At 47.7% G+C, this 143712-nt stretch overlaps 3 protein-coding genes across 7 annotated transcripts in view; all 3 read left to right on the forward strand.

The window, feature by feature from the left end:
* Positions 1-2059, forward strand: part of LOC140389422 (uncharacterized) — a 3765-nt gene extending 1706 nt beyond the window's left edge. Inside the window, exon 2 of the mRNA XM_072473566.1 lies at positions 1-2059. This exon is cut by the window's left edge and continues 355 nt beyond it. Coding sequence (XP_072329667.1) covers positions 1-944 — 944 coding nt within the window. The 3' untranslated portion in view covers positions 945-2059.
* A 19537-nt stretch (positions 2060-21596) lies between these two features.
* LOC140390443 (zinc-binding protein A33-like) lies at positions 21597-80982 on the forward strand. 4 transcript variants are annotated; one of them, XM_072475586.1, is made up of 8 exons: positions 21597-21831; positions 22396-23007; positions 47117-47212; positions 47306-47539; positions 74313-74351; positions 74478-74500; positions 74600-74715; positions 78581-80982. In XM_072475586.1, the coding sequence occupies exons 2-8, from the start codon at positions 22840-22842 to the stop codon at positions 79129-79131; spliced, it is 1227 nt and encodes a 408-aa protein (XP_072331687.1). In that variant the 5' UTR covers positions 21597-21831; positions 22396-22839; the 3' UTR covers positions 79132-80982. The 4 variants fall into 4 exon arrangements, with proteins under 4 accessions (XP_072331687.1, XP_072331689.1, XP_072331686.1 ...); XM_072475588.1 differs by having other exon boundaries at positions 21597-21772; XM_072475584.1 differs by lacking the exons at positions 21597-21831; positions 22396-23007 and adding an exon at positions 46389-47034.
* An 11804-nt stretch (positions 80983-92786) lies between these two features.
* The window catches only part of atf6b (activating transcription factor 6 beta), a 104991-nt gene continuing 54065 nt past the window's right edge, over positions 92787-143712 (forward strand). Inside the window, exons 1-6 of one of the 2 annotated variants that reach the window (XM_072475590.1) lie at positions 92787-93052; positions 132654-132736; positions 134418-134505; positions 138026-138120; positions 139746-139914; positions 141111-141308. In XM_072475590.1, coding sequence (XP_072331691.1) covers positions 92980-93052; positions 132654-132736; positions 134418-134505; positions 138026-138120; positions 139746-139914; positions 141111-141308 — 706 coding nt within the window. In that variant the 5' untranslated portion in view covers positions 92787-92979. Of the gene's footprint in view, positions 93053-117864; positions 117976-132653; positions 132737-134417; positions 134506-138025; positions 138121-139745; positions 139915-141110; positions 141309-143712 lie in introns of those variants that run through there. The other variant, XM_072475589.1, reaches the window with a different exon arrangement.

Here is a 143712-nt window from a genome sequence, read left to right on the forward strand (position 1 = left end):
TTGGATGTGTTAAGATTGGTGCCACAAAGGTAAAGTCAGACCGTGCGGAGAGGGTAGGAAGAGGTTGTGAGAGAGAGAGGGGGACTAGAGAGAGGACGGGGCATGTGAGAAGGGGAGTACAACTAGAACGTAGGTTATCAGGGGATACACTTAAGTCATTTAGGGCCCAGACTGAGGAAAACCTGGGTAGTATGAATCTCTTCTACCAGATTTACCACCGCTTGTATGGCCAGGGACGGGTTGTCTGCTACCCGAACCCCACATCGGTGTCTAGGTTATTTTCGGTTTCACTGCTTTGGGGCACTCCCCAAACGGTGGTTCATTGTCAACATTCCCAGCCACCGCCCGAGCAAGTCACTCTTCCTTACGATCCGGGTTCAGCACCACCGGCTATTTCCCTGCCTCGGGATAATTCCCACTCACAGTATGATAGGCTGCAACGGTGGAGGGCGTACATACCTAGCCACTTCACTCCCAATAGGGACTCCCGGTCGTACGAGAATTGTTTCAGCAGTGACGGGTACGGCTGTTTGCTGGTAGAGGTGGAAACGAATATAACATATCTGTTCCCCACCTGTACAGACAGGAGGTGTCATATTACTCAGGCGTCTGGCCAATGCGTTTGTTACAACACCACCTGCGTTCCATTGAATGCCGGCCTCCAGCTCCTTTGTGGCTGGGCAAATGTCTCTCATATCACTGTTGGGACTCGGGCTTTCCGCATTGCTTGGCGGCCCGAATGGGCGTTCCAAAGCTGGATAAACTGGGCTACTGGGGGATCCCTACGCAACCGATATACTGATTGTGATGCTAGCCCGTACACGGAGCAAGGATACTACTTTTTATTTAATGGCACAGCGACCAATGTTTTGTCACCTCCATTTCCCCGCCAAATTGCTATTGGGACTCAAGTCCCTACCACAGTCCCCTGCCCCTCGGCGTGATGCTGCATAATCAGTTAGCACGCTGGGCAGTCTCAGCTGAATTCTGCGAGAACGAGAAAAAACCTCAGGTTCTCGCACCCAACCGGGGCCACTCAGCCGGATGGGGGATTCTGAGCGTCTTGACACTGGGAGGTGTGGGAGGTTCCTTGGCTGTCAGCAATAGGAATTATTTTATTTGTGGCCTTACCGTCCTGGGAAACAAAACCTTGGGAGCCCTCGGGGCAATAACCAAGGAATTGTCTCAGCTGCGGTTGTTTGCAATGCAGAACCGGTATGCTCTTGAATATCATCTGGCCCGTGAGGGTGGGGTATGTGCCATAGTACAGGGCAAGTGTATCATGGGAGTTCAAGACCTAACCGCTAACATCACTAAATTTATGGATCACATACGGGATCACCTGGACAGAATGCAGGACCTTGGCTCTTGGGGTAACTGGGGATTTGGAGGTTGGAAGGACTGGTTGATAAATATGGCCATGTATTTAGTGGTGGCTATTGGCTGCATCTTTGTGGGCCCAGCCATCCTTAAATGTGTGATGGGTAGAATGCGGGGTGCACTGGAACAGATCAACGCCCCTAAAATCTTGGCTGTCATTGGAATTGGAAATGCAGCGACAGATCTTTTTAGATGAGGGACCGTAGCTATGGATTGAATAGTTCGGTTATCATGGAATGATAAAAGGAGGGAATTCGAATGTGATATAAAATAATTGTTTTAGAAATATTAGTTACTGTAATGTAGAGATAGGCCAGTCTCATTCTGGTGAGTTCACAGACAAAGGATTTCAGAATGCATGGCAAAGCAAGGGGGAGGAGTGTCCAGCAAAGGAGGAGAAAAGGATGCTGCGTCATAGGGGGCCAGAGGAAGGGATTGGAAGTGAGCCAATTAGGATGTATGGCCAGGTCAGGAGGGGTATAGGATGACCTATGGGAATCGTGTATGTGAAACTTGATGCCATTTGAATGTATCAGTAGAGATTCCTTTGTCCTACAGACTCACTTGATTCCGGAGGTACAGAAAGCAGGATGTGTTTTGTACCGCTGTGAACTGAGTCAGGCTTGCAAGTCAAATAAAATAACTAATGCTATACCTGCAAATCCATCTCGACTTTTATTGAGGCCAGACTGACGGGTAAAGAAAATTGTGTTTTGTCAATATGTGTCTTTATAATCCACACTCCACCAGTTCCTTGTCCTTCTTTAGCAGCAATGAGATAGAAGCTTGCCCCATCGTTTGCAGAAAGACACCCCTCCTTATCAACAGCGCCAGCTTGTCCTTAAATTTTGTATAAAATTCAAAAGGGAACCTATCAGGCCCCTCCCCCTTCCCTGCCTGCATCCTCCCAATCATCCCCTTCACCCCCTGCTCCCCCACCAGTCCCTCCAACCTTACCCTATCCTCCTCTCCCAGCCTTGGATACTCCAACCCATCCAGGAACTCCCTCATCCCCCGCTTCTCCGGTGGCTCCGACCTATACAGCTCCCTATAACATTCCTCAAATACTTTATTAATCTGCTCTGGGGCCACCACCAGCTACTCCATTCTATCCCGTACCCAAACTATCTCCAACTTCGACTCCTCCCTCCAGAGCTGACTGGTCATGCGTTCTCCCCGCACTCAAAGACAGCCCTCTTCATCCTTCTCAACTGCTTTCCCCGTGGACAATTGGTCAAACCTCACCTGCAATTCCTTCCCCTTGGCCAGGAGATCTGGGTCTGGGTCCTGGCATACCACCCATCCTCCTCCAAAATCTCCTCTGTCAGTTTTTGCAGTTCCACCCTCTCATCCTTATCCACCTTAGCCTTGGACAAGATCATCTCCCTCCTCACTACTGCCTTCAGAGCCTCGCAAACCACCAACTGCGAAACCTGTCCCTTGCAATTGAACCCCATATATTCCTCAATCACATTCCTGATCTTATCACAGAAGCCCTGGACCGCTAAGAATCCCCTGTCCATTCTCCACCCCGGCCTCTGGGCTGTTCCCTTTTCCAAAACCACATCCATCCATGGCGGAGCATGATCCAAAATCACGATTCCTGAGTACTCCGACCTCCTAGCTCCAGCCAATAGCACCTTCCCCACCATGAAAAAGTCAATCCTCTAGCACACTTGTGTACCGGGGAGAAAAACTCCCTTTCACTCTGGTGTAAGAACCTCCACGGGTCCATTCCTCCCATCTCACTCATGAGCCCACCAATGCCTTAACACATCCCCTTCCCCGACTGGGTCAGCAAGCACAGCTGAGACCTGTCCACCTTTGGTTCCTGCACAATGTTTCAATTACCCTCTACTATCAGCTCATGGGTATCCAGATCAGGGACAGCGTCCAGCACCCTCTTCACAAAGCCCACATCATCCCAGTTGGGGCCATATATGCCCAGCAGTGCCACCGATCTACCCTCTGGCTCCCCTGTCACCATCACGTACTGGCCCCCCGATCTGCCATCACCTTCTCCATCTGAAACTGCACCCTCTTGTCCACCAATACTGCCACCACTCCCCCCCCCCCCACCCGCCCCCAAGACCTGCTTTCGAATCCGGATTGGAACACCTGGCTCACCAAACCCTTCCTAAGCCTCACCTCATCCTTCACCCTCAGACGGATCTCCTGCAGCATCACCGTTTCAGCCTTTAAGTTCTTCAAATGTGTAGACACCCTTGATCTCTTCACCAGTCCCCCTAACCTCTCACATTCCATGTTACTATTCTGACTGGGTGTCTCCCCGTCTCTCCCCTCCCCACACCCCCGTCTCCCCCCCCATGTCTCTCCCCTCCACCCCGTCTCTCCCCCCCCCCCGTCTCTCCCCCCCTTTCTCCCCTCCCTGTCTGTACAGCTGCAACATGTCTTGCCAATTTTTATATTCAGTGGCCCAACCGATGAAGGCCAGCATGCCATATGCATTCTTGACCACCTTATCCACATACATTGCCACTTTCAGTGATCAGTGGGCATGCACACCCAGATCTCTCTGCCTGTCAGTACACACAAGAGTTCTACCATTTATTGTGTAATTCCTACATGTACTGGACCTTCCAAAGTGCATTACCTCGCACTTGTCCAGATTAAACTCCATCTGCCATTTCCCCAACCAAGACACCAACCAGTTTATATCCTGCTGTATCCTCTGCACTATCCCCAATCCACCAATTTTTGTGTAATCTGCAAACTTACTAATCAGACCAGCTACATTATCTTCCAAATTATTGATATACACCACGAACAATAAAGGCCCCAGAACTGATGCCTGTGAAATGCCGCTAGTCACAGCCTTCCATTCAGAAAACCACCTTCTCCTGCCACCCTCTGTCTTCTGTGCCCAAACCAGTTCTGTATCCAGCTTGCCAGCTCTCCTCTGATCTCATGTGACTTCACCTTGAAAGGATTACTCTTCGAACGGCAACAATTATGTTTGTAATTTACACACAACTGCTTTATTATAACTATCTTTATGGCCGTGGTTAAACAGTATTAGATTTTCTATAACTGCTCCACAATATTGTATAAATGGCAAGATGTCAGGTAAATAATACAACCTGGTTCCCAGGCTGGAAGTGATCACTTGCCTGATGTTGGCTGTTAGGGTCTGTGACCTTCCGACTGACCCTGAGAGAGTCACATGGCCCATGTATCCAAGGTATGGGTCATCCATGTCCCTGAGCAACCCGAGAAAAATCAGACGTTAAAGGTAAAACGGGTTCTATTTTTATTCTATAATACAAACTGGCTCTGTGTCCTGAACAACCACAACAGCAAAGGCTTGTATTAAGATAGCGCCTTTAATGTAATATAACGTCTCAAAGATGTTCACAAATTGAGACAGAGACACAGAAGGGAATATTAATACGGATAATGGGGGTGAATTTTACAGACAGTATTTAAGGAAGAAAGAGACACAGAGAGAAGGAGAGGATCAGGGAGGGAATTCCAGAGCTCAGGACCTCGGCAGCTGAAGGTCCAGCTCCCAATGGGGGTGTGACTAAAATCAGAGATATTCAAGATGCCAGTAGAGGAGAGCAGGATTCTCGGTGGGTTGTGGGATCAGTTATTAAGGATGAACATTAAGTTCCAGATGTTTTCAGACTGTCTTTGTTCTACAAACTTTGTTTGTAAAACAACAAGTGGACAGGCTAAATGTTTATCTTCTCCTGTGATTTGTGATATCCCGGTTACTAATCTGTTATCAGACTGTGAACCTTTTTCAGGACATGGGGGTTTCCATTCTCTGCCTTTGAATTTCCAAGTTATCCCTTTCTCAGTTATAGAAACGTGATTAATATTTCACTTTGTACATTTTCTCTATCATCAAAAATGCTGAAAACGTGACCATTTACATACGTTCTAAAATCGACTGACAAACTTATTGCTTTATTTTTTATAAAGAATTAGTGATGAGAGTCACCAACTCTCAGTTTCTGCTGCCGTCCTGACTATCGGGAAGTTCAAAGGCCCTTTACAGTACACAGCGTGGAGAGAAATGATAAACTCCATTAACCCCGGTAAAACTCTGCTATTAATTTTCCTGATTTTAAATCCAGTCGTGAAGGAACTAAAGGCCCTCCAAGGTCCCAGATTAAATATTCACTTTGCCGGTTGTTAATCCTCGGGAGCCTCCCCATTCTCATATTTGACTCTCTGTGGGTTCCTCTGGGTGAGTGTCTGAAGCCATCAGCACCGTGTGTCAAAGCAGTGAAGGGATCTGTCTAACCAGAGGAATAGAGATCCAATCTCAGGATGGGAAATCCAATTTGTAGAGGAGACTGGACTGGTCCCGTCTGTCATTCTGGGGAACATTTTTTATCATCGTTTATCGGGAAGACATTCAGACATTAGAGAGCAAGTGTTAAACGGCAGAGAATCTGGTTGGTGGAATTGGACATCTTCATCGAGAGGAGGGGCTGCAGAAACTGCGAGTCTGCACTGGATAAGGGAGGGAGTGTGGTGATCTTATTGAAATGTTCAAGGTTCAAAACAGAAGGGAGAATGTAAAAATCCACAGGTTTAACACAGTCACAGAGTCCAGATCAAAGTAGGTACAACTTTAAATCTACGAGTTTGGACTGAGTGAGGTTGATTTTTTGAGTGACTCCATTGATGGAGCAGGTAGTGAACCAGTGAAGCCACTGCTCACTCTGTGAATTTGCTCAGAGGCCCAGTCCCTTCTGAGGGCTGATCTTCAGAACAATATCACTGTCCACTTTCCCACGGGTTTGCAGTGTGGGAAGATGTTCTGTGGTTCCTGAGGAGGGGGCAGGAGACAGGAAATCCTCCTCTGACGCCGGTGTGGGGAGTAGGGGTGACATGAATATAAAGCGGGGGTGAGAGAGGGAAAAGAGCGGCGAGCAGCAGTAAGAAAAATCTCACCTCCTGGTCACAGAGAAATCATTACACAATAGGGGGAAAATGGACCTTGAACTTCAAAACGTCTTTCATTCCTGCACTGGATACCGATGTTGTTGCTGCTACATAATCGCAGCAGTTTGATTTGTGCTGTTCATTATATTTTGACCATTCACCTCTGCACAGTTATATGCGTTTTCCTTAAATCTGATGCTTTCCTTCACTACTTTAGTGAACCATGGATGGTGGGTCCTCTTCTTGGGGATTTTCTTTCCAGTAGGAATCTACTATTCTGAATATTCTGAAATATCCCCTTAAATCTCTGCCTCTGCTTCTCTATTAAAGTATCCCCGGGCCTGGTGTGCCAGTTCACTGCAGCTAGATCAGCTTTCATCACCACATAGTTGCTCCTATTTAAGTTTAAAACATTGATCTTAAACCCACTCTTTTCCCTTTCAAACAGGATTTCAAATTCAATCATATTGTGGCTGCTGCTACCGAGGGCTGCCTTCACTCTGAGTTGATTCATTAATCCTGTCACATTACACAATATCAAGTCTAATGTAAGGTGTTCTCTGGTCTTTTCCAGAACGTGCTGTTATAAGAAACTATTTTGAACGCTTTCTGTGAACTCCTCATCCAGACAACTCCTGCCAATCTGATTTTTCCAGTTTATATGTAGATTAAAATCACCCGTGATTATTCTCATCCCTTTATCAGAAACACCCAATATTTCTCCTGGTATACTGTAGCCCACATTGTGGTTACTATTGGGAGGCCTGTGGACCATTCCCCCTGTTGACTTTTTCCCTAACTATTCCTCATCTCCACCCAAACCAATTGTCCATCCCGATCTCTTGAACCAAGGTCACCTCCAGCTATTGTCCTGAGCCCATCCTTGATCAGCAGTGCTACCCCTGCACCTTTACTGTAATAACCCGCACAAGACCCCCAATGAATCTCTCCATTGGACTCATGGAATAGGAGCTCCCCCGATAGCAGGCGGAGGCCCATCAGCTGGGGCTCGTGAAAATTGCCTCAGAAAAGCCGGCCCAGGATGGTACCGAAATGAGCAGAAGTCCCGATTGGGACTTTGGGACTGTAAGCCGCGTTGCAGCCTTTACTTTTGTTGTCAAATTAAACTTCTTTTGAATTTACCTGCTCAGGCCTCCTTTTTATAAATTCCTTTTGCCCGACCGGCAATGGAAGTTGCGCCCCAAACTTTTTAAATCGATAGTTCAGCCCCCCACAGTAAGGGGATGCATAATAGGTGTCGAACTAGACAACAAAAGAAGAAGGAAACACCTTCGAACCCAGGGACCTCACTTGCACCGTGGGCTGTGGAGATTTCGGCTGCAGAATTACAGAAGCTGTGGAAAGAGATTTGGGGCGATGATGAGAAGGTGATCGAGGCGGCGATTTCCTTGATCCGAGGGGGCCCTGGCTAAGATGGACGAGGTGGTGAAGCTGCGGGGTACGGAGCTGCAGGAGGTAGGGGGTTTCCCTGTCGAGGCGAAGCGACCAGATCGTTTATCTGGAGGTGGAAATGGTGACGCTGGTGGCCGATAATAAGAGCTTGAGGGCCAAGGTGGTCGCGAAGACAGAAGCTGAGGGTGGTCAGGTTGCTGGAGAGCCCGAACCCGGCAGAGTTCATGGAGGATGGTGGGAGGGGGAAATAGCGCCCCCTCCTGAGCTACATGGAGCCCACAGGCCATTGAGGCAGAGGCTTCGTGCTGGGGAGCAAGCTCGTGCGTTTGTTGCGAGGTTATCAAGAAAAAGAAGAATGTTACGATTGGGGAAGAAGCATCAGAATAGCAGATAGAAAGGCATGGAGTTGAGAATATACCATGATGTTGGTGTGGAGCTGGCCAGGAGGCTTGCAGCTTCCAATGAAGCCAAGGCAGCACTGCACCAAAGGACAGTGCGGTTTGGTGTGACTTACCCCACACATCTTTGGGTCACCGACAAGAATACTGCCCACTACTTCGACACTCCAGAGGCGTTCATCCAAAGAAATGGACTGGGTTAGAAATAATTGTATTTTGTACATTCAGGGAAGTTTGTTCGGGGGTGGACTGGGATTTTTGGGGTATTCTATTTGTCTGTCTTTTCTTATGAATAGTTAAAGAGGTGCTGATGGGGCTGTTTGGAAATTTGCAGTAGAATTGTGTTATGTGAGTTGTCGGGATGGGTGTTGTTTACTGTTAATGACGTTCTCTTTCAGAATTAATAAAGTTTGTTTTGGGTGGGGGGTTGGTTTAGTGTTTGGAATATTGGAGTGGGGGGGGGGGGGGGGTACTCCGTGCAGGGGTTCCCCCACTAACTAGATTAATCAGTTAACGGAAGTGAAAAGATGGCGATTTGTTAAGTACGAGTATAGGGGTTATGGATGCTGGGCGGTTGGGGTGTGTTGGGGATTTGGTGAGGGGGGCATTATTTGGGGACCTGTTCATGGTTCACTTGGTTATTTGGGTGGGTATTCGTTGCGGGGGGGGAGGTGGAGATAAGAAAGTGGGGGTTGTTGGATTGGTATTCTGACACTGACCCGGTCTGGTTGTGTTTGGGAATCTGGTGGCCATTTTGAGTGGCCTGGTGTTGGCTCTTTTCTGGAGGTTCTGGACGGCTTCTTGAGGCAGGAATGGCTGACTCGGGAGGGGGGGGAGGGGGAGGGGGGGCGGATTGATAGACGAGCCCCTATCTCACTGATCACATGGAATGTGAGTGGATTGAGTGGCTTAGTAAAGAAATCCTGGGTGTTTGCGCACCTGAGGACATTGAAAGCTGATGGGGTGCTGTTGCAGGAGGCAGATTTGCAGGTTAGCGATGATAAAAGACTATGAAAGGGTTAGTTAGGACAGGTGATTAATTCGGGATTTGAGAGGAGGGCCCAAGGCTGCGATCTTGATTAATAAGAATATAACCTTAGCGGCGGGGAATAATTTGACGGATCCAAATGGGGGGAGTGTATGTAGTGATTAATGGGCTGTTAGCGGGTGCACTGGTGGTGATGGGCAATGTATATGCCCCAAATTGGAATGACATGGCTTTTATTAACAGGTTGTTGTATTTGATCCCGGATTTGAATTTGCACCAGCTAACCATGCAAAGGGATTTTGATTGCACATTAGATCCCCGACTGAATCAGTAAAGGCCTCAGGCATTGAGGCCGTCTGGAATGGTAAAGGCACTGTTGATCTTCATGGAGCAGATAGTATTCATTGTTTGCTTTATTGACTCTTAATTAGTTCAATCTTCTGTTTTTCTTTCCAATTATGGAATTTCATGGCCTTCGTCTCTCAGTACGTAACTGGAATTTCAAAGTTGGTCTAATAACAAAAAAAAGTTGTTGGTTCCTAATCAGAACATAAGAAAATATGGGAGTCTCTCCAAGATCATAACACATTGGGGGATCTGGTCTGGTATCGGACTAAGAGAAACTGCAGAACTCAATGGTAGAGAGGGATCCGGGTTTCCTGGTACACAATGACACAAAGTTAGTCTGCAAGTACAGCAAGTGATCTGGAAGGTAAACAATCAAACAAAAAAACACGTTGTTGAAGCTCTGCAGGGACCCAGTGAGGCTGCATCGGGAGTACTGTGTACCATTTTGGTCTCTACACTTCAGAAATGAGCATTAAATTAGAAGCAGACAGCTCACTCGCCTGATTCCTGGGATGAAGGAGTTATCGTATGATGAAAGGTTGAGCAGGTTGGGCCGATACCCATTGGGGTTTAGGAGAATGAGAGGTGATCTTATTGAAACGTATAAAACACTGAGGTGACTTGAGAGGGTGGATGCTGAGAGGATGTTTCCCTTGTGGAGGAGTCGAGCATGAAGGGACAGTTTAAAATGAGGGACCTGACATTTGAGACTGAGATGAGGAGAATTTGTTTGCTGTCAGATTACCGGCTCGGATTGTGTACAACCTGTGCAGTGACATCGAAATGTTGAAATATCACTTCCCAACCACTCTCTCTCCAGCTCTTTCTCTCCTTTCCACTGTTCCCTCTCCCCCTCTCCAGAAGCTTGACCTTTCCCTCCTGCTCTCCTTCTCATAGTCTGTCTTCCCTCTCTCTCATTCTCTCTGCCGCCCGCCATCTTTCTCCTTCCACTCTCTGACCCTCACTCTGTCCCCGACTCATACCTCTGCCTCTTCTCCCCTCCTTCCATAGAATCCTTACAGTGCAAAATGAGGCCATTTGTGGCTGTACCAAACTCCTAAAGAGCAGTCTAACTAAGCCCACTCGCCTGGCCTTTCCCTTTTACCCTACACATCGATTCTGGCCAATCCAACCCACCTGGACTGGGAGAGGAAATCAGAGCACTCAGAGACAACACACAGAAACCCGAAGTAGGCACAAACTCCACATGGACATTCACCCAATGGCCCCTAATACTGTGAGGCAGCAGTGTAACCACTGTGCTACCATACCGCGCTCCGCCTATACTTTCTCTCACCCCATTTCACCCTCTCTCCTCTTTCCTTCAGTCTTTCCCACAATCTCTCTCTTCTTTTCCATATAATCATTCCCTGTCTCTCCCATGCACTAATTGGAGGCGCACTGGTTAGCACTGCTGCCTCACAGCTCCAGGGTCCTGGGTTCCATTTCTGTCTTGGGAGACTGTGTGAAGTTTTCACTTTCCCCCTGTGTCTGCGTTAGCTTCCTCCGGGTTCTCCGGTTTCCTCCCACAGTCCAGGTTAGGTGGATTGGCCATGCTAAATTGCCTCTTAGTGTCCAGAAGGTTAGGTAGGGTTACTGGGGTATGGCGATAGGTGGGGACCTGGGCTTAAGTAGGGTGCTCTTTCCAAGGGCAGACTCGATGGGCTGAATGGCCTTCTTCAGCACTGTAGGGATTACGATAATTACTATCACTATGATTACTATCTGTCCCTCCAACTCTCTATCCCTCTTCTCCACCCCCTCTCTCTTGCAGCCCTTTCCCACGCTCTCCTCCACCTGCCCATGCTCTCTCCACTACCTCATTATTCTTGTATACTGTTCCCATTCACTTACCCCTCCTCATGCTCTGTCTCCTTTCCCTCTCTGCACTTTCTCCTCTGCCTCTCCCACTTTCTTCACAGTACTGTCTTGCACAGCACTGTTGTTTCACAGCGCCAGGGTCACAGGTTCAATTCCTGCTTGGGTCACTATGTGTGCGGAGTCTGCACGTTCTCCCAGTGTCTGCGTAGGTTTCCTCCCACAAGTCCCCAAAAACGTGCTTGTTAGGTGAATTGGACATTCTGAATTCCCGCTGTGTACCCGAACAGGGGCTGGTGTGTGGTGACTAGGGGATTTTCACAGTAACTTTGTTGCAGTGTTAATGTAAGCCTACTTGTGACAATAATAAAAATTATTATTATCATTATTACATTATTACATTGTCTCCTCTCTCGTTATCTTTCCCTCACTCCCCCTGTCTTTTTCACACTCTCTACGTCTCCATCTCATTCACAACAGCTTCTGACACTATCCTGCTTTCTATACGCAGGACCTTTTTTACCCTCTCTCATCCCATTATCTCTCTTTGCACTCCTGCTCCTTCCACTCCCCCTCACCGCTGCTGTTTTTTTTCTCTTCTCAATTGCAGCTCTCATGTCCCTTCTCTTTTCTATCTCTCTCTGTCACTCCCTCCCTGCCCTCTTCCCCCCCCCCCCCTCTCTCCATGTTCCCATCCAATTCCTGCTCCCTCTACACTACCACTTATTCTCCTCCCCTTCACAAACCTCTTTCCTCTGCTCCTCACTCCTCACACACTCTCCCTTCCTCACCCCCTCTCTCTAGATCACTGACTGTGTAATTTTATCTTTCCCCCAGCTCCAGCCTCTCTGACTCTGGATCTGAACATAGCGAATCCCCGGCTCATCCTGTCTGAGGACCGGACCAGTGTGAGACTCCGAGAGAAACGGCAGCCGCTCCCTGACACCCCGGAGAGGTTTAATCTCTGGAAATGTGTCCTGGGATCAGAGGGATTCACATCAGGGAGACATTACTGAGAGGTGGGGGTTGGGGAGAAGACTGAGTGGATTCTGGGCGTGGCCCGAGAGTCTGTGGACAGGAAAAGGAGAATCTCCCTGGTTCCTGAGTCCGGATTCTGGATTGTGGATCTGTTTCCCGGAATTGGTTATTTTGCCGCCACATCCTCCTCTGATACCCGCCTCGCCCCGAGTGTGAATCTCGGGAAGATCGGGGTTTTCCTGGACTATGAGGGGGGACAGGTGTCATTTTACAATGCGGACAACATGTCCCATCTCCACACTTTCACTGAGAGAATCTTTCCCTTCTTCAGTCCGGGATTGAATGACGATGGGAAAAACTCGGCCCCACTGACAATCTGCGGGATTAAAAATCACTAACAGATGAATTATAAATTACATTGCGGGCTCCATGATTACATTTGTAAAATGATTCTTCAGACAAAACAACCTGAGAACTGTGGTGATATGCCTGTGAATAGTTTTATACATAGTTAGTAATGCAACCAGCTGGTGGCGTCAGACATCGGTCACGTGACGTGAGACAGTCGGCAGTTGTAGTAAGGCATCCAACAGGACAGTCGCACATAGGGTGGTTCCAACAGAGTTCACGGAACTCACACAGTAGCTTTGTCTGGACACCCAGTGGGAGCCACGGTGTGAGCCCTCGCACATTTGGCACCTCGCGCTCGAGGCTGTTTTTTCGAACCTATTCCCCGTTTGTAGGGTGGATGTTTAGTGGGAAAAGGGTGCAGGGGTGACTGGAGAAACGTTTCATGCCACTGGTGGGGCTGGTGGATGGATCCACAGGGTGTACTCGCGGATCGGTTACTTTGTGGTGGATAAGACTCTGCTGGTGGGGGTGGTCGACTCGGGGTACCCAGTGATTGTGGTTTCAGACCATGCGCCACATTGGGTGGACTTGCAAGTGGATTGGGGGGGCAGCGTTCGCAGTGGAGTCTGGACGTAGAGTTGTTCGTTGATGAGGTGTGTGAGGTGTGGGAAATATATGGAACTGAAAGATACAGGTGAGATTTTGGCCTCCACACTATGGGAAGCGCGCAAGACAGTGGTTAGGGGGGAGTTCATATCGAAACGGACACATAGGGAAATAGTGGAGCAGAGATGACAAGGTTCTCCACAAGCCTGGTAGTAGTGGCAGCCCTGAAGATGTGGGGACAGTGGAGGCAGCATATAGGGTTGTAGGGGACGTTAGGGTTTGCTCCCGGGGACTGAATTGGCTTTCCAAAGGTGGCAGCGGGTGGGGATCGAGAGATTGGGCAGCATGGTAGCATTGTGGATAGCACAATTACTTCACAGCTCCAGGGTCCCAGGTTCGATTCCATCTTGGGTCACTGTCTGTGCGGAGTCTGCACTTCCTCCCCGTGTGTGCGTGGGTTTACTCCGGGTGGTCTGGTTTCCTCCCATGGTCCAAAGATGTGCAGGTTATGTGGATTGTCCATGATAAATTGCCCTTAGTGTCCAAAATTGCCCTTAGTGTTGGGTGGGGTTACTGGGTTATGGGGATAGGGTGGAGGTGTTGACCTTGGATAGGGTGCTCTTTCCAAGAGCCGGTGCAGACTCGATGGGCCGAATGGCCTCCTTCTGCACTGTAAATTCTATGATAATCTATGATAATTTGCAGTTCTTTTTATTGATGAGGGCTTCCTGAGCTTGGAGGAGTTGGAGGAGGAGTTTGAGTTGCCAGGTAAGAATGGGTTCCGGTGTCTGCAAGTGAGAGGTTTTGTGCGGAGGCAGGTTTTGACCTTCCCCCACCTGCCGCCCCAGTGGCTACAGGATAAGGTGGTATCGAGTAGGAGAGGGGAAGGTTTCGGAGATCTACAGGGAACTGATGAAGTCGGAGGGAGCCCCGATACGAGAGGTGAAGAGAAAGTGGGAAGAAGAGCTGGGTGCGGAGTTGAAGGCCGGGTTGTGGGAGGAGGCCCTGAGGAGAGTTAATGTGTCCTCGTTGTGCACCAGGCCTAATACAATTTAAGGTGGTCGACAGGGGGCACATGACGGTGGCCCAGATGAGCAGGTTCTTCAAGAGGGTAGATGTGGGCACTGCGTGGGGGGGCCCTGCAAACCATGTTTTGGGCATGTCCCAGGCTGAGGGTTTTTTGTCAGGGGTTTGCTGATGTCAAAGGCGAGGGTGGGGCCAAGCCCAGAGGTGGCGATCGTGGTTGTGTCGGAAGATCCAAGAGCTCTGGGGGTGAGAGAGTACGACGTCCTGGTCTTTGCCTCCCTGGTGATCTGGAGATGGATCTTACAAGGATGGAGGGACTCGGAGCCCCTAAAGTCAGGGGTATGGGTTAGCGACATGGGGGGTTTCTCAGACTTGAGAAAATTAAATTTGCTTTGCAGGGGTTTGCTAGGAGGTGGCAGCTGTTCAACAACTTCTTCAAGAAAAATTAAGCTTTCAGCAGGGGCGTGCGAGTAAGGGCAGGAGAACCAGTGGAAAGGGGGCGCGGGAAGGTTGTTTTGTTTGTGTAAGCCATGTTGGCTGGAGTTTGTTACCGGGGTTGGTTATATTGTTTTGTTCTTCTTGAAACCTGATGTTTAAAATTATTAAAATTATAAATGCCTTATTTTCTAACAAAAAAAGAGATGACAATGTTGGTGGACAAGATTCTACGGGTGGACAGGATGTATTCGGTGGCCCCAGAGACAGCATTGTTGAAGGAGAGGCAGAAGCTTCAGATGGAGTTTGGGCTGGTGTCCACGGGGAAGGCAGTGGGGCAGTTGTGGAGGGCCAGAGGGGCAGTGTACGAGTACGGGGAGAAGACTAATAGGATGCTAGCCACCAACTCAGGAAGCAGGAGGTGGTGAGGGAGATTGGAAGGATGAAGAAAGGGAGTGGTGGAGTGGTACAGGGCCCGGTGAGGGTGAATGGGGTACTTCAGGAGTTTTACAGAAGGCCTCTGACGGAGTGAGGGGTGGCAATTCCTGGATGGATTGGAGTTCCCCAAGGTGGAGGAGGACCCGTTAGAGGGGTTGGGAGCACCCATTGGACTGGTGGAGGTGATGGAGGGTATGGGGGTGATACAGGCAGGGAAGGCCCCGGGCCCAGATGGGTTCCCGGTCGAATTTTATGAAAAGTCTTTGGGAGACCTGAGGCCGCTGCTGGTAAGGACATTTAATGAGTTTAATGAGGTAGGGGAGAAGGGGGAGGTAACCCCCCATTCCCCCCCCCCCCTCCCCCCCACCACCACGTTATTGCAGCCTCAATATCTTGAACTTTGAAGAAGGATAAGGACCCGGAGCAGTGTGGGTCCTATCACTGCTGAATATAGATGCCAAGTTATTGCCAAAGATCTTGGCCTCGTGGATTGAGGACTGTGTGCCGGGGGCGATAGGGGAAGTACCAGAGGGGGTTTGTAAAGGGGAGGCAGCTGTCGGCTAACATTAGGCAACATTATAAGGATACCCTTGGAGCGACAGAATGTGGAGGTGGCGGTTGCTATGGACGCAGAGAAGACCTTTGCTCAGGTAGAATGGGAATATTTGTGGGAGATACTGGGGCGGTTTGGGTTCGGGCAGGTTTTTTTGGATTGGGTCAGGTTGTTGTATTAGGCACCGGCGGCAGCATTTGTAAGGATGAACCAGGTGAGTTCGGGGTATTTTAGGCTGCATCGTGGGATAAGGCAGGGATGGATGCCCACTCTCCCCATTGCTCTTTGCCTTGGCGATAGAGCCACTGGCAAAGGCGCTTAGAATGTCAAGAAGTTGGAAAGGGGTAGTGCGGGAGGGGTGTGTGGAGCACAGGGTCTAACTGTTTCTTTACATAGCATACCCATTGGAATGTATTAGAGGGATCATGGACATTTTTGTGGAATTTGGGTAGTTCTCTGGGTATAAGTTAAACATGGGGACGAGGCAGATGAGGGGGTAGGAGAGGAGGTTGGGTGATCTACCATTTAAGGTTGTGGGGGCGAGCTGCAGGTATCTGGGCATTCAGGTAGCACGGGGATGGGAGCAGCTACACAAATTGAGTTTGGCATGGTTGGGGGAGCAGATGAAGGGGGATTTTAAGAGGAAGGACGTGCTCCAGTTGTCATTGGCAGGGCGGGTGTGATCTGTAAAGATGACAGTACTTCCGAGGGTTCCATTTGTGTTCCAGAACCTTCAGAGTTTTATTCCAAAGGTCTTCTTTAGGAAAATTAATGCATTGATCGCAGGGTTTGTGTGGGCGGGGAAAGCCCCACGAGTGAAGAAGGTGCTGCTGCAGTAGGGACATCAGAGGGGCGGGCTGGCCTTGCCAAATTTGATGAACCACTGGCAGCAAATATAGCCATGGTCAGGAAATGGGTAGTGGGGGAGGGGTCAGTATGGGAGTGGATAGAGGGTGCCTCATGTAAGGACACTAGTTTGGGGGCATTATTGACGGCGCCTCTGCCATTCTTGCCGGGCAGCTACTCCACAAGTGCGGTAGTTGTGGCAGCCCTGAGGGTGTGGAGACTGTGGTGGCAGCACCTGAGCCTGAAAGGTGCCTCAGTTTGGACTCCAATTTGTGGGAAGTTGGAAAGGGTAGTGCAGGAGGGGGGTGTAGAGCACAGGATCTAATTGTTGCTTTACATATCATACCCATTGGAAAGTATTGGAGGGACCGTGAACATTTTTGTGGAATTTGGGTAGTTCTCTGGGTTTGTTCCGGGGGGGCCTGGACGCGGGGTTACTGGGGTGGGCGAGGATTAAGCGGTTTGGAGACCTATTCATGGGGGCCAGCTTCCCGATCTTGGAGGGACTGGTAGAGGGGTATGCCCAGCGGAAATGGGTTCTGGTACTCACAGGTGCAAATCTATGTGAGGAAACCGGTGCTGTCCTTTCCTGACCTGCCGCCCTTGGTGTTGCAGAACAAGGTGGTGTCAAAAACAGGGGTTGGTGAGGGCGGGGTGTTGGAGATTTACAAAGAATTAATGGACTGGGAGGAGACGTTAACGGAAGTGGAATTTTAAAGTAGTCCACAAAGTGCATATAAATGTTTTCATTTCATTTTTCATTTAATTTAATTTAATTTCATTTTCATAAAGCTGGCCAGAATGTGCAGGTTTTTTGAGGGGGTGGAGGACAAGTGTGTGCCCACCAACCATGTCCATGTTCCTGTCCGAAGCTGGAGGGATTTGGGTGGGGGTTCGCTGACGTGATGTCGGAGGTGCTGAGGCTGGAGGTGGGCCCAAGTCCAGAAGACACAATGTTTGGAGTCCAGGGGGTGAGAGAGACCAACATTTTGGTCTTTGCCTCTCTGGTAGCCTGGAGATGACCCTGTTGGGATGGAGAGACTCGAGGCCACCGAGCCCGGGGTGTGGGTGAGCGAGCTCATGGAATTCCTTAGGTTGGAAAAAATCAAGTTCACCTTGAGAGGGACTATGGAGGGATTTGTCCAGAGATGGAAACCGTTTATCGACTTCTTCAAGGAGAGTCAAGAAGTCAGTCGGGAGAAGGGGGGCTAAAGGGGGTGGGCTTTGGGGTTAAAACAATGAGGCAGAGTCAGTGAAGGGTAACGACAGGGAGGGTGTTGCTTATTTATCTGTTTTGTTGTGTGATTTCCCATTTGTTCTCTTTTTGGTTTTGGTTGTGTTTGATATGTTTATTAAGCCTTCATAAAAACTTTTTATAAAAAAGTAATTCTCTGTATAGTATTCTGTTTATTATCTTTCCACGTGTTCATCAATAAATCATTTTCTAGTTAAGTCACCAGTTGTTCTGTGTGCATCATTGCAACGGCAAGGTTGCAGAACACAAGAACCACTGGAATAGAAACAGTTTTTCTCAAAGTTTACACAGTTCATCATTAAATCCAAGAAGCAGAAACTCAACATGTTGTTTGTGTCGTCACTGAGTGAGGGGGCGGGTTTCCGGGGAATGGGAAAGCGGATTGGTCGGAGTCCCTGTCACTCAGAGTGAGGGAAGGTGTTTCTGGGGAATGGGGAAGCGGATTGGCCGGAAATCCTGTCACTCAGAGTGACTTCTGTTCACAGACATCCATTGAAACCCCAATTTAGACGTTATTGCATCCTGTCTCACTTTAACTCTTTTGTTGCCATTATTTCTTACGTTAGTTCCAGTTGTCTCTCGCAATACTTTGTATTCCTTGTTTTCTCCCTTTCTAATGTTACCTCCTGTTTTTGGTTTGTCTGTCAAGTTTGTATCAATCCTTCACAAAAGCAGGACCAACTGGCCCCACAACAACATGTATCCTGGCCATGCGTAACCTTTCCGGCCTGAAGAAGTCCCAAATTCCCCAGAACCAGGCCCAGCAATCTTAAAGCCCTCCTTCCTACTCTGTCTGTCTAGCCAGGCATTGATCTATACTCTTATTTCCATGCTCACTAACACGTGACATTGGGACTAATTTGGAGATTATTACCTTTGTGGTTCCTGGTCGCTAATTTCCTACCTCCCTAAAATCTGCCTGCAGGACCTACCTCATAAAATATGTGGATTTCCACTTTTTTATTGTACAGAAAAACTGTACCAATGTTTTGGAGACCAGGTTGGTGATACAACCACCGACCTGCCGGGGCCAAAGAGAAGTACTGGGAAAGTTGGAAATATTCAGCCAGCATCTGTGGAGAGAGAAAGAGTATTAATGCTTCAGTTCGATGATGTTTCTACAAAATTTAAAGTTGTTCCTGTGAAAAGACTTGACAACCTTTTAACAATGACAGAGGTGTTATATTAAAACAAGTTGTTGACTGTTCAGTTGCTCATCTGAGCTTGAAAATAGATAGCAATGCTAATGGTGCAACCACAATAATCGCTCCCTCAATGTCAATAAAATGAAGGAGATTGTCATCGACTTCAGGAAGCGTAGTGGAGAACATGCCCCTGTCTACATCAATGGGAACAAAGTAGAAAGAGTGGAGAGCTTCAAGTTTTTGTTTTTTTAATGATTTAGAGTACCCAATTCAATCTTTTCCAATTAAGGGGCAATTTAGCGTGGCCAATCCACTTAACCTGCACATCTTTGGGTTGTGGGGCTGAAACCCACGTATAGATGGGAAGAATGTGCAAACTCCACATGGACAATGACCCAGGACCGGGATTGAACCTGGGACCTCAGCGCCATGAGGCAGCAGTGCTAACCACTGCGCCACAGTGCTGCCCGAGCTTCAAATGTTTAGTTGTCCAAATCACCAACAAGCTGTCCTCGGTCCCCCCATGCCGTTACTGCAGTTACGAAAGCCCACCAACGAATATTTTCTCAGAAGACTAAGGAAATTTGGCATGGCAGCTACGACTCTCACCAACTTTTACGGATGCACCATAGAAAGCATTCTTTCTGGTTGTATCACAGCTTGGTATGGATCCTGCTCTACCCAAGACCACAAAAGGTTGTGAATGTAGCCCAATCCATCACGCAAACAAGCCTCCCATTCTTTGATTCTGTCTACAATTCCCATTGCCTCGGAAAAGCAGCCAGCATAATTAAGTACCCCACGCACCCCGGACATATTCTCTTCCATCTTCTTCTGTCAGGAAAAAGATGCAAAAGTTTGAGGTCATGTACCAACCAACTCAAGAGCAGCTTCTTTCCTCCTGCCATCAGACCTTTGAATGGACCTACCTCATATTAAGTAAATACTTTCTCTACATGCTAGCTATGACTGTGACATTGTATTCTACAGTCTCTCCTTCCTTCCCGGTGTACAGTATGCATTGTCTGAATAGCATGCAAGAAACAATACTTTTCACTGTATACTAATACATGTGACAATAATAAATCAAGTCAAAGGGAGAGGATATTCACCAGGTGCAGGTGGAAAGGAATGCTACAGTCATCCTATTTACCTCCTGTTACCACACACCAGCACAGCCCCGAGAGTCAGAGGCCTTTCAGATACTTCACATGTGCACAGATATTCACTCAACATTCCCAGCTGTTAATATCCTTATAAAATTCAAATTATTTGTTCACGATCACGACATTCTGATTGGAGAGGGAGCATTCTGATTGTAGAGGTGGCATTTAAATGTTCTAGTTTATGGAAAGATTCACTCATGCATTCCATCTACTGACACACCGATGAATTCACATGTGAGTCTGGTGGTTGGATTTTGCTCTTATTGCTTTGCTGATTCCTGCTTCTCCACAAACTTCTATTTGCCTTATTTCTGGTGATCATAGAACATAGAGACCATTCGTGATCATGGCCAATCCTCCAACTCAATAGCCTGATCCTGTCTTCTCTGAATATCCTTTGGTCCTCTTCGCCCTGACTGCTTCTTGAAAACAGTGTTTTCAATGGTAGCAGATTCCACAGGCCGACCACTCTGGGTGAACAGATTTCTCCTAACCTCAGTCCTAAATGGTCTACCCCTTATCTTCAGGCTGTGACCCTAGTTCTGGACACCCCAAACATTGGGAAATCATTCTTGCATCTACCCTGTCTAGTCATGTTACCTCATGCTTCTGTACTCCAGTGAATAAAATCCTAACCAAATCACTGTCTCCTCATACGCCAGGCTTGCTATCCCAGGAATCAATCTGGTAAACCTTTTCTGCACTCCCTCTTGAACCTTTAGTTTATTAACAATTCCACAATTCAAAGTAACAAAGCTGAATGCAGAACAATCAGATTCAAGCCAGCACATGCCCTCCACCCCCCCCCCCCCTCCACCCCACTTCCCCCCACCCCAGCCAGAGCTGGCCCCTCCTGGTGGAAAGGTGCCCAATGCTTATTAGGGAAAGCAAAAGTACGAAAAGCAGTGCGTTCATGTCAGCAAGAGCAGGTGCATCTGAAGGAATATATGAGCGAATGCCTGCACGTACATGCTTGTAAGTGTATACAAAGAATATATCAACTGCACACCACAGACAAAAAACACTAAATAATCAAAAAGATAATGAAGCTGCCAGCACCCAAGCCAGCTCATGCTTTCTCCAACCCCTTCCCGCTCCAGCAGCATCCCCAGATCGGTGGACTGCACTCCCTCTATATTAGCAAGAACATCCTTCCTCAGATAATATCAGAATGGAGAGTCCATTCGATTAAGTTTCTGTAATTTGTCACCTAACCTTTCAAGGGACGTTATGCTTCATTGGCTAGACCAGCATTAATTGCCTATCGCTTATTGCACGAGAAAGTGGTGATGTACTGCCTTGTTGAACCTCTGAAGTCCATGTGGCGACCTGTTTGCATTCGCCCGACAGTCCCTATCTCCAACAGTACACATGAAAAATGATTGAAATCCAATGTCTTTAATAACACAATGGCGACGACTTTACCCAGCATCCTTTGAGGTGGAGAATGCCCTCAATGCGAAACATGGGGATGTCTTGCGCAGGCGCAGTGTCCAACAGCGTGTGGAGCTTGCGCAGTGAGTGATGGCGACAACTTTCCGAGAAGCTCCGGGGCCTGAGGCTAGAACCGGCGGATGGACAGAGAGGATCTGTAAACACTGTGGCGGCCATAAACTCGGACTAATGATTCACAGGCGCAACATTTAAACCTGTTGTCTTTTTCCCGATAAACGGCCCGTGTTAAAGGATCCTGATTAAGGCTGAACAGGTTCGATTCTGGCTTGGGTCACTGTCTGTGCGGAGTCTGCACATCCTCCCCGTGTGTGTGTGAGTTTCCTCCGGGTGCTCCGGTTTCCTCCCACAGTCCAAAAATGTGCAGGTTAGGTGGATTGGCCATGATGTCCAAAATTGCCTTTAGTGATGGGTGGGGTTACTGGGTTATGGGGATAGGGTGGAGGTGTTGACCTTGGGCAGGGTGCTCTTTCCAAGAGCCGGTGCAGACTCGATGGGCCGAATGGCCTCCTTCTGCACTGTAAAAAAAAATTCTATGAGATGCATTCGCCGCCATCTTGCTGTAGTGACACTGAGTGGGCGGGGCTTCAGGTGCTTGTTGCCAACTGCTCCCGAGGCCCTGCGGAGAACCTGATTGGTTCATTTGGATCATGTGTGCCTAGCCGGGGTTTTTGGTTTTTGTCTCAGTGATTGAAACGCGCACGCGCAGCTCCACGGCCAGGACGAGACAATGTTATGGATTTCTGTCCTGGACTGACCATGATGGATTTTGGAAACTCCTTTCACAGAGGGTTAGAAGGGAAGGATTTACACACAACAGAAAGAGATTTACATCTTGATCTTATTCTTCCATTTACTTATTGATTTTATTGCACACAGGAGCAAATTCAATGGGCTGAATGGCTTACTTCTGCTCCAATGGCTGATGGTCTTCCAGAGAACTGTATCCAACCAGCAGAGAGAGGGATACAACTGGGACGAGAGGGAAGAAATGCTGAAGATCGTTTGACAGGTTTAGATTTCAGCACACGGAGGAAGGATAATGTGTACAGCTTTAGGTGAACAATAAAGGGAGTAATGTTCCATAAAAACGTGGAAAATAGAGGCAGGGGTGGACCATTTGGCCCGTTGAGCCTGTTCCTGCGTTTAATTTGATTATGGTTGAACCTCTATCTCATCATCATACCCCTGTGCTATCTACATATCCCTGATTGCTTTGGAACCTAGAAATCCAACTGTTTCCTTTTTTAATATATTCAAACTTGGCCTCCATCGCCTTCTTTGGTAGAGAATGCCACAGAATTCATCGCCCTGTGAGTGAAGATGTTTCTTGTTCATCTCAGTCCTAAATGGCCTCCCCTGTATCCTGAGACTGCGATCTCTTGTTCTAGATCCCCCAACCAGAGGAAACAACATCCCTGCATCCAATCTTCCCAGCCCTGTCAGAACGTTATATGTTTCAATGAAATCCTCTCTCATTCTTGTAAACAGGTCAGTGAATATATGAAAACTAGAATTTTCTGTTCTCAATTTCTACCCTGTACTGACAGTAAGGGCTTTTGTAAACTCCTTTTACAGGGTACTCGAAGGAGAAAATTTGCATACTGGAATCTCAGACTCAGAGTCCATTGATTTATCAGCATCTAAATATCATTGTTTTTTGAATGTGGAAGGAGTGTTTGTTCTGTGTGTGTGGGGGAAGGATTTCAAACTTTAGTCTGACCAGAGTAGCTGGACACACACAAGGTGGGATGTTTCAGTGCACTGACTGTGGAAACAGTTTCCAGCCTGAAAAAATATCACCATTCACAGTGGGAAGAAATCATACACGTGTTCTGTGAGTGATAAGTCTTTAACTGATCTGGAGGGACATAAGGATACCCAAACCATGGAACTGTAGGGAGGTATTCAATTACTCTTGTCAGCTGGAAACTCATCAATGTATCCACATTGGAGGGAGGTTGTTCACTTGCTCCTTGTGTCAGAAAGGATTCAGTCAGTCTGCTCATCTCATTGAACACCGATGGGTTCACTCTGGTTAGAAACCTTTTAAATGCTCTGATTGTGGGAAGAGCGTAGCAGAAGGCATTCAGACTGGGGAGACGCCGTTTCCCTTCTCTGTGTGTGGGAAGGGATTCAGTCGATTATCCAACTTGGTTATACACCAGAGGGAAGCCGTTCACCTGCTCTGTGTGTGGGACAAGATTCACTTATTCATCCAACCTGCAGAGGCACCAGCAAGTTCACAAGTGACTGCGTTTAGGATTCTGCTGTTATCACTGCTCTGAATCACATCCAGGACTGGACCATGTTTATTCTGGTGGATGGGGTTTGTTTGTTAATAAATGCAATCAACTGGGAAATAGTTTCATATTTGTAGAAATAAATCAGCATTTTTTAAAAACACAATGTCAGGTGTTTGATATCTCAGTTGGTTGAGTGTTTATGAAGTGTGTAGAATTCACCTTTGAATTCTGTTCCTGAATCAGAGTCTATTGAAACTGGAACTGGAGGCATTAATATGTTGCAGGGAATGGGATAGAGTAGGGTGTGGAGTCATGGCTACAGAAAAATGTGATGGCCATTAAAAACCTGCGGGTGTAATATAGTTAGAAATATTGTTGGGGGCAAAAGGCTGTGAAGTAATTGTACTTACTCAGGAGCACAATATTATCCCATATTGTAATTAATTATGTTTATGGATCAAATTGGAACATATTCTCATTTCCCAAGTCGTAACCTTTTTTTAGATGACGTTGGCTTCACTGTCTATGTCAACATTTAATACCCATCCCTAACCGCCCTTGAGAAGGTGATGGTGAGCTCCCTTCTTAAACTGCTGCAGTCCATGTCATGCAGGCATAATCTAATATTTAGTATTGTCACAAATAGGCTTACATTAACACTGCAATGAAGTTACTGTGAAAATCCCCTAGTTGCCACACTCTGGCACCTGTTCTGATACAGAGAGGGAGAATTCAGAATGTCCAATTCACCTTACAGCAGTCTTTCGGGACTTGTGGGAGGAAACCGGAGCACCCGGATGAAGCCCACGCAGACAGGAAACCGGACCACCCGGATGAAGCCCACACAGACACATGGAGAACATGCTGACTCTGCACAGACAGTGACCCAACCGGGACCCTGGTGCTGTGAAGAAACAGTGCTAAACACTGTGCTACCGTATCCACTGTGCTGTAAGGGAGGGAGTTCCAGAATTTATATCAAGTGACAGTGAAGGAATGGCAATGTATATCCAAGTCAAAATTGTGACTGGCTTATAATAATAGTCTTTATTTTCACAAGTAGGCTTGCATTAACACTGTAATGAAGTTACTGTGAAAAGCCCCCAGGCGCCACATTCCGCCGCCAATTCGGATGGAGAATTGAGAATGTCCAATTCACCTAACAGCACATCTTTCGGGACTTGTGGGAGGAAATCGGAGCACCCGGAGGAAAGCCACGCAGACACAGGGAGAATGTGTAGATTCCGCACAGACAGTGACCCAAGTCGGGAATCGAATCTAGGTCCCTGGAGCTGTGAAGCAACAGTGCTAATCACTGTGCCACCCGAGAAAAGAAATTCTGGAAAGAATACTTGCTAATTTATATATATTTATGGATCCCTCCCTGGGACCCTAAGAAACATCAACTGATGACGGAAATTTGAAGTGGAATCTCTCCTCCAATATTCGGCGGACTTTCTTCACACAGAGAGTGGTGAGAATGTGGATCTCGCTGTCACAGGGAGCGAGGTAGAGAGAGTTGATACATTGTCAGGGAAGCTTGAATTCTAAGATGACTTTATATCACACAGAATAGGTATGGAGTTCGTGTTGTATCTGTTTGTGAAAAGGAAGCTTATATTGGGAAATAGAAACCCCACCCCAGAGATATTCAAACTCCGTGAGGAGGATTTTGGGGTCTGTGTGTTCCTGTCTCAGACAGCGCTCTCCTCCCAGTCCCTAGTAAAGAGGAAGCACATCACAGGGTGTAGGGGGGCAGGACTGTGGGACAGACCACTGGAAATGAGAGGGGGTGAAGCAACATCCTATTGAGATTGAATTGGAAGAACATATCATAGAATCATAGAATGTACAGTGCAGAAGGAGGCCATTCAGCCCATCGTGTTTGCACCGGCCCTTACATAGAGGACCCTACTCAAGCCCACGTCTCTAACGTAACCCAGTCCCACTTAACCTTTTTTTTTGCACACTAAGAGGCTGGTTTAGCACAGGGCTAAATCGCTGGCTTTGAAAGCAGACCAAGGCAGGCCAGCAGCAAGGTTCAATTCCCGTACCAACCTCTCCGAACAGGCGCCGGAATGTGGCGACTAGGGGCTTTTCACAGTAGCTTCAATTGAAGTCTACTTGTGACAATAAGCGATTTTCATTTCATTTTTCATTTCATTTTCATTTAGCATGGCCAATCCACCTAACCTGCACATCTTTGGACTGTGGGAGGAAACCGGAGCGCCCGGAGGAAACCCACGCAGACACGGGGAGAACGTGCAGTCTCCGCACAGACAGTGACCCAAGCTGGGAATCGAACCTGGGACCCTGGAGCTGTGAAGCAACTGTGCTAACCACAATGCTACCATGCTGCCCATAGAACATACAGTGCAGAAGGCGCCCATTCGGCCCATCGAGTCTGCACCACTTAAGCCCCCACTTCTACCCTATCCCCGGAACCCAATAACCCCTCCTAACCTTTTTGGACACTATGGGCAATTTACCATTGCCCTGCACGTCTTTGGCCCTGCCTACGCTCATCCCTAACGGTGACTCCTGTACTTGTGAATAATTCATTGCGGATGCAGTAAGTTTCTGGGATGTATTGAGAATCTGTGTGAACTCAAGTCATTCATTGTTACAAAGAATAGCGCTGCCACCTGCTGACGGAATGTCGGTGCTGCAGGAAAGAATTCCCCATTAAAAACAGCCCGAGAAATGGGGAGTGTCTTTGAAGGTTCACGGACAAGATGGACCGAATGGCCTCCAGTGTTGTGCCAGACTGAAATTGTTCTGTATTCTTCGAGTTGGATTTGATCAAATCCAGATTCACAAAGTCCATTCATTCAATCCCATTGTTTGATGAGATGTACAATAATTATTAGTTTATAGATATTTGTTCCTCAATGTTGGACGGTGTGGGACTAGATGATACCGTCAGGGGTGAGACACCACATGGATGGTCCATGACAGCCAAAGTCATAAGACAGGCAGGTCCCAACTCCTTTGTCCTTCTCACATGTCAACGCTCAATATTGAGACTCAACCGCAGAGCGTTGCCAAAGGTCAAGGCGAATCACCCGTTTACTATGCAATCAAGACTGGATGATGGAGTTCTTCCTCCTCGTACACCTGAGAATACGCACACTGCTGTAGAAACACCGAACATTGAAGCAACCAATGGGCAAGTAAGCTCACCAGAAAATAACCAGACTGCCTCGACTTCACCTCAAGCACTGTGACGATCCACCAGAGTTCGAAGACAACATAATAGACTTAATTTATGAACATCAGCAGCCTGATCGATTGACCTGATGAAATATCATGTTTCCACGCATGCAGTTTTAGCTGAGTAAAAAAACTCTCCATGTGTATCGTTTGAATGCACATGCCTACAATTCAAAATTATTTTGAAAGAAATGAGGATGTGATGATAGGCAGACGATCATCTGTATATAATATGAATAGTTCATCATCAATGTAAATTCTATGATCTATCTGCATGTGTGGCCCACTGAAGGATAGGCAAGGGAATCTATGTGTGGAGCCAGAGGAAATGGGCGCGGGACTAAATGAATACTTTGCATCAGTATTCACCAAAGAGAAGGAATTGGTGGATGTTGAGTCTGGAGAAGGGTGTGTAGATAGCCTGGGTCACATTGCGATCCAAAAAGACGAGGTGTTGGGCGTCTTGAAAAATATTAAGGTTAATAAGTACCCAGGGCTGGATGGGATCTACCCCAGAATACTGAAGGAGGCTAGAGAGGAAATTGCTGAGGCCTTGACAGAAATCTTTGGAACCTCACTGTCTGCAGGTGATGTCCCGGAGGACTGGAGAATAGCCAATGTTGTTCCTCTGTTTAAGAAGGGTAGCAAGGATAATCCAGGGAACTACAGGCCGGTGAGCCTTACGTCAGTGGTAGGGAAATTATTGGAAAGAATTCTTTGAGACAGGATCTACTCCCATTTGGAAGCAAATGGACGTATTAGTGAGAGGCAGCATGGTTTTGTGAAGGGGAGGTCATGTCTCACTAACTTGGTACAGTTTTTCGAAGAGGTCACAAAGATGATTGATGCAGGTCGGTCAGTGGATGTTGTCTATATGGACTTCAGTAAGGCCTTTGACAAAGGTCCCTCATGGTAGACTGGTACAAAAGGTGAAGTCATATGGGATCAGGGGTGAGCTGGCAAGGTGGGTACAGAACTGGCCTTGCCATAAAAGGTAGAGAGTAGCAATGGAAGGGTGCTTTTCTAATTGGAGGGCTGTGACCAGTGGTGTTCCAGGAATCAGTGCTGGGATCTTTGCTGTTCGTAGTATATATAAATGATTGGGAGGAAAATGTAACTGCTCTGATTAGTAAGTTTGCAGACGACACAAAGGTTGGTGGAATTGCGGATAACGATGAGGACTGTCAGAGGATACAGCAGGATTTAGATCGTTTGGGGACTTGGGCGGAGAGATGGCAGATGGAGTTTTAATCCGGACAAATGTGAGGTAATGCATTTTGGAAGGTCTAATGCATGTAGGGAATATACAGTGAATGGTAAAACCCTCAAGAGTATTGAAAGTCAGAGAGATCTCGGTGTACAGGTCCACAGGTCACTGGAAGGGGCAACACAGGTGGAGAAGGTAGTCATGAAGGTATACGGCATGCTTGCCTTCATTGGCCGGGGCATTGAGTATAAGAATTGGCAAGTCATGTTGCAGCTGTATAGAGGTTGAGGGGCGACCTGAGAGAGGTCGACAAAATTATGAGGGGCATAGACAGAGTGGATAGTCAGAGGCTTTTCCCCAGGGTAGAGGGGTCAATTACTAGCGGGCATCGGTTTAAGGTGAGAGGGGCAAGGTTTAGAGGAGATGTATGAGGCAAGTTTTTTTACACCGAGGGTAGTGGGTGCCTGGAACTCGCTGCCAGAGGAGGTGGTGGAAGCAGTGACGATAGTGACATCTAAGGGGCGTCTTGACAAATACATGAATAGGATGGGAATAGAGGGATACGGACCCAGGAAGTGTAGAAGATTTTAGTTTAGTCGGGCAGCATGGTCGGCACGGGCCTGGAGGGCCCAAGGGCCTGTTCCTGTGCTGTACTTTTCTTTGTTCTTTGTTTTATAAGTTATATGTTTTACTGTTGTAGTTGTAGCATCCGACCAGCAGGTGGGGCGAGTATGGAGTCCGATAGACAGGGCGGCTGCAGAGACTGAGAATGTGTGATATCCCTCACTGATGCTGTGAGTAATAAATAGTTCAAGTTATAGATGTGCTTTCTTTAGAATATCTTAGAAATAATTCAAATGGTCAAGGCATCCTAGCATTCTTATATTCCAGCATATTTTGTTTTAGAGAGGATGTTAGAAAGTGAGATGTTAATCTTAATAATAATCTTTATTAGTGTCAGAAGTAGTCTTACATTAACACTGCAATGAGTTACTGTGAACATCTCCTAGTCGACACACTCCGGCATCTGTTCAGGTACACAGAGGGAGAATTCAGAATGTCCAAATTACCTAACAGCATCTCTTTTCGGGACTTGTGGGAGGGAACCGGAGCACCTGGAGAAAACCCACACAGACAGGAGGAGGACGTGCGGACTCTGCACAGACAGTGACCCAAGCCGGGAATCGAACCTGGGTCCCTCGCGCTGTGAAGCAATAGTGCTAATAATCACTGTACTGCAGGACACAGAATGGAATTGCCCAGGTCAAGGAAGAGGTCCATAGCCTGATAGATCAATTACAAAGGCATTTTATTTAAGGGTAGGTGGTGGCATAGTGGTCCTGTCACTGGATAACTAATCCATCGACCCGGGTAAAGCTCTGGGACCTGGGTTCGAATCTCACCACGGCAGATGGTGAAACTGAAATTGAAATAGGATAAAAACCTGGTTGGAAATGTCCAATTATGACCTTGAAACCATTGATTAAAACCCATCTGGAAATCTGCAATCCTTACCTGGTCTGGCCGAGATGCGACTCCAATGATCTCGCAAGCCACAAAGGTTAAATTAGGGATGGGCCAGGAGCGCCCCGAATCCACTCAAAGAACAAAAATATTCCACAGTGGACGATCAGCATTTCGCCCTCACAATCGCTGTAAATTGTAGAACAAAGACAAAACCTGAAAAAGATCCTGTGTTCTTCGACTTCTCGAATATCACTTAAATATCCGCCATTGGCTGGGCCTCCAACTAAGCTTTGATACCTCGCGGCCTCTCTAAAACCCACCTTTGTTATTTGCAGAGACATCTCCTGATGTGGTTCTGCGTCTATTTTGTTTTCCAACTCTCCGATGAAATGCACTGTGTCATTGTATTACATTCAAGATGCTATTTAAATATAAATCGCTCCTGTTGCGATTCCTGTGTCTATAAATCAGCTTTATATTAAAGCATAAAAATAGAACCCTTTCCCCCTTCAACGTCTGACTTTCTCGGGTTGCTCAGGCTCCATGCAGAGACATAGATGAGCCACTCCTTGGATACATGGACCGTGCGGCTCTCTCGGGGTCTGTCAGAAGGTCACAGACACTAACAGCCAATATTAGGCAAGTGATCACTTCCAGTCTGGGAGCATTTCATTTTGCATTTAATACAATACTTAATTATGATCAGTTACTGTAATAAAGCTTCTTATTGTAAAAGCAAATGCGGATTTATTGACCCCAGACTGACAATTGTTCACATTGTGACGGTTTCAGGCCATATTCTCTTAACAGCCAAGACAAAACTTATTGAACTGCAGAGCTTCAGTACAAACATGTCCTACCTTCTCTTCCGACAAGCTTCCTCCTGAAAGAAATGAATGTGGAACAGTGAGGATGATAGTAACAGATTTCAGGAGGAGTTAGACAGGCTGGTGAAATTAGCAGACTCAGAGCAGATGAGATTTCACTCGAAAGTGGAAAGTGATGGAGTTTGGAAGGAAGATTGTGGAGAGTTGTGGTAATCACCACTGTTGTATATATTAGGAGATGTGTGGTAAGACCCTGTACTACAGGTATGGGGATAGTCCCTAACTGCTGGCTCCGCCCAGTAGGCGGAGTATAAATATGTGTGCTCCCCATACAGCAGCCATTTCACCAGCTGCTGTAGGAGGCCACACATCTTAGAGTAATAAAGCCTGAGTTGTATTCAACTCTCATCTCTGTGCAATTGATCATGCATCAATTTATTGCTCTAAGATTTTCAGAAGATGGACCTCTGCATCAAGCCGGATCGCCTGCAGCTGGATCCGCAACGAAGCGACGCCAAAAAGGACTTTCAACATTGGCCAGCTTGTTTCGAAGCATACATCAGGTCTGCACCAGACCCAATCCCGGAAGCTCAGAAGATCCAGACTCGCGGCTGAGCTCCAATGTATTTCCCCTTATCCAGGACGCGCCGACCTACAATGAAGCCATGGAGCTACAGAAAAAGAATTAGCCAATCCTACGCCTGTGCCACGTGCCAGCCAGCTAACCCCGGGGGCCCCGGATGTTACTTCTGTAGGCAACAGAAACACTGCGTGGCCCACAGTGCTATTTGCAAGGCCTGCGGCAAGAAGGGGCACTTCGCTGCGGTGTGCCAGGCACGCTCAGTCGTCGCTATCGCCCCAACCCCCCCTCGCGTACGGACAGTAGGCGCCGCCATCTTCCCCTCCTCGGATCACGCGCGGCCAGTGGGCGCCGCCATCTTCTGCCCCTCAGACAACGCGCGTCCAGTGGGCATTGCCACCTTCCCCTCCTCGGACCACATGCAGCCCATAGGCGCTGCCATCTTTTTCAACCCCCGCCACATGTGGCCCGTGGGTGCCGCCATCTTGTCCACCCCAAGATCATCAGGCGCCGCCATCTTGTCTCCACCACGGCACATGGGTGCCACCATCGTTCCAGGACCCGTGCCCCCCCGGGCACCCCATCGTTCGACACCAGCGACGACCAGCCACGACTCGCCTCGGTCACGATCGACCAGTCTCGCCCGCACAATCTAGCCACCGCCTCGACAAGCGTGAAGATCGATGGGCACGAGACCTCTTGCCTGCTGGACTCTGGGAGCACTGAAAGCTTCATCCATCCAGATAAGGTGGGCACTGTTCCCTCGCGGTCCACCCCGCAATTCAGAGAACCTCCCTGTCCTCCGGGGGTACAGTATAGCCACGCTCACGGTCCAGGGTGTAGAATTCAGCAGCTTCCGCCTCTACGTCCTCCCCAACCTCTGCGCTGCCCTGCTACTCGGCCTGGACTTCCAGTGTAATCTCCAGAGCCTAGCTTTGAAATTCGGTGGGCCGCTACCACCCTTTACTGTGTGTGGCCTCCAGACTCTAAAGGTCGACCCACCTTCCCTATTTGCAAACCTAACCCCGGATTGCAAACCCGTCGCCACCAGGAGGAGACGGTACAGAACCCAGGACAGGACCTTCATCAGGTCTGAGGTCCAGCGGCTGCTTCAGGAAGGCATCATCGAGGCCAGCAAAACCCCTGAGAGCCATAGAGGTTGTGGTGAAAACTGGGGAGAAACACCGAATGGTCGTGGACAACGCCAGACCATCAATCGGTACACGCAGCTCAACGCGTACCCCCTCCCTCGCATATCTGATATGGTCAATCAGATTGCACAGTACCGGGTCTTCTCAACTGTAGACCTAAAATCTACAGCTCCCCATCCGTAAGGCGGACCGCCCATAGACTGCCTTTGAGGCAGATGGCCGCCTCTAACACTTTCTCTGGGTTCCCTTTGGCGTCACCAGCGGGGTCTCGGTCTTCCAAAGGGAGATGGACCGAATGGTCGACTGGTACGGGTTGCGGCCCACTTTCCCGTACCTAGACAATGTCACCATCTGCGGCCACAATCAGCAGGTCCACGATGCCAGCCTTGCCAAATTTCCCCACACCGCCACTCTCCTAAACCTCACCTCTAACAAGGCCTTTTGGCTAAGATCAAGTGTAGTGTGGATTGAGCCTTTTGGCTCAGATCTGGTATGTTTCTCTTGTGGGGACCATGATGTGGTCCAGAACGGAGTTCTGGGGCCCGATCCCGACCGCATGCACCCCCTCATGGAGCTCCCCCTTCCCCACTGCCCCTAAGCCCTCAATCGCTGCCTGGGGTTATTTTCTTACTACGCCCAGTGGGTCCCAAACTATGCGGACAAGGCCCGCCCACTCATCCAGTTCACCCTTTCCCCCTGACGGCCGAGGCTCAACATGCCTTCAACCGTATTAGAGCCGACATCACCAAGGCCACGATGCACACAGTCGACAAGACGTTACCCTTTCAAGTGAAGAGTGATGCATCAGACGTTGCTCTAGCCCCACGCTCAATCAGGCAGGCAGGTCCGTGGCATTCTTTTCCCACACCCTTCATGCCTCCGAAATTCGGCACTCCTCCGTCGAAAAAGAGACCCAAGCCATCGGTGAAGCTGTGCGGCATTGGAGGCATTACCTGGCCGGCAGGAGATTCACTCTCCTCACTGACCAACGGTCGGTAGCCTTCATGTTCAATAACACACAACGGGGCAAGATCAAAAACGATAAAATCTTGAGTTGGAGGATCGAGCTCTCCACATACAACTACGAGATTTTGTATCGCCCTGGTAAACTCAACGAGCCCCCAGATGCCCTGTCCTGAGGTACATGTGCCAGCGCACAAGTAGACCGACTCCGGATCCTGCACGACAACCTTTGTCACCCGGGAGTCACACGGTTGTACCACTTCATAAAGGCCCGCAATCTGCCCTACTCCGTCGAGGAAGTCAGGGCAATCATCAGGGACTGCCAGGGCTGTGCGGAGTGCAAACCGCATTTCTACCAGCCGGACCGCGCGCACCTGGTGAAGGCCTCCTGCCCCTTTGAACGCCTCAGTGTGGATTTCAAAAGGCCCCTCCCCTCCACCGACCGTAACACATATTTCCTCAGTGTGGTCGATGAGTATTCCAGATTCCCCTTCGCCATCCCATGCCCCGACATGACTTCTGCCATCGTCATCAAAGCCCTCAACACAATCTTCGCTCTGTTCGGCTTCCCCGCCTACATCCATAGCGATCGGGGATCCTCATTCATGAGTGATGAGCGGCGTCAGTTCCTGCTCAGCAGGAGTATTGCCTCCAGCAGGACGACCAGCTATAACCCCAGGGGAAACGGGCAGGCGGAGAGGGAGAACGGTCCAGAAATCTCCCGGCCTCCTGCTGGCAGGAGGTCCTCCCCGATGCACTGCACTCCATTTGGTCGCTCCTATGCACTGCGACTAACAACACACCCCATGAACATCTCTTTGCCATCCCCAGGAAGTCCACATCCGGGGTGTCACTCCCGATTTGGCTCGCAGCTCCAGGACCCATACTCCTCTGTAGGCACATACGACTCCACAAGGCGGACCCGTTAGTTGAAAGGGTGCAGTTACTCCATGCTAACCCCCAGTACACCTACGTAGCGTACCCTGACGGCCACCAAGATACTGTCTCCCTCAGGGACCTGGCATCAGCAGGTTCCACACACACACAGCCCTCCGATCCGGCTCCACCCCCCTCTCCCCTGCGCACCCAGCAGCAACACCCCCTCAGGACCATCGTCCTCCCCCTGCCCACGCCCGAGGATGAAGAGGATTTTGGCATGCTCCCGGAGTCACTGAGGACCAGACCAACACCGGAATCACCGCCACCACTGTGTCGTTCCCAACATCACATCAAGGCCCCGGACCGGCTAAACCTGTAATTGGTTTGGGATTATCAAACCACCTTGCACTGGACTTCGAAAAAAATTTTTGCCTCTGTATATTAAACTTGTTCTGTATATAGTTCTCCGCCACTCCCACCGGACTCAATTTTAGCACAGGGCTAAATCGCTGGCTTTGAAAGCAGACCAAGGCAGGCCAGCAGCACGGTTCAATTCCCGTAACAGCCTCCCCGAACAGGCGCCGGAATGTGGCGACTAGGGGCTTTTCACAGTAGGCTTCATTTGAAGCCTACTTGTGACAATAAGTGATTTTCATTTCATTTCATTTCATTTCATTCAACAGGGGGTGAATGTGGTAATTACCACTGTTGTATATATTAGGAGATGTGTGGTAAGACCCATACACAGTCCCTGCCTGCTGGCTCCGCCCAGTAGGCAGAGTATAAATATGTGTGCCATTTCGCCAGCCAGCAGCCATTTCGCCAGCTGCTGTAGGAGGCCACACATCAATAAAGCCTCAGTTGGATTCAACTCTGGTCTCTGTGCAATTGATCGTGCATCAAGAGTCAAATAAACTGGAACTGAGCATCAGCCCCGCTCACAGACACAGTGACTCTCACACAACGTACCAGACACACCCACACACTCACAACATGCTGGAACTGAGCATCAGTCCCGCTCACAGACACAGTGACTCTCACACAACGTACCAGACACACCCACACACTCACAACATGGAACTGAGCATCAGCCCCCCTCACAGACACAGTGACTCTCACACGCCGTACCAGACACACCCACACACTCACAACATGCTGGAACTGAGCATCAGCCCCGCTCACAGACACAGTGACTCTCACACAACGTACCAGACACACCCACACACTCACAACATGCTGGAACTGAGCATCAGCCCTGCTCACAGACACAGTGACTCTCACACACCGTACCAGACACACCCACACACTCACAACATGCTGGAACTGAGCATCAGCCCCGCTCACAGACACAGTAACTCTCACACGCAGTACCAGACACACCCACACACTCACAACATGCTGGAACTGAGCATCAGCCCCGCTCACAGACACAGTGACTCTCACACACCGTACCAGACACACTCACACATTCACAACATGCAACTGCAACTGGATTACAATGGGAGTTCCAGGAGAAAATTAAACTTGGGAAACACGGATAATTCGATCCAAGTATCAAGATCAGGGCAACTTATTTCTGGGTGGTTACAGATATTCCTGGTGGGACGTCATTACTTTGACGATAGCAGAAAAACGGCCACAAAAATAAAAAATGTCAGTTACATTTTGATTCTCCTTTTTTTAACTAAATACTATATTTATTTCACAATTATCATCAGTTACTTTGTGACTGAAGTTTCACTGAACTGACCCGCAATATATTCCCTCACCTTCAGGAATATCAGCATTTCCTCGTTCAGCAAGTATTGAATGTTGCTGCACCGCGGACCCAGTCTCTTGCGCGATTTCGGAAGAAATTCCTGTCAGTACTCAGCGAATTATTAGAATGAGTAGCCGTTGTTCTCTGGACTTTCACAATGGAAGGCAAAAACTAAATTAGCCTAAAGGACAAAGAAGGGGAATTGGACCCTCTCCAGGGCGGGTTGATCTCCAAGAAATGTTGACAGTGGAGGGAGTGAGAGAGAGACAGAGAGGGGAGGAGTGGAATGGACTGTGAAAGAGACAGAGAAGGAGGAGGTGGAGTTGCGCAGGATCGAGATTCCATTGCCTTTTTCTCCAGTCTGAACTCGCTGCCGATTACAAACCCTCTGGGAAACAATATCCCAATTCATAAACTGAATTGTGTTAATGATTGCAGTCACCCCCGCCCCAAGGAAAAGGCAACGTCAGTGCCAAGAAATCATTTGCGGCGAAAGGTACGGAGGAGATACTTGGATGGTGTGATCTGTGAAATGTGTCATCTAGAAAGAAAAACTTGTATTTTTCTCGTGTAATTCGCCGCAAATGGAAAACTGGTTGCAGTGAGCAGAAGAGTGGTTGCAGTGAGCAGTACAGTGGTGCAGTAAGCAGTGGAGAGGCTGCAGTGAGCAGAGGAGTGGTTGCAGTGGAGAGGCTGCAGTGAGCAGAGGAGTGGTTGCAGTGAGCAGAAGAGTGGTGCAGTAAGCAGTACAGTGGTGCAGTGAGCAGTGGAGTGGTTGCAGTGAGCAGGGGAGAGGTTGTAGTGAGCAGTGGAGTGGCTGCAATGAGCAGCGGAGTGGTTGCAGTGAGCAGTGGAGTGGTTGCAGTGGAGTGGTTGCAGTGAGCAGTGGAGTGGCTGCAGTGAGCAGTGGAGTGGCTGCAGTGAGCAGTGGAGTGGTTGCAGGGAGCAGTGGAGTGGTTGCAGGGAGCAGTGGAGTGGTTGCAGTGAGCAGTAGAGTGGTTGCAGTGAGCAGTGGAGTGGTTGCAGTGAGCAGTGGAGTGGTTGCAGTGAGCAGTGGAGTGGTTGCAGTGAGCAGTAGAGTGGTTGCAGTGGAGTGGTTGCAGTGAGCAGTGGAGTGGTTGCAGTGAGCAGTGGAGTGGTTACAGTGAGCAGGGGAGTGCTTGCAGTGAGCAGTGGAGTGGTTGCAGTGAGCAGTACAGTGGTGCAGTGAGCAGTGGAGTGGTTGCAGTGAGCAGTAGAGTGGTGCAGTGAGCAGTGGAGTTGTTGCAGTGAGCAGTAGAGTGGTTGCAGTGAGCAGCGGAGTGGTTGCAGTGGAGTGGTTGCAGTGAGCAGTGGAGTGGTTGCAGTGAGCAGGGGAGAGGTTGCAGTGAGCAGTGGAGTGGCTGCAGTGAGCAGCGGAGTGGTTGCAGTGAGCAGTGGAGTGGTTGCAGTGGAGTGGTTGCAGTGAGCAGTGGAGTGGTTGTAGTGAGCAGTGGAGTGGCTGCAGTGAGCAGTGGAGTGGTTGCAGTCAGCAGTGGAGTGGTTGCAGTGAGCAGTGGAGTGGTCGCAGTGAGCAGTGGAGTGGTCGCAGTGAGCAGTGGAGTGGTTGCAGTGAGCAGTGGAGTGGTTGCAGGGAGCAGTGGAGTGGTTGCAGTGAGCAGTGGAGTGGTTGCAGTGAGCAGTAGAGTGGTTGCAGTGGAGTGGTTGCAGTGAGCAGTGGAGTGGTTGCAGTGGAGTGGTTGCAGTGAGCAGTGGAGTGGTTGCAGTGAGCAGTGGAGTGGTTACAGTGAGCAGGGGAGTGGTTGCAGTGAGCAGTGGAGTGGTTGCAGTGAGCAGTACAGTGGTGCAGTGAGCAGTGGAGTGGTTGCAGTGAGCAGTAGAGTGGTTGCAGTGAGCAGTCGAGTGGTTGCAGTGAGCAGTACAGTGGTGCAGTGAGCAGTGGAGTTGTTGCAGTGAGCAGTAGAGTGGTTGCAGTGAGCAGTGGAGTGGTTGCAGTGGAGTGGTTGCAGTGAGCAGTGGAGTGGTTGCAGTGAGCAGTGGAGTGGTTGCAGTGAGCAGTGGAGTGGTTGCAGTGAGCAGTGGAGTGGTTGCAGTGGAGTGGTTGCAATGGACTGGTTGCAGTGGAGTGGTTGCAGTGAGCAGTGGAGTGGTTACAGTGAGCAGTGGAGTGGTTGCAGTGAGCAGTAGAGTGGTTGCAGTGGAGTGGTTGCACTGAGCAGTGGAGTGGTTGCAGTGAGCAGTGGAGTGGTTGCAGTGGAATGGTTGCAGTGAGCAGTGGAGTGGTTGCAGTGAGCAGTAGAGTGGTTGCAGTGAGCAGTACAGTGGTGCAGTGAGCAGTGGAGTGGTTGCAAAGAGCAGTAGAGTGGTTGCAGTGAGCAGTAGAGTGGTTGCAGTGAGCAGTAGAGTGGTTGCAGTGAGCAGTGGAGTGGTTGCAGTGAGCAGTAGAGTGGTTGCAGTGAGCAGTAGAGTGGTTGCAGTGGAATGGTTGCAGTGAGCAGTGGAGTGGTTGCAGTGAGCAGTAGAGTGGTTGCAGTGAGCAGTGGAGTGGTTGCAGTGAGCAGTGGAGTGGTTGCAGGGAGCAGTGGAGTGGTTGCAGGGAGCAGTGGAGTGGTTGCAGTGAGCAGTAGAGTGGTTGCAGTGAGCAGTGGAGTGGTTGCAGTGAGCAGTGGAGTGGTTGCAGTGAGCAGTGGAGTGGTTGCAGTGAGCAGTAGAGTGGTTGCAGTGGAGTGGTTGCAGTGAGCAGTGGAGTGGTTGCAGTGAGCAGTGGAGTGGTTACAGTGAGCAGGGGAGTGCTTGCAGTGAGCAGTGGAGTGGTTGCAGTGAGCAGTACAGTGGTGCAGTGAGCAGTGGAGTGGTTGCAGTGAGCAGTAGAGTGGTTGCAGTGAGCAGTAGAGTGGTTGCAGTGAGCAGTACAGTGGTGCAGTGAGCAGTGGAGTTGTTGCAGTGAGCAGTAGAGTGGTTGCAGTGAGCAGCGGAGTGGTTGCAGTGGAGTGGTTGCAGTGAGCAGTGGAGTGGTTGCAGTGAGCAGGGGAGAGGTTGCAGTGAGCAGTGGAGTGGCTGCAGTGAGCAGCGGAGTGGTTGCAGTGAGCAGTGGAGTGGTTGCAGTGGAGTGGTTGCAGTGAGCAGTGGAGTGGTTGTAGTGAGCAGTGGAGTGGCTGCAGTGAGCAGTGGAGTGGTTGCAGTCAGCAGTGGAGTGGTTGCAGTGAGCAGTGGAGTGGTCGCAGTGAGCAGTGGAGTGGTCGCAGTGAGCAGTGGAGTGGTTGCAGTGAGCAGTGGAGTGGTTGCAGGGAGCAGTGGAGTGGTTGCAGGGAGCAGTGGAGTGGTTGCAGTGAGCAGTGGAGTGGTTGCAGTGAGCAGTAGAGTGGTTGCAGTGGAGTGGTTGCAGTGAGCAGTGGAGTGGTTGCAGTGGAGTGGTTGCAGTGAGCAGTGGAGTGGTTGCAGTGAGCAGTGGAGTGGTTACAGTGAGCAGGGGAGTGGTTGCAGTGAGCAGTGGAGTGGTTGCAGTGAGCAGTACAGTGGTGCAGTGAGCAGTGGAGTGGTTGCAGTGAGCAGTAGAGTGGTTGCAGTGAGCAGTCGAGTGGTTGCAGTGAGCAGTACAGTGGTGCAGTGAGCAGTGGAGTTGTTGCAGTGAGCAGTAGAGTGGTTGCAGTGAGCAGTGGAGTGGTTGCAGTGGAGTGGTTGCAGTGAGCAGTGGAGTGGTTGCAGTGAGCAGTGGAGTGGTTGCAGTGAGCAGTGGAGTGGTTGCAGTGAGCAGTGGAGTGGTTGCAGTGGAGTGGTTGCAATGGACTGGTTGCAGTGGAGTGGTTGCAGTGAGTTGTGGAGTGGTTACAGTGAGCAGTGGAGTGGTTGCAGTGAGCAGTAGAGTGGTTGCAGTGGAATGGTTGCAGTGAGCAGTGGAGTGGTTGCAGTGAGCAGTAGAGTGGTTGCAGTGAGCAGTACAGTGGTGCAGTGAGCAGTAGAGTGGTTGCAAAGAGCAGTAGAGTGGTTGCAGTGAGCAGTAGAGTGGTTGCAGTGAGCAGTGGAGTGGTTGCAGTGAGCAGTAGAGTGGTTGCAGTGAGCAGTAGAGTGGTTGCAGTGGAATGGTTGCAGTGAGCAGTGGAGTGGTTGCAGTGAGCAGTAGAGTGGTTGCAGTGAGCAGTGGAGTGGTTGCAGTGAGCAGTGGAGTGGTTGCAGTGAGCAGTGGAGTGGTTGCAGTGAGAAGTGGAGTGGTTGCAGTGAGCAGCGGAGCAGTTGCAGTGAGCAGTGGAGTGGTTGCAGTGGAGTGGTTGCAGTGAGCAGTGGAGTTGTTGCAGTGGAGTGGTTGCAGTGAGCAGGGGAGTGGTTGCAGTGAGCAGAGGAGTTGTTGCAGTGGAGTGGTTGCAGTGGGCAGTGGAGTGGTTGCAGTGAGCAGTGGAGCGATTGCAGTGAGCAGAGGAGTGGTTGCAGTGAGCAGAGGAGTGGTTGCAGTGAGCAGTGGAGTGGTTGCAGTGAGCAGCGAAGTGGTTGCAGTGAGCAGTGGAGTGGTTGCAGTGGAGTGGTTGCAGTCAGCAGCGGAGTGGTTGCAGTGAGCAGTGGAGTGGTTACAGTGAGCAGTGGAGTGGTTGCAGTGAGCAGCGAAGTGGTTGCAGTGAGCAGTGGTGTGGTTACAGTGAGCAGTGGAGTGGTTGCAGTGAGCAGCAAAGTGGTTGCAGTGAGCAGTGGAGTGGTTGCAGTCAGCAGCGGAATGGTTGCAGTGAGCGGTGGAGTGGTTGCAGTGGAGTGGTTGCAGTGAGCAGTGGAGTGGTTGCAGCGAGCAGTGGAGTGGTTGCAGTGGAGTGGTTGCAGTGAGCAGTGGAGTGGTTGCAGTGGAGTGGTTGCAGTGAGCAGTGGAGTGGTTGCAGTGAGCAGCGGAATGGTTGCAGTGAGCAGTGGAGTGGTTGCAGTGGAGTGGTTGCAGTGAGCAGCGGAATGGTTGCAGTGAGCAGTGGAGCGGTTGCAGTGGAGTGGTTGCAGTGAGCAGCGGAATGGTTGCAGTGAGCAGTGGAGTGGTTGCAGTGGAGTGGTTGCAGTGAGCAGTGGAGTGGTTGCAGTGAGCAGCGGAGTGGTTGCAGTGAGCAGCGGAGTGGTTGCAGTGAGCAGCGGAGTGGTTGCAGTGAGCAGCGGAGTGGTTGCAGTGAGCAGTGGAGTGGTTGCAGTGGAGTGGTTGCAGTGAGCAGTGGAGTGGTTGCAGTGGAGTGGTTGCAGTGAGCAGCGGAGTGGTTGCAGTGAGCAGCGGAGTGGTTGCAGTGAGCAGCGGAGTGGTTGCGGTGAGCAGTGGAGTGGTTGCAGTGAGCAGTGGGATGGTTGCAGTGAGCTGCGGAGTGGTTGCGGTGGAGTGGTTGCAGTGAGCAGCGGAGTGGTTGCAGTGAGCAGTGGAGTGGTTGCAGTGAGCAGCGGAGTGGTTGCAGTGGGCTGCGGAGTGGTTGCGGTGAGCAGTGGAGTGGTTGCAGAGGAGTGGTTGCAGTGAGCAGCGGAGTGGTTGCAGTGAGCAGAGGAGTGGTTGCAGTGAGCAGTGGAGTGGTTGCAGTGAGCAGCGGAGTGGTTGCAGTGAGCTGCGGAGTGGTTGCGGTGAGCAGTGGAGTGGTTGCAGAGGAGTGGTTGCAGTGAGCAGCGGAGTGGTTGCAGTGAGCAGCGGAGTGGTTGCAGTGAGCAGTGGAGTGGTTGCGGTGAGCAGTGGAGTGGTTGCAGAGGAGTGGTTGCAGTGGAGTGGTTGCAGTGAGCAGTGGAGTGGTTGCAGCGAGCAGTGGAGTGGTTGCAGTGGAGTGGTTGCAGTGAGCAGTGGAGTGGTTGCAGTGGAGTGGTTGCAGTGAGCAGTGGAGTGGTTGCAGTGAGCAGCGGAATGGTTGCAGTGAGCAGTGGAGTGGTTGCAGTGGAGTGGTTGCAGTGAGCAGTGGAGTGGTTGCAGTGAGCAGCGGAATGGTTGCAGTGAGCAGTGGAGCGGTTGCAGTGGAGTGGTTGCAGTGAGCAGCGGAATGGTTGCAGTGAGCAGTGGAGTGGTTGCAGTGGAGTGGTTGCAGTGGAGTGGTTGCAGTGAGCAGTGGAGTGGTTGCAGTGAGCAGCGGAGTGGTTGCAGTGAGCAGCGGAGTGGTTGCAGTGAGCAGCGGAGTGGTTGCAGTGAGCAGCGGAGTGGTTGCAGTGAGCAGTGGAGTGGTTGCAGTGGAGTGGTTGCAGTGAGCAGTGGAGTGGTTGCAGTGGAGTGGTTGCAGTGAGCAGCGGAGTGGTTGCAGTGAGCAGCGGAGTGGTTGCAGTGAGCAGCGGAGTGGTTGCGGTGAGCAGTGGAGTGGTTGCAGTGAGCAGTGGGATGGTTGCAGTGAGCTGCGGAGTGGTTGCGGTGGAGTGGTTGCAGTGAGCAGCGGAGTGGTTGCAGTGAGCAGTGGAGTGGTTGCAGTGAGCAGCGGAGTGGTTGCAGTGAGCTGCGGAGTGGTTGCGGTGAGCAGTGGAGTGGTTGCAGAGGAGTGGTTGCAGTGAGCAGCGGAGTGGTTGCAGTGAGCAGAGGAGTGGTTGCAGTGAGCAGTGGAGTGGTTGCAGTGAGCAGCGGAGTGGTTGCAGTGAGCTGCGGAGTGGTTGCGGTGAGCAGTGGAGTGGTTGCAGAGGAGTGGTTGCAGTGAGCAGCGGAGTGGTTGCAGTGAGCAGAGGAGTGGTTGCAGTGAGCAGTGGAGTGGTTGCGGTGAGCAGTGGAGTGGTTGCAGAGGAGTGGTTGCAGTGAGCAGCGGAGTGGTTGCAGTGAGCAGTGGAGTGGTTGCAGAATGGTTCTGGGGAGCGCCAATTACAGTAGGGGAAGAATGTGGAAGAGGTGAGGGCAGAGTGTCACTCGTGCACGAGGTTGGGAGAGACGGTGCAGTTGAGGGCGATTATGGGAGGTGGTGCGGAGGGGTGTGTGAGACAGTGTGTGAGGGAGTGGGAGAGGGTGTAGAGTGGAGCGAGGGAACTCCGGAGGGACAGGGATAAAAAGAAGTCCAAGGCAGGAACTATGCAATGCAGGATGACCTTTTACTTGCTGTCGCCCACGTTGTATGACCTACTGCAGGATGCTCCTCCCCTTTCCACTGCCCCACCCACTGCATTCCCCTCCCTGGGAGACATAAGAAAAGATCTTCAGGCAGACGCCCTGATCTTTTCATAAGATTACCTAAAAGCCGCAGAATGCTTGCACAGGATGCCGTATATGGCATGATAATGTGACAATGGGGAGTGGGTGCACACTTGATTTGTTAGGTGTGAAGTAACTAACATATGGAAATGCAAGGTGAGGATGTGCAGTTCCCAGACATGCTCAACTTTCTCATTAAAGAGCGAGATGAAGTCATTAATGTGGCCAGTAGAATGAGATAACATTTTAAATGATCAAAAACTCCATAGATAAACCGATTTAAAACCCACCAGGACTGAACTTGCACACACTTGGATGTTTCAGATTAATTAAAAGTGAAGCGGAGAGATTTATCGAAACTCCATTTCTAAAACATCTGTGAGGCAGTTGCAGCTGAGCAAAGGGGGTGGGACCCACGCAGACACGGGGAGAATGTGCAAACTCCACACAGACAAGTGACTGGGGGGGCGGGAGGGCTGTTTATATTTATGACGTGATGTTTATATTTATGTTTATATTTATGGCATGACAATCATCTATATTTTGTGCGTGCTGATCAGGAGTGGGGGTGGCTTATCTAAATCCAGCGTTACATTTTACTGGATAAGTTTGCAAAATATTATTATTGGTGGAAGAGCAAGTGTTGATGTTGATTATTCTGATAATCCAGTAGCTGTAATATGTTGTATACATTATGTAATCAAGAAATTGGGAAATTATCTCATCACTTCGAAATAATCCAGCAATCCAAAAGTCAATGTGAGAAGAAATTAGCTATGTTTCTTTCCCTCAATGGGGAAAGTTGTAAGAATTCGCTTAAGAAAAACCTTACAATATCCTCAGAAATGTATTCAATATTAGAGGTCGTTCCCCTCCCTCTCTTGGGAGCCTTCCTGTGTTTCAAACACTCGGTGGAATATGATTGGATGTAAAGCAACAGATGAGAGATGAACTACGACATGATTTTATAGGAATTAGGAAGTCTTACCTTGCTAATTGATCATAGAGAACGTGATTGGCGTTAGGCTCCCAGAAAGGTACATAAACGGACTTTCTAAGGGGAAAAACAATTCAGACAGGAAGGAACCAGTGCTGGCTCCTGCCTAGCCTGTTGCTCAGCGCAATGAGGCAGACGAGGGCTTTTTGAAGTAATCCCCACTGACTTGAGCAGAACTCTGACCATCTCCACCAGATGTTGAAGAGGCTGGAGAGGGGAGATGCTGAGAGATTATTTCCCCTGGTCGGGCAATTTAAAACGCGGGGTAGCAGTCTCAGGCTGAACAACCGATCATTTAGAACGACTATAGCGGAATTTCAGTGAAAGGATTCTGTATCATTGGATTTCTCTCTCGCAGAGCACGGTGGATGCTCCATTGCATAAATATGTTTAAAACTGGGATAGAGATTCGGAGAATCAAGGGGATACGGGGAACGAGCAGGAAAGCTCACCGCCACCTTCTTCAAGGCGATCAGTGCTCCAGATGTGGTCTCGCCAACATGCCATGCAATTGCAACAGCACTTCGCTACTTTTATACTCCAGTCCTTTTGCAATAAAGGCTACCATTCTCTTTGTCTATTTAACTACATGCTGAACCTGTATACCGACTTTCTGCGATTCATGAGTAAAGACACCAGATCCCTCTGACGCATTTTGAATCTGCTTTCCATCTAGCTAATTGTTTGCCTTTCTATTTTTTCGGCCAAAATGGATAATCTGACAAATTTTGGCCCAATCTCCGAGCCTATCTATATCCATCTTTAAAATCTTTATCTCCTCTTCACTGCCTGCTTGGCTACCTAATTTAATGCCATCCGTAAATGTTGCTATGTTATATTCAGTGCTTGCTTGCACCATTTACATAAATTGTACACAGTTGAGGTCCCAGGACTGACCCTTACGATACCCTGCTAGTTACAGCTCTCCAGCCAGAAAAGGACCCATTTATCCCAACTCTCTGCTCTCTGTCAGTCAGCCAATCCTCAATCAAATCTAGTACTCTGCCCCCAATCCCCTGTGATCTCATCTTCCAGACCAGTCTTTTATGCGGTGCCTAGTCAAACACTTTCTGGAAGTTAAGATGTGCCACATCCTCAGATTCCCCATTATCCACCTTGCTGGTTACATCCTCAAATAGCTCAAGCAAGTTTGTCAAGCATGACTACCCCTTCATAAAAGCATACTGACAATGTTGGATTGAGCTTTCTCTTTCCAAATGATCAATCATCGCCTCCTTATGATTGATTCCAGCAACTTTCCCACCACAGAGGACAAGCTAACCACTCTATAGTTCCCTACTTTTTGCCTCGCTCCCTTTTTGAATAGGGGCACCACATTAGCTTGTTTTCAATTCACCAGGACGCTTCCAGAACCAAGGGAATTCTGAAAATCATAACCAATACATCCACTACCTCTGCTGCCACCTTCCTTCATACCCTCGGGTGACGGCCATTCGGTCCTGGAGACTTACCCGCCTTTAATCCTATTAGTTTATTTAATACTGTTTCCCTAGTGATGCATTAACTGTAGTTTTTGAATTTTTAAAATTATCTTCTACCGTCAAGACAGAGGCAAAATATTGGTTCCACCATATCTGTGTTCCCCATTATTACATCACCAGTATCATCCTCTAAAAGGCCAACATTTAGCTGTTCTCTTCCTCTTTATATACTTATAGAAGCTTTGGGTATCATAGATTTTGTAGAATTTACAGTGCCGAAGGAGTCTGCACCAGCCTTTGGAAAGAGCACCACACTTAAGCCCACACCTCCACCCCATAACCCAGGATCCCCACATAACCTTTTAGACACTAAGGGGCAATTTAGCTTGGCCAACCCACCTAACCTGCACATCTTTGGACTGTGGGAGGAATCCGGAGCACCCGGAGGAAACCCACGTACACGGGGAGGAAGTGCAAACTCCACACAGTCACCCGAGGGTGGAATTGAACCCGGGACCCCACATCACTGGAGCTGTGACCACGTGCCGCCCATGTTTATGCTTTCTGCTAGTTTCCTTTTGTAGTTCATCTTAGCTCTTTTGATTTTATATTTCGTCGTCTGTTGCTGAACCTTAAAGCTCTCCCAACCCTCCATCTTACCACTAGCTTTTGCAGTATGGCATACCCTTGTGTGACCTTGCTCCACGGGACTAAAGTGTGTCCCCAGTTGTCTCCACTTCAAAAGTAGCCGTGGATAGTAAAGCAGTTTGGAAACTTCGGGATGGTGGAAGATGCCATATACACGCAAATATTTTTTGCTGGTATTTCTAGCACTAAAGTCCAATCGTACAGTTTACAGTTCCGATCGCTAATGATCCTCCCGGTACCTATTGTTGAAAATTATCTATTGATTCTTTTTGGACACTGTGTTTTAGTTTGCGTGGGCATAATCATTAAGGCAATTCAGTTTCTGCGCCTGGATCTAACACCGAGTTTCACCAGGTCTGTAATTGGCAGCGAGTTCAGACTGGAGAAAAATGAATGGAATCTCGATCCCGCCCATCTCCACCTCCTCTCTCTCTACTCCAACTGCTATCTTATCCTGGACTTCTCCCGCTTCGCCTGTCCTTTAACCCGGTTTGTATATCCTGTTCCAGGTCTTATTTTGACGTACAAATATCGACGGCACATAGATTCGTTAACAAAATAACTGAGTATTATAGTGATTGTCATCAGGAAATCGCGGAACTGATGATGTTCAGGAATTAAGTAACACCCAAAGTTAAACCGGTTTGAAACAAGAAGTGCTGAGAGTGAACATGGCTTCCAAACAGCTGGTCAAGAGTTTGAGCGAGGAGACAGTTTGTCCCATTTGTCTCGATTTCTTCACTGAGCCGGTAACACTGGATTGTGGACACAACTTCTGCCGCTCCTGTATCTCCCAGTTTTGGGGAAAGAAGGAAATAAACTCCTGCCCGGAATGTAGAGAGAAGTTTCTCGAAAGAACCCTCAGGATAAACCGGGCCTTGGAGAATCTGGCCGAAAAATTAAAGCTGAATCCAAAAGAGAAGGAAAGTAAACTTCACTGTGAGGAACATCAGGAAGAACTGAAGCTGTTTTGTGAAACTGACAAGAAATTGATCTGTGTGATTTGTAGAGATTCGCGGGAACACAGAGAGCACCGCTTCCTGCCGATTAAAGAAGCTGCTGAAATCTACAAGGTAAAAGGTGATCTCGCCTGACAATTTATCACATTTTCATGGTCTAACATTTTAATTTTTTGATTTTCTCTTCCAATCCTAGAATCAGCTGAAATCTTCCTTCGATTGGCTCACTGTGAAAAAATCGGCGGTTGTAGAAACGGAACTGAAACAGACACGGAAGATTTCTGAAGTTAGGGTAAGGTCTCTTTGTGCTGATTTTCTGGGATCTCGGTTAGTTTTGTTCCCTTTATCGCGGGACGTTAATTATGTTCCACATTTCATTTGGTAGGAACAATCGAGCAGTCTGCAGACCCACATCACATCCGAGTTCACTAAAATGCACCAGATTCTCACTGAGAAAGAGCAGCGTTTACTCAGAGATCTCAGGGAAGAAGAGGAGAGGATTCTAGAACCAATGGAGAAAACCCTTCGAGAGATTCAGGAGAATTTAAATTCTATTGAGGAGAAACTCTCCAAGTTGCGGAAACAGATGGAGCAAAAAGACGAGTTGATATTTCTGAAGGTGAGAATTTGAGTTTAGTTCGCACAGTCACAAAAGAATCGATGATAATTTTGAACTAAAGGCAGAATTTCTGATTGATTTGATAATTTGATGTGGATTGAAACCGATTGCTTTGCCTGTTCCGGGGTAGTTCTGCTTCAGTTACTGATCCTCCCGGTAGAATCATGGGAAGGCGCAACAATAACAACCTGCTTTTATAGCGCGCCTTCAACACAATAAGAAGTCTCAAGAGCACCTTGCAGAACCAGTCTCACAGAGATTAGACCAATTCACATAACGTCAGCAAAAGCACTTGACCTCTTCCGCATAAATCGTTATCAAGTAGCAGAATAGTTTAAGAAAGTGGACAAATCGACACTTGAGACCTTGGGATTTATAAATGGAGACGCAGAATACCAAAGCAAGGCAGTGAGGATGATAAAACACTTCTTCGGCCTCAACTGTAGCATTGTGTCTAATTCTGGATGCAGTAAGGCTTTGGAGAGAGTCCACAAAAGATTTAGGAGATTGGTTCCTGTTATAACCTGCCTACGTACGATTGGCTGGGGACTAATGACTATCCCACAATCCTATGGGAGTATGAACTTCCCCAATGAGGGGAGGCAGAGAAACTCCTAGTATAAATAAGCTGGCCAGTTCAGGAACCAGCAGGAAGGAGAAGGTAGCAAGGGAAGTTACTGCTACTGTTATGCATATATTGTTATAGTAAATAAATGTTATTACATTGTATCCTTAAAACTCGTGCTGGATTCTTCGTGGCCCTCACAAAACTGGCGACGAAGGTAAAAGTGAATAGCTGTCTACACTGCTGAAGCCACCTCCCTGGATTTTTGTTGGATACAGGTTGGAAGTTGTTTTCTATTATACCATGCCTCTGTACGGACGTTTGGATGTTTTTGATGCTGCGCTGGAAAGCTGGAACCAGTACACACAACGGATGCGTTACTATTTCCGGGCAAACAATATCACTGAAAACAAGCGCCAGGTGGTCATATTGCTCACCGCCTGCGGCCCGCATACGTTTGGGGTGATTAGGAGCCTTACGTACCCAGCTGCGCCGGACACCAAAATGTTTGACGAACTTGTGAATATAGTGGGGCAACACTTTAACCCAACCCCGTCCACGATAGTCCAGCGTTACCGGTTTAATACGGCTGAGAGGACCCCTGGAGAATCCCTTGCCGATTTTTTTTATCCAGGCTACGTGGGATTGCGGAATACTGTGACTATGGTGAGACCTTGTCAGAAATGTTACGCGACCGTTTGGTTTGCGGTATTAACAATGCAGCAACCCAGAGAAAGTTGTTAGCGGAGCCAACATTGACTTTTCAACAGGCAATACAAATAGTCTTGTCCCGAGAGAGCGCAGAGCGAGGAGTACAGGAGTTACAGGGAATTGAAGTGCATGCCTTGGGGCGCAACCCTTTCCGCCCAAAAACGTCCCCCCGCACTCCTGCGGTACCTTGGGCGAGGCAACGTCCGGACCGACGCCAGTGGCCATCGGACATTCCTCCCTGAAGGGAGCCTTCTCCAGAGCCAATGGATGAGGAGCCATGTCCGTGTCAGACTTGTAGGCGCCGACCCCGTCACGGACGGCGGTCCTGGGGACGCCAGAGGCGCCGTCGTTCCAACCGAAACTGGGACCAGCCCAGGGGCCGTAACTGGGACCAGCCCAGAGGCCGTACCTTCCATGTGGATGAACCTGCGGCGGCCACTCCTGAGGACGTGGAGACGGAGGACGACTGCCTGCAGCTGCATTGTGTGGCAGCTCCCCGTGTGGCCCCCATTAAGGTGACAGTACGGGTCAATGGCCACCCGCTGGAGATGGAGTTGGATACTGGCGCAGCGGTCTCCGTGATCGCCCAGAGGACATTCGACCGCTTCAAGCAGGGTATACAGACCCTTACATTAACTGACTCACAGGCCAGGTTGGCCACCTACACGGGGGAACCACTGGACATTGCAGGAACTACAATGACCCCTGTTGTCTATGGACACCAGGAGGGGCGTTTCCCACTTATCGTAGTGCGTGGCCATGGGCCCAGCCTGTTGGGTCGGGACTGGTTGCGCCATTTGCGGTTGCAATGGCAGCACATCCTCCAAACAGTTTCTGGAGGGTTGACTGAGGTGCTAGGACGTTACCCAGAGGTATTCCAGCCTGGTTTGGGAAAAATAAAAGGGGCCGTAGCCCGTATCTAAGTTGAACCAGGAGCCACGCCGCGCTATTTCCGGGCGCGCCCAGTGCCTTACGCCTTGCTCGAGAAGGTAGAAGGGGAGCTCACTCGTTTGGAGAGTTTGGGTATTATCAGGCCCGTCCGTTTTGCTGACTGGGCAGCACCAATTGTACCAGTAATGAAGCCAGATGCCACAGTTCGCTTGTGTGGCGACTATAAACTTACAGTGAATACAGTTGCCCGACTCGACCGATATCCAATGCCTCGCATAGAGGATCTCTACGCGAAACTTGCAGGTGGACTCTCATTCACAAAATTAGATATAAGTCACGCCTACCTGCAGTTGGAGCTGGACCCTGCCTCCCGACCATATGTAACAATTAATACACACCGGGGCCTGTATGAATATACACGGTTGCCCTTTAGAGTATCCTCTGCCTGCGCAATTTTTCAACGTGTTATGGAGGGCATTTTGAGAGGTTTACCACGTGTGGCTGTCTACCTAGATGACGTGTTGATTACAGGGACGTCGGAGCAAGAGCATTTGGAAAATCTGGAGGCTGTCCTTAGACGCGTTTCGGAGGCTGGAGTCCGTTCACGTCGCACAAAGTGTGTATTTCAGGCAAAAGAAGTAGTCTACCTAGGTTATCGGGTGGACCGCGAGGGTCTGCACCCCGTCGCAGAGAAGGTGCGCGCAATTCAACATGCCCCCACCCCGACTGACACTTCGCATCTTCGTTCTTTTCTCGGTCTCGTAAACTATTACGGGAAGTTCCTCCCCAATCTGGCAACTACGCTGGCCCCTTTGCACCTGCTGCTAAAGAAAAATCACACCTGGGTTTGGGGTCAGCCACAAGAAACCGCTTTCCGGCGGGTAAAGCAACAATTGTCGTCGTCTGGGTTACTAACCCACTATGATCCGGGAAAGCCTTTGCTCGTCACATGTGATGCATCCCCGTATGGTATTGGGGCCGTCCTGTCCCACAAGATGGAGAACGGGGCCGAGCGACCGATAGCTTTCGCCTCCCGCACATTGACTGCAGCCGTGAAAAAGTACGCGCAGATCGAGAAGGAGGGCCTGGCAGTGGTTTTCGCGGTGAAATGCTTCCACCAGTATGTGTACGGCCGCCATTTCACTATCGTGACTGATCATAAGCCCCTGCTGGGACTCTTCAGAGAGGATGAGCCAATACCGCCCATTGCTTCTGCACGGATCCAGCGCTGGGCTTTGTTGCTTGTTGCATATGAGTATTCTCTGGAGCACAAACCAGGTACGCAGATAGCAAATGCCGACGCACTGAGCCGATTGCCTTTATCGACCGGCCCCATGTCGACCCCCACGACCGGTGAGGTGGTTGCAACCCTAAATTTTATGGACACCTTGCCTGTCACGGCATCACAGATCCGTGAGTGGACCCAGACGGAGCCAGTCCTGTCAAAGGTTCGGCACATAGTCCTGTATGGTGGGCAGCATAGACAGCTCCCAGGCGAGTTGCGGGCATTTTCCTCCAAGCTGTCAGAGTTCAGCGTGGAAGACGGCATCCTCTTGTGGGGGACGCGTGTGATTGTCCCGGATAAAGGCCAGGAGCTGATATTATCAGACTTGCACAATGGGCATCCAGGCGTGACCAAGATGAAAATGTTGGCCCGGAGTTATGTCTGGTGGCCAGGCCTCGACACCGACATTGAGAAGGTGGCCCAAAACTGCTCCATTTGCCAGGAGCATCAGAAGCTTCCGCCGGCCGTGCCCCGACATCACTGGGAATGGCCAGGGTGGCCTTGGGCACGCTTACATGCAGATTTCGCAGGCCCTTTTCAGGGATCCATGTTCCTTCTACTAATTGACGCCCAGTCCAAATGGCTGGAGGTGCATAAGATGCAGGGGACAACGTCCTGCGCAACAATTGAAAAGATGCGTTTATCGTTTAGTACGCATGGCCTCCCCGAGGTGCTGGTCACGGATAATGGCACTCCATTCACGAGTGAGGAGTTTGCTAGGTTTACAAAGATGAACGGCATCCGCCATATCTGCACTGCCCCTTACCACCCGGCTTCAAATGGGTTGGCAGAGCGTGCAGTGCAGACAATCAAAAGAGGCCTAAAGAAGCAGTCTTCCGGATCAATGGACACGAGACTGGCTCGCTTTTTGTTTACGTACAGGACCACCCCCCATGCAGTGACTGGGGTAGCTCCCGCAGAACTCCTAATGGGCCGGAGACTCCGCACCCGCCTTAGTATGGTTTTCCCGGACATTGGCGCAAAAGTACGCCGCACACAAGAACGGCAGGGACAGGGATTGTCTCGGCATCGTCCGATTCGGCAGTTTGCGCCCGGTGACCCAGTATTCGTGCGGAATTTTGCTGGTGGTGCCCAATGGGTTCCTGGTGTAATCTTTCGCCAAACGGGCCCTATATCTTACCAAGTGCAAGCCCAGGGTCGTCTCCAGCGAAAACATGTAGACCACATCCGGTCCAGAAGATCATCCCCTCAAAAGATTCCCCGCCCCCGGAGCTCATTTCAACAGCCGCAAAGACCAGAGACAAGGGAAGGTAGTCCTCAAAATCTTCCACTGGTGCCTCACTCGAAGCCTGCGCAGGTCGTTACGGGACCAAATGGAGATAGAGACGCTGACATGACGGAGGCAGCAGACTCTGACTCCGAGATGGAGACACAGGATGCATCAGAGGGGGAATCCTCGGGTCCACGGGCCGTGGATGTACAACCGCGCCGTTTATCATGGACGCGCCGGTCTCCGTCTCGTTACATGCCGCCTGATCCAGCGCCGCGTGCAAATGGCGTCCGGCCTGCGGCCAAACGAGTCCGACGCCTTCCTTCGCCAGGGTCTTCGGTGGATTCCTTGGACTTTGGGGGGGGGAGGGGTGTTATAACCTGCCTACTTACGATTGGCTGGGGACTAATGACTATCCCACAATCCTGTGGGAGTATGAACTTCCCCAATGAGGGGGGCGGAGAAACTCCTAGTATAAATAAGCTGGCCAGTTCAGGAACCAGCAGGAAGGAGAAGGTAGCAAGGGAAGTTACTGCTACTGTTATGTGTATATTGTTATAGTAAATAAATGTTATTACTTTGTATCCTTAAAACTCGTGCTGGATTCTTCGTGGCCCTTACAAAAGTTCCAAACACGAGCGACCTGAATTCCCTGTTTACAATTGGAGAAATTGGTGTTGTTCTTCTTGGAAAAGTGAAGGTAGAGATAATATTTCAGCTTGTTCCAAATCACCAGGAGTCTCGATGTAGAGATGCCAGCATTGGACTGGGGTGAGCACAGTAAGAAGCCTTACAACACCAGGTTAAAGTCCAACAGGTTTGTTTCAAACACTAGCTTTCGGAGCACTGCTCCTTCCTCAAGTGAACCTCCTTCATCTGAAGAAGGAGCAGTGCTCTGAAAGCTAGTGTTTGAAACAAACCTGTTGGACTTTAACCTGGTGTTGTAAGACTTCTTACGAGGAGCCTCGACAGAGAAGGTCGAGGGAAACTGTTCCTCTTGGCAGAAGGGTCGAGAACCAGATACTGATTTAAGCTATTGCCATACAACCAAAAGCAAAATGAGGATATACCTCCTAATGCAACAAATGTGGAGTACACAGCCTTAGATAGGTGGAGGCAGATTCAGATCGTGCCTTTCAAAAGGGAATTGGACACACCTCTGAAGAAGAAAAAAACACAGGGCAATAAACGACCAGATGAGTTGTTCTTATAGGGAGCTGGAAGGGACAATTTTCAAGGGATTGTGTCCTTTCTTCCTGTAATCATTCAACAATTATATGATAAAGGAAGCAAAAGTGTCACTGTAGTGGACAGGTTCAGGGGGAAATAATCCAGAGGACCGAGAGAACTGTGGTGATATGCATCACTGTAAATACACAAGGGTTTAATGTAAATACATGACAACTAAATAAACACAAGAGGGAGCACCAGAGAAATCATGACATGCAGGCATACAGCTAATGAACACATAGAATAGGACATGACCAATGGGCAGTCAAGACACGCAGAGGTGACACTACCACAAGGGGGCAATCCATATACAAGGACAGGGCACACATGCTCTTTCTCTTTTCCACAGGCAACACTCAGAGAGACAGGGGCAGATCAGAAGCATCACACCCACCGCATGGATTAGAGCAGACTGGTTAGTTAGATTGAGTTACTATAGCAAGATTAGCAGGAGAGTTGAACTCAAGTCGGAGAATTGTTAACTGTTCAATAAATGTGTTAAATCTATCTCCAAGATTGAACCTTCTTTTGTCAGAGTATACATCAAGGAAGCAGCTTATGCTACATGAAGAAGCAGAACACAACAGGAGCTAGCGGTATAGTCACCAGTGATTCAGTGATGCTAACTGAGGATGGGTAACAGGTCAGGATAGGAGTGTAGGGGTCTTGAGGAGATTTAACGATTTGACAGGAATGAGAATTATTTTTGAAGTTGAGGTTTTGGCTTATGCAGAGCCAGTCAGTAAATACATTGCTGACGGATGCATAGGACTTGTCGGGCAATGGGCAGTAGGTGTGTTTAAAACGCAGGAAGCTCCCTGGCTGAATTAAATTCCAGTAAAGGGTGTTAACGAGCTTAATCTGAAGAAAATCATGGCAGGAGACCTCAGACCCCTGGTTTGGTCCTATTGGTCAATATGGGAAATAAGTGACACTTCCTGTGAGCCCAACAACCACGTGCGCAGGTGGTGTGTCCAGCTGTGGTTGCTGTTCACCACATTCCGGAATGGAGGTATGGGTGGGCTCACTGTGGAGCATCTGTGATGCTGAGAAACTCATAGATTTCATAGAATTTACAGTACAGAATGAGGCCATTCGGCCCAACGAGTCTGCACCGGCTCTTGGAAAGAGCACCCTACCCAAGGTCCACACCTCCAACCTATCCCCATAACCCAGTAACCCCACCCAACACTAAGGGCAATTTTGGACATTAAGGGCAATTTATCATGGCCAATCCACCTAACCTGCACATCTTTGGACATGAGTAGCGCGTTCATAAAATCATAGAATTCCTATAGTGCAGAAGGAGGCCATTCAGCCATGGAGTCTGCACGGACCCTCTGAAAGAGCACCCTACCTAGACCCACTCCCACATCCCACACCCTAACCCATGACCTTACCTAACCTGCACATCTTTGGACTGTGAAAGGAAACTGGAGCACCCAGAGGAAACCCATGCATTTGGGGTGGCACGGTAGCACAATGATTAGCAATGTTGCTTCAAAGCTCCAGGGTCCTCGGTTTGATTCCAGGCTTGGGTCACTGTGCGGAGTCTGCATGTTCCCCCCCGTGTCTGCGTGGGTTTTCTTCCACAGTACAAAGATGTGCAGGTTAGGTGGACTGGCCATGCCAAATTGCCGTTAGTGTCCAAAGAGGTTAGGTGAGGTTACTGGATTAGGGGATGGGGTGGAGGTGTGGGCTTAACTGGGGCACTCTTTCCAAAGGCCGGTGCAGACTCAATGGGCCGAGTAGCCTCCTTCTGCACTGTATGTATGAACTATGAACTATTCACGGAGAGAAAGTGCAAACTCCACACAGCCACTTACCCAAAGCCTGAACTGAACCCAGGTCCCTGGTCCTGTGAGGCAGCAGTGTTAACCCCTCAATTGTCTGGGCACTAAACAATCAATTTCCACCCTAAACCTCTGCACCTCTCCCCTTCTTGCCCATAAAATCTACCACTCAGCAAGCTTTTGCTGGCGTGCCTGAATATCCCTTTGTGGTTTGTGAAAAGGGACATGGAGGGTGGAACATTCATGCCCTATGTCCAGAATTTTAACAAAACACTTATGTGAGGATGCACAATTCTGGATTTAGTCTTGGGAAATGAAGATGAGTAAGTCTGTGAAGTGGCAGTGGGCAACTATATGAGGGACAGTGGCCACAATTCAGTTAGGTTTAGTATTGTTGTGCAAAAGGACAGAGATAAATCATGAGTACAAATTTTAAACTGGGGAAGGCAAATTTTACAAAACTGACAAGTGATTTGGCTGAGGTGGACTAGACAAGACTGCTAAAGGATAAATCAGTGGTAAACCAGTGGAACTCTGGATCTTTACGCGATAGAGTTTAGAAGGGTGAGGGGGGATCTAATTGAAACTTACAGAATACTGAGAGGCCTGGATAGAGTGAATGTGGAGAGGATGTATCCACTGGTAGGAGAAACTAGAACCCAAGGAAACAGCCTCAGATTGAAGGGACAATCTTTCAATGAGAGATTTTTAAAAAATTAATTTAGAGCACCCAATTCTTTTTTTTTTCCAAATAAGGGACAATTTAGCATTACCAATCAACCTACCCTGCACACCTTTTTGGTTTGTGGGGGTGAGACCCACGCAGACATGGGAGAATGCGCAAACTCCACACGGATAATGACCCAGGGCCGGGATCAAACCCAGGTCCACGGCGCTATGAGGCAGCAGTGCTAACCACTACTTCACTGTGCTACCCTATTCAACCAGAGATGGGGAGGAATTTCTTCAGCCAGAGGGTGGTGAATCTGTGGAACACATTGCTGCAGAAGGCTGTGGAGGCCAAATCACTGAGTGTCTTTAAGACAGAGATAGATAGGGATCGTGGTGTTAGGTGCTCTGGAGGGTAAATGCGTCAACTTTGTGCGCGAGGTTGGGGCTGATACTGTTGAAGGTGGTGTATAGGGCGCACCTCACAAGGGCGAGGTTGAGCCGACATTTTGAGAGGGTGGAGGATGTTTCTGAATGGTGTGGGGGGGGCACTAATCACGTTCATATGTTTTGATCCTGTCCAAAATGGATTCAGGGTGTCGGATCGGCCGGGGTTGGAAGCGGGTGCGGAGGCAGATGTCTTAGCCTTCACCTCGCTAATCACCCGAAGGCTGATTCAGTTGCGGTGAAGGTCGACTTCTCCACCCTGTGCCTCGGCATACTGGGGGGACCTGCTGAAGTTCTTAACATCAAGAAAGTAAAGTTTGGGCTGAGGGGGTGGATGAAAGGGTTTTACAACTCATGGAGCTCTGGATACAGTTCACACCAGTGCTGCTTTGTCCTGATGTGGAGTCTCCTGAGAAGCTCTCTCCAGCAGATTCAATTGTGAGATTCTGGCCTGTTTGTGTCTCTGGCTCTCTCGTCCTTTTTACAAAATAATTCATCTTCAGTTCTCCACACAGTCCTGTGGCTTGCTTGCGAGCATCTACAAAATGGAGGAATCGCTCCTCCATGATTTCACGGCCAAAGCAGTGACGTATATGGTGTGTGGCACTAGGTTATGTTGTGGGCGCGTGACCTTCTCTCTGCTGCTGCCTCGGGCGGAAAGACTCCATGGTTCACATTAAAAGGCTGGCCGCAGCAGGCATTTTGTTTTCATTTGAAACTTTACTTCCAATACCTGATTATTCCAAGTTTATGACTTTTTACAACTGAAAATTAAAACAATTTCAGTTTTTACATTTACACACAAACTTTGTTTCAAATGAAGACCCATTTGTTTAGAGATTTAAACAAGTATAGGTAAAAGTACAATCTTGTTTTTAACTTTACAAACTGTGAGCTTAGATGGGATGAAGTAACTTGTCAAACACATACAATGTCAAATATTTCTTACTGGTTCCACTGCATTGCACCATCCAAACATCCAAGTCATCTTCTTCTCCATTCTCACCACAGGCACTTACTTACTGGATTCCAGAGTGGTGACATAAAGTGATGACTGTAGGTTTCTTCCAGTGTTTATATATATTTCCCGTACCAGCCTCCCCGAACAGGCGCCGGAATGTGGCGACTAGGGGCTTTTCACAGTAACTTCATTTGAAGCGTACTTGTGACAATAAGGGATTTTCATTTCATTCATGTGTCAGCCGTATTGACTGGCCTCCTTGATCGGTATTCCTCGCTGACAAACCTGGCCCAGCTTCCCTCTCAGTGTCCAGTAACTGCATCCACCCCATTCTCAGACTGCTGACCACTTCCTAACCAGTACTTCACGTTTTGGGAGTGCGAGCGGTGGTGTGCCGATGTTGAACAGCTTGACCACGGAGCCACAAGTCGCATTCTGCCGATCGGTGGTGATGGATGAGCCAAGCAGCCAAGCAGCGCACAAAGGACGAGCACCAGAGCGGAGCTCCAAGATGGGGCCACCATTATTGGCACCGTGCGCCCACAGAGACACCCGTCTGCTCCTGTGCCCATCCCCCATGGTCACATGGTGACCAGCACACAGCCAAGCCTCACGCGTGCCACCCCTCAAATGTTACAACTAATCGCGGCAGCATTCTTAAAAGCCGGGTACAGTCATTGGGAACTTCTTCCACGATCGGGAACGCTGCAACCAATCGGTCCCCTACCCTCCCGACACCAGTGGGTCGCAATTCTGAGTTTGAAAGATCCTGGACTAGAGGTCTAAACTAATGTTCTCATCACTCCATGGCAGCTGGTAGAATTTATTTACAATATAAAGCTAACCTCAACAGCGGTGGCCATTCATTTGTTATCTATTATTAAAACCCATCTCATTCACTGATATCCTTCGGGGGAAGTCTGCCTTCGTCATCTGGTCTGGGCTACATGTAACTCCAGGTCCACAACATTGCGGTTGACTCTTAACTGCCGTCTGTGATGATCTGGCAAGCCTCTCAGCTCAAAGAAAATTAGGGATGGGAAATATATTCCAACCTTGTCGGCAACAAACAATTTCCCGAAAGAATTATTTTTTCAAACCGTCATTGGCTGAGTTAATAGATAGGAATGGAATGAGGCGAGATAATTTCCAACCATCTGCGTGTGATAGAGAAGGTACATCACAAAATAATGATGTGGACAACAATAGAAGTGTATGGGGCGATAGTTTACCATAGTCACACGCAATGTAATTTGTTACTTTAATATCCGCCTTATTTGGTGCTGGGGCAGGTATGGAAACCTGACTAATGGGGTTGAAATGAGGAACGGACACAATTTTGGAATAGGACAAGACATGAAGCCGCTGCTGTGAATGCGTTGTTGTGATTTGTAATTAGTTCCATGTTATAGAATAGTTTGATATTTTCTTTGGCATTCTAATTGTTACAACTTTATGTTGTGTGTTTTGTGTTTATGGTACAGCCAATACCTGTTTGAGAGTGGAGCTAGCATTCAATTACATTCTCTGATAGACAAATCTGATTTTAAAACTAAAGACAAACATAGAAACCTAAACACAGTAACAGGCAAATTGGTCCATTTGCATTGGTTCTTTGAAAGGATTATCTAACATATCCAACTCACTCGATCTTTCCTTTTAAAAGTACCTAGTTCCTTTTGAAATGTACTGAAACCTGTAATTATGTTTCCACTGCCCTTTTGTTGAGTGCATTCTAGATTATCACAACTTATTTGTTAAAAAGTCTTCTCTGGCTTTTTACCAATTATTAAAGTTTTGTCCTCCAGTCAGGATTTCTGCCGGAGGCGAATGTTTCTTTGTATCTGCTCTGTTAAAACACGGCAGTTTCTCCACACCCCTATTAGTTATGTTATTAACCTGTCTGAAGTGAACTTTCTATAACTGAAGTCCATTATTGCTTACTCCATTCTGGTCGATCCCTCTGCACCTTCTTCATTAATTTTTTTTTAATTAAATATTTTATTGAAAATTTTTGGTCAACCAACACAGTACATTGTGCATCCTTTACACAATATTATAACAACACAAATAACAATGACCTATTTTATAAACAAAAAATGAATAAATAATAAATAACAAAAATGAAAACTAGCCCTAATTGGCAACTGCCTTGTCACAAGTAACACTCTCCAAAAATATAATTTAACAGTCCAATATATAATTATCTGTAGCAACGACCTATACATATTATACAGTATATATTAACAACCCTGAGAGTCCTTCTGGTTCCTCTCCCCCCCCCCCCCCCCCGATCCTGGGCCGCTGCTGCTGCCTTCTTTTTCCCATTCCGTCTATCTTTCTGCGAGGTATTCGACGAACGGTTGCCACCGCCTGGTGAACCCTTGAGCCGACCCCCTTAGGACGAACTTAATCCGCTCTAGCTTTATAAACCCCGCCATGTCATTTATCCAGGTCTCCACCCCCGGGGGCTTGGCTTCTTTCCACATTAGCAATATCCTGCGCCGGGCTACTAGGGACGCAAAGGCCAAAACATCGGCCTCTCTCGCCTCCTGCACTCCCGGCTCTTGTGCAACCCCAAATATAGACAACCCCCAGCTTGGTTCGACCCGGACTCCTACTACTTTTGAAAGCACCTTTGTCACCCCCATCCAAAACCCCTGTAGTGCCGGGCATGACCAAAACATATGTGTATGATTCGCTGGGCTTCTCGAGCACCTCGCACACCTATCCTCCACCCCAAAAAATTTACTGAGCCGTGCTCCAGTCATATGTGCCCTGTGTAATACCTTAAACTGAATCAGGCTTAGCCTGGCACATGAGGACGACGAGTTTACCCTGCTTAGGGCATCTGCCCACAGCCCCTCCTCGATCTCCTCCCCCAGCTCTTCTTCCCATTTCCCTTTTAGTTCATCTACCATAGTCTCCCCTTCGTCCCTCATTTCCCGATATATATCTGACACCTTACCATCCCCCACCCATGTCTTTGAGATCACTCTGTCCTGCACCTCTTGTGTCGGGAGCTGCGGGAATTCCCTCACCTGTTGCCTCGCAAAAGCCCTCAGTTGCATATACCTGAATGCATTCCCTTGGGGCAACCCATATTTCTCGGTCAGCGCTCCCAGACTCGCGAACTTCCCATCCACAAACAGATCTTTCAGTTGCGTTATTCCTGCTCTTTGCCACATTCCATATCCCCCATCCATTCCCCCCGGGGCAAACCTATGGTTGTTTCTTATCGGGGACCCCCCCAAGGCTCCAGTCTTTCCCCTATGCCGTCTCCACTGTCCCCAAATCTTCAGTGTAGCCACCACCACCGGGCTTGTGGTGTAGTTCCTCGGTGAGAACGGCAATGGGGCTGTCACCATAGCCTGTAGGCTAGTCCCCCGACAGGACGCCCTCTCTAATCTCTTCCACGCCGCTCCCTCCTCCTCTCCCATCCACTTACTCACCATTGAAATATTAGCGGCCCAATAATACTCACTTAGGCTCGGTAGTGCCAGCCCCCCCCAATCCCTGCTACGCTGTAAGAATCCCTTCCTCACTCTCGGGGTCTTCCCGGCCCACACAAAACCCATGATGCTCTTTTCAATCCTTTTAAAAAAAGCCTTCGTGATCACCACCGGGAGGCACTGAAACACAAAAAGGAATCTCGGGAGGACCACCATCTTAACCGCCTGCACCCTCCCTGCCATTGACAGGGATACCATATCCCATCTCTTGAAATCCTCCTCCATCTGTTCCACCAACCGCGTTAAATTTAACCTATGCAATGTGCCCCAATTCTTAGCTATCTGGATCCCCAGGTAACGAAAGTCCCTTGTTACCTTCCTCAACGGTAGGTCCTCTATTTCTCTACTCTGCTCCCCTGGATGCACCACAAACAACTCACTTTTCCCCATGTTCAATTTATACCCTGAAAAATCCCCAAACTCCCCAAGTATCCGCATTATTTCTGGCATCCCCTCCGCCAGGTCCGCCACGTATAGTAGCAAATCGTCCGCATACAAAGATACCCGGTGCTCTTCTCCTCCCCTAAGTACTCCCCTCCACTTCTTGGAACCCCTCAAAGCTATCGCCAGGGGCTCAATCGCCAGTGCAAACAATAATGGGGACAGAGGGCATCCCTGCCTTGTCCCTCTATGGAGCCGAAAATATGCAGATCCCCGTCCATTCGTGACCACGCTCGCCACTGGGGCCCTATACAACAGCTGCACCCATCTAACATACCCCTCTCCAAAACCAAATCTCCTCAACACCTCCCACAAATAATCCCACTCCACTCTATCAAATGCTTTCTCGGCATCCATCGCCACTACTATCTCCGTTTCTCCCTCTGGTGGGGCCATCATCATTACCCCTAACAACCTCCGTATATTCGTGTTCAGCTGTCTCCCCTTCACAAACCCAGTTTGGTCCTCGTGGACCACCCCCGGGACACATTCCTCTATTCTTATTGCCATTACCTTGGCCAGGACCTTGGCATCTACATTTAGGAGGGAAATAGGTCTATAGGACCCGCATTGTAGCGGGTCCTTTTCCTTCTTTAAGAGAAGCGATATCGTTGCTTCAGACATAGTCGGGGGCAGTTGTCCCCTTTCCTTTGCCTCATTAAAGGTCCTCGTCAGTACCGGGGCGAGCAAGTCCACATATTTTCTATAGAATTCGACTGGGAATCCATCCGGTCCCGGGGCCTTTCCCGCCTGCATGCTCCTAATTCCTTTCACCACTTCTTCTACCTCGATCTGTGCTCCCAGTCCCACCCTTTCCTGCTCTTCCACCTTGGGAAATTCCAGCCGATCCAAGAAGCCCATCATTCTCTCCCTCCCATCCGGGGGTTGAGCTTCATATAATTTTTTATAAAATGTCTTGAACACTCCATTCACTCTCTCCGCTCCCCGCTCCATCTCTCCTTCCTCATCCCTCACTCCCCCTATTTCCCTCGCTGCTCCCCTTTTCCTCAATTGGTGTGCCAGCAACCTGCTCGCCTTCTCCCCATATTCGTACTGTACACCCTGTGCCTTCCTCCATTGTGCCTCTGCAGTGCCTGTAGTCAGCAAGTCAAATTCTACATGTAGCCTTTGCCTTTCCCTGTACAGTCCCTCCTCCGGTGCTTCCGCATATTGTCTGTCCACCCTCAAAAGTTCTTGCAGCAACCGCTCCCGTTCCTTACTCTCCTGCTTCCCTTTATGTGCCCTTATTGATATCAGCTCCCCTCTAACCACCGCCTTCAACGCCTCCCAGACCACTCCCACCTGGACCTCCCCATTATCATTGAGTTCCAAGTACTTTTCAATGCACCCCCTCACCCTTAGACACACCCCCTCATCTGCCATTAGTCCCATGTCCATTCTCCAGGGTGGGCGCCCTCCTGTTTCCTCCCCTATCTCCAAGTCCACCCAGTGTGGAGCGTGATCCGAAATGGCTATAGCCGTATACTCCGTTCCCCTCACCTTCGGGATCAATGCCCTACCCAGCACAAAAAAGTCTGTTCGCGAGTAGACTTTATGGACATAGGAGAAAAACGAGAACTCCTTACTCCTAGGTCTGCTAAATCTCCACGGGTCTACACCTCCCATCTGCTCCATAAAATCTTTAAGTACCTTGGCTGCTGCCGGCCTCCTTCCAGTCCTGGACTTCGACCTATCCAGCCCTGGTTCCAACACCGTATTAAAATCTCCCCCCATTATCAGCTTTCCCATCTCTAGGTCCGGAATGCGTCCTAGCATCCGCCTCATAAAATTGGCATCATCCCAGTTCGGGGCATATACGTTTACCAAAACCACCGTCTCCCCCTGTAGTTTGCCACTCACCATCACGTATCTGCCCCCGTTATCCGCCACTATAGTCTTTGCCTCGAACATTACCCGCTTCCCCACTAATATAGCCACCCCGCTGTTTTTCGCATCTAGCCCCGAATGGAACACCTGCCCCACCCATCCTTTGCGTAGCCTAACCTGGTCTATCAGTTTCAGGTGCGTTTCCTGTAACATAACCACATCTGCCTTAAGTTTCTTAAGGTGTGCGAGTACCCGTGCCCTCTTTCTCGGCCCGTTCAGCCCTCTCACGTTCCACGTGATCAGCCGAGTTGGGGGGCTTCCTACCCCCCCCCCTTGTCGATTAGCCATCACCTTTTTCCAGCTCCTCACCCGGTTCCCACGCAGCTGTATCTCCCCCAGGCGGTGCCCCCCCGCCCATCCTCTCCCATACCCGCTCCCCCCTCTCCCCAGCAGCAGCAACCCAGTAATTCTCCCCTCCCACCCCCCCCGCTAGATCCCCCGCTAGCATAATTACTCCCCCCATGTTGCTCCCAGAAGTCAGCAAACTCTGGCTGACCTCGGCTTCCCCCCGTGACCTCGGCTCGCACCGTGCGACGCCCCCTCCTTCCTGCTTCTCTATTCCCGCCATGATTATCATAGCACGGGAACCAAGCCCGCGCTTCTCCCTTGGCCCCGCCCCTAATGGCCAACGCCCCATATCCTCCACCTCCCCTCCTCCCCCCATCACCACCTGTGGGAGAGAGAAAAGTTACCACATCGCAGGATTAGTACATAAAACCCCTCTTTGCCCCCCACATTCACCCCACCACTTTGTTCGAACGTTCTTTTTAATAACCCGCTCATTCCAGTTTTTCTTCCACAATAAAAGTCCACGCTTCATCCGCCGTCTCAAAGTAGTGGTGCCTCCCTCGATATGTGACCCACAGTCTTGCCGGTTGCAGCATTCCAAATTTTATCTTCTTTTTATGAAGCACCGCCTTGGCCCGATTAAAGCTCGCCCTCCTTCTCGCCACCTCCGCACTCCAGTCTTGATAAACGCGGATCACCGCGTTCTCCCATTTACTGCTCCGAGTTTTCTTCGCCCATCTAAGGACCATTTCTCTATCCTTAAAACGGAGGAATCTCACCACTATGGCCCTGGGAATTTCTCCTGCTCTCGGTCCTCGCGCCATCACTCGGTATGCTCCCTCCACCTCCAACGGACCCGCCGGGGCCTCCGCTCCCATTAACGAGTGCAGCATCGTGCTCACATATGCCCCGATGTCCGCTCCCTCCACACCTTCAGGAAGACCAAGAATCCTCAGGTTGTTCCTCCTTGCGTTGTTTTCCAGTGCCTCCAACCTTTCCACACATCGTTTCTGATGTGCCTCCTGCGTCTCCGTCTTCACCACCAGGCCCTGTATATCGTCCTCATTCTCGGCTGCCTTTGCCTTCACGACCCGAAGCTCCCGCTCCTGGGTCTTTTGTTCCTCCTTTAGCCCTTCGATCGCCTGTAGTATCGGGGCCAACAGCTCTTTCTTCATTTCCTTTTTGATCTCTTCCACACAGCATTTCAAGAACTCTTGTTGTTCAGGGCCCCATGTTAAACTGCCACCTTCCGACGCCATCTTGGTTTTTGCTTGCCTTCCTTGCCGCTGTTCTAAAGGATCCACTGCAACCTGGCCACTCTCTCCTCCTTTTTCCATCCGTATCCAGGGGGGATTCCCTTCTGGTTTACCGCAGTGTTTTTAGCCGTCAAAATTGCCGTTGGGGCTCCTATCAAGAGCCCAAAAGTCCGTTTCACAGGGAGCTGCCGAAACGTGCGACTCAGCTGGTCATCGCCGCACCCGGAAGTCCCCACCTTCTTCATTCCTGAACATCCTCCCTGAAACATAAATCCTAAATCAATCCAATTATTTCACCTGAGGCCTATCTAGTCATTTATAAAGCTTTAAGAGAGCAAAGGACAGTGCAGCACAGAAGCAAGCCCTTCAGCCCTCCAGGCCTGCGCTGATGATAATGCCTGTCCAAACTAAAACCTTCTGCACTTCCGGGGTCCGTATCTGTCTGTTCCCATCCTATCCATGTATTCGTTAAGATACCTCTTAAATGCCGCTATCGTATCTGCTTCCTGGCAGCGTGCCTCGGGTATTTACAATCTCAATGTGAAAAACTTGCCTTGTACATTTCCTCTAAACTTAAGCCTTGCACCTTAAAAGTATGTCCCGAAGCAATTGACATTTCCCCCCTGGGAAAAACCATCTGACTATCCAATGTGTCCATGCCACACATAATTTTGTACACCTCCATCAGGTCGCCCTTCAACCTCCATCGTTTCAGTGAAAACATTCCAAGTTGATCCAGCCTCTCCACATAGCTAATACCCTCCAGACCAGGCAACATTCTGGTAAGCTTATTCTGTACCCTCTCCAAAGCATTCACATCTTTCTGATAATGTGGCGACCAGGATTGTATGCAATGTTCCAAATGTGGCCTAACCAAGGTTCCATAGCTGCAGCATGACTTGCCATTTTTATACTCAATGCCCTGACCAATGAAAGCAAGTATGCCATACGCCTTCTTGACTGCCTTATCCACCTACATTGCCACTTTCAGTGATCTGTGGACCTGTATGCCCAGATCCCTCTGCTTGTTAATACTCCTAAGGGTTCTGCCATTTACTGTATAATTCTCACCTGTATTAGACCTTCCAAAATACATTACCTCATATTTGTCCGGATTAAACTCCATCTGCCATTTCTCTGCCTGAGTCTCCTGCTGATCTACATACTGCTGTATCCTCTGACAATCCTCTACACTATCCACAATTCCATCAATCTTTGTGTCGTCCAAAAACTTACTAATCAGACAAGCCAGATTTTCCTATAAATCATTTATATATACTCCGAACAACAAAAGTCCCAGCACTGTTCCCTGCAGAACATCACTCGGCACAGCCTTCCATTCAGGAAAGCACCCTTCCACTGCTACCCTCTGTCATCTATGACTGAGCAAGTTCTGTATCCATCTTGCCATCTCACATTTGATCCTGTGTGTCTTCGCCTTTTGTACCAGTCTGCCATGAGGAACCTTGTCAAAGGCTTTACTGAAGTCAATGTAGACACATCCACTTCCCTACCATCAATAATCTTAATCGCTTCCTCAAAAAACTCGATCACGTTAGTGAAACACGACCTCCCCTTCACAAAACCTATCGCTAATAAGTCCATTTTTTCCTAAATGTGAGTAAACCCTGTCGCTAAGCATCTGTTCCAATAATTTCCCTAGCACTGATGTAAGGCTCACCGGCCTATAATTTCCTGGATTATCCCTGCTACCTACTTAAACAAAGAAACAACATTGGCTATTCTCCAGTCCTCTGGGACCTCACCTGTAGCCAATGAGGATACAAACATTTCTGTCATTTGTTATGGGCCAGGGTTTAGAAAACCCCAAAGTGTATCATGGAGTTCACCTGACCCACAACTTTTAATAGATTGCGGTATGGGGAGCACACGGCCCACTCTACAGGTGTGGTACAGCAGAAATGGAAAAGTATTCTTTAAAGCAAAAAAATAATTTCTTAATTGTGAGTCTAGGCAAAAAGAAAAAGGAAACATTCATAAGGTCTAGAAGACTGAGAACAGATGAAGCCCTTGAAGAATATAAAGAATGTAGGAAGGAACTTAAGCAAGGGGTTAGGAGGGCTAAAAGAGGTCATGAAAGGTCCTCAGCAAACATGTCACATGACACATTGCCCCAGCAATTTCCTCCCTTGCCTCCCTCAGTATTCTGAGGTAGCTCCTATCTGGCCCTGGGGACTCATCTACCTTAATGCCTTTTAAGACACCCAACACCTCCTCCTTTTTGATATCTAGATTACCCAGAATAGCTACACATCCTTCCCTAGACCCATCATCCACCAAACTCTTCTCTTTGATGAATACTGATGCAAAGTACTCATTTAGTACCTCACTCATTTCCTCTAGCGCCACGCATAGTCTTCCTCCCCTGTCCTTGAGTGAGCCAACCCTTTCACTGGATACCCTGTTGCTCTTTATCTATGCATAAAATGCCTTGGGATTCTCCTTAGTCATGTTTGCTGAGGACCTTTCATGACCCGTTTTAGCCCTCCTAATTCCTTGCTTAAGTTCCAACCTACATTCTTTATATTCTTCAAGGGCTTCATCTGTTCTCAGTCTTCTAGACCTTATGAATGTTTCCTTTTTCTTTTTGCCTAGACTCACAATATTCCTCATTATCCAAAGTTCCCAAAATTTGCCATACTTATCCTTCATCCTCACAGGAATATGTGAATTCTAATCAACTGATTTTTGAAAGACGCCCACATGTCAGATGTTGATTTACTCTCAAAAAAGCCCCCCCCCCCCCCCCCCCCCCCTCGGACTTCCGGTGACAGCGGGCGGGAGGCGGCCGCACAATGGAGGGCTCCCATTCGGGAACGGCATTTTCGGGGCTTTAAGCCCGGTCCCAGGGTCCACGGAGGCGGCAAAAGCAGGAAGAAACAGTAAAGGCACAGTGAAGAAGAATGTCGAGGGTAAGCAAAAAATCGTCCATAAAGAAAACAGCTGAAGGTCCGTCGGGGAGTGGAAAGGTCACCGTGGGGTCACTAAGGAAAATGGAGGCTGGAGCACCAGTGGAGGCCTCATTGCTTACGGCTGAAGAAATAACTAAGGTGATGGCTGCGGAATTCGAAAGGCAGTTTACAAGATACATGGAGACAATGAGGAAGGAGATGAGAGAGGTTTTGAGTGCGCTGGTGGAGGAGGCGATTTTCCCGGTGATGGCAGTGGCGAGCGCAGTGGCGGAGGTGCGAGAGCAAGGGGAGGCGCTGAAGGAAGTGAAGGAGACATTATTGCAGCACGGTGATCAACTTGCCTCGATGGGGAAGGAGATGCAGAAGGTGACGGACATTAACAAGGATCTGAGAGGAAAAATGGAAGACCTGGAAAACAGATCCAGGCGACAGAATTTGAGGATTGTGGTGCTGCCCGAAGGAGTTGAAGGACCGAGGCCGATTGAGTATTTTGCCGCGATGCTGGTGAAACTATTGGGGGAGGGGGAGGATCCCTCCCGATATGAACTGGATCGGGCACATCGGTCGTGGAGGCCTGTACCAATGGCGAGTGAGCCGCCAAGGGTAGTGACTCTGTGCTTCCGTAGGTGCAGTGTGAAGGAGAAGGTCCTGAGCTGGGCCAAGCAGAAGCGGGTGGTGCAGTGGGCTGGAGCTGGTATCCGTGTATACCAGGACTTTACGGTGGAGCTGGCGAGGAGGCGGGCTGCCTTCAACCGGGTGAAGAGGGCACTGTACATTAGCAAGGTGCAGTGCGGCATTGTATATCCAGCGAAGCTGAGGGTGACTTACAAGCTCAGGGACTTTTATTTTGGAACGGCAGAAGCAGCGGAGGAGTTTGCGAAGGCAGAAGGACTGTGGCAGAACTGAGAAATTGAGAAATGGCCATGTGCCGATGTGACCTCCTGACTGTATTTTCTTCTTTTTTGTATAACTGCGTGCGGGTGTATGGGCTAAAGGAACCAATGTTGTATATATTTTGGACAAGGGAAGTGATGGGACTTTCACTCGAAATGAGGGCTCTTTGGGGTGTAGGTGGATATGCGGGGTTTGTGTGCTAAAAGGGGATTTCTGGGATTTCCTAGGGCCGGGCAAGGGGGAAAGGGACCCGGGCGGGGGCCTCCACGCTGGCCGATTTAAGCCGGTCAGTGAACGGGAGTGAGGTGGGGGGAGGGGCTGCGGCCACCGGAGCCTGGCAGAACAGGGTCCGAGTGGTCGAGCCGGGGTGGAAAATTGGGGGGAAGGAACCGAGGTTGGGGGGAGGAGTTTTACAAGAGGCAGTGGACGGGAGGAGTTGGAGACTGGGGGGGGGGAGTGTACAACTCTTGGGTATCATGTACGGTACTCTTTCGGAGGTTGGATGGCGTTGAATGTAGGGGGGGAGGGGGAGTAGACTGTATAGGTCAATGGTGACCATGGGCGGTCCCAGACTCCTTTTTCTTTTTCTCCTTTGTTTTTTGTTGCCACCGTGGGAGGGTTTGTTTTATTGGATGCATATATTGACAGGTGGGCCGTTGTTTGGGGTGGTCGGAGGATGGGATCGTTGTTATTGTTAAGGGGATTGATTTTGTATTTGTTACCATTTACTGTTTGTGGGTGGGGTGTAAATTTTGAATGAAAATGTGAAAATGAAGAATAAAAACATTTTTTTTTAAAAAGCCGCCCCTCAATCAAAATTATTCAGATCGTGCCTAAAATGTTTGTAATTAGCCTTCTCCCAATTTAGCACCTTCACCTGAGGACTGCTCTTATCCATGAATATCTTAAAACGTACTGAATCATGGTCACTATTCTCGAAATGCTCCCCTACTGAAACTTCAATCACCTGGCCGGGCTCATTCCCCAATACCAGTTCCACCATGACCCCTTCCCTAGTTGGACTATTTACATATTGTTTCAAGAAACCCTCTTGAATGCTTCTTACAAATTCTGCCCCATCCAAGCCCAAATGAGTCCCAGTCAATATAGGGGAAGGTAAAATAGCCCATCACAACCAAAATCAGCCTGTAAACCCTCAATATTGTGACAGTACCCTTCCTATTCATCAGCTCTCCCCGTGTTACCTCGCTGCATGAGCACTCCGAGGTTTCCTCCCTCAATACAGTTATTAAATTTCTTTACCCAGTAATGCAACTTCCCCACCCATTTTACATCCCCCTCTATCCCACCTGAAGCATCTAAATCCTGGAATGTTTAGTTGCCAATCCTGTCCTTCCCTCAACCAAGTCTCTGTAATAACAACAACATCATAGTTCCAAGTACTAATCCAAGCTCTAAGTACATCTGCCTTACCTGTTATATTTCTCGCGTTGAAATAAATGCAGTTCAGGCCACCAGTTCCGCTCTGTTCAGCAACTTCTCCCTGCCTGCTCTTCCTCTTAGTCTTACTGGCCTCAGTTTCTAGATCCTGAAAGACGTGCTGTTAGGTGAATTGGACATTCTGAATTCTCCCTCAGTGTACCCAAATAGGCACTGGAGTGTGGGACTCGGGGATTTACACGGTAACTTCATTGCAGTGTTACTGTAAGCCTACTTGTGACACTAATAAAGATTATTATTCGATCTCCCTCAGTTACTTCACCTGCTGACCTACTGCTCGGATTCCCACCACCCTGTCACACCAGTTTAAACCCTTACAAGTGACGCTAGCAAACCTCCGGCCAGGATATTGGAGCCCCTCCAGTTTAGGTGCAATCCATCCTTCTTATACAGGCCTCCTGTTCCAGAAGAGATCCCAATGCCCTAGGTATCTGAAACCATCCTTCCTACACCTGCACTTTAGCCACATGTTTAGCCGCACTATCTTCTTATCCCTAACATCAGTGGCACATGGCACAGGTAGTAATCCTAACATTACAACCCTAGAGGTGTTTTTTAAAAAAACTAACAACCTAACTCTCTGAACATCCCCTGAAGGGCTTCGTCACAGTGGGACAGTGGTTAGCATTGCTGACTCAGAGCTCCAGAGATCCGTGTTCCATTCCAGCCTCGGGTGACTGTCGGTGTTTAGTTTGCACTTCCTTCCCGTGTCTACGTGGGTTTTCTCTGGGTGCTCTGGTTTCCTCCCACAGTCCAAAGATGTGCAGGTTAGGTGGATTGGCCATGCTAAATTGCCCCTTCATGTCAAAAAGGTTAGGTGGGGTTCCTGGGTTATGGGGATTGGGTGGAGGTGTGGGCTTAAGCAGGGTGTTCTTTCCAAGGGCCAATGAAGGCTCGATGGGCTGAATGCCTCCTTCTGCACTGTAAATTCTATGATTCTATGATTTACTCTTCCTGCCTATGGCGTCAACACCAATGTGTACCACGTCCTCTGGCTGTTCACCCTCTCTTTAGAATTATCCATGCCCATTCAGGGACATCCTCGAACCTGGCACCAGGGAGGCAGCATACCGCCCTGGAGTCTCTTTCAATACCACTGAAGCAACTATCTGTGCCTTTTACTATAGAGTCCCCTAGAAATACCGCTGTTCTGTGCTTTGACCCTCCCTGCTAAACAACAGAGTGGTGCCACCACTCTGACTGCTGCTGTTGTTGTTGTTGCACAAGAACCTCCTTGTGGTTGTCATTGTTGAATCTAATTACAAACCCAACACAAATTATAATTGAGAAGTTCATCAATTTACCCTATCAAGATCTGTGCAAGTGATCCAGGTCTCCTTGGTCCTGCAACCCCTGTGAACTTGTTCATTTCATTTAAAATGCCTCCCCTCATACACCCTTTAAAAAGGTATCATTGCACAGTTCTCTGCGTTAAGATTCCATTTCACCATCTATGCCCCTGCATTCTGCGCTGATTAGAATCATAGAATCATAGAAGTTTACAGCATGGAAACAGGCCCTTCAGCCCAACCAGTCCATGCCGCCCAGTTTTTACCATTAAGCTAGTCCCAGTTGCCCGCACTTGGCCCATAACCCTCTATACCCATCTTACCCATGTAACTATCTAAATGCTTTTTGAAAGACACAATTGTACCCGCCTCTACTACTACCTCTGGCAGCCCATTCCAGACACTCACTACCCTCTGAGTGAAGAAATTGCCCCTCTGGGCCCTTCTGAATCTCTCCCCTCTCACCTTAAACCTATGCCCTCTAGTTTTAGACTCCCCTACCTTTGGGAAAAGATGTTGACTATCTACCTTATCTATGCCCCTCATTATTTTATAGACCTCTATAAGATCACCCCTAAGCCTCCTACGCTCCAGGGAAAAAAGTCCCAGTCTATCCAGCCTCTCCTTATAACTCAAACCATCAAGTCCCGGCAACATCCTAGTAAATCTTTTCTGCACTCTTTCTAGTTTAATAATATCCTTTCTATAATAGGGTGACCAGAACTGCACACAGTATTCCAAGTGTGGCCGTACCAATGTCTTGTACAACTTCAACAAGACTCCCAACTCCTGTATTCAATGTTCTGACCAATGAAACCAAGCATGCCGAATGCCTTCTTCACCACCCTGTCCACCTGCGACTCCATCTTCAAGGAGCTATGAACCTGTACTCCTAGATCTCTTTGTTCTATAACTCTCCCCAACGCCATACCATTAACTGAGTAGGTCCTGGCCTGATTCGATCTGCCAAAATGCATCACCTCACATTTATCTAAATTAAACTCCATCTGCCATTCGTCGGCCCACTGGCCTAATTGATGAAGATCCCGTTGCAATCCTAGATAACCTTCTTCACTATCCACTGTGCCACCAATCTTGGTGTCATCTGCAAACTTACTAACCATGCCTCCTAAATTCTCATCCAAATCATTAATATAAATCACAAATAACAGTGGACCCAGCACCAATCCCTGAGGCACACCACTGGTCACAGGCCTCCAGTTTGAAAAACAACCCTCTACAACCACCCTCTGCCTTCTGTCGTCCAGCCAATTTTGAATCCAATTGGCAACCTCACCCTGGATCCCGTGAGCTTTAACCTTCTGCAACAACCTACCATGCGGTACCTTGTCAAAGGCTTTGCTAAAGTCCATGTAGACAACGTCTACTGCACTGCCCTCATCTACCTTCTTGGTCACTCCCTCAAAAAACTCAATCAAATTTGTGAGACATGATTTTCCACGCACAAAGCCATGCTGACTGCCCCAAATCAGTCCTTGCCTCTCTAAATGCTTGTAGATCCTGTCTCTCAGAATACCTTCTAGCAACTTACCTACTACAGACGTTAGGCTCACCGGTCTGTAGTTCCCAGGCTTTTCCCTGCTGCCCTTCTTAAACAAGGGCACAACATTCGCCACTCTCCAATCTTCAGGCACCTCACCTGTGGCTGCCGATGATTCAAATATCTCGGTTAGGGGACCCGCAATTTCCTCCCTAGCCTCCCACAACATCCTGGGATACATTTCATCAGGTCCCGGGGATTTATCTACCTTGATGCGCTTTAAGACTTCCAGCACCTCCTCCTCTGTAATATGCACACTTCTCAAGACATCACTATTTATTTCCCTTAGTTTCCTAACATCCATGCCTTTCTCCACCGTGAATACCGATGAGAAATATTCATTCAGGGTCTCACCCAACTCTTGTGGCTCTGCACATAGATGTTCTTGTTGATCCTTAAGAGGCCCGACTCTGTCCCGAGTTACTCTTTTCCCCTTTATGTATCTGTAGAATCTCTTTGGATTCTCCCTTGCATTATTTGCCAAAGCAATTTCATGTCCCCTTTTTGCCCTCCTGATTTCCCTCTTAACTCTATTTCGACAATCTCTATACTCTTCAAGGGATCTACTTGATCCCAGTTGCTTATGTACGTCATATGCCTCCTCCTTCTTTTTGACCAGAGTCTCAATATCTCGAGTCATCCAGGGTTCCCTACTTCTACCAGCCTTGCCCTTCACTCTAAAGGGAATGTGCTTACCCTGCACCCTGGTTAACACATTTTTAAAAGCCTCCCATTTACCAGCCGTCCCTTTGCCTGCCAATAGTCTCCCCCAATCTACCTCTGCAAGTTCCTGTCTGATACCATCAAAATTGGCCTTGCCCCAATTAAGAATTTTAACTCTTGGGCCAGACCTATCATTCTCCATAGCTATCTTAAAACTAATGGAATTATGGTCACTTGTCCCAAAGTGATCCCTCACTAGCACTTCTGTCACTTGCCCTTCCTTATTTCCCAAGACGAGGTCAAGTTTTGCCCCCTCTCTAGTCGGTCCATCCACATACTGAATGAGAAATTCCTCCTGAATACACTCAACAAATTTCCCTCCATCCAAGCCCCTAATGCTATGGCTGTCCCAGTCAATGTTGTGAAAGTTAAAGTCCCCTACTACTACCACCCTATTATTCTTGCAGCTATCTGTAATCTCCTGACATATTTGCTCCTCAATTTCCCGCTGACTATTTGGGGGCCTGTAGTACAGTCCTACCAAGGTGATCTCTCCCTTCTTATTTTTCAGTTCCACCCATATAGACTCAGTGGGCGAACCCTCGGATATATCCCCTCAAAGTACTGCCGTGATGTTCTCCCTAATCAAAAACGCCACTCCCCCTCCTCTCTTACCTCCTGTTCTATCCTTTCTATAGCATCTGTACCCCGGAACATTGAGCTGCCAGTCCTGCCCCTCCCTTAGCCATGTTTCAGTCATAGCTATAATATCCCATTACATTGTCATGTTTTGTGTCTCCCGCAGCTATTGAAATGTGACCCTGAATCCAAGTCAACGTTCCAGGTAAATATCACAAAGAGCAGTTAGAACCTCTCTATATGCTGATGAAAATTCAGATATTAAGAAACTGATGATTGCTCGATGTATTTTCTGCTGTTAACTCAGATGTGTGTGTTTTATATCTTTCAGGAAGGAGCTTGGGAGAAGAAAAGGTAACATTTGCACTTCACTCAAACTCTAAACTGTTGAACCAAAAAGCTCAGATAATTGCTTGCACTTAATCTATAACAGGAACTGTTTAATGCTTGCAGGATTAGTGTGGATGCACAATTGCTCTCTGTCGCAGATGCGGCCCTGCCCATTGGAAAGTTCAAAGGCCCCTTACAGTACATAACGTGGAGAGAAATGATTCTGAACATTGATCCGGGTAAAACGTTTACATCTTTCTTCTTGAGATATGAATCCAGATGAGGAGAACATAAATTGGCTTCAAGGCCCCAGATTAAACGTTCCCATTGTCAATTGTTAATTCCCGGCAGGCCTTGATTCCCTTATTTTGCATTCCGTAAATACTTCTGGATACTTGAAACAATCAGACCTGTGATTCAAAGGATAGGCGCTTGCACAGTGGTAAAGTCATGGGATTGAGAAGGCAGAGGCCCTGGAAATACTGTGGGAATGACGGGGTCAAACCCATGGCGATAGCTGGGTAATTTAATTCAATTAAAAATAATCTAAGAGGCAAGAGTTGAAAACTAATCCCATTAACGATGACCACGATTATCATCAAAACCATTACGTTCACTCATGTCCTTCAGGTCAGCTTATGGTTCCTTTCTCCGACAGATCCAGAGTAACGTGGTTGCCATCATGGTCAATGAGGGATGGACAACATCGCGAAGAATGTATATAAAACACACACAGCACAATCTCAGTCTGTGAAATGGAATTTGGAGAGATGAGCCTGACCCAATCTGGAGACCTGGGGAACATTTTGCTCAGCATACCTCTCCTGTTCCTCATGTGTCTTCATAATCTAAACTAATGTGAGTGAGACTGGCCACACTAGGAAAGAGAGGGGCTGAAAAAACTGAGTGTAACCCCCCACCCCTCACCACCACCACGAATTAGAGGAGGTTTGTGGTGACAATATTGAAGTATTCAAGATCCTAAACAGAGAGGAACAGCAGCAATAATTCTAATAACCTAAATAGCGTAGTGGCAGTGCCCCTGGGCTGGTAATCCAGAGGTTCAGCATCATGCTCTCGGGGACCTGTATTCAAATCCCACCTGAAAAGTCCAATGATGCTCAGTGATGAAACCATTGCCAATTGTTGTTTAAAACCCCATTTGGCTTACCTGGTCTGACCTACAAGTCACTCCACAGCAATGTGACTGACTCCGAAATAGACACCAAAACACTCACTTCAAGGGCAATTGGGTCCTGTGCAGGAAGGTGAAAGGCAGGGATGCGGAAATCCTTTCGCGGACGAAAGAAGTGAAATCTCAATTGTAATATGTAGAAAGTGTTACCAACTCTGCACTCTTCCCACCAAATGCAGCCTTTCTTTGGTAGCTGTTTAATGCAGAATCAGATAATTTGCAGCCCTGTATGCCATGCTAATGTTCATGACCAAATTCAGTTCATAAATCCTGAGCGAGCGCGGACTAGCAGGGCATTACACAATAGACGCTTATGCAAACATTTCAGGTCCATTGCCCCTGATTTTCACTCCAGTTATTGTCAATAAATAAGAAATTGTGAGACTGAATTTTTTTTCAATTTGGGCCCTAAACGCTTCAGTTCCTTCCCTAAACCTCTGTGTCTCTCCCCTTTTTGAAATACATTTTACCACTCAGCAAGGTTTTGTTGACGAGCCCAAATATCAATGTGTCTTGTGGTTAATGTTATTCATAACCTTGGATAAAACCTTAGCTTTGACAAAGGGTCACCTGGACTCGAAAAATTAGCTCTTTTCTCCACCTACAAATGTTGCCAGACCTGATGACATTTTCCAGCATTTTCTCTTTTGGTTATTCATAACCTTTGCAGGCACTGCCTTGAAAAGTTTTGGTTTGCTAAAATCGCCCCATAAATAGAGGTACTTGTTATGGAGGAATATTCTTGATAGTCACATTGTGTGACATTGGGTGCCAGTTAACTCTACTTTCGTGGTTTATATCAGAAGGCTCCATAGTGAGGTTAATTGACTCTGAAATTTTCTGGTGCATTTCCTACAATAGGGATCAGAGAAGATGAGCTGAGCCCAGAGGTAGGACTTGGATTGTTAATCATGCCGGAAGGCAGGGTTCAGTCTCTGATGTCTGGAGAGAGAATATTTGGACACGTCCTTTTGGTCCAATATCACAATCTGGGCTTCTTTCAGGGAGAAAGCCTGGACCTTGCCTTATGTAGATTCCAATAGAATATGAATAATCCTCTGTTGGCATTGGGCAGCACGGTAGCACAAATAGATAGCACTGTGGCTTCACAGCGCCAGGGTCCCAGGTTCGATTCCCTGCTGGGTCACTGTCTGTGCGGAGACTGCACGTTCTCCCAGTGTCTGCGTGGGTTTCCTCCGGGTGCTCCGGCTTCCTTCCACAGTCCAAAGATGTGCAGGTTAGGTGGATTGGCCATGCTAAATTGCCCTTAGTGTCCAAAACATTTAGGAAGGATTATTGGGTTACGGGGATAGGGTGGAAGTGAAGGCTTAAGTGGGTCGGTGCAGATTCGATGGGCTGAATGGCCTCCTTCTGCACGACATGTTCTATGTTCTCTGAATTTGGGGATTGTCTCTTGTTCTTTTTGCTTGTTGTTTCCCAGCTCGGCCTGTGACCGCGGCTTTTCCCCCCAATATTTTTACTATCTTATTCCCACGTTTCTAGTTTTCCATCATGAATTATTTTTAGTTCTCCTCTTCCCCCACATTGTTTGCTACTTAGGGACTAGGGGCTTTTCACAGTAACTTCATTGAAGCCTACTCGTGACAATTATTATCATTGTTTAATTCCAACGGTCAACTGTATACTTTCCTTCTTTTTCTCACTGACCTAATTTCATCTCTCATTCTTTTATCCATTTCATTTGCTAATATTTTAAAATAAATTTAGCTCCACTCCTCATTGAGTTTTCTTTTGCATTTTTCTTTGCTCCTCTATTTCCTCCTGTTTCTGGATTTCCGCAATCACACCCCAATCCCTCGTCCCCTTCACTCCATCTCAGAAGCACAAATTAGTAGTTTGTGGGTCAGATCTCCAGGTCGAGATGGCTTGGTAAAATTCATCTTGGGTATCAAACAGAATTACAGAAAGTAAATTATGTTACACTGTGCCCGATATTAATATCCACTGAAGTTAATAGAATGAATATTCAGCGGAGCCTCATACAAAATCATTTCCCAGCATGTGATGTGGAGATGCTGGCGTCAGACTGGGATGGGCACAGTAAGAAGTCTTACAACACCAGTTTAAAGTCTCACAGATTTATTTGGAATCGTGTGCGGAACTTGGCTATCAGTTTCTGCTGTTCCCCAGCACACAATTCCCCCTCAAACAATATCTACCAATGATTCAATGATATTTTAAAAGGCTTTTGTAAGGGCCACGAAGAATCCAGCACGAGTTGAAGGATAGAAAGAAATAACATTTACAATAACATATATATATATTATATACAGCAGCAGCAACTCCCTTGCTGCTCACTCTCCTCTAGCCGGCTCCAATCTGGCCAGCTTCATTTATGTAGAGAATCTGCTAATGATTTCTCCACCCCCCTCATTGGGGAAGCTCATACTCCCAAAGGATTGTGGGATTGCCATTAGTCCCTAGCCAATGGTAAGCAGGCAGGTTATAACAAAGGCCCTTCCCGAACTCTGGGGCAATGAGACAGAGGCTGCATAGATCCTCGTGCAGTCTCAAAGGATGATGGAAGTATTTTCCATTAGAATTAAAAGCAAGGATGCAGGAATGGATTGGATATCTCTTTAAAGGGCAAGGGATGGCCAGCCATGATTTAAGAATATATGTTTCTAGTTTGACCTGTACCTCATGCCCAGTACAGACCTCCTCCACCATGCAGTATTTCCCTTGGCTTCTCTGCTACTCTCTGCGCACCCCTCCCCCAACACTGCAGCGATGAATCATAACTAAAACCAGATAACTCGGTCGTCCAATGACAACTGATTCCGCGAGTACAGTCCAGAGCCCGAATGGCATTTTTTAAATGAAACTGTTTGAATAAATCATCGCAAGAAACAAAACCTCTGACTTGTGTTATTTTAACTTTCCCCCAGCTCCAGCCTCTCTGACTCTGGATCCGAACACAGCGAATCCCCGGCTCAGCCTGTCTGAGGACCGGACCAGTGTGAGACTCGGAGACAAACGGCCGCCGCTCCGTGACATCTCAGTGAGATTTAACCCCTGGCCCTTTGTCCTGGGAATGGAGGGATTCATGTCAGGAAGACATTACTTGGAGGTGGAGGTGGGGGACAAGACGTCTTGGCGGCTGGGAGTGGCCCGAGAATCTGTGAACAGAAAATGGATATTCCACCCAAGCCCAGAGTCCGGATACTGGATTGTGTGTCTGGAGCACGGGGAAGGTTACGTGGCCAACACCTCACCCACTGATACACCCCTCACCCTGAGTGTGAATCCCGGGAAGATCGGGGTTTTCCTGGACTATGAGGGGGGACAGGTGTCATTTTACAATGCGGACAACATGTCCCATCTCCACACTTTCACCCACACTTTCACTGAGAGAATCTTTCCCATCTTCCATCCGGGATCCAATGATGCCGGAGAAAATTCAGCACCGCTGACAATCTGCGGGATTAGAGGTCACTGACAGATCCATCCCATAATTTCACACTGTTTCCCTGCGTCCTGCCGGCTCTAAATTGCTGGATATGGGTCTCAGCCATAGGAGGTGCGGATGGTTCAAATGTATCCTGAAGTCAACCACTTGACAAAGTTTCATTGGGATGTTTTTTTTCTTTAATTGGTGCAGTGGAACAAACTTGTGTTGACTGTTTCAGAAACCCTTTAAAAGTGAGTTAAAAGCTCAAGAACATCTATAATAATTGGAAGCGGAGACAGATGTTCGCCTCTGGCTGCTGTTGAGCAAAGAGTCAAGAGTCCTGCTCCTTTTTCCAAACACCTTAATTTTTCATTGAACACACTCAGCTCCAAACTCTAACATTACATCACAAGCTCCCAAGGCCACCTATAGCCTCTTTACATATCAGTGCCAATTATTGGATCAATGAGACATCTAATTGGAAAGTTCCTTAACCCATTCCTTAACAACAGAAAACAATTACATTTTGAGATGAAATACACCAACAGAACCAGAGACTCCAGCTGGGAAGCTGAATGAAGCGGGGCAGGTGAATTGAACCAGGGTGACAGTGGGTAGGGCATGAGACAAAAAAGCATTGGAGACCCGGAGCAACAAATTATACCCGAAGAAAGCAATTAGCGAAAAGGGAACCAAATGGAAGTGAATCAAATGGGAGCAGCTGGAATGATCAGAATAAAAATTCAGTGGGTAGAAATTTACGGATAATACAAAGGTAAGGAGGATATAACTATCTTCCAGAAAGAATTTGACATCTTAAGTAAGTGGGCAGAACATTGGCAAAAGCAATTCAATGTAGAAAAATATGAGATTGTTCATTTTGGAAGAGAGAATGGAAAAGTGGATTATCATTTCAAAGCAGGGCGACTGCAGGAAGCTGGAGCACAAAGAGACTTGGGGATCTTTGTTCAAGAAACCCAGAAAGCCAGACAGCTAGCATACAGGTGCAGAAGGTAACAGAGAAGGCAAATAGAATGTTGCCGTTTATTTCAAGGGGGCTGGAGTATAAAAGTTAAATATGTTACTGCTACTTTACTCGTGAAGCCACATTTAGAATATATTGTAGAGTTGACTTCCGGTCTTGGCCATGGTGTGAGTAGTCGCACATTTCCCCGCTTAATGGGCGGATGTTTTGATGAAAAAAGGTGTAGGAGTGATGGAGGAAGAGCTTATTCCACCGGCGGATGGATTCATGCTCCAGAAGTGGTTTTAGGCGAAAGGAGTTGTCGGAGCCAACAGCGAGTGTGCGAACGAACCGGGTGAGTTGGGAGTATTTCAGATTTGCACCGGGGAACAAGGCAGGGAACGGCCACTCTCCCCATTGCTCTTTGGCTTGGCTATGGAGCCATTTGCAATGGCACTGAAAGCATCAAGGGACTGGCAGGGGATAATGCAGGGGGGTGGACATAGGCTCTCATTGTATGCAGATGATTTACTGCTCTATATATCAAACACTGGAAGTTATTGAGGGGATTATGAGCATATTGGAAGAATCTGGTCGGTTCTCAGGGTCCAAATTAAATACGGTGAAGAGGGATGTGTTTCCGATAAAAACGAGGGGGCAGGAGAGGAGGCTGGGGGAGTTGCCATTTAGAGTAGTGGGGGAGAGCTTTCGGTAGTTGGACATTCAGGTGGTGCGGGCATGGGAGTAGCTGCACAAGCTGAATCTGGCTCGGTTGGTGGAATATATGAACGGGGATTTTAGGAGGTGAGATGTGCTCCTGTTGTGGGACGGGTGCAATTGGTGAAGATGATGATTCTCCCAAGGTTTTTATTTGTGTTTCAGAATCTCCCAATCTTCATCCCAAAGGTGTTTTTAGGGGGGTGGATGCATTGATATCGGGGTTTGTTTGGGTGGGTTGGGTGGGTGAAGAAGGTGCTGCTGGAGGGGGATCGATGAGGGGAGGGGGGAGGAAGGGGGGGGCTCGGCTGGCTCTTCCAAACTTGATGAATTATTACTGGCCGGCGAATGTAGCCATTGTGAGGAAGTGGGTAGTGCGGGTGGGGTCAGCCTCTTGTAAGGACTCGAGCTTAGGGGCAATGTTGACAACTCCGCTACCGTTCTCGCCAGCCAGGTACTCCACAAGCCCGATTGTGGTGGTGGCCCTGAGGGTGTGGGGACAGTGGCGGCAGCACCTGAGGCTGGAGGAGGCCTTGGTTTGGGCACTGATCTGCGGGAATCATAGGTTTCTCGGGGGGAGCTGGATGGGGGGTTTCAGGGGTGGCAACGGGCAGGGATTGAGCGGTTTCGAGATCTATTCGTGGGGGGCAGCTTCTCGAGCTTGGAGGGGTTGATGGAGGAGTTTGAGTTGCCCACCGGGAATGGATTTACAGGTGAGGAATTTTGTCAGGAAGCAGATGCCGACCTTTCTGCCCCACGGATTTCTGCCCCTACTCCAAAAACAGGAGTAGGTGAGGGTAGAGTTTTGAAAATTTATAAAGAGATTCTGGCAGTGAAGCATCAGTGGGAGGAAGAGTTAGGGAGGGAAGTGGAGGCTGGGCTGTGGGAGGAGGCTTTGAGGAGATTAAATGCATCCTCTTTGTGTGCTGGGCTTAGCATTATTCAGTTTAAAGTGGTTCATAGGGCACATATGACGGTGGCCAGAATGAGCAGGTTTTCTGAAGGGGTGGAGGCCTGAGAATCATATCCCCGTGTTCTGGGCATGTCTGAAGCTTGGGAGATTCTGGCGGGTGTTCGCCGATGTTATGTCAGAGGTCTTGAAGGTGAAGGTGGTTCTGAGTCCAGACGTGGCGATCTTTGGAGTGTCAGAAGACCCGGGAGTCCAGGGGGGCGAGAGAGGCCAACGTTTTGGCCTTTGCCTCCCTGGTAGCCCGTAGACGGCTCTTATTGGAATGGTGAGACCACTGAAACCAGGGATGTGGGTGAGCGACGTGGCAGAGTTCCTCAGGCTGGAGAAGGTAAAGGTCACCTTGAGAGGGTCTGTGGAGGGGTTTGCCCGGAAGTGGAAGCCGTTCATCGACTTCTTTGAAAATAGTTAAGATGTCAGCAGTGAGGTGGGGGTGGGGGTGGCGGTTTGAAAAAGGAGATAGGGGAGCTGGGGAGCGGGAGGTGGGATGGGGAGATGTTAGTCATTTACTTATTATGATTATTTGTATTCTGTTTGCTTGCATTTTCAATATAATATATAATAATCTTTATTGTCACAAGTAGGATTACATTAACACTGCAATGAGATTACTGTGAAAATCTATGGTTGTTGTGTTTGAATGTTTTATGGTTGTATATATAGAAATGCCTCAATTAAATGTTTTTCAAATAAAAGAATATTGTGTAGAGTTTTGCTTCCCTTATTTCAGAATGTTTTCTCATCATTGGATGCAGTACAAAGGAGGTTTATTAGGATGATCCTGGGTTTGGAGGGTCTGCCATATGGGGAAAGATGAAACAAAGATGGGGTGGTCCCGACGGATTGGAAATTAGCAAACGTGACACCACTGTTTAAAAAAGGAGGTAGGCAGAAAGTGGGTAATTATAGGCCAGTGAGCTTAACTTCGGTAGTAGGGAAGATGCTGGAATCTATCATCAAGGAAGAAATAGCGAGGCACCTGGATGGAAATTGTCCCATTGGGCAGACACAGCATGGGTTCATAAAGGGTAGGTCGTGCCTAACTAATTTAGTGGAATTTTTTGAGGACATTACCAGTGCGGTAGACAACGGGGAGCCAATGGATGTGGTATATCTGGATTTCCAGAAAGCCTTTGACAAGGTGCCACTCAAAAGGTTGCTGCATAAGATAAAGATGCATGGCATTGAGGGTAAAGTAGTAGCATGGATAGAGAATTGGTTAATTAATAGAAAGCAAATAGTGGGGATTAATCGGTGTTTCTCTGGTTGGCAATCAGTAGCTAGTGGTGTCCGTCAGCTTGTGGTGCCCACAATTGTTCACAATTTACATAGATGATTTGGAGTTGGGAACCAAGGGCAATGTGTCCAAGTTTGCAGACGACACTAAGGTGAGTGGTAAAGAAAAAAGTGCTGAGGATACTGGAAGTTTGCAGAGGGATTTGAATAGGTTAAATGAATGGGCTAGGGTCTGGCAGATGGAATACAATGTTGACAAATGCGAGGTTATCCATTTTGGTAGGAATAACAGCAAAAGGGATTATTATTTAAATGATAAAATATTAAAACATGCTGCTGTGCAGAGAGACCTGGGTGTGCTGGAGCATGTGTCGCAAAAAGTTGGTTTACAGGTGCAACCGGTGATTAAGAAGGCAAATGGAATGTTGTCCTTCATTGCTAGAGGGATGGAGTTTAAGACTAGGGAGGTTATGCTGCAATTGTATAAGGTGTTAGTGAGACCACGCCTGGAGTATTGTTTTCAGTTTTGTTCTCCTTACCTGAGAAAGGACATACTGGCGCGGGAGGGTGTGCAGAGGAGATTCACTAGGTTAATCCCAGAGTTGAGGGGATTACATTACAAGGAGAGGTTGAGTAGACTGGGATTGTGCTTGTTGGAATTTAGAAGGATGAGGGGGGATCTTATAGAAACATATAAAATTATGAAGGGAATAGATAGGATAGATGCGGGCAGGTTGTTTCCACTGGTGGGTGAAAGCAGAACTTAAGGGGGAGTAGATTTAGGACTGAGCTTAGGAGGAACTTCTTCATCCAAAGGGTTGTGAATCTATGGAATTCCTTGCCAGTGAAGCAGTAGAGGCTCCTTCATTAAATGTTTTTAAGATAAAGATAGATAGTTTTTTGAAGAATAAAGGGATTAAGGGTTATGGTGTTCTGGCCAGAAAGTGGAGCTGAGTCCACAAAAGATCAGCCATGATCACATTGAATGTTGGAGCAGGCTCGAGGGGCCAGATGGCCGACTCCTGCTCCCAGTTCTTATGTTCTTTATGTTTTAATGATGGTTCGGGAAAGAATAATCAAACAATTGGATTGGATTAAATTAATTCTCAATGCGTGGGTTTGGTCAGATCTAAGTACAGGAATGCGCCAAGATAAAAGTGTGATCCAGGATAGAAGAAGGACAATCAGCCCATTTTACGTGTGAAATTTCAAAAGCGGTCGATACTTGATGAGCCGTTTTGAATGGGGAATTATTCCCTGCAGTACCAAGATTGTGTCAGTAGGTGGCAGCAGTGCTCTTTGTAACAGTGACAGACTGTTCTTTCAATTCTGCAAGAACAATCTCCCCAGAAATCAGACTAGAACATTCCTAGTAGTCACCGGAACGGAAATAGCTCCTTTCTTCAATAAGGAGACCAGAACGGTACACTTATTTTAGGTGTAGTGTAGGTTCTCTATATTCGCAGAGAGATTCCCGTTGCAATATTCACCAGAAGCAGCGACAAACCAGGACTGCAGCAGACTTTCCCAAAGCAGAGGTTGATACCAAGACTGATTCGGGTATGATTGTGAGATCCCACTCTCAAGTGATTTTAATTCTCTACCTTACACCCACTCTGACCGTTCTGTCCGTGGCAATGTTCTAATAAAGTTCAGAGTATCCAATTCAGTTTTGTTTTCCAATTAAGGTGTGGATTCAAGTGGGGTGCTCTTTCCAAGGGCCGGTGTAGATTTGATGGGCCAAATGGCCTCCTATTGCACTGTAAATTCTATGAAACAATTTTAGATCACAATCTCTATTCCCGTTCTTCCCATGTTTATTTAGTTGATTAATTTAATTTTCACTTTTTTCTTAATTCCTTTACTTTGTATTTGAGAGGCTGCTAATATGTCCCTTACACCCCCTCTAGTCATATATTTTATTTTCTCACATGTCCTTCACCACTCCCTCTGGCCTTTCACTATGAAACCTTTAATCTGTCCTGTTCTCCACCCTATTACAGACTTTCCCTTTTGTTCTTCTTCCCACCCTCCCCCTTTCACTTTCCCAACATCTATAAGATTACCATCTAACTCTCACCCTAACACTTCCTCAAAATGTTTGACATTAATATATGACATAACACTCTTTTCCCACCCTGAACTCTCTACGCCTCCATCTCATTCTCTCACAGCCTCCCCCTGCTCTCTACACGCTGGTCTCTTTCACCCTCTCGCTTATCCCGCTTTCACTCTCTCTCCTTGAACTCCTGCTCCCTTCACTCCCTTTCACTGCTGCCCTGTGTTTTTCGCTTCTCAACTGCACCTCTTCCCTTCCTTCTCTTTTCCATCTCTGTCACTCCAGTCTTTCCCCTCTCTCCACGTTTTCACCCATTCTTGCTCCCTCTCCTCTGCCACTCATTCGCCTCTCCCCTCCCATCTCAACCTTTCTCCTCTGCTCCTTACTCCTCACACCCTCTTTCCTTCACATCCCCTCTCTCTAAATCACTGACTGTGTTATTTTAACTTTCCCCCAGCTCCAGCCTCACTGACTCTGGATCTGAACACAGCGAATCCCCAGCTCATCCTGTCTGAGGACCGGACCAGTGTGAGACTCGGAGACAAACGGCAGCGGCTCCCTGACACCCCGGAGAGGTTTGATCTCTGGGAATTTGTCCTGGGATCAGAGGGATTCACATCTGGGAGACATTATTGGGAGGTGGAGGTGGGGAAGAAGACAGAGTGAATTTTGGGAGTGGCCCGAGAATCTGTGAACAGGAAAAGGGGAATCTCCTGTCATGCGAGAGTGCCTTTAAGAACTGGATGTTTAAGCAATGTACCTTTAAGAAAACAGTGATGTCATAGAGTGGGTGGAGCTCAGCTCAGTTCAGCCATTTTGCAGTTTGGTTTTGCAGTTTGAGAAAGCAGGTTGTGCGTGTCTGTGTGCATCCAGGGAGCTGCAGGAACAAAGCAAGGCGCTGGAGCTGAAGTCAACCAAGCTAATATATCTCTGCCATTCTACAGAAATTATATATATCCTTTAACCTGATGTGATACTGTTTAAAGGTGTTAAGTCTCTTGGAAGTTTGAAGGAACATTTTAAGGAGTTATTTACTGTTGCAATATTTTCTGAGTTATCTTTGAAGTAAGAAGTGTGAAGAGATCCAATGTTTATTTAAGATGTTGAGTTCATGGAATAAACAGTGTTTTGTGTTTAAAAACCCACATGTCCATAATTGTAATCCCACACTTAGGGAAAAAGCCGTGTGCTAGGAAAAGCAACAAATCCATTAAAGGGAGAGGTTGGTTGAACTTCATGAATCATTTTGGGGTTCTGAAAACGCCTCGCCCATAACAATTGGGGGCTCGAGGGGGATAAAAGTCTATCTATTGGATTGGCTTTTGTGAACTTAAAGACAGTGAAGGTTTGTTGCTTCTCCGGTGTGGTATTTTAGTTTAAGTGGGGAGAGTGTTGTGAACAATGGCTCTTTCAGAGGCTCAGAAGTTTTTGGGGGTGGAGAAGGTTACACGTAGTACTTTACGGACAGAAACGAAAAGCAGACTGTTAGATTTGGCAAGAACGTTGCAGTTAACATTACCTGACAAAATGTGAAAAGATGAGGTAATTATGGCGGTGGTTAAGCATTTAAAGTTGCCTGAGATAGAGTTTGACACATTGGAAATGGCAAAAATTCAATTGCAAATTAAACAAATGGAACATGAGAAAGAATAGGGCAGCACGGTAGCACAAGTGATTAGCACTGTGGCTTCACAGCGCCAGGGTCCCAGGTTCGATTCCCCGCTGGGTCACTGTCTGTGCGGAGTTTGCACGTTCTCCCCGTGTCCGCGTGGGTTTCCTCCGGGTGCTCCGGTTTCCTCCCACAGTCCAAAGACGTGCAGGTTAGGTGGATTGGCCATGCTAAATTACCCGTAGTGTCCATAAGGGTTGGGAGGGGTTATTGGGTGGAAGTGAGGGATTAATGTGGGTCGGTGCAGACTCGATGGGCCGAATGGCCTCCTTCTGCACTGTATGTTCTATGTAATCTATGTAATTAAAGTGTGTGGCATACGAGAGTGAGAGAGAGGAAAAAGAGAGAGAAACAGAGAGAGAGGAAAAAGAAAGAGAAAGTGAGAGAGAGAGGAAAATGAAAAGGAGAGAGAAGAAAGGAGAAAAGAAAGAATAGCCCTAGCAGAACAAACAGAAAAAGAAAGGGAGATACAGATAAGGGAAAAAGATAGAGAGGGAGTTTGAACTTCGGAAAATGGCCATGAAACATGACAATCAGTTAAAATTGGCAGATGTAAAGGGAAACGTACAGTTGGATGATAGTGATGAGGATAGTGAGAAAGAGCATCATAGTCGAAGGCTTGGTGGGAATCTATTTAAATATGTCCAAGCATTGCCAAGGTTTGACGAGAAGGAAGTGGAAGCCTTTTTCATTTCATTTGAGAAGGTAGCTAAACAAATGAAATGGTCACAGGACATGTGGGTGTTACTGATTCAAACAAAGCTGGTAGGTAGAGCTAGTGAAGTGTTTGCATCACTATGGGAGGAGGTATCTGGAACGTATGAGGAGGTGAAGAAATCCATCTTATGAGCGAGTGCCTGAAGCTCACAGACAAAGGTTTAGAAATTTAAGGAAAGAATTTGGTCAAACATACATGGAGTTTGAAAGGCTCAAACAGAGTAATTTTGATAGGTGGATAAGGGCTTTGAAAATAGACCAAGCGCATGAAGCTCTCAGAGAAATTATACTTTTGGAGGAGTTTATAAATTCAATTCCTGATGTAGTGAGAACTCATGTGGAAGAACAGAGGGTTAAAACTGCAAGATTAGCAGCGGAAATGGCAGATGATTATGAATTAGTTCATAAATCAAAGATTGGTTTCCGACATCAGTTTCAGCCGGTGAGGGGTAGAAACTGGGGACATGAGAAATACTCAAGTGGTAAAGTTAAAGGTGATCTGATGGGAGACAATAAACAGAGTGTACCTCAGATTAAAAAAGAAACCCAGGTGGGTGGAAAAGAAATGAAAAGTTTCAAATGTTTTCACTGTAATAAACTAGGCCATGTAAAGTCACAGTGTTAGTGGTTGAAGAAAAGCACTGGGAAGGCTGATGTGGTAAAACAGGATAAGACAGTGGGGTTTGTTAGAGTGGTAAAGGAAAGCTCAAGGGAAGCGAAGGAGGTGCAAACGATTGTACAGCTTGTTCAAGAAGTAATTGTTAAGAAGGTGCCAGATGTCTTGAAAGAATTTACTTCTGTGGGTAAAGTTTACTCATGTGTATCAGGAGGAGCAGGTAAAGAAGCCACAATTTTAAGAGATACAGGGGCTAGTCAATCTTTAATGGTAAGAGATGAGGAATTATGTAGTTTGGGAAGGATGGTGCCAGAAAAGGTGGTGATATGTGGAATTCAGGGTGAGAGGAGTAGCGTTCCATTATATAAGGTAAGGTTGGAAAGTCCAGTGAAGAGTGGTGAAGTGGTAGTAGAAGTAATGGATAAACTATCTTGTCCAGGAATATAGTTTATCTTGGATAATGATATAGCTGGATCGCAAGTGGGAGTGATGCCTACTGTGGTTGATAGGCCAGTGGAAAATCAGTCAACTGAAGTGTTGAAGGACGAATATCCTGGGATTCTTCCAGATTGTGTAGTAACAAGGTCGCAAAGTCACAGGTTAAGACAAGAGGAGAAATCAAAAAGTGAAGATGAAGTTGAAGTGCAATTATCAGAAACGATTTTTGATCACTTGGTTGAAAAAGAACAAGAACAGGTGGGGGATGAGGCGGATATTTTTAGTTCAGGAAAATTGGCGGAGTTACAACAGAAAGATGTAGAAATAAAACGGATATATCAGAAAGCATATACGGAAGAGGAATCTGAGAGTATACCAGAGTGTTATTACCGTAAAAATGATGTCTTGATGAGAAAATGGAGACCTGTACATAAGCAAGTGGATGAAAAGTGAGCAGAAGTTCATCAAGTAGTATTGCCGGTAGGGTATAGAAAGAAGGTGTTGCGAGTTGCACATGAGGTACCAGTGGAAGGTCATTTGGGAATAAGGAAAACTCAAGCTAAAATCCAGAAACATTTTTATTGGCCTAGACTACATAAAGATGTAGTTAAATTTTGTCAATCATGTCACACATGTCAAGTGATAGGGAAACCTCAAGCAGTGATAAAACCAGCGCCCTTAATACCCATTCCAGCATTTGAGGAACCTTTTACAAGGATTCTAATTGATTGTGTAGGACCGCTTCCTAAAACAAAAAGTGGGAATCAATATCTTTTGACTTTAATGGATGTGTCTACTAGGTTTCCAGAGGCCATTCCAGTATGTAATATTATAGCTAAAAGGATTGTGGAGCAGTTACTTAAAGTCTTTACTAGATATGGACTACCCACAGAAATTCAATTGGATCAAGGAACAAATTTTACTTCAAAGTTATTCAAAGAAGTTATGGATAGCTTAGGAATAAAACAATTTAAATCAACTGCGTACCATCCAGAATCGCAGGGAGCGCTAGAAAGGTGGCATCAGACATTAAAGACAATGCTGAGGGTGTATTGTCAAGATTATCCAGAGGATTGGGATAAAGGAATCCCATTCGTATTGTTTGCAATTAGGGATGCACCTAATGAGTCTACCAAATTTAGTCCTTTTGAACTAATTTTTGGTCATGAGGTAAGAGGACAACTTAAATTGATTAAGGAAAAATTGGTGGGTGAGAAATCAGAAATTACACCATTGGATTACTTGTCAAATTTTAGGGAACGATTAAATAGAGCAGGTGAATTGGCTAGACAACATTTGAAAGTTGCACAAAATGTGATGAAACGGGTAGCGGACAAGAAATCCAAAGTTCGTAGTTTTGCCAGTGAGGATAAAGTTTTACTGTTGTTACCAGTGGTAGGTGAGCCTTTAAAAGCAAGGTTTTGTGGACCGTATCAGATTGAAAGGAAATTAAGTGAGGTGAATTATGTGGTAAAAACACCAGATAGAAGGAAGACTCACCGAGTGTGTCATGTGAATATGCTTAAAAGGTACTTGAAAATGAAATGAAAATCGCTTATTGTCACAAGTAGGCTTCAAATGAAGTTACTGTGAAAAGCCCCTAGTCGCCACATTCCAGCGCCTGTTCGGGGAGGCTGGTACGAGAATTGGAACTGTGCTGCTGGCCTGCCTTGGTCTGCTTTAAAAGCCAGTGATTTAGCCCTGTGCTAAACCGGCCCGTAGCTTTGAAAGGGAAGGAGAGAAAAAGGATGTTTTAATGATTCTAAGTCAAAGTGACGAACCAAATCCAGATGACTGTGAATTTGACATACCTCAAATTAAATTGGAAAATGAGGATGTTCTTAAAATTGAGATGAATTGTTCAGTTACCTTCCAGAGGAAAAACAAACTGTCCTGAAAGAGTTATTGAGATCTCATTGGCAAGTTTGTAGAGATAAATTGGGAAGTACTAAAATGGCTATACATGATGTAGATGTGGGAAATGCTGTTCCTATCAAACAACATCCATATAGACTTAATCCTTTAAAATTGGCACAGGTTAACAGAGAGATTGAGAGTATGCTGAAGAATGGCACAATTGAAGTGGGTTCACAACCTATCGAAAAGACAGAGAGGTGGGCAGAGGGGGCGGGGTTGCATTGTTAATTAGGAATGAAATTAAATCAATAGCACTAAACGACATAGGGTCAGATGATGTGGAGTCTGTGTGGGTAGAGTTGAGGAACCACAAAGGCAAAAAAACCATAATGGGAGTTGTGTACAGGCCTCCTAACAGTGGTCAGGACCGGGGGCAGAAAATGCACCACGAAATAGAAAGTGCATGTCAGAAAGGCAAGGTCACAGTGATCACGGGGGACTTCAATATGCAGGTGGACTGGGTAAATAATGCTGCCAGTGGACCCAAGGAAAGGGAATTCATTGAATGTTTACAGGATGGCTTTTTGGAACAGCTTGTGATGGAGCCCACGAGGGAACAGCCAATTCTGGACTTAGTGGTATGTAATGAGCCAGACTTGATTAAAGATCTTAAAGTAAGGGAGCACTTAGGAGGCAGTGATCATAATATGGTAGAATTCAATCTCCAATTTGAAAGAAAGAAGGTAGAATCAGATGTAAAGGTGTTACAGTTAAATAAAGGTAACTACAGGGGCATGAGGGAGGAACTGACGCCTGACACACTTTCCTCGGAGGGTTCTTTTTGACGGACATAAAGGCACTGGTTTAAGTGACACACTAGCATGTGGCTGGATTGAAATTGGTTCTATTGTTGAAATTTCATGAGATTTGGTAGCCAGTGTAGCCCTCCTAGCTGGTTTTGAGGATTCCACTGGCAGGTAGTTAGTTTTTGGTCTTTGGCTTTATCATCTGGATTGTATTTGCTCATCACCATTTATTTGTGCTGTATTAGCTCCCTTTTATCTATCTCTTTTATCTATCAGTTCGCCTCTCTCTGAATGAAATGAAATTGAAATGAATGAAAATCGCTTATTGTCACAAGTAGGCTTCAAATGAAGTTACTGTGAAAAGCCCCTAGTCGCCACATTCCGGCACCTGTTCGGGGAGGCTGTTATGGGAATTGAACCGTGCTGGTGGCCTGCCTTGTCTGCTTTCAAAGCCAGCGATTTAGCCCTGTGCTAAACATCCCCTTTTGCTGGTAAGAAGTCCCACAGCACCAGGTTAATGTCCAACAGGTTTGTTTGGAATCATGAGCTTTTGGAGCGAAACTCCTTCATCGTCAGCTGAGTGAAGTTACCTGAGGAAGGAGCTGCGCTCCGAAAGCTAGTGTTTGAAACAAACCTGTTGGACTTTAACGTGGTGTTGTCAGACTTCTTACTGTGCTGGCTGGATTTATTATTCATCTCCACATGGTTTCTCTATTTGAGCAACCGCAATAATAGTTTCTTGTCACTGTGGACCTTTTATATGGTCTCACTACTTTAATTTAACAAATGAAAAAGATTTGTTTGTGTTTTGTCTTTCTTTTTGTTTTTTGGTGTTTTTTTTGTAAATTTATGACCTGTACGTTTATCTACAGGTCCAGGAGTTAGGCCAGCATCCACCACTGATACTGGCGTGATGCTGGGTGTGACAACCAAGCAAAAGAACATAAAGTAACTGATGGATAAAACAAAAGAGGGGAGTGCCCCAAAGCAACGAGTGGAGCACAGCCCTAAATGAACGAGAAAGGAAACAAAAACTAATCAAAAACCCGTCAAATTAAAGTGTGAAAATCGGGGTCGATAAGGCAATCCAACCCCGAGCACGGAATTCTTGTCACTGTGGAAGCGGATTATTCCAGGTGCCTATCACACAGAGTGAGGGAGGTTGATTTCTGAGAAACGGGGTCGTGGATTGGTTAACGTTCCTGTCACTCACAGTCAGGGAGGCGGGCTTCCTGGATTGGGGACGAGGATTGGCCAGAGCACGACAGGGGTCAGAATAAGTCCGGCCAGTTCCCGCGGAAGGAGAAGCGGATTGGTGAAAACTCCCGTCATTCAGCGGCTGGAGAGTGACTGGGTGAGACTGCCTGTCACTCGGGGCCAGGAGGCGGGCTCAAGTAGATTAGGGAAGGTTATTGGTTCAGACCCCTGTCACTCAGGAGGCGGGCTCATTTAGATTAGAGAAGATAATTGGTTAAGGTTCCTATCACTCCGAGAACGGAAGGCGGATATTCTGGAATGAAGATGCCAGGGAGGCGGGGCTATATGAATTATGCAGCCTATTGGTTGCAGAACCTGTCACTCAGAGAGAGGGCGGCGGGTTTCCGGTGAATGGGGAAGCGGAGTGGCCGGAGATCCTGTCACCCAGAGTGAGGGAGGCGGGTTTCCGGGGATGGGGCCACGGGCAATGAGTTCGGGCCCAGAGGCAGTGAACGAGCGCTGGGCTGTTGTGTCGGGAGTTGAAGCCGGTGGGAGCGAGTGACGGGGGCCGCCGCCTGATTTTACACTCGGGCTGGATTTATTATTCAACAGTTTTGATTCTTGTTCTTATCATTCACTCGGTGGAAGCGGCAATGGCAACGGATTTGGTGAGCGAGCTGGAGAGTCGCTTCTTCGCCGAAAACCTGCTGAGCAACGAGGACTGGGGTAAGGAGAAACGGTGGGAGGAGGTGGAAAAGAGGAGGAGGGGTGAGGAAGAGGGGGGAGGGGGTGAAATGGGGAGGTAGGGGAGGGGGTGAAATAAGGAGGGTGTTGGAGGGAGGGGGTGAAAGGAGGAGGGAATTGGAGGGAGGGGGTGAAAGGAGGAGGGAGTTGGAGGGAGGGGGTGAAAGGAGGGGGGAGTTGGAGGGAGGGGGTGACAGGAGGAGGGAGTTGGAGGGAGGGGGTGACAGGAGGAGGGAGTTGGAGGGAGGGGGTGACAGGAGGAGGGAGTTAGAGGGAGGGGGTGAAAGGAGGAGGGAGTTAGAGGGAGGGGGTGAAAGGAGGAGGGAGTTAGAGGGAGGGGGTGAAAGGAGGAGGGAGTGAAAGGAGGAGGGAGTTAGAGGAAGGAGGTGAAAGGAGGGAGTTAGAGGGAGGGGGTGAAAGGAGGAGGGAGTTAGAGGGAGGGGGTGAAAGGAGGAGGGAGTTGGAGGGAGGGGGTGAAAGGAGGGAGTTAGAGGGAGGGGGTGAAAGGAGGAGGGAGTTAGAGGGAGGGGGTGAAAGGAGGAGGGAGTTAGAGGGAGGGGGTGAAAGGAGGAGGGAGTTAGAGGGAGGGGGTGAAAGGAGGAGGGAGTTAGAGGGAGGGGGTGAAAGGAGGAGGGAGTTAGAGGGAGGGGGTGAAAGGAGGAGGGAGTTAGAGGGAGGGGGTGAAAGGAGGAGGGAGTTAGAGGGAGGGGGTGAAAGGAGGAGGGAGTTAGAGGGAGGGGGTGAAAGGAGGAGGGAGTTAGAGGGAGGGGGTGAAAGGAGGAGGGAGTTAGAGGGAGGGGGTGAAAGGAGGAGGGAGTTAGAGGGAGGGGGTGAAAGGAGGAGGGAGTTAGAGGGAGGGGGTGAAAGGAGGAGGGAGTTAGAGGGAGGGGGTGAAAGGAGGAGGGAGTTAGAGGGAGGGGGTGAAAGGAGGAGGGAGTTAGAGGGAGGGGGTGAAAGGAGGAGGGAGTTAGAGGGAGGGGGTGAAAGGAGGAGGGAGTTAGAGGGAGGGGGTGAAAGGAGGAGGGAGTTAGAGGGAGGGGGTGAAAGGAGGAGGGAGTTAGAGGGAGGGGGGTGAAAGGAGGAGGGAGTTAGAGGAAGGAGGTGAAAGGAGGGAGTTAGAGGGAGGGGGTGAAAGGAGGAGGGAGTTAGAGGGAGGGGGTGAAAGGAGGAGGGAGTTAGAGGGAGGGGGTGAAAGGAGGAGGGAGTTGGAGGGAGGGGGTGAAAGGAGGAGGGAGTTGGAGGGAGGGGGTGAAAGGAGGAGGGAGTTGGAGGGAGGGGGTGAAAGGAGGAGGGAGTTAGAGGGAGGGGGTGAAAGGAGGAGGGAGTTAGAGGGAGGGGGTGAAAGGAGGAGGGAGTTAGAGGGAGGGTGTGGACAGGAGAAGGGAGGGGTGGACAGGGGGGGTGGGTGTTAGGGGGGAGGGGGTGGGTGTGAGGGGGGAGGGGGTGGGTGGGAGGGGGGAGGGGTGGGCAGGAGGGGGGAGGGGGTGGGCAGGAGGGGGTTGACAGGAGGGGGGGCGGGGGTTGACAGGAGGGGGGGCGGGGGTTGACAGGAGGGGGGGCGGGGTTGACAGGAGGGAGGGCGGGGGTTGACAGGAGGGGGGGTGGGGATTGACAGGAGGGGGGGGGCGGGGGTTGACAGGAGGGGGGCGGTGGAGGGCCGGGGTTGACAGGAGGGGGGCGTATCCCATCCACCAGTCAGTGACGGGCTGTGTTTCGCACTGTCCAATGTCGGGTAGGTAATTTTAATACATTAGCATATCATTATCGGGCCCATACGCCAGAATCGCACCGTCACGTCACAGTAAACTACTACAGCAGTATGATGTCAGAATGACACCATGTGCCACTGGTCTCAAAAGGCGATCATTCGGTGAGCAGAACTCCGATAAAGATTATAAGAAGTCACTCACTATCCTGACTTTTAAATTAATTGATTTTGTCTATTATTAGGGGTAGCACAAGTGGCTAGCACTGTGGTTTCACAGCACCAGGGTCCCAAGTTCGATTCCCCGCTGGGTCACTGCCTGTGCAGAGTCTGCACGTTCTCCCCATGTCTGCGTGGGTTTCCTCCCACAGTCCAAAGACATACAGGTTAGGTGGATTGGCCATGCTAAATTGCTCTTAGTGACCAAAAAGGTTAGGAGGGGTTATTGGGTTGCGGGGATAGGGTGGAAGTGAGGTCTTGTGGGTCAGTGCAGACTCGATGAGCCGAATGGCCTCCTGCACTATGTTCTATTACATCACAGTGAGCTGAACGATGCAACTTAACCAATGTTCAGTCACTTGGTACACGTGACAATAAACAAATCCAATCAATCTATTCTTCCCCAACCCAAGCTAATTATCATTTAATTTGTCTTGGGAAATTCATTTTTTTAACTTGTTTGGACATGGAATGTGGGTGCCACTGGTTCGGCCATTATCTATTGCCCATCCCTAATTGTCCTTGAGAAGGTGGTGGTGTGCCCCCTCCAGATCCTGTGGTATAGGTACACCCACAGTGCAGTTAGGGAAGGAATTCCAAGATTTTGATACAACGAGAGTGAAGGAACGGTGATATATTTCAAAGTCAGGATAGTGAGTGACTTATAATCTTTATTGGTGTCACAAGTAGGCTTACATTAACACTGCAATGAAGCTACTGTGAAAATTCCCCAGTCGCCACAGTCCGGCACCTGTTCGGGTACACCTGAGGGAGAATTCACAATGTCCAATTAACCTAACAAGCACATCTTTTGGGACTTGTGGGAGGAAACCAGAGCACCCGGAGGAAACCCACGTAGACTCGGGGAGAACTTGCAGACTCCGCACAGGCAATGACCCAAGCCGGGAATCGAACCCGGGTCCCTGGTGCTGTGAAGCAACAATGCTAACCACTTAGTGTGACCGTCCACTTAGAATTTACAGTGCAGAAGGAGACCATTTGCCCATCGAGTCTGCACTGGCTCTTGGCCGTACTAATGTCATAGAGCGAAACCCTGTGCTCCACCACCCCCTGGTCCCCTCCAACCCCTTGAAGCTCTCCGAGCAATTGCCAACGGCTCTATAGCCAGCAACAGTGGGGAGAGAAGGCATCCCTGTCTCGTCCCCTTGTGCAGTCTAAACTAATCCAAAGTTGTCCCGTTCGCCCGCACACTTGCCACAGGAGCCTGATACAGTAATCTGACCCAGTCAATAAAGCCCCGCCTGAATCCGAACCGTACCAGTACCTCCCACAGGTAATCCCATTCTACCCGATCAAAAGCCTTTTCTGCATCCATTGAAACCACTACCTCAACTTCCCTACCTTCCGGGGGCATCATGATCACTGTCTGCCTTTAACAAACCCCGTCTGGTTCTCCCCAATAACGTCCGGAACACAGTCCTCAATCCTGGAGGACAAGATTTTGGCCAGCAACTTGGCATCCACGTTCAACAGGGAGATCGGCCTGTAGGACCCACACAGCTCCGGGTTCTTGTCCCGCTTAAGAATCAGCAAAATCATTGCCTGTGACATGGTCAGGGGAAGCACCCCTCTTTCCCTGGCCTCATTGAACATCCTCAACAACACTTGGCCCCAGTATCCCCGAGAACATTTTATAAAACTCCACTGGGTACCCGTCCGGACCCAGGGCCTGACCTGCCTTCAAGCCCTCCACTATCTCTTCCAGCCCAATTGGGGCCCCCAGCCCTTCTACGCGATCTCCGTCCACCATTGGGAAATTCAGCCCCTCCAAGAAGTGCCTTGTCCCCTCCCCATAGGGGGTTCCGACCTGTACAACCTGCTGTAAAAATCTCTAAACGCCTTATTCACCCCTACCAAATCACCAACCAGGCTCCCCTCACCGTCCTTTACTTTCCCTAGCTGCCTCCCTCTTCCTAAGCTGCCGTGCAAGCATTCTGCTGGCCTTCTCCCCATGTTCATAAATTACCCCCCTCGCCTTTCTCAGCTGCTCCACCGCCCTACCTGTGGTCAGCAAGCTAAACTCCGCCTGCAGCCTCCGCCGTTCCCTCAGGAGCCCTGCCTCTGGGGTCTCCTCATACCGCCTATCGATCTGTAATATCTCCTTTACCAGTCTGTCCGTCTCTGCCCTGTCAACCCTCCCTATGAGCCCAGATCGAGATCAGCTCCCCCTATACCACCGCCTACAGTGCTTCCGAAACCACCGCTGCCGAAGTTTCCCCTGTGTCATTGACCTGCAGGTAGCTCTGAATACATTTCCTCAGCTGCTCGCACGCCCCTTCATCCGCCAAAAGTCCCACATCCAATCTACAGTGCGGGTGCTGATTACTATCTTTACTAACCTGCAGGTCAACCCAGTGCGGAGCATGGTCTGAGATTGTGATCACCGAGTACCCCGTGTCCACCACCCCAATCAGCACGCCCCTGCTCAAAATAAAGAAATCAATCCGGGAGTACACTTTATGCGCGTGTGAGTAGAAGGAGAACTTCTTCGCCCCCGGCTGCCCGAACCTCCATGGATCCACCACCCTCTAGCTCCCACTGACCATAATGTACCGAACTCACACGTCCGAGACTATTCTACCCGCCTCAAACATCACCCACTTATTGATCTGGATCGCGACCACTCTAGTCTTTGAATCTAGTCCCAAATGAAACACCTGACTGACGTAGCCTTTCCTCAGTCTAACCTGGTCCGTTACCTTAAGGTGCATCTCCTGCAACATTACCATTCCTTCAATCCCCTAAGATGCAAATAAACTTTTTTTAAACATTAACGTTGCTGCAAAGTTCAAACTTCTCAGTCCGACACCAGTCCTTTCTTTTTCGTGAAGTCCAGTGCTTCCTCAGGCGACTCGAAATAGAAATGTTGCTCCTCGTATGTGACCCAGAGGCAGGCCAGATACAACAGCCCGAACTTCACCTTTTTCATGAAAAGGTTCAGCCTGATCTGGCTAAACTCCGCTCGTCTCCTGGCCACCTCTGCACTCAGGCCTTGGCGAAGCCCTCCTGGAAACTTGCATCAGCTGCTCCGTTGGCCGCTGGGTCGACAAACCAGAGGTCCGATCCTCCGCCATGCTTACACCCGGTGCAGCTTCAGCCCAAGCCTTCCTTATCCTTCTGTTTCTGCCTTTGCGAGCACTTCTAGGTCTCCTCTCCATGCACCGATGAGGGAATCCTGTACACAATTGCCTCTGTCATCAATTTTTCAAATCAAGTCCTGTAAAAAATCGGGGGAAAAGGTCCAAAAGTCCTAACAGAGCGGGAGCCACCAAATGTGCGACTTATTCCTTCATAGCCACCACTGGAAGTCCTAACAGCACATAGTTGACTGTGGGAGGAAACCGGAGCACCCACGCAGACACTGGGAGAATGTGAAGACTCTGCACAGATAGTGACCCAAACCGGGAATAGACTCTGGGATCCTGGAGCTGTGAAGCAACAGTGCTAACCACTGCTACCGTACCAGCCCTCATCACCGTGGCCACCTGTATCCCACATACAGGGGGATCTCTGTGTGCAGGTCCATGGTTCCCTAAAAGTGGCAACGCAGATGACCAAAGTGATTAAGAAGGCATATGGCATGCTTGCCTTCATCATCCGGGGCATTGAGTACAGGAGTTGGGAAATCATTTTGCAGCTGTATAAAATCTTGGTTAGGCCACATTTGGAGTATTGCATGCATTTCTGGTCACCTATCAGAAGGACGTGAAGCTTTGGAAAGTGCAAAGAAGATTCACCAGGGCGTTGACTGTTCTTGAGGATGTTTGGCTGTGAAGAAAGGTTGAATAAACTAGGATTGCATTCACTGGAATGATGGAGGCTGAGTGGCGTCCTGAGAGAGATCTACAAAATTGAGAGGTATAGACGGTGGATAGTCAGAGGCTTTTCTCAAGGGTGAAAGTATCAATTACAAGGAGGCACAGGTGAGAGGGGACAAGTTTAAGGTTGATGAGCGGGGTAGGTTTTTCACACAGAGTGGTGAGTGCCTGGAACGCGTTGCCAGAGGATGTGGAGCAGGCACATTAGCAACATTTAAGAGGCATCTAGATGGGTACATAAATAGGGAAGAAATAGAGGGATAGGGACCGAGTACGGGCAGAATTTTTTTTCCCCGTTAGGGCATCATGATCGACACCAGCTTGGAGGGCCAAAAGGCTGGATCCTGTGCTGTACTTTTTTTTGTTCTTTGACAGATTACACTGGGAAATAAGGAAATAGCATAAATGTTAATCGAATACCGTGTTCACAGTAGACTCCACCAAACACACTAATAATTGCACGGAAAGAAGCATGGATGCAAGAGGAAGAGAGCGAATCAATTCATATTAGTAAAAAACATGCGCTGTAACAATGCTGGGAGAGCATTTTAGTGGTCGTGACCATAATTCAATGAGATTTAGCATTACTATGAATAGAGAAAAAATAACAAGACTAAAAGTCACAAACCCCCTTATCGACTGACCTCATTAACACTGTATGCTTCACCCGATGCCGGTGTTATGTAGTTACATTGTGTACCTTGTGTTACCCTATTATATATTTTCTTTCTTTTCTTTTCATGTACTTAATGATCTGTTGAGCTGCTCGCAGAAAAATACTTTTCACTGTACCTCGGTACACGTGACAATAAACCAAATCCAAACCAGGGAGAGTGAAACTTGTGAAAAAGGCTCCAGGATGGTGTGTTGCTTCCCGGGTGCCATGGCCCGGGATGTCACTGAATGGCTGCAGGGCATCCTGAAGGGGGAGGGAGATAGGCAGATGTCATGGTACATGGTGGTACCAATGACTTGGATAGAAAGAGAGATGAGGTCTTGCATCAAGAGTTCGGCAATCGGCTAAAGAGCAGGACCTCTCGGGTTCTAACCTCTGAATTACTCCCAGTGTCATGTGCCAGTGAGTACAGGAATAGGAGAATAGCACAGATGAATGCGTGGATTAAGAGTTGGTGCAGGAGGGAGGGTTTTAGATTCTTGGACGAATGGGACCGTATTTGGGAATGTAGGACCTGTACTAGCGGGATGGCCTACACCTAAACCCGAGCGGGACTAACATCCTTGCTGTCAGGGTTGGGTTGGTACTGCAAGGGAAGGTTAGTAATAGTGTTAGAATTAAATTTTAAGAGATTAGCACGGTTATAAGAGATGTAGGAAGAGGATTTGGATGAGAGAGTCGCCACTCTCTGTCGCCATCTTGATGACTTTATTTAATAACTACTGGGAAATAAGGAAATTATTTAATGACTGACTCTCATTGGAAGCACAGCAACACTGGATGCAAGCTACATCTGATGGTTTCTGGTACCTCTGCAAAGTCTGCATGTTCTCCCTGTGTCTGCGTGGGTTTCCTCCGGGTGATCCGGTTTCCTCACACAAGTCCCAAAAGTGCTGTCAGGTGAATTGGACATTCTGAATTCTCCCTCTGTGTACCCGAACAGGCGCTGGAATGTGGCAACTAGGGGCTTTTCACAGTAACTTCATTGCCGTATTAATGTAAGCCTACTTGTGACAATAAAGATTATTATTATTAAACTAATTTGGCAGGGGTAGAGGTCACAGACTGATAGCAGAATAGGGACACAGTATAACACAGGCCAGACCGAATACAGGGGTAGTAAGTTTGTAAGATGAGACTGGATGGCCTCTACTTTGATACCAGGAGTATTAAAGGTAGAATTGATGAGTTAAGGGACATATTTGACACACATAATTATGATATAGCGATCACAGAGACATGGTTGAGTAAAGGGCAGGATTGGCAGCTCATCATCCCCGGATATAGAATCTTCAGACAAGACAGAGGAGGGGGTAAAAGACATTGCATTATTACTTAAGGAGGCAGTTACTGCAGCAAGTAGAGATGATATCCTGGAGAGGGCATCAATTGAAGCTTTGTGGGTAGAGTTTAGGAATATAAAAGGGACAGCTACGTTGCTCAGTGTTTATTGCAGATTAGATAGTCGGAAATTGAGAAGCAAATATGTGCGCAATTTACAGAGGGGTGTAAAAATAATAAGAGGGTAGGGCAGCATGGTGGCGCAGTGGTTAGCTTTGCAGCCTATGGCACTGAGTACCTGGATTCGATCCCAGCCCAGGGTCACTGTCCGTGTGGAGTTTGCGCTTTTTCCCCATGTCTGCGTGGGTTTCACCCCCACAATCCAAAGACCAAGCAGCACGGTAGCATTGTGGATAGCACAATTGCTTCACAGCTCCAGGGTCCCAGGTTCGTTTCCGGCTTGGGTCACTGTCTGTGCGGAGTCTGCACGTCCCCGTGTGTGCGTGGGTTTCCTCCGGGTGCTCCGGTTTCCTCCCACAGTCCAAAGATGTGCAGGTTAGGTGGATTGGCCATGCTAAATTGCCCTTCGTGCCCAAAAAGGTTAAGTGGGGGTTATGGAGATAGGGTAGATACGTGGTCTTGAGTAGGGTGCTCTTTGTAAGGGCCAGTGCAGACTCGATGGGCCGAATGGCCTCCTCCTGCACTGTAAATTCTGTGGTCTATGTGCAGGGTAGGTAGATTGGCCACGCTAAATTGCCCCTTAACTGGAAAAAAATAATTGGGTACTCTAAATTTATTTTTAAAAATAATAAGAGGGCAATTATATTAGGTGATTTCAACTTTCCCATTTGCGAAAGCCAGTAGCTAGTGGTGTCCCTCAGGGTTCAGTGCTGGGACCACAATTGTTCACAATTTACATAGATGATCTGGAGTTGGGGACCAAGTGCAATGTGTCCCAAGTTTGCAGACGACACTAAGATGAGTGGTAAAGCAAAAAGTGCAGAGGATACCGGATGTCTGCAGAGGGATTTGGATAGGTTGAGTGAATGGGCTTGGGTCTGGCAGATGGAATATAATGTTGACAAATGTGAGGTTATCCATTTTGGTAGGAATAATAGCAAAAGGGATTATTATTTAAATGATAAAATATTAAAACATACCGCTGTGCAGAGAGACCTGGGTGTGCTAGTGCAGCACGGTAGCACACATGATTAGCACTGTGGCTTCACAGCGCCAGGGTCCCAGGTTCGATTCCCTGCTGGGCCACTGTCTGTGCGGAGTCTGCATGTTCTCCCCGTGTCTGCATGGGTTTCCTCCGGGTTCTCCGGTTTCCTCCCACAGTCCAAAGTTGTGCCGATTAGGTGGATTGGCCATGATAAATTGCCCTTAGTGACCAAAAAGGTTAGATGGGGTTATTGGGTTACAGGGATAGGGCGAAAGTGAGGGCTTAAGTGGATCAGTGCAGACTCGATGGGTCGAATGGCCTCCTTCTGCACTGTATGTTCTATGGTCTATCATACAGCAAGTAATTCAATTCTGTGCACTGATAAACTTCTCCCCTCTGCCCCCTGTTTCATTGCACTCCGGCTGAACCCAAGAGTGCTCACGCTCTGTTTGAAACTCCACTTCATCTGTCGCCTTCCATGACGTTGTTGCGGTGTTAATGTAAGCCTACTTGTGACAGCAATAAAGATTATTATTATTATTATTAAAAGGAAGGAAGAGAGAGCTAGTCTTCTGCCTCTTTAAGCAGGTGGCGTGCAATCCTTTACGCCTGCCCGAGAGCACAGAACGGGTCCCTTGGCTGAGCATCTCAACGGAAAGACAAAGATCAGCGTTTGCAAAATAAACACGTACACAAGTTTCCTGCAGTTAATAAGTCAACCATAAGGCACAGGTGCTTTCAACAAACAAGCTGTAGTGTGCAGACAGAACCTTTTTGCTGCCGTGATGTGATTTAGGAGAGGGTTTAGTTTTGTTGGGGTGGGAGATGGTTGTGGGGGGTGGGGTGGTTATAAAATACAACTGTTTTGTGATATACTGAACCTCCTTTTCTCTAGCAGGCAAGAACACTTTCTATTTCTTCAGTATTCTAACCTGATTTCCCACAGGATCCTCCACTAATCTCTATTGCTTTTGCGTCTGTGGAATTTAGCACTTTTCAATTTTGAATTGGATGCCTGAGGTGTAATTTGTTCTTGTTGGTATTACTGCACTGCCTCTACCCTGTACGAGGAACCTGCTACATGGTACAGGGAAAAACAAATGAAGGACAAGGCCTTCTAACCCTCTGCAGTCTCTGCACACCTTCAGTTTGGGCCTGAGAATCTCCAATTGTAATCGCTCCACCGTTAACAGCCATGCCTTCAGATGCCCCAACCCTAAGCTCTGAAATACCTTCCCTAAACCTTGCTGTCTCGCTTGCCTCCTGTAAGAAACTTTACAAACCTTTCTGAGCCACCTGTTCTTATGTCTCCTTATGAGGCTCGACAGCACCGCTTAATAATTTCTCCTCTGAAGCACTCGGTGCTATATAAATGCAATATTTGTTGATGCATGTTAATTGGTTTGTGGCAAAAGGCAATATAGGTATAGAAAGCAGGGAGAGGGACTGTGATAGAATTGAACAGCTTAGACTTGAGGGAGGTGCTGTTAGCAATTTTAGCATGCTTAAAAATGGATCAATTCCATGGCCCAGATGAGATGTATCCGAGGCTGCTGTGTGAGGTAAGGGAGGAGATTGCAGGGTCTCTGATGCTAATTTTCAAATCCTCTCTGACCACAGGAGAGGTGCCAGAGGACTGGAGGACAGCTAATTATTCTATAAGGCAAGTAAGGATAAAACTAGTAATTGCAGGCCGGTGAGTCTAATATCAGTGGTTGGGAAATTAGTGGGAAAAAGTTCTGAGGGACAGAATTAATCTCCACTTTGATTGGCAAGGATTAATCAAGGATAGTCAGCCTGACTTTGTCAAAGGGAGATAATGTCTTACAAATTTGATTAAAATTTTTGAGAAGGTGACTGAATGTAGATGAGGGCAGTGCAGTTGATGTAATCTACATGGACTTCAGTAAGGCTTTTGACAAGGTTCCTCCCAGAGACTGATCATGAAGGTCTGAGCCCATGGAATCCAGGAGAATTTGGCAAATTGGATCCAAAATTAACTTAGTGGCAGGACTCCGAGGATGATGGTCAAAGGTTTTGTGACTGGAAGCCTGGGTCCAATGGTGTTTCAAAGGCATCGGTGCTGGGTCCCTTGCTATTTGTAGTCTACATTGATGATCTGCATGTGTATGTGGGGTGTGTAGGGTCAGTAAGTTTGAAGATGACATAATAAAATTGGTCGTGTGAGAAATAGCGAGGAGGAAATAAGGTGATAAAGATGGGCTGGTTAGATGGGATCAGTGGCAAATGGAATTTCACTCCAAGTTGTGATGTGATGCATCTCGGGAGGACTAATAAGGCAAGGGAATATGCAGTGAATGGTAGAATGCTAGGAAGTGCAGAGGACCAGAGGGATCATGGGGTGCAAGTCCTAGATCCCTAAAGGCAGCAGGACAGGTAGATGAGATGGTTAAGCCATATGCGTTACCTGCTTTTGTTAGCTGAGGCACAATATAAGAGCAAGGAAGTTATGATGGAACTGTATAAAACACTGGTTAGGCCACAGCTAGAATATTGTGTGCAGTTCTGGTTGTCACACTATAGGAAGGATGTGATTGCAGTAGAAAAGGTACAGCGGAGTTTCACCAGGATGTTGCCTGGCTGGAGCATTTCCGCTCTGAAGAGAGGCTGGTTAGAGCTGGGGTTGTTTTCCTTTGGGCAGAAAAGGCTGAGGGGGCAACTGATTGCAGTGTAAACAATGATAAGGTGCATAGATAGGAATAATGTTTTCCCTTTAGTACACGGGCCAATAACCAGGTGGCATAGATTTAAGGGAAGGGGCAGGAGGTTTAGAGGGGATTTGAGAAAAAACGTTTTCACCCACAGGGTGATTGGAATTTGGAACTCGGTGTCTGAAAGTAGAGGTGGGAACCCTCACAACATTTAAAAAGCATTTTGATGAGCGCTGAACACCAAAACATAGAAGACTACGGATCAAGTGCTGGGAAATAGGATTAGAATAGTTAGATGCTTGTTGGCCAGCACAGACACAATGGGCTGAAGAGCCACTATCTGTGCTGTAAAACTCTGTGACTTTGACCGCAAAACTATTCTGCCAGGACCAGAGTGTTCCTTTCCAATTGAGATTTTTGACCAATTTAACTGAGCTTAAAATTGGCCGATCTCATGTATTTAAATTCAGGCAGCACCTGTGAATCTCACTGTTATTTTTGGAATGGCAGAGTTCGGTGTACTGAGCGTTATTTATAGAATGAACGCTGCTGAAGATCAGTGGTTTTCTGTTTCCTGCGCGCTGCCACAGATCAGTAGGCTCCAGTAGTGAACAGCTGGATGTTACTGCGCAGGGCTGGGTGAAAGCGGAGCTCAAATCTTGCACCCTAAATGAAGGTTGCTACCTCGGAATCTTAAAAGATCGAAGAGGTGTAAGTAAGGCAGCATGAGACACTTCATCAAAAACAAGGAATGGACTTTATATGATTTCCATAATCCACAAAAGCAGTAAAGCACTGCACGGCCCTGTAAGGTATTTCTGAAGTGTGGTCACTGCTGTAATTCAGGAAATGCGACACCAGTTTTGAACAATATGACCAGATAATCTGAATTTGGGCTGTTGGCTGAGGGATAAATATTGTCTCGGATACATAAGACAGCTCCCCTGTCCTTTGTCGAAAGATAAATGTGTTCTTTTTGTAGGACACAGTGTTACCCCTCAAGTTCAGACGGTAGATTTAACATCGGGAATCATTGGAATGTGCTCTGGTCTTTGGAGTGGGCTTGATCCCACAAACCTCTCACCCTGAGGCAAGAGTGCTGCCCTCTGAGCCAAACCGACGCTGATAAACATAAGATGAGTAGTGAATGTTACAAAATCAACACAGTAGCCCAGTGATCAGCACAGTTGCTTCACAGCTCCAGGGTCCCAGGTTCGATTCCCAGCTTGGGTCACTGTCTGCGAAGTCTGCACGTTCTCCCCATGTCTGCGTGGGTTTCCTCCGGGTGCTCCGGTTTCCTCCCACAATCCAAAGACGTGCAGGTTAGGTGGATTGGCCATGATAAATTGCCCTTGGTGTCCAAAAAGGTTAGGTGGGGTTACAGGGGGATAGGGTGGAGACGTGGGCTTCAGTCGGGTGCTCTTTCCAAGAGCCAGTGCAGACTCGATGGCCCGAATGGTCTCCTTCTGCACTGTAAATTCTATGAACATCCTGGGGGCACCCTTGACCAGAATTTAACCGGACCAGCCATATACATTACTTTGGCTGTAAGACCTTGTCACAGGTGGGAAATTCTGCTTCGAATACCTCCATTCCTGACGCTCCAACTCTTGCTCACTCAACTTGCCTGCCTGAGCACAGCTCCAGCAACATTCATGGAGCTTGACACCATCCAAGACGAGGTAGCCCACTTGGTTGGCACCCCCTCCATGACAGTCAACATTCATTCCCTCCACCAATGACACACACTGTGTACCAAAAACTAGGTGCAGTGCAACAACTTGCCAAGTTTTCTCCTTCAAACACCTTCCAATCAGAAGGCTTTGGATCTATTAGATTCTGTAGCTCAGAGGGCTGCAGGTGTTCAGTTATTGAGTATATTAGAAGTAGATCTTTGGGCCTCAAGAAATCGAGGGATGTGATGACAAGGCAGGAAATTAGATTTGAGTTTGAAATCAAACATTGTAGTGAATGATGGAGCAGGCAAGGGAGGCGGTAGTCTATTGAAAAGCTGTGTGCACCAATGCACACTACTCTGATCAGATTTAACATAAGATATCTGTAGCAGCAGCTGGAACACTCAAACTTGCTAAACCTGTGCTTCAGGTTTGTCCTCTGTAGATCAACAGAATCTAACCCACCCTCTACTTTGCAAATTTGGTTGGATATTTTGCCGCCGCTGGCGCATGGATTAAATTTATATAATCTCTGAAACTTGCAATCAGTAACTGACGAAGGATTTCTGTTCAGTCCAAACTGTCTCCCAAGCAGTTGGCAGGAGAAATTCACACTGATGGTTTGTTTTAATACCTGAACACTCACCAGGCAAAATACAAGAGCTGCAAGACTCAAACATCTATATTCACTGAGTAAATAGTCGTAATGCTAGATTGAAGCAACAATAATTTAATTGTCCGAAATTGTAAGATGCCCAAGGATAATGGCCAATCACTTTGTAAAAGGGGGTCGGTTAAACTATTTCCTTCAGTGAGTCCAGAACAAGAGGCCTTAAAATTAGAGCCAGTCAATTTGACGTCAGGAAGCACTTCGTCACACAAGGGTAGCAAAAACCTGGAACTCTTGTCCGCCCACCCAAATCGCTGGGGTTCAGTTGTCGACCCCCTGGAAGATTCCCTCCCTTTGCAAGGTGCACTGCAACATCTCCCGAGACCCCTTTGACAAACCTGCTTCCTCTACCACCTTGAGGACCTAGAGCTGCAGATGCACGAGCATACCACGACCTGCGGGCTTTCCTCCGACGCAAGCGCCATCCTGACTTGGGGCGATATTTCTGTTCTTTCACTGTGGCTAGTCAAAATCCTGGAACATCCTCCTTAGGCCTCCCTCTTGGACAGTCCCTCAGGACCCAGGATGTTGTGCTTCCTCTCTAGAACAGTGGATTCTAAGCTGGCTGCTGAGTCCAATGTGCAATCTGCAGTAAAAGTTGAAAATGCTGGAAAAACTCCGGTGTGGTAGGGAGGTGTGAACTACAGACTCTGCAGTCACTTGTGAAGCTTGAGGTTTGGGTGGATGGGTTGTTAAAGATTTGTGCGCTCCCAACTGAACAGTTACTTTGGTAGAAGACACCAGAACTTCAAGAGAATCAGGGGGCAGCGGTGGGTGTAGTGGCCATTACTAAGGAGAAGGTTCTGGGGAAACGGAAAGGTCTGAAGGTGGATAAATCAGCTGGACCGGATGGACTACACCCCAGAGTTCTAAAGCAGGTAGCTGAGGAGATTGTGTCGGCATTAGTGATGATCTTGCAGGAATCACTGGAGGCAGGGAGGGTCCCAGAGGACTGGAAAGTGGCTAATGTAACACCCGCTGTTTAAGAAGGGAGGGAGGCAGAAGACTGGAAATTATATGCCGGTTAGCCTGACTTTGGTTATTGGTAAGATTTTCAGAGTCAATTAATAAAGATGAGATTGCGGAATAGATGGAAGTGCATGATAAAATAGGACTGAGTCAGCATGGCTTTGTCAAGAGGAGGTCATGTCTGACAAATCTGTTCAAGTTTTTTGAGGAGGTAACCAGGAAGTTAGACAAAGGAGAAACCAGTGGACGTGATTTATTTAGATTTCCAGAGGCCTTTGACAAGATGCCGCATAGGAGGCTGTTAAGAGCCTATGCTGTGAAGGGTAAGATCCTGGAATGGATAGAGAATTGGCTGACTGGCAGAAGGCAAAGAGTGGAGATAAAGGGGTCTTTTTCAGGATGGCAGCCGGTGACTTGTGGTGTGCCTCGGGGGCAGTGCATGGACCTCAACTTTTCACAATAAACATTAATGATCTGGAAGAAGAAACTGAGGGCACCGTGGCTAAGTTTGCAGATGATACAAAGATATGCAGAGGGACAGGCAGTATTGAGGAAGCAAGGGGTCTGCAGAAGGGCTTGGACAGGCAAGGAGAGTGGGCAAAGAAGTGGCAGATGGGATACCATGTGGAAAAGTGAGGTTATGCACTTTGGAAGGAAAAATGGAGGCCTAGACTATTTTGTACATGGGGAAATGCTTAGGAAATCAGAAGTACAAAGGGACTTAGCAGTCCTTGTACAAGATTCTCTTTAGGTTAGCATGCAGGCTCAGTCAGTTAGGAAGGCAAATGCAATGTCAGCATTCATGTCAAGAGGGCTAGAATACAAGAGCATGGATGTACTTCTGAGGCTGTATAAGGCTCCAGTCAGATCCCATTTAGAGTATTGTGAGCAGTTTTGAGCCCTGTATGGAAGGATGTGCTGGCCTTGGAAAAGGCCCAGAGGAGTTTCACAAGAATGATCCTTGGGATGAAGAGCTTGTCGTATGAGGAACAGTTGAGGACTCTGGGTCTGTACTCGTTGGAGTTTAGAAGGATGAGGGCCGATCTTATTGAAACTTGGAGCATACTGCGAGGCCTGGATAGAGTGGACGTGGAGAGGGAAAACTAAGACCAGAGGGCACAGCCTCAGACTGAAGGGACGATCCTTTAAAACAAAGATGAGGAAGAATTTCTTCAGCCAGAGGCTGGTGAACTTGTGGAACACTGCCACAGAAGGCTGTGGAGGCCAAATCACTGAGTGTCTTTTAAGATAGAGATAGATAGGTTCTTGATTGATAAGGGGATCAGGGGCTATTGGGAGAAGACAGGAGAATGGAGATGAGAAAAATATCAGCCATAATTGAATGGTGGAGCAGACTCGATGGGCCGAGTGGCCTAATTCTGTTCCTGAGTCTTATAGTCTTCAGCATTTCAACTTCACCCCTACATGACCCCAACTAATTCTCTGGAACGTGTTTGATGCCTTCCCAGATGGACCTTTTCCACTTTGGTCGGCCATAGGTCAGGGATACCCATGAGTTGAGTGGGATATTTGATCTCTACAGGATTGCATTGCGAACTCTCTTCCCCACTACCGCTAGTTGTTTATTAAGCAACGTGGAACCAAGGCAGGTAAAGGACTTTAGATTCACTTCTGCCATAATCTAATTGAATTATGGGACAGGCTTGAGCCGCACTTCGACACTCGTGTGCCTATCCCTTTCTATCCTTGCCCACTCTCAATTTTGCAAATTCTAATTGGCCCAGTATTTAACCTTTGATTGAGCGATCCAGATTTCCTTTGGTCTTCTGTGTGCAGAAAGAAGCTTCCTGAGGCGACCCATGGCCGAGCTGGAGTTTGAAGATGGTGCCACCTTGTTCACAAGAAGCTTCCCTGCAATCAGCCTGTCAGAATTCTGGAGCACAGTGTGACAAATTCTCAGTGGATGGGGATCTTGCCTGAGTCATTGTTGATATTTCTTTCAATTTGCATAGTATGGCTGGCAAAAAAAAAAAAAAACAGCTTTATGTTAAACCTATTAGTAACAACCCTCATGAGGAAGTTCAAGCCAGTGAGCAAATGTTCGGACTGGAGAATACTAGCTGGGGCATTGACCCATGATAAACTTGATGCTACCAACACTCTGAATGATTTAGAAATAAAATCTTTCACTGGGTGAGAGCCTCGTTGGATAGGCCAGCATTTATTGTCCATCCCTCATTGTCCCCGAGAAGATGGTGGTGACTTGCAGTCCATATGGTGCAGGAACACCCACCCTGCTGTTGGGAAGGGAGTTCTAGGATTTTGATCCAATGACAGTGAAGGAGATATAGTTCCAAGTAAGGGCGGTGTGTACCTTGGAAGGAAACTTGCAAGTGCCGATGTTCCCGTGTGTCTGCTGCCCTTGCCCTTCGAGGTGGTGGGAGTTGCAAGTTTGGAAGGTGCTGTCGAAGGAGCCTGACTGAGTTGGAGTGCATATTTAAGTTGGTAGATAGGGTGCCATTATAAGACAGTTGCTTTGCCCTGGGTGGTGTTGAGCTTTTTGAATGTTCAAGCTGAATTGCTCGAGGCAAGTGCAGATAGTCAGGAGCTGAGTTACTCTTTGCAGAATTCCCAGCTTCTGACCTGCTCTTGTACCAACGAAATGTAAATGACTGGAGAGGAGGATAGGATTCAGTGAAGATAGTACAATTATCTATCGAGGGAGATTTTTTTTGGGGTGTGGGGGGGGGGGTTCCGCTCTGGATAAGGGGTCCATATGGGGAACGCGCGGATAAGGCCGCACATGGCACCGTTTTTTACAATGGGGAGCTCTGCTCGTCAGAACTCCCTATTAAAATGGCGCCCCAATCGCCGAGGCCCTGAAACAATCCCCAACCTCGCCCCCAGCCCGAGCGCAACATGAGAGGTTGGTGTCTTGGTAGTGCCAACCTGGCAGTACCCCTGCCAGATGAAAGTGTCACTTGGGTAGTGCCAGGCTGGCACCCAGTTAGCACTGCCAGGGTACCACCCTGCCCAAAGGGCCTGCAGCCGGGAGCCTCCGGTCCCCTTGGAGCCCCCGACAAGTGCCATTCCATTTGGTCCTCATTTGTGGGGACCAGTACCAAACAGCATTCATCCAAAGTTCCCAAGGCCCTCAAGGGAGGTGTTTTGAATCGTTAACCTTTATGTCTTTTCGTATATGACAGATCCAGCAGCACTGTTTTGAAGAGCATTGGAGTTCTTGACGTCCTGATGAATATTTATCCATCAGCCTACATCACCAAAATGATTTGGTCTTTTTAACTTTACTGTTTGTGGGAGCTTTCTGCGTGCCAATGGGTTCCTGCATTTCTACATTATATAAACATAGGATCGCCATTAATGAGTTTCATAGGGAATTCAGGGGAACCTTTACTCAGACTGGTTAGAATGTGGGATTCGCTGCTTCGTGGGGTAGTTGAGACAAGATGCATTTAAGGGGAGTGCTGGATTTTCACAAGAGAAAAATGAAGAGAAGACTGTGGTGATAGTGAGATGAGGCAGTGTCTTGTGGAGCACAGGCCAGCACTGATCGGTCGGGCCAAATGGGCTGTTTGATGCTTTGCAAATTTAGTCACTGCTGTCTGATCAGCCAGTAACATGGTCTGGGGAGGCAAGCACATTCAGAGTCTCAGGGTGACAAACAAAGTGATTGAGGGAGAAAATATTTTATTGACCATCTCTCAAGGACACTTGAGAGGCAACCACCTTGCTGTGGAGTCACAGGTCAGCCTGACCGGGTGAGGACGTCAGATTTCCTTCTGTAGAGGGCGTTACTGGCGCCGGATCGATCTTTACAGCCATTGATGATCATTTCATGCTTAGCAATATTGAGGTAGCTTTCAATTTCCTGTTACTTAATTGAATTTATTAATTGAATTTAAACTCCAGCAGCTGCCATGGTGGGAGTTGAACCTTTGTCCACAGAGCATTAGCCTGAGCTTCTGGATTGCTAGCCCAGTAAACAATTACCACTCTGTCATCAGCCAGTTATGGGTTATTGGACATGAGACTGTAACAAGTGATTGGGACTTGATGCAGGGTAGGATATTGGCAATAGTTTACCAGGTTTCATTGTAGGCAACAGGGCATACAGAGAGAGCGCAAATCTTGCACGAGGAAAGAAAGACTTGCTTTTCTATAGAGGTTTTCACGACTCCCAGATGTCTAAATCACTATAATAATGAACTTCCGGTGGTAGCCTTGGAGTGAGTCATTTTTTAAAAGGGTCAATGTGTTGATCTCGGGGTTTGTGTGGGTGGGGAAGACCACGCAGGTTAAGAGGGTGTTTTTGGAACCGGGGCGAGGAGGGGGAGGGTTGGCGTTGCTGAATATAATTAATTACTACTGGGCAGCTAACATTACTATGGTTATGAAATGGCACTGGTGGGTGAGGAGTCAGTGTGGTGGGGTGTAGATGTGGCTTCTTGCAGGGGAACGAGTTTAGGGGCATTGTGGACAGCGCCTCTGCCGTTCTCAGTGGCCAAGTACTCTGCAAACCCAGTGGTGGTGTCCTCGTTATGTGCAAGGCTCAGCATTATTCAGTTTAAAGTAGTTCACAGGGCACATATTACGGTGGCAAGAATGAGTAGGTTCTTTGAGGGAGTAGAGGACAGGTGTGGACAGTGCCTACGAACCATGTCCACATATTTTGGGAGTGTCTGACGCTAAAGGGGTTTGCGGACGTAATGTCCGAGGTGTTGGCGGTAAGGGTGGCCCAGAGCCGAGAGGTAGCAATATTTGGGGTGTCGGAAGACTAAAGGGTCCAGGGGCGAGAGAGGCCCATGTCTGGGCCTTTGCCTCCCTGATAGCCCGGAGATGGATTTTGGGTGGAGGGACTCTGAGCCACCGAAAGCAGAGGTGTGGCTGAGTGACCTAGCGGAATTCCTGATGGAAGTTTGTCTTGAGGGTTGATGGGGTCACCCGTCGGTGAAAGCCGATCATTGACTTCTTTAAGAAGGTTTGAGATGTCAGCAGAGGGGATGGGAGGGGGCGTGCTTAAGACATGGAAAGCAGGTCAGGAGGATGGGAAGGGCGGTGGGGTTGTGGGGGCTGGTTATTTATTATGTTGTACAATTTTGCTTCTGCTCTTGTTTGTTAATATAAAAACCTGAAGAAAATATTTTTTTAAAAATAAATCACTGATAATTGACATGCTTTTGAAAAATAATTTGCAGTTGGGGATTGACCTTAATACTGTTGTTCCTCAGACTGACACTGCAGGATCGAAACTGGAAGGGAGAGTATGAAGGTGCCCTTGTCAGGAAACTGGCTGCATTGTATTTGTACGAGTCTGAGCAACTGTCACAGCTCTAGAATTCCCCTGTGTTTAGTACTTAGCATTTTCTTGACTGATGGCAGTTGCTAACACAGAGCTGTTGCCAAAACCTCAGTCTAATTGGAGGCAAGACCAGGCCTGGTGCCAACAAACATCAAGGCAGCTCTCAATTTTTAATTAGGGGGTTGAAGGGGTTAAAAGGAGGAGACAGAACAATGGACAAAGGAGGAGGCTTGACCAGCCATAAGTAGCCAAGAGTCACGGAAGTAGGCAACGCTCATGGTATGCACACGTGCCCTAGCCGTGATTGGATATTATAATCGTGTGTGTGTGCCTCGAATGTAATGAAGTAATTTAGTTATGTGTATGTAAACAGACACAGTTGGATAGAGATAGGACAACAAAAATGTGTAACTTGTGATTGGTAAATGCAAATGAACTATTTTCTATAAACCAGTATAAGAATGATGTATTGGAGTTGATTGGGGAGTGTATGCCATCTTGTATAGGTGTAACTCCCCTGTATATACTTCAATAAGCTGGGGAACACTTTTATCATATCTGAGAGGAATAAGGGTGTAATCTGACAAAAGTTCAGACAGGCTGCACAGTGGTTAGCACTGGGTCATTGCCTGTGCAGAGTCTGCATGTTCTCCCTGTGTCTGCATGGATTTCCTCCGGATGCTCCGGTTTCCTCCCACAAGTCCCGAAAGACATGCTGGAGTCTCTTTTACGTCCAAAGAAGCGCCTATCTGTGTCCCTTACTATAGAGTCCCCTATAACTATTGCTCCCCTACACTTTGCCCTTCCCAGCTGAGCAACAGCCAGTTGTGGTGCCACTGTTCTGGTTGCTGTTGTTTTCTCCTGATAGGCTATCCCCCTCAACAGTATCCGAAATGGTATACCTGTTAGAGAGAGAGAGACAGCCACAGAGATTCCTGCGCTGACTGCCTGACCTTTCTAGCGGTCAAATATCTGTTTGCCTGCACCTTGGGTGGAGGCAGACCGCGACTCTATAAACTCCTATCTATGATGCTTTCCGCCCGCCTGCTTATGTAAGCCTACTTGTGACGATAAAGATTATTATTATAAAGATTATTATACTGAATGACAGGTGTGGTGCATGTGATGCACGGCATAAAAGTTCTTCATTTAAACAATATTGATGCCATTTGTCAGATCTCGTGCCATCCGTGCCACAAGTGTTAGGCAATGTTCATCTCCTACAAGAGCGAATCAAATCATCACCCGCTGACATTCAATGGCATTACCATCGTTGAATGCCCCACTACCAACATCTTGGGGGTTATCATTGACCAGAACCTGAATTGCACCAGCCATATAAATACCGTGGTTACAAGTGGAAGTCGGGGGTCGGGAATCCTGCGGTGAATAACTCATCACCTATGTCCCCAAAGCCTGTTCACCACCTGCAGGACAGAAGTCAGGAGTGTGATGGAATACTCTCCGCTTGCCTGAATGAGTGCAGCTCCAACATTACTCAAGAAGCTCAATGCCATTAGGACTGCTGCCTGCTTGATTAGCACTACATACATCTTGACCATTCACTCCTCCCACCACCAATGCACAGTGGCAGCATTGTGTACCAGTCACAAGATGCACTGAAGCAACTTGCAAAAGCTCATTCCAAATCTGTAATATCTCCCACTTAGGACAAGGGTAACAGATACCTGGGAACGCCACCGCCTAGTTTCCCTCCATGTCACTTGGAAGATCACTGAATGGTGAAACAGGCTTGAGGGGCAACATGGTCAACTTCTGCCACTCATGTTCTGGAGAGAGCAGTAGCAAAGAATCCCAGCTAGAGTCCCCTGGCACCAGGAACACACATGGTTGGCAGCGGTTTTGAAGCCTGCCCCTCCCCACAATCTAAATAGGGTGGGACTTCGAACAACTGGAATCTAAACAGCAGACCAATCACCCAGCACTATCATACACCAGTAACCAGAACACCATTCTGGCTTTGAACTGTATCATTATTCCTTTCCTGTCACTGGGTCAAGACCTTGGAATTGCCTAACAGTACTGTGGCAGTACCTACACCACATGGATTGCAGTGGTTCAGGACTGTGGTATATCACCACCTCGAGGCAGTCAGGGATAGGCAGTGATTGCTGATCTAGCCAGTGACCTATACGTCCTCTGAACGAATAGGGGGGAGGGGGGGAAACTTTCCGAAGCAAGCAGAAGTCTGGGATCCCACTCCTAAGATTTAAGCACAAGAATCTAGACTGACTTTCCGGTGCGGTACTGAGTGACTGCTGCACTGCTGAAGGTGCTATCTCTGGATGTGAAATTTCCCTTAATGCTGTTTAAAGAAGAGTTTGGGAAGTTTGTTGGTGTCCTGTGTCCAATATTTCTTGCTGTTTAAGGGAAGCTGCTGAGTGGAAGCTGGTTGGTGCGTTTCCTCCATTACAACAGTGGCAGCGCTTCGACAATACCTCCTTGGATGTAAAGCGCTCTGAAACATGATCTAGTGAATGGGTCTGTATAAACATTTGTCAATTGATGCTGGAATATAGAAAATCCTTTGTTAACTGCTGGATTATAGTGAGGGCGTAACACTTTTACTCCAGTTTCAAATGCATTTGTGACTCCTAAAGCCTCACCTCACGAGCAAAGAATAAAACATTTTTAATTTCAGCTGATACTGGCTTTGTTTATAAAACATATACTGGTATATGATTGTGCTGGGTGACTGGTCTGCTGTTTAGATTCCAGTTGTTCGAAGTCCCACCCTATTTAGATTGTGGGGAGGGGCAGGCTTCAAAACCGCTGCCAACCATGTGCATTCCTGGTGCCAGGGAACTCTGGCTGGCATTCTTTGCTACTGCTCTCTGCAGAACATGAGTAGCAGGCATTGACCATAATGCCCCTCAAGCCTGTTTCGCCATTCAGTGATCTCCCACAGCTATAGATGCTGGCCCAGCCGTAGGTGCCCACATCCCGTGAATGAATTTAAAAAAGAAAACTTTTACCCCACCTCTTTATTCCACAAATCCCTCGACTCACTTAGTGTCCAAAAGTCTTTTTTTTTTAAATATATTTATTAAAGTTTTTTAACACAATTTTTCTCCCTTACAAACAATAACCCCTCCCCCGTAGCAAAACAAAACAAAAAACGAGAAATCGCGCAGAGCAAGATATATACATGGCAAAACGGGGCAGCACGGTAGCCTTGTGGATAGCACAATTGCTTCACAGCTCCAGGGTCCCAGGTTCGATTCCGGCTTGGGTCACTGTCTGTGCGGAGTCTGCACATCCTCCCGTGTGTGCGTGGGTTTCCTCCGGTTTCTTCCCACAGTCCAAAGATGTGCAGGTTAGGTGGATTGGCCATGATAAATTGCCCTTAATGTCCAAAATTGCCCTTAGTGTTGGGTGGGGTTACTGGGTTATGGGGATAGAGTGGAGGTGTTGACCTTGAGTAGGGTGCTCTTTCCAAGAGCCGGTGCAGACTCGATGGGCCGAATGGCCTCCTTCTGCACTGTAAAATTCTATGGAAAAAAATGATATATTTACACAGCTTTGTACACTGGCCCTCACCCGTACGTGCCAGTTTCCCCAGCCCTTCATGTTATCTCTTGCTCATCCACCCTCCCAGGCAGTCCCCCCCCCCCCAGGTTGCTGCTGCTGCTGACTGACCTTCCTCTAACGCTCCGCGAGATAGTCTAGGAACAGTTGCCACTGCCTGTAAAACCCCTGCGCAGACCCTCTCAAGGCAAACTTAATCCTCTCCAACTTTATGAACCCAGCCATGTCATTTATCCAGGCCTCCATGCTGGGGGGCTTCGCCTCCTTCCACATTAGCAAGATCTTTCGAGTGTCCAAAAGTCTTGTCGATCTTGGATTTTAATTTACTCGGTCTAAGCACCCACCGCACTCCTGACGTGGAGAATCTTGAAGGACTAGGCTGAAGAAATTTCACATCAACTCAGTCCTAAATGGTCAAGTCTCATCATAGAATTTGTGACAGCAGTGACAGTGCTTCAAAGGCCTGTCATTGGCTGTGAAGCGCTTTGCCTTCCACTATAGCAGCATGTCTCGCTGTGTTTAAACACACACTCTTGTTTTCATGCGACTCTGTTCGCGGGTTTATTTTGTTGTGGCTGGTGACCAGCATTCATCCCCTGGTGGCAGCCTGTAGTCTGTTGGTGCAGATAAAGCCATTGCAGAGTTCTAATGCAACACATCTTGTATATTGAGGGATCAGGGAAGTACGTCCATGTGACTGTGCCAGCATTTTGATAGTCGAGTTCGCGTGGCTCCTTTCCAGTTTATCAAGCGCTATAAAATTGCTGAGTTTGGTACACTCTGTAAAACATTAACAGCCTGTTTGTGGAACAGGAGTAAGCTTTGCGAAATGGGTCACGCATTTCTGCTTCGATGTCATCCATGTGTTGTGTTTATAGTTTCTCTTCCTCCTCTGATTTTACTCCATGGCTTTCAGTGCTGGATACTTGAGCCGCTTTCATGGTTGGTTCCCTTCGTCATGGGGCAGGGGGGTTTGCCCCTTTCGCAGATGGCTGCACTCCGAAAGGACGTGCAAGGAAACAGATGGCCCTGTTTTTGCCTGCTTGGCTAAGTGTCAGTGACTGAGCCGTTTATCTGTGTAAGAACTCGTCGAAGAGAGCTGTGACTTTCTCATGAGTTGCGTGGAGTGGCTGAGAGAAGCTGGGATTTTCACCCCCCCTGAGTTCCGAGGATTATGGAGCGATTGGCACAAGATAAGGACTGGTGTGATTGGGGTAATATGAGTACCGAATGAGGACTTGCTGACAGCAAGAAAGTAAAGAGGGTAGGATTTGGGGGTAATTTTTGGGTTGACAGGCTATAACTAGCAAAGTCCCATTGTAGATCAGTGCTTGGACCTGGAGAGTTCATCTACAGTGACTGATCTGAGCGGACTGTATGAGTAATGATACAAATCTAGGTGGGAAGGCTGCAGAGAGCTATGTAGATAGGTTAAATGAATGGGCAGAAAGGTAGCAGTATAACACGGGGCAACGTAAAATTATCCAATTTGCTGGGAAAAAGAGAGAGAATATTTTTAGAAGCAGAGACTGATAAATGTAGGCACCCAGCAGCATTTGAGAATCCTTTGCAGATGCAAGTACAGCAAGCAACTTCGTAAGCAAATAATATGTTGGCTGTTATTGCAAGGGGGTTGGAGTACAAGGAGTAATGATGTGGAGCTGCCGGTGTTGGACTGGGGTGAGCACAGTAAGAAGTCTTACAACACCAGGTTAAAGTCCAACAGGTTTGTTTCAAATCACTAGCTTTCAGAGCACTGTTCCTTCCTCAGGTGAATGAAGAGGTAGGTTCCAGAAACATATATATAGACAAAGTCAAAGATGCCAGACAATGCTTTGAATGCGAGCATTTGCAGATAATTAAGTCTTTACAGATCCAGGTTAAAGAGTTGTGAATTATCTCAAGCCAGGACAGTTTGTAGGATTTCGCAAGCCCAGGTCAAATGGTGGGGGATGAATGTAATGCGACATGAATTCAAGGTCCCGGTTGAGGTCGTACTTGTGTGTGGAACTTGGCTAGAAGTTTCTGCTCGGCGGTTTTGCATTGTCGCGCATCCTGAAGGCCGTCTTGGAGAACGCTTACCCGGAGATCAGAGGCTGAATGGGCTTGACTGCTGAAGTGTTCCCCCGACTGGAAGGGAACATTCCTGCCTGGCGATTGTCGCGCGATGTCGGTTCATACGTTGTCACCGCGTCTGCATGGCCTCGCCAATGTACCACGCTTCGGAACATCCTTCGGGACATACGCAGCGTATGAAGTAGTCAACGTTGGCTAAGCCAGGTACGCAGTACATACTCGTGCGACTCGGCCAACGTTGTTTACCTCATACGCTGCAGGAAAGGATGTCCCGAAGCGTGGAGCCACATGTAGGCCAGACCAGATAAGGTTGGCAGATTTATTTTTTCCCTAAAGGGTATCATAAACCGGATGTGTTTTTTTTTTTACAACATTGTCATGGTCACCATTACTGACACTAGCGTTATATTCCATTTATTAATGAATTTAAATTCAACTAGTTACGGTGGTGGGATTTGACTTCATGACCTTATTGACTTGGGAAGCGGCTTGAAGGACCTTATGGTTGCCTATCTTTTGCTCATTGAGGTTTTCAAAGTGATTGTTTCTGACAGAGTACTGAAAGAATTTGTTTCCACTTGTGTGTGTTAGTAACCAGGTAAGACCGATTGAAGATAATTGATAAATCCAGCAGGGAGGTTGACTTATATTTTACAGCAGTTACCTATGCTTGATCTAAGTAGCATGGTGAGAATCGTGATATCATTCCACTCTATCACCCTTGATCCCTCCCACCCTTGTGCCTGCTGACCTACATCGGTTCCAAGTCTCACAACATCTTGATTTACAAATTTGTCTCATTTTTTAATACCTCCATGGCCTGAGCCCTCCCTATTTCTGTCATCTCTACCAGCCCACAGCCCTTCGAGACGTCTGAGCTGCTTTAATGCTGGCCTCGCTTCTGCATTCTCAACAATAATCACTCCCCCATTAGTGGCCATGCCTACAGTTGCCTTGGTCCCAAGCTTTGTGATTCCCTCCCTGCTCCCCTCTACCTTTCTAACCTGCTTTCCTTTGTTGCAACACTTACCTGATCCAGTATCTCCTAATGTGACTCGGTGTATTTTTGTTTATAATGCCCTGGTGAAATGTCTTGGGCTGTTACATTATAATGCCCTGGTGAAATGTCTTGGGCTGTTACATTATGTTAAAGGCACTAGATGAATATGGACAGCATCTTCCAATCCCATGAACTCTACATCGGAAAGGACAAGGGCAGCATGTACCTGGGAGCACCATCAACTGGAAGTTCCCCTACAAGTCACTCACCATCCTGAACTGAAAATGTATCGGCCGCTCCTTTGCTGTCGCTGGGTCATTATCCTGAGACATGCTCCCTAACAGCACAGTGGTGTACCTACTCCTCCAGGACTGCAGTGGTTTACGAAGGCAGCTTATCACTACCGTCCGAGGGGCAATTGGGGATGGCCAACAAATGCTGGGCTGGCCCACACCCCCACGAAAGCTGTTGACACCGTGCAGGAGGAGGCCATTTGATCCATTGTGCCTGTGCTGGTTCTCTGAAAGAGCTATCTCGTTCAGTCCGCTGCCTTTCCCCCATTGCCCCACAAGGGGTTTCTCTCTTTTAAGTACACTATGCAGCCACGTCCCCTTTGAAAGTCACCATTGGAGCAACTTCCACCACTGACTCAATCTGTGCCTCCCAGATCTTGCTGTGTAAAGGAAAAAAGAGCAGTCTGTGATAAGAAACCATCTGTTGAAGCTGACCTACGAATGGAGTCAGTGGATGTGCTGAGCACACTAAACTACCTGGGCACTGATGAGGGCTGACTGCTGATCCAGAGCAGAAGAACGTACAGTTCCCATTACTTAATTCCTGCTGTTAAATGATGCAAAGCTTTTCACATCCAGATACCTGAATATTCAAGTAACTGCATAATGAACCCTTCAGTGAAGTATAGAGCCGGGGAGCAGATCCTGTATAATCACAGAAAATTAACATCCCCACAAATGTTTGTAGTGAGCTTCTTTATAAGAGCAGTTTTCTTTTAAGAGCAAGCTCTGAACAATCCATAACTATTTATTTTAATGGATTTTATCCTCGATTGGAGCTCGCACGTGCATTCTGACACACTGTGCTTTACAACAAAAACTACAGCATGAATGTCACTATAATGGCGATTAACGTTCATGTGTTAAGGACCCAGGTTAGGTGGATTGACCATTGCTAAATTGTCCCTTGGTATCTGGGATGTGCAGGTTAGATGGGGTTACGTGGATAGGGTGGGGAGAAGTGGGCCTGGGTGGGGTACTCTGAAGGGTCGGTGCAAATTCAATGGACCGAGTGGCCTCCCGCACTGTCTGGATTCTGTGGATCGATGACGTGAGCTTCTTCTGCTCAATCGTTCACTTCTCATTAGCTGACTGTCCTCCTAAAACGAACCCCGAGATCTGATCACTCATCCTCCCGATGCTCGCCGACTCAATCGTGGGCAACGGTCCGTCAAACACGTCAATTTTAAAATTCCTTCCCTCCTCGAGTTTTCAAATCCCTCTATGGCCTGGCTCCTCCTTGTCCCGATGACCAACTCCAGCCTTGTCAATCCATGCTGCTCAAATACTGGCTTATTGCTCTGTCATTAGTGGCTGTGTAGGTAGGGCTCTGGGTCTCTGCACACTCTCCCCAATTCTACTCTTTTATCTCTTCTCCACATCCCCCCCTTCCCAATTCAGGGAGTAGCAAACCCACTCTGTGGACCAAGAGGTCACCCCTCCTAATGTTTCCTTACATTACTCCGTATCAAATGTTGTTGATAATTGCTCTCTATAAAGTAGCATGCCCTGTTTTCCTTTATTAAAGGTGCTATACAAATGCAGGTTGTTCTGAAAGTTGGGTGATTGTTGACTGTCCTGAAATGATCATCTTCAACCGCTGGTGTGAAAATGATTCACTTATGGATGGGTTCTTAAATAACTCATTCAGTGAGGTCACATCTTTGGCTTGCAAAACTGCAATTTATTTTTAAAGCATTGCTAACGCACATATCAGTTACTCGTAGATTAAAACTGTGGAATGGAACAAGAAAGCAGGAGGCCATTCAGACCCTCGTATCTGTGCTGGCATTTCATCAGAGCCATCTGGTTTGTCCCACCTCCCTGCTCTTTCCTGTCTAGCTGTTCCAATTTTTTTTTTTTTTTTTTTTTTTTTTTACACCTTCCAAATTTCTTTTGAATGTGGCTACGGAATCTGCTTCCACACCTTGACATTGCAGTCTTGCTGCCTGAACCCAGGGTGTCACGTTGGCTTCTGATTCGAGGCTGCGGAAATTGTTGTTGGACCATCCAGATGGCTTCCTGTCACAAAGTTTTGCAACCTGCCCTGTTTGCTCTCCAGTTGTGCTGAGAATAAATTTGGATGTTGAGGTTCTTCCTGTTGTTCTTTCACCATCACCTCCGGCGTGTGATGCATGCACACACGTCACACGTCACCTCAGTCAGTGACACAGTTCCCCGCTGCACCCCCTCTTTCCTTTACTGGCTCTCCTGCTCTATGTCTCCTTTTTTTCCCCAAGCGCTTCGGTTTGTTGCTAACTTTTGGTTGGTTCAATTGGCTCTGTTTTATAACCTTTGCTCTCGAGTCGCCAGGTATCTTTATCATACCGCCACGAGGTTCAAGTTCAAGTAATGATCAATAACTCAACACACCAATTAGTAAGATTCAAATCAAAGCACATTTATTATACACAGTAAATCGCTACTCATGCATAAACTCTACTTGCTAAGCTATTTCTATCACTATACTTAGCCTCGGACTGGCCCACCAGGTATGGGGAACATATGGCCTTTCGTTCGTGTTCTGAGTCTGCGGGATTCAAAAGCTGGTATGGACTGGTAGCTAGGAGCGCCTATCTCGTAGCGAGCTTTGACTTGAGACTTGCGTTCTTTGGAGGCAGCTGGACAGGTCACTGTCAAGGGTTGGTTCGCTTTGCTGAGTGACCATGTCAAGGACGATTGGAACTTAGGGGCTTTACTTTATAGTCCCCAGGGACTTCCCGCCCTTCGGGGCGGACCCCGTATCTGGTTTCAAGTGATTGGACTTCGTTCCAATCGCTTGGTTCAATTTCTCCAATGCTGGAGCGGTTCCCTGATCGTTGGGCGGTCTTTAGGTGTCCGTTAACCTCTTTTGTGTTGGCTCCTGCTGGCGCCGAGGAGTCTGGCTTGGCCTTGTTTACCTTAAATGTTTTGATTGTTCTCGGGGATCACTCATTAGTATGTAGATGGTTGCTACATTATTATGCCGATGATTGCTGGTATCGATGATGTCTGGGCTTTTGCAGAGTCTAATACACAGTAAACTTGCACCTGTAGGTTTCTGCGTGTGTTGGCTGAATTTCCCTTCAGCCTTTGCTGTTCTCCATTTTACGTCAGGAATTGGCCAACCCAGGTGGCTACACACCCTCCTTGTGATCCTAACGCGAAGCGTGAAGGATCACATAACTGCGTTGTCTTCATTCCCTGACCCGGCGAGCACTCTTCTATGGCCTCTACACTGACCATAACTATGCAAGAAAGTTTTAACTGACAATTCTAAGTGGCACTATGTCAAAACAGGGACATGCATTACAAAATAAGAAAAACGGTACCTCTAACTGTCCTTAATAAATTACACTCACTCAAACATTCAATCATACTAACTTCTTAAACAATACACACAAAATCATGGCAGCATTATTCACATTTTTCCTGGCTTGGCAGTCAAGCTCCGGATTGTACAATCGCTCATGAAACACATTTCTTTATTCACAAAAAGAACGCAAACGAATGTTCTTTATTATAGATCGCGGGGGTCTGGCCATAACCGAAAATAGGGGATTTTATCCTGTATACCGGGGTGCGAGCGCGGTAGGCTCTCCTTCTCCATCTCCTCAGACGAATAGTCTGCACAATGCAGCAGAGTATCGCCAATACTAGTAGGGATTCTATCAAGTAGGACAGGGAGTACCAGGTTATAAACCTGTCACACCAAGATGGTGTGGTGTCGCTTGTGAATGGGCTCTGGGTACTATGGGGAAGTGAATCATTAATGGCTGGGGGGGGGTTGGAGTCAGGGGGGTCACGTTCGCGCGCAACCAAATGTTCATGAGGATGATGAGCAACACTGAGGATGTCCTCATGGTTCTTCTTCTGTCTCTTCTCTTTTCTCTGGAGCTTCTGGGGTTCTGTGGGATCAGGCATAGTGTCTTACCATCTTTGTTTTAATATCTCGTATGATAGCATGTCTGTCCTTTACTCCCTTTATAATTGGTCACTATGTGTGACTCCCTCATTATTTTTTCCCAAAAACCGAATTTCAGGACAAGACACACTTACAAATACTGAGCAGGCTGTCCGATTTACCATCCAAATGTTTGAGGATGTAAATAGCATAGGGTTGGCAACCTAAGGGTCGCCTGATATAAAACACAACTTTGTGAAGGAAAATTGCTGAAATGAGGTGCGAATGGGCCGCGACGGGTAAGATTTGGATGGGATCCCCGGGTAGGACGGCGACCAATGTCGTGTGTTCTCTACCCGAGTGTAGCTGACCAGAGGGGGGGGTTCCCAGGCAGGGCGGGTCCCAATGCCGTTTCTCCACTGCCTGAGCAACCGACAAGAACAGGCAAGAGATGTAGTCATCGTGGAGGGTTGCCGTATTGGTTCTTCCTTCGAACCAGACGGGCAGTTACGAACTTGGGTCTGTGTTTCTGTCGACAGACGAGTTCCTCTGAACTGGCGTCTGGGACAAACTAGTTTCTCTGACTGCCAGTGGGCGTCAGAAGGGTGGTGGCGTGGGGCTGTGAAAATAAAATTCCGGTCTTACATACAACATTTAACAATACAACTACAAACAACATTAAACATGCTGCAGGTTCCATCAGAAAGGACACCGTTTTCTCCCAAGCAGTTCCTTTTTAAAACCTCATCTGGACACCTCAGTTATCGGTTGCGAACAGGGTTGCAAAGGGGTTCTCATTTTGGGAGTCAGACTCAAAGTCGTCATCTTCTCCCGGGCACCAAACTCCCGGGTGCCAAACTCTCGAGTGTATCAGGGCTGATAGGGCTGCATGGTGTGAATTGGGATCCCTCTCGTCATTCCGGACGAGTCTGTATGAGTTATCTTGGTGCCAAAAGGTGGTGTCTAGTTCTGTGGGGACGGAATCGGGGTTGTCATTGTAGGTCGGTGGTCGGTGATGGGGTTTGTTTAGGAAAGTGACCATGAAGGGATCACTCGAATCGTGGTCCGATTCGCTGGGTGTGGGTCCTGTTGCATGGGGATAGTAGGGAGGCGTGCTGTGGCTATTGTCCAAGTGACAGTCGCTGTCACTGCTGCTGCAGTCTGCGGGGCAAAGCCTAGGGTTCGGGGGTGGAGTCGGGGTTGAGTCCGTGGCTGGGCTGGAAGTGTTAGGGGAGGGTAGGGTTACGTTGGCTGTGGGCGGTCGTGGTCTGCTGCGTCGAGCATGACGTGATGTGCGTGGTTAGACTGTGTTCCATATGCCTTAAGCCGGTTGATATGGAACCACGCTGTCTTTCCATTGGGGTACTTTATTTTGTAGACGGAAGGGCTTACTTTGTCCGCAATGGAGTACGGACCCGAGTACTTTGGTGACAGGAATGTGCTGGGGTTGTATATGGAGAGCATGACTTGCTATCCTACACTGAACTCAGTCGCATGCACTGTCTTATCGAAACAGGCCTTGCTCTGTTTCTTTCTTGTGCCCAATTTCGCTGCGGCTGCTAGCTGAGCCGTTTTTACATTTTGTACCAGTTATTCTACTGCTTTCTCGTGTGTGAGGGCCGTCACTTCGGGACTGGTCAAATCTAATCCTAATAAAAATTCTGTGCCTTTCATGGGGCGTCCGGTCATGAGGGTGTGTGGGGTGTAACCTGTAGATGTTGAAACGGTATTTCGCAAAAACATCAGCGCAAAAGGGAGGACTGAATCCCAAGTGTTGTTTTGTTGGACCATTTTTTTGGAGGGTAGCTTTTAGGGTCCGTTTCATGCGCTCCACAATACCACTTGACTGGGGGTGGTATGCGATGTGGAATTTTTGGGTAATGCCAAATATCGTGAGGACGTTCTTCATGACACTACCCGTAAAATGGGAACCTTGGTCGGATTCAATGCTGCGGGGGAGTCCCCATCTCGTAAAGATGTGGTGGGTTAAAATCTTGGCTGTGGTCTTTGCAGTGTTCGTTCTCAATGGGAATGCTTCCACCCATTTTGTAAACGTGTCAATCACCACGAGTACATACTTATAACCATTCCTGCAAGGGGGCAATGGTCCTATAAAATCAATCTGGAGGTTAGTCCAGGGGCTATTAACGGGGCGGGTGTGACTAAGTTGAGCTTTCTTGGCATATCTGTCCGGGTTGTTCTGGGCACAGATGAGGCAATTCTCAACGTAGTGAGTTACATCTTCTTTTAAACTCGGCCACCAACAGAGCTGCCTGAGGTGGGCTGTAGTGGGATCAATTCCCTGATGTCCATGACTGTCATGGAACAAACAAATGAGCTGATTCCTGTCCTGTTCAGGAACTACATAAAGGGTGTCTTTTAACACCACACCGTCATGTGTGGTCAGAGCATTTTTAAATCTATCATAGAATGCTAGATAGTTTCCTTTTAAAATCTCCCTGAGATTGCGATCCTGCTTCTGGGCCTGCACTAAATCCTCGATATTAGTCTTTATGATACCGCCACGAGGTTCAAGTTCAAGTAATGATCAATAACTCAACACACCAATTAGTAAGATTCAATTCAAAGCACATTTATTATACACAGTAAATCGCTATTGATACATGAACTCTACTTTCTAAGCTATTTCTATCACTACCAGGCCTATACTTAGCTTCGGACTGGCTCACTAGGTCAGGGGAACAAATGGCCTTTTGTTCGTGTTCTGAGTCTGCGGGATTCAAAAGCTGGTATGGACTGGTAGCTAGGAGCGCCTATCTCGTAGCGAGCGTTGACTTGAGACTTGCGTTCTTTGGAGGCAGCTGGACAGGTCACTGTCGAGGGTTGGTTTGCGTTGCTGAGTGACCCTGTCAAGAAGGACGATTGGAACTTGGGGGCTTTACTTTATAGTCCCCAGGCGCTTCCCGCCCTTCGGGGCGGACCCCGTACCTGGTTTCAAGTGATTGGACTTTGTTCCAATTGCTTGGTTCGATTTCTCCAATGCCGGAGCGGTTCCCTGATCGTTGGGCGGTCTTTAGGTGTCCGTTAACCTCTTTTGTGTTGGCTCTTGCTGGCGCCGAGGAGTCTGGCTTGGCCTTGTTTACCTTAAATGTTTCAATTGTTCCCGGGGATCGCTCATTAGTATGTAGATGGTTGCTACATTATTATGCCGATGGTTGCTGGTATCGCTGCTGTCGGGGCTTTTGCAGAGTCTAATACACAGTAAACTTGCATGCACCTGCTAGTTTCTGCCTGTGTTGGCTGAATGAATCCTTCAGCTTTTGCTGTTCTCCATTTTACGTCGGGAATTGGGCAACCCAGGTGGCTACAGGCTTAACATTTAAGGTGATAACTTTTTGAAAATCCTTCCAATTAAGGGGCAATTTAGCATGGCCAATCCACCTACTTTGCACATCTTTGGGTTAGTAGGGGTGAGACCCATGCAGACCGCAGGGAGAATGTCCAACATCCACATGGACAGTGACGTGGGGCCAGGAGCGATCCTGGGTCCTCTGCACCATGAGACAGCCCTGCTAACCGCTGCACCACATGTCGCCCTCTAAGGTGATCATTTGAAGAGCAAATGCTGAGGTGGACCTTTCACTCTGGAATTCTCCTCCCCCCCCCCCCCCCCCCCCCCCAAAAAAAAAATCTCTGCTCTTAAGAAACTCCTTAACCCATTGACCAAGATTTTGGTGACTTGTCTGACTCTCCTTATGTGGTTGGGTGTCAAATGTTGTTTGATCATTCCTGTGGATCCCCATGTTTTAATATGCTAAGTGCACAATATTGTTGCTGCCGTTTCCTGCAGGCATTGACGATGCCTTCAAGGAGCAGCGGAAATCCAGTTTGAACAGAAAATTGGGCCCTCTGCCTCCTGCCATGGTTAAATCCCACTGCTAAACTTTGGCATTGCCACCTGTTGTACAAGAGCTTAGCAAAACCCATGCACCGTGACCACCCAGAAAGGGTCATGTTCCAGTATAACCTTGTTTTGTTAAGCAAATGAATATAACTATGAACAAATGTTTTTATTCACTTATCCGGAATCAGGTGCCTTAAATGATGCAAAGCGATGAGCGTGTGTACACTTTGCATGGATGGTACCGCGGGGTTGACTTTGTGTTTGAGCATTTTTGGCCCCACCTCTAGCCCTCGCAACTCATTCAAATCAGATGTGATTGACAGCGGTGTTTCTGATCCCTTGTACTGATGCAATGCTCACATCTGTGCAATTCAAAGTTCATGACCGTGGGCAGGAAAATCTCATGCTGTCCTTTTCAATGTGGCTGTTTGGGGAATTTGAACCGGCATTCCATGGATATTTAAAAAAAAACTGTTTTTATTCGTTTTTTTAACATTTTTACATTTTTTTTAACATAAAACAAAACAATGCAAAACTTCCAAGAACCAACCCCCCCCCCCCCTCCACCAACCAATACCCCAATAACTCAGAGACCCCCCAACCCTTTGGGTGAAGCATAATTGCAGCATAGGTGAATCCTGTTTGAGATCCTGTTTCCTGTTCGCCTGTGGCAGCTCTTGTTCCAGAGGAAGGAGCAAGAAGCCACTGAGTGCTGATTTAAGGTGCCATTTCATGCAGGCGTTAAACTGGCTGCTGGCCCATTCCCTGCCCCACTGTCTGGAATTTGTGGGAGTGGCTTTGTAGTTTAAATCAAGCAGGGATATTAGGATCTGAGGAACAGGAGGAAGCTGTTGATCCTCTTGAGGCTATTCCACCTATTAGTCAGATCACAGCTGAATTGCATCTTAACCATCTACTTGCCTTGGCTCCATTTTAAATCCCCACCCCCTTCAACACCACCACAATCACAGTCTTCGCAGCTTTTTGGCATTAAGGTGTACTACCTTGTGTATGAAGCGATACATTCCACTCTTGACCCTGAATGGCTGGCCTATCTCTAATTTTAAAACTGTATATACCCCTTATTCTGCACCACAGTAATTGGCTTCCAGCCGCCTGCTCAAAACGTTTAATCATCTCTAACACCTCAGTTCAGATTGCCAGGCATTGCATTCATATTCAAGGGAATACGAGCATTGCCCCGTCTAATTAATGGGGAAATACCTATTGGGTACAAAACATTTTGGCAATATGAGGGTGGCATGGTGGCGCAGTGATCAGCACTACGGCCTATGGCACTGAGGACCCGGTTCGATCCCGGTCCTGGGTCACTGCCCGTGTGGAATTTGCACATTCTCTCCATGTCTGCGTGGGTTTCCCCCCAATAACCCAAAGATGTGCAGGTTAGGTGGATTCGCCACGTTTAAATTACCCCTTTAATTGGGGGAAAAAATATTTTTAATTTTTGGCAATATGATCTCTGACGGCAACACGAGTACTTAGCTGAGGAATACTGGCGTGAATGTTGAGGTTCTCTGAACTATTGGTGTAATTCCTAGTTGCAGAAACTCACTCTTAGTGTCAAGAACATCAACATCAATGACCGAATGTTCTCTGGGTGACATCGAGCAGGTAGAATAGAATATGTGGGAGACACAGAGGCCACCTCTGGTCGCTAGTCTGATTTGTTTGTTCTGTTAGTTGGCAGAGCCGGTTCAATCGTTCTTCCATCGTACTTTTCAGTTTCTGAACTCTCTTGTAAATAGTGACGTATGGGCTTCATGTTGTGTGTGCAGGTTTTTTGCCCATGAGTTATTGGAATGAATTACTTGTCTGCAGTGGATGAACAAATAATGATCCATCACCTTGTGTTGTAACGGTTCTGCTATCTGTCTCTTCCTAAGATGCTTGTTTACAAAGTCAGGCAACAGCTCAAAGACCCACTTTTATGCCAGAACAAGAAAGCTAATTACAAGACGTTAAGGTTTTTTTGATTCTCAGTCCACTGTTGCATCATGACTTGCTAAAATTATCAACAAAAAATAACATGCGGGTCTGGGTGATGGGCGCGCTTTTATCTGTTCGCAACATGTGGCAATTTATTGCCCATTCCTGAGTGCCTTTGCAAATGTGGTGGGTAAATCTCTGAGGTCCATGTGTAGGAGCACCCACAGTGCTATTGGGAAGGGAGTTTCAGGCTTTTCCACCAGCGATGGTACAGGGGCTGCGATTAGAGTTCCAAGTTGGGATGGTGTGGGTGAGTTGAGCTTAGGAACTTGTGTTTGATGTCTTTTATGTTCTCTCTCTCCCACGCACCTCCCATCACACTGGAGGAGGATGCTGACATACACATACCACACTTCCTAATCTCCACACAAGTCATCGCTCCTTGTTCCATCTTCCATCCAGTCGTCTTCCCACATTCCTCATTCTTCAGCTGTTACTGTGAGTTACCATTTCCTCTGCAGAACCAACCTCATCACTTTTTTCACTTGATCCCGGTCCAAGGACACCCCAGTATTCATCCTCCTCCATGTCCACCTATTGACACAAGTCTGTAATTTAGCTGCAGTTCATGCTGGCTCTGACAATCATTTTGTTGTTAAAAGGTATTGCAGCAAGCTAATTTGTTTGCTGGGTCATTATGGACTTAGAAGGTTTTATCTTTTACTCCTCAAGTCGATCACTAGTTTGTTAAATGCTCTGGAAAGTACACCCAGACCTTTCAGGGGCCAAATTGAAAATTGCCTCTTCGCACACAGGGTGGTAGCAGTTTGGACCACAAATAGGCGATCGATGCTGGAGAAGATTATTAATCTTAAATCTGCAGTTGATTAAATTTTTGTTGCCGAATGCATTAATAGATATGAGGCGAAGAGGGTTAGCTCACAGATCAGTGGAGGGTTCGCTCACAAGGCAGCACAGTGGTTAGCACCGCTGCCTCAACGCCAGGATTCAATTCCGACCTTGAGTGACTCAGTTTGTGTGTGTGTGGAGTTTGCATGTTCTTCTTATGTCTGCGTGGGTTTCCTCCATGTTCTGATTTCCTCCCACAGCCCAAAGATATGCACATAAGGTGAATTGGCCATGCTAAAATCCTCCTTAGTGTCCAAAGGTTAGGTTGAGTTACCAGGATAGGATGGGGGAATTAGGCCTAGGTAGGGTGATCTTTGGCAGGGTTCGTGCAGACTTGATGGGCCGAATGGCTGCTTTCTGCACTGTCAGGATTCTACCATCAGCCGTGATCTCATTGACAATGGCTCAAGGACTGAATGGACTCCTATTCCTATCCCACACCTATCCTGCATAAATACAGCAATAAGAGAACCAGTGAACCATCGGGAGACATAAAACGTCTGATGACGCAGAACTCAATACTGTCCAATACTGACTGAAATGAGTTACTGTAACTGTCCAAAATAGATCTAGCATTTGTCAATTCTGGTCCAACCTGCGGCCATTCTATCCAGGACAAGAATTAAATCACCCGGGCGGCATGGTGGCGCAGTGGTTAGCACTGCTGCCTCACAGCCCTGAGGACCCAGGTTCAATCCCGGCCCCGCATCACTGTCTGTGTGGAGTTTGCACATTCTCCCGTGTTTGTGTGGGTCTCACTCCCACAACCCAAAGATGTGCAGGGTAGGTGGATTAGCCACGCTAAATTGCCCCATTGATTGGAAAAAAGAATTGGGTACTCTACATTTATAAAAATGTATACATTAAATGTCCTGACAGCTGTAAGGTAAAGTTTGTCATGGGGCGGGTGAGCGTGACATTGGCCGAATGTCAGAATTTAATAATTTACCCACAATCTCATCGTGCACCAGATGTCAGGGCGACTGAGCCAATCGCTTTGGTCCCCAACTCAGTCTGGCAGCAAAGTTAGAAATGCGTTTCATTGTAATGCCCAGGTGACACCCTCGGCAAAGCTCTCCAATTCCATGTGAGCAGGTTTTGTAACCCCAGTTTGATAGATGACAGCTTGAGGACTGGGTTAGTTCAGCATGTTCAGCCTGTGAGCATGGACTCGTTTCAGCGCACGATATCTTCCGAATGTTGTGTACTTCAAACCTCGGAAGGTGGAAAATGTACTCGCTGATCTCTCTTTAAACCTTGGTGTAATATTAGAAATGGTTCATTGCCTCACGGGATGGGAGGCTGGGCGAAGGATTGGGAGGTAATTGAAGATTTTGGAGTAGAGGAGACTTCTTAAGGTGCGAGAGTGGGTTATCTTAGTGGACTTGGGGTAGAAAATTCTATCGCATGCTACTTGAATGCGGTTAACATGATGCGCTTTGATGTGGCTAAATATTGAGGAGCTGTTTCCAATGGCAGGCGGGCCAGTAACCAACGGGCAGAGTTTTTTGACAAAAGAACCAGAGAAGGGGAAAAGGGAATTCATTTCACCCAGTGAACTATGATCTGGATTGAGTTACCTGAAAGGAGTGAACAGATTCAGTAGCAAATTGTAAAAGAGATTAGATCAATACTTGAATGGGAAATATTTGCTATGTTGGGGGGCGAGGAGGTGAGTGAGACTGACTGAAACCACTAACCAATTAGCTGGTGCAGGCATGATGGACCGAGTGGCCACCCTTCTGGTTCTTTGTGCAGCAAAGGGGTGACTGGAGTAGAACGTGCAAGCTAGAGCATAAGATTGGAGCAGTCTGCAAGTAGAATTTGCTCTAAGGCGTGTGTGGGCAGGATGGAGATTTAACTGAGGTATGAAAATGCTAACAGTATAATCTTCACTTTCCTTTGCAGATGCCTGCCTGTATGACTGTGAAACGATGGAGGAGATGGATGATTCCACTGATCTCTTCCGGTGCTTTGATAACGTCACTGAGGTACTCAAATTAGAGTTCAGGAATGCTACATCTTTTTCGCTCTGTAGTCCCACAGCGTTTGTGTTCTGCTTTCTATGTCGGCAGTGCTAGGGGCGAGCCTCTTGGAAACCGAAACTTTGGAAGTGGATAAGGGATGTGGCACTAGTTTTAGTCTCCACTGTAAGAAATAAATCTCATCTGTATCCAGTGGGTTTTTACTGCTTGGACCAGATGGCTGACAGTCGGCCCCTTGACAGCATTGGTTTGCACATTGGTAAGCTGACTTTAGCAGGAAGACCACGTTGAGTGGAGATGGTGGCGTAGTGGTAATGTTACTGTACTAGTGATCTCGAGGCCCAGACTAATGTTCTGGGGACATGGTACAAACCCCACCACGACTGGAGGAATTTAAAATCAATAAATACATCTGGAATAACGGTGATCGTGAAACCCATCTGATTCAATAAGTTTTACTTGGTCTGGCCTACATGTGACGCCAGACCCACAGCAGCGTGGTTGACTCTTAACTGTCCTCTGAAATAGCCGTAACAAGCCACTCCGTTCAAGACCAATTCAGGGTGGGCAACAAATGCTGACTGATCAGAGATGCCCACATCCCCCCCAAAAAAGAAAGAAGCCCTTACTGGAGCACACTCCGCCCCGTACAAATGGCAGGCCCACCTCCTGATTCATTGCAGGTGCCGCCAACCGTGATTTGGTAACTGGCCCAAGTGACGCAATTCCCAGGTCCAACCTACCTGGGAAAATCTTGCCGGCCCTCAATCGCTTGAGAATGGGCCAGGGAAGGTGCAACCACTTGCTCTGCAGCTCAAATCGTGACTCTGGCCATCCCAAATCAGAAATCAGACTATCACCCACATACAGAACAACTGCTCCGAGATATTCACCCCTGGTGGCCTCACAGCCATTCACACTGTGTCAACTGCAACCATTCATTGGATTGTTAATCTCAACATCGTCCCCAGCCATGTGACATCATAAAATCTCTGTGCCGCCCACCCTATCAAGCCTGTACAATTTTGAAGCCCTCTAACAGGAACCCTACTCTTTTCCTCCGCATCCTTCCTTGTATATAAGTGGGATTGCTGAGTTTAATGTTGAATGGTATTTTCAATTAAATCGTAGTTCTGGTGCGATTCAATCTGTAAACGAGTAACAGGATGAATGTCAGGAAGTACTTCCATGCAGTGACTGATTAATACTGCCTCTGAACGATGTAGTGGCCACTTAGTTCCTCCACATGAAGTCAGATCCTGTGAAGGTGCAGTTGTAGGTTTCAGTGAGGTCAATGGCCAAATGGACTCCCTCAATCGTGGGCTCTTTCGGGTGAGATCTTAACCTAAGTCTCCCTTACTGGGTGGATATAAGATGGTGTGGCACTATTGGAAGAGCTGAAAGGATATCCTCCTGCAGCTTGGCAAGCATTTCCCTTTGGTTTAAAACAACCAAAATCAGACACACCATTTTATCACATTGCTGTTTGTGGGGTCTTGCTGTGCAAAAATAGGCTGCCATTTTCCTGTACCAAATGTAATCTATTACCTATAGGGAACCTTTTGAGGGATGTCTGGAGGAGGACATGGAGATCAATGTATAAATGCAACCTCTTTAATGAAGCACAGTTTCTTGATTGTTGTGGAGTTGACCGCACTTTTTTTTTTTTTTAACGTCTACTTTTCAGTTCAATGCGGATTTGGATTTAAATTTGAATATGGACATTGGAACATCAGACTTGCCTTGGAATCAGATCAATGGAGACATATATTCAGGTAAAGGTTTGCACTTAAACTTGTGACCCAGGGACCGCAGTAGCCACCTTTCTGTACAAAACATGAGCCGTTCCATCATTTACTTAAAGAGAGAAATTTGTACTGGGTTTAGCGAGACTACATTGGACAGCTCTAGTTTGGCTGATCGCCCTCACCTCTGCCAGAAGGTTACTGGTTCGAGATCCAGTAGGTAATCTCGGCCGGTGCTCTGAAATTCAATGGTTGACCGTTGGGGTCACAGTATTGAAGAACAACTAATGCAGTTCCTGGTATCTCGAGCAACGATCTTAATTCCATCAGTACCGTTCGAAACGATTACCTGGAAGACCGTTCGCTGGTCGCGACACCTGACTGCGGGCAAATCAGCTGCCCCATCTACTCACCTATCTGAGAGCTGTACAGAATGAATTTGGTGTTCGTGAGCTGTGAAGTGGTACGAGAAATTCTGAGGATGAGGAATATTCTTATTTGAAATATATGTTCGAGACCAGGTTAGAAAAATAAAAGACTTGCATTTATATAGCACCATTCACTCTCACCAGATGTCTCAAAGCACTTTACAGCCAATTAAATACTTTTGAGTCAGTGATGTAATGCAGAAACCCCTGCAAACATCAATGTGGTAATGATCAGATCATCTGTTTTTTGTAATGTTGATTGAGGGATAAACACTGGCAAGGACATTCAGGATATCTCTCCTGGTCTTTTTCTGTATTGTATCAAGGGATCTTTTATATGTCCAAAAAGCATCACCTCCAACAATGCAGGGCTACCTCAGTACTGAATTGGAGTGTGAACTCTGGAGTGGGGCTTGAACCCAGAACCTTGTGATTCAAAGAAAGGTGTGCTACGAACCGAGCCACAGCTGATGCACAAGGGAGAAGAGAGTTATAAAAGGGATAGGCAGGAAAGTGAGGCCCCATCGGATCAGCCGATTGTATTGAACAGTAGAGCAGTCTCAAAGGGCCGAATAGTCTATTTCTTGTGTTCTTTAACAAGCTTGTTTGTTTGCCTTTCTGTTGGAAATAGTCTGTTCTTCCCTAACAGAAAATGAGCACATTTTTGGGTGTGTTCCTGTTGGGTATCTTGTAACTTGACTTTCCCTGCAGCTTAACAGTGCTCTACCTCCCCAGGCTTTGCCTAGTTTGGTGGCAAAAGTTGTTGCAGCTTTGTTTCTAATTTTCCAAAATACTCCACGCACTTGAGCAAGTCCCATATCATTCATGGTACAGACCTAGTTCCAATTAATCATTCACATCCCATGGTTCAGCATCCAATGCTGTACTGCAGAATATGCAGTCGGTATACAATTCCGGCCTTGGAAGACCGTGTGGAGTTTGCACTTTCTCCCCATGTCTGTGTGGGTTTCCTCCGTGAGATGCTCCGGTTTCCTCCCACAGTCCAAAGATGTGCAGGTTAGCTGGATTGGTCATACTAAATTGTCCCCTTAGTAGCCAAGATGTGCAGGTTTGGTGGGGGTTACATGGATAATGTGGAGGAGTGGGCCTGGGTAAAATGCCCCGTCAAAGGGCCAGTGCAGACTGGATGGGCTGAATGGCGTCCTGCGCTGCAGGGATTCACCAGATGCCAGTTGACATTGATGAAAAGACCACTTGAGAAACAATGATTATTTGCACTTGTATTTTGCCTTCAACAGCCTGCATTTAGAGCTGGCGGAAGTTCTTGGGCAGTCTTTTTTGTTTTTGACGCAAATATACTTTATTGATAAAATATCCAAAAGAACGTGGCAAAACCTTTCAAAATGGCCATCGCGAAGAGTGCAATAATATCCAAGTTTTCTCCATAGATCATGTTACACTCTTGAGGTGTTTCAATACAAAAAAGGGGACGTCTGAAAGCACCTGAGGGCAATTGAGCTCGGTAATTGGCGTCTGAGTGCGCACAGTCACACATGGAGCTGTGCGTTTGCAGAGATTACAGCAGGCAGCGTAACCACATTTTAACCTGCCGGCCCACACTTTAGAGGAATGCTGCTAATCCTGTACCTCTTGCTTTTCAACATTACCTAAGCTGGCATAGTTGTTGCAGCAGCGACATTGAATTACAGAATAATACAGTGCAGAAGAGGCCCTTCAGCCCATCACGTATGTACTGATGCATACTTGGGTGGGGTGCTCTTTCCAAGGGCCAGTGCAGACTCGATGAGCCGACTGGCCTCCTTCTGCAGTGCATTCTGCAGTGCATTCTATGATTCTATGAATGACGTCTTACCTGCCTACCTAATCCCATTTGCCAGCACTTGGCCCATAGTACCTTCAAAAGGATGTGAGGCAGCCCGCCCTCTACGGGTCGCACGACAGCACACGTCGCTAGCACTGTGGCTTCACAGCGCCAGGGTCCCAGGTTCGAATCCCTGCTGGGTCACTGTCTGCGGAGTCTGCATGTTCTCCCCGTATTTGCGTGGGTTTCCTCCGGGTGCTCCGGTTTCCTCCCACAATCCAAAGACGTGCAGGTTAGGTGGATTGGCCATGATAAATTGCCCTTACCGTCCAAAAAATGTTTCGGTGGGGTTATTGGGTTACAGGGATAGGGTGGAAGTGAGGGCTTAAGTGGGTCGGTGCAGACTTGATGGGCCGAATGGCCTCTTTCTGCACTATGTTCTATGGCCTACCATCCTCCCACTCTGCATTCCAGACAGTCACCACCCTCTGGTTGAAAAATGTTTTTCCTCAAATCCCCCTAAACCTGCCCCTTACCTTGAACTTGTGTCCCCTCGTAACTGGCCCTTCAATTAAGGGGAAGAGCTGATCCCTACTCAGCCTGTCCACACCCCTCATAATCTTGTATACCTCGATCAGGTCACCCCTCAGTCTTCCCTATCCAGCGAAAGCAACCCAAGCCTATCCAACCTCTCTTCATAACTTAAATGTTCCATCCAAGGCAACATCCTGGCGGATCGCCACTGCACCCCCTCCAGTGCAATGAAATCCTTCCTATAATGTGGCGACCAGAATTGCACACAATTCCCCAGGTGTGGCCTCTCCAAAGTTCTATACGACTCCAACATGACCTCCCTGCTTTTTGAATCTATGCCTCGTATAATAAAGGCGAGAGTCCCCTATGCCTTTTTCACCAACCTATTTATCGGCCCCTCTGCTTTCAGAGACTAACACCAAGGTCACTTTATTCCTTGGAACTTCCCAGTGTCAGGCCATTCATTGATTAACTTGTCAAATTACTTCTAAAGTGTATCACCTCACATTTTTCAAGGTTTAATTCTATCTGTCACCTTTCTGCCCATTTGATCAACCCGCCTATATATTTCTCTAACCCAACACATTCAACCTCACTGTTAACCAGTTTTGTTTCATCCTGTCTCCTACAGCTAAGCCAATTTTGAATCCACCTTCTCAAGTTTTCCTGTATCCCATGTGCATTTGAGGTGGGGGATTTGTCAGCAGAAATTGCCTGGGTTCATCTTGCTGTAACATGGTTGCTGCTTTTATTACTCGAGGCATTTTGCATGCTAACTAAGATTGTGCTGTGCCTTCTGCCACAGATCTGCGAGTGAAATTGGAACCACTTTCTCCGGCATCTTCGCGTTGCTCAGATTCCTCGCTTGCCTCCTCTTGTGACATTCCCCTCTTACCACAGGTAAGGAAATTATGTGCTTCAACACAATCTTCCATGATGGCGGTCAAGTAGGTTCCAAACCATGTTGAATAAGTATTGGTTGAAACTGTTCTCCAAGTGGTTAGCCCTGCTGCCTCACGACGGCGAGGACCTGGGTTCGATCCCGGCCCCGGGTCACTGTCCATGTGGAGTTTGCACATTCTCCCTGGGGTCTGCGTGGGTCTCACCCCCACAACCCAAAGATGTGCAGGGTAGGTGGATTGGCCACACTAAATTGCCCCTTAATTGGAAAACTTTTGAAAAAAAATATTGAAAGGAACTGCTCTTCTGCCACTTTCGTTTGTTTCTGAATCAAGTTTGTGTGAATTAAAGCCTTAAAGAAAAAGCTCAGTTCAAGCTTCCTTTGGCACCTCTGTCGATGAGCAACCATTCTCCTTTCAAATCAGGAGAAAGCCATCTCAGACATGCCAATAAATTGGGGAACATCTGTAACTGAACCTTCCTTTCTGAATAAAGGAAATTGAATATATACTTGGAAGATAAAGAATTGCAGGGGAAAAGAGCAGGACAGGGATGAATTGGACAAAGAGATGGCTCAGGCGTGATGGGCTGAAGGGCCTTGTTATATGTACGATTCCAGAGGTTCTCACTGTCTCCATCTCTCTTCTCTCTCCCCCCCCCCCCCCCCACACACACACACACACACACACACACACACACACACAGTTTCGTGCACTGACTCCTTGGTGATGCGTCTCTTGAAAATGGAGCATAGAGAGAGTGCTATTACCCAGCATTCATAGTGGCAGAGGAAACCATCTATCTAAAGCGTTCAGCCTGTGGCGAGCTCTGTCAGCTGCTATGGTTCTGAGTTAACCTTCCCTTGAGTTAGCCATACCTTGCTTTTCTCTCATTCTCCAGTTAGCCTGTGTGCATTTAGACTGGGGAGAGAAAGGGGAGTGTCTTCTAGTGGTCCTCTGGCCGAATGACAGGTGCATCTATTTTGGCACAAATTGGGCATTTAGATTAGGTCTGAAAATCCAAGGAGTCCATTGACACCACCCAGTCAGTGAACTGGAGACAGGGTTTACAGCAGGGCTCACAGAAAACAGAGGTTATATGAATAGCACCCAGCACACAGTCTACAGGGTCTCTTGGGTCTATTTAAAAAGGAGTCTCAATAAACAGCAGCAAACCAAACTCTTGATTGAAACTGCAGTAAAGTATCTTTAAAGAAGAAGGTTGATTTCGCCGGCAATATTCAGTGATTGAAGGACACTCCATTATACAAATTGATTGTCTCTCCTGCAAAGTGCAGACAGTGGAGGATAGAGGCATGATGTAAATTAATAGAGTAAAATCAGCCCCAGTCACTTAGTGGTGTGGTTGGTAGGGGAAATTACTTAATCATCCTAATTGTGCCGAGGGATTGCAGTGTTTCTCGGATTACACTGCCCTGTAAATCTCACGCCTACGAACCATGCCTTTGGGAGAGGCCAAGTTGCCCAAGATAGTCAACCTCATTATCCAGGAAAAGCAAATGTAGTGGGAGGGATGGGGAGAAGCTTTGAAAATAATGGGAAGCAAATCCATTTTTAAACATTATACAAGTCACTCTTTCTCAACTTTTCTCTTCCTACATGCAGCCTCATCTGACGCGCAACACAGAGCCAACGTTTCCAGTTGTAAAAACCGAGGATCCTCCGACACCACCATGTGCATTTGGGGATGTTCTCAACCCACCACTGAACGGTGTCCAGCTCAATGTGGTAAAAACGGAAAATGGGACCTCGCCAGTGAAACTAGGACCAGCAAGTGAGTGGTATTTTTTTTTTGAAAAGAGCAGATTTGATCCATGTTTCTCTATAGTAAAAGTTTAATGGTGAAATATGGTCCAATTCTCCAAAGGAAGGAATGCTTTGAGAACGAGTCCCATCTATTGCAATCTCCATGTTACACAGACAGAGAGTTACTCGGTCAAGCTGCCACTGTGGTTTGCCTGCCAGACTCCAAATTATCACCTTACTGGAGCAGGAGGATCGCTAAACCACGAATGAATCCATGGTAGTGCTAAGAAATGGTATTTGTTATGACTTGTCTCTGACCACAGATCACACTTGGAGTCCTGTGAACAGTTCTGGTCTCCATATCATCCAGATAGACACACGCATGTACTGAAGCGGATGCAAAAGTGATTTCCAGGAGTAACATCCAAACTGAGATGTTCGACCCATCACAAAAGCAATCTAGAAAGGAGAAGAGTGAGGGGTCATGGAGTGACATGAAGTCTTTTAAGATTACCAACGGAGGGTAGACCGAGAGGAAAATGTTCATGTGGAGGTGGGGAAACCAGGATTATAAATATAAGGTAATAAACCCAATGAAAATTCAGAGAGTAGTGGCGAACGTGGAGCTCAGCACACAGAAAGTGGTTATGATAAACAGCACAGAAACATTTAAGAGGAAGCTAGATAGGCAAAAGAAGAAAGGAATAGAAGGATGTGTTGGTATGGAGCATCAACACCAACATGGACAGCCTGTTTCTGAGCTGTAAATACTCTTAGTGCAGACAACACAGCATTGAAACAGTGTGAGACTCTTTTGGTGGTCCCTCTAGTGTGCCTTGGCCCCTGCTTCAGAAGAACAGCTGAGTTGCAGCCATATTTATGCTGTCAGCCAAATTAATTGAGATGGACCAAATAGATTTTGCACATCACCCTTCAGCCAGAAGAATCTTTCACACACTCAAATCATTCTGACATTGATTTGTTCTGGATTAGCAGCTGAGATTGCTGAATTGTGAAATAAAGCCACACATTCTCATTGTGCTAAAATATAAATCAGTGGGCTGTTTTGGGTATTACAAAAATTTCTGTGGTGTTTTATATTTGTGTTGTAGTTGGGGAATATTATATTGCTCTGTTTGATTCCTGGTGCTGAGATCAAATGGACAGCAGCAGGAGGTTGGATCAGCATTTTCTGCAATTTTACTTTTTGCTTCTCCCTCGCAGCAGTTCAAGCTTCTACCAATATGAAGGCCAACAGCATCTTATGCAGCAAGCCGAACATTCAGCCCAAACCGATTGTCGTGACAACGCTTCCCACTGCCCCAACCACCAGCCCGGCAAAGACCATCATTCTCCAGTCGGTGCAGACCAGCCTGCCCGTGTCTCAACCGCAGAGCCTGCCCATAAAGCAAGCCACTCCAGGTACACACATGCTGCCTTTTCTTACTACTATTCAAAGAACTTCCGCCCACAGAACTTTTCCCTCCACTGATTCCTTTATGGACTGATCCAATGACGAAAGAAGCCATTCGGGCCATCGTGCTTCTGCCGGCCCGTTGGAAGAGCTGTTCAATTGGTTGCACACAGCTCTCCTTTTTCCTCTTGCCTTGCCATCCTTTCCCTGTCAAGGATTTACCCAATTGCCTTTTGAAGTTGAGATGAATCTGCATACATAGCCTTTCAGGCAGGGCATTTCAGTTTATCACTACTCGCTACACCCCTCTGGTTACTGACCTTCCTACCATTGGAAACGGTTTCTCTTTATATGCCAACAAAGCAGACGAGATCTTGGGCTTTATAACTAGGATGTAAATTACAAAAGCAGGCGACTGGTATTAAACCTATATAAAGCATTGCCTCTGTCCTAAACCAACATGTTGCATCCAGTTCTGGACACCACCACATTTCAGGAAAGATGTGACGTTATTGGAGAGAGTACAGCAAAGATTTACAAGAATGGTTCCAGGAATGAGGAGCTTGTAGATAGGTCGATTAACCTGGGCCTTTTCTGAAGAATCTAGAGTAGATTTGATGGAGGTTATTCAAGATCACCGAAAACCGGAGGACAGCCCAATTTAGGGTGATTGGCAAAAGAAGCAATGGCGAGATGAGGAAATTTGCACCCAATCCTGTTCATCCATCACCCATACTCGCTGACTCTCCTCCATTTAAAACCAAGCACTTTAGCAAAGCCTTTGGGGCCGGCACAGTGGTTAGTACTGCTGTCTCACGGCGCTGAGGACCTGGGTTCGATCCAACCCATGGTCACTGTCCGTGTGGAGTTTGCACATTCTCGCCGTGTTTGCGTGGGTCTCACACCCACAACCCAAAGATGTGCAGGGTAGGTCGATTGGCCATGCTAAATTTCCCCTTAAATGGAAAAAAATGAATTGGGTACTCTGAATTTAAAAGAAATAAAATAACAAAGCCTTTGGTACTTTGTCCTCATACCTCCCTGTGTGGGTCAGTGTTTGGCACAACGCCAAGCACCTTATGATGTCCTGCTACATTGAAACACTACAAGTTGTTGTTTTAATGTCTGGTGCTGCTGCATTGTGCACTATTTACTCTCTGCCACATGGTGGCAGGACATGTGAATGTTTTGGAAATGTGAATTTGCTCCCTACATGGAAACTGGTGCCTACTCTGTTATAATAGCCACAGAAAATACTTTATGCTGCTGGGCTGATCAAGCAATGTACCAATGTTTTAAATCAAACTGGAGCGTTGATGCACACGTAAAATCTCATTGAAATCAAAATTTACTCTCTCATCAGAGCTTTTAACATCAAATACAGGGCTTTTTAAGATTGGTTGATTTAAGTGCGGTGCTCTTTTGGACTCAGTCAGAATTACCTCCTTCAGCACTGTAGGAATTCTGTGGTACTAAGCGGCAATTGATGCTCAATCTGAGATTATGACTTTTCTTCACCAAAGGTATTGAGGAATGTGGGGCAGAAACATGTGGAGTCATGTTGTGGATCAACATTGTCTCACTGAAGGGCAGAATAGGCTTGAGGGGCTGAATGGCCTCCCCCTATTCCCTCGTTCGTATAAGATCGAAAAAGGACCCTGTGGTTCACAAGAACTAAGAATATTGAGAACAACACCCAGTGGCAAGCACGGTAGCACAGTGGCTAGCACTGTGGCTTCACAGCGCCAGGGTCCCAGGTTTGATTGTCCGCTGAGTCACTGTCTGTGTGGAGTTTGTACGTTCTCCCCGTGTCTACCCCGTTTCCTCCGGGTGCTCCGGTTTCCTCCCACAGTACAAAGATGTGCAGGTTGGGTGGATTGGCGATGCTAAATTGCCCTTGGTGTCCAAAAAGGCTGGGAGGGGTTATTGGGTTACTGGGATAGGGTGGAAGTGGGGGCTTAAGTGGGTCAGTGCAGACTCAATGGGCTGAATGGCCTCCTTCTGTACTCTATGTAACACATGCATCGCTGGCTGTGGTGGCAGACACTTAACACCTCTGCGATAAAGAAATGGAGAATTCTTGGCAGAGTGTAGTGGCATTGTCACTGGACCAGTAATCCAGAGACCCAGGGCAATGCTCTCGGGACCCAGGCTCAAATTTCACAGATGGTCAACTTTAATTGCATAAAAATCTGGAATTAAAGGATTTAAAAAAAAAAATGTGGTTCACAAAGCAAACCTTGCCATCCTTACCCGCACTGGCCTAGATATGATCCATAGTATGTGGTTGACTCTTAAATGTCTGCTGTTCAAAGGCAATTAGGAATAGGCTGTAAATGCCCACATCTAATGAGTGAAAATGTATAACCCAGTCGTTGGGTGGAATTGCCAAGGCCGCTTCACAACCTAGCA

The sequence above is a fragment of the Scyliorhinus torazame genome, chromosome 14 (assembly GCF_047496885.1).
Source record: "Scyliorhinus torazame isolate Kashiwa2021f chromosome 14, sScyTor2.1, whole genome shotgun sequence".
Lineage (NCBI taxonomy): Eukaryota > Metazoa > Chordata > Chondrichthyes > Carcharhiniformes > Scyliorhinidae > Scyliorhinus > Scyliorhinus torazame.

Bases quoted from the DNA above. Each gene is read 5' to 3' on its own strand.
- LOC140390443 (XM_072475584.1), top strand. From the start codon at position 46,633: ATGGCTTCCAAACAGCTGGTCAAGAGTTTGAGCGAGGAGACAGTTTGT. The intron at 47,540-74,312 runs GTGAGAATTTGA...TGTCTCCCGCAG, and splicing joins ACGAGTTGATATTTCTGAAG to CTATTGAAATGTGACCCTGA. The intron at 74,352-74,477 runs GTAAATATCACA...TATATCTTTCAG, and splicing joins AATCCAAGTCAACGTTCCAG to GAAGGAGCTTGGGAGAAGAA.